At 40.2% G+C, this 121,625-nt stretch overlaps 1 protein-coding gene across 1 annotated transcript; it reads left to right on the top strand.

Moving 5' to 3' along the window:
- The first annotated feature begins 1,963 nt into the window (after positions 1–1,963).
- LOC126248310 (target of rapamycin complex 2 subunit MAPKAP1) lies at positions 1,964–116,494 on the top strand. The gene is made up of 9 exons (XM_049949183.1): positions 1,964–2,615; positions 23,920–24,063; positions 52,843–52,971; positions 65,186–65,340; positions 69,712–69,881; positions 75,200–75,370; positions 87,141–87,190; positions 97,993–98,118; positions 107,818–116,494. Exons 1-9 carry the CDS (start codon positions 2,543–2,545, stop codon positions 108,189–108,191), a joined length of 1,392 nt encoding a protein of 463 aa, XP_049805140.1. The 5' UTR covers positions 1,964–2,542; the 3' UTR covers positions 108,192–116,494.
- The last annotated feature ends 5,131 nt before the right edge of the window (positions 116,495–121,625 follow it).

The following is a 121,625-nucleotide window of genomic DNA, read 5'->3' as shown; positions in this document are numbered from 1 at the left end:
TCAGCTTCTGAGGTGGCTGCCTCGGCCGCGCAGGCGTTCCGATCCGCTGGCTTGTGTATCGCGAATTCGAATGGGTCAGCCTCTCGAGACGCCCATGAATAAATTTTAATATGTTGTAAATGTAAAACTGAACAATATGTCACTGAATAAAAGCAAATTTGAGAGACAAAGTCAGCCGGCCGCTGTGGCCGAACGGTTCTAGGCTCTTCAGTCTGGAACCGCCCGATCACGAAGGTCGTAGGTTCGAATCCTACCTTGGGCATGGATGTGTGTGATGTCCGTAGGTTAGTTAGGTTTAAGTAGTTCTAAGTTCTAGGGTACTGATGACCTCAGATGTTAAGTCAGTGCTCAGAGCCATTTGAACCTTGCATTTTTCTTGGGAATTATACCCAGCAGATGTCGAAAATGAGTGATTTATATACCACAACGTTTCGGGACTACATTATCCGATTATCAGGTGCTATAATCAAGGAAACATAAATGATTATATCGCAATACCACGCATACTGACACCCATATCTACATTGCCCTGTAGTATTACATAACTTAAAGGTATGTAATTAAAGTTTTTTAATACTTAGTCTGCAGCTCGTGGTCAAGTGGCTAACGTTGCTGTTTCTGGATTCACTGGGTCCTGGGTTCAATTCCCAGCTGGGTTGGGGATTTTTCTCTGCATGGGGACTGGGTGTTTGTGTTGTCCTCATCATTTCATCGTCATCATTTGTGGCAATGGCTTTAGTGGACTGTGAAAAAATTTGACTGTGTAAGAACTGGGACTTTCTACGGGCTTTGATGACCGCACAGTTGAGCGCCCAACAAATCAAACATCATCATCATCATTTGAAAACTTAATACAAATAGATTTACGTGGCCGATAGCTGTGGCAGAGCGGTTCTAGGCGCTTCAGTCTGGAACCGGGCGACCACTACGGTCGCAGGTTCGAATCCCGCCTCGGGCATGAATGTGTGTGATGTCCTTAGGTTGGTTAGGTTTAAGTAGTTCTAAGTTCTAGGGTACTGATGACCTAAAATGTTAAGTCCCATAGTACTCAGGCCGGCCTTCGTGGCCGAGCGGTTCTAGGCGCTTCAGTCTGGAACCGCGCGACCGCTACGGTCGCAGGTTCGAATCCTGCCTCGGGCATGGATGTGTGTGATGTCCTTAGGTTAGTTAGGTTTAAGTAGTTCTGAGTTCTAGGGGACTGATGACCTCAGATGTTAAGTCCCATAGTGCTCAGAGCCATTTGAACCATAGTACTCAGAGCCATTTGAACCATTTAGATTTACATGGTTGTCAGTATGTGTGATATTGCGTTGTAATGGCTTGTGTTTCTTTCTTTTTTTGCACTTGATAATGGGATAATGTAGTCCCGAAACATGTTGTGGTAAATAAATAAAACATTTTCAACAACTGGTGTGTAACATTCACAGTACTGATTCACGATAGAGTTGTGCTATGATTTCACAACAGGTAATCAAATTACGTAAATCTGAATGTCCGGAGAGACATCCATCCTCCCGAATATGAATGCCTTAACAACTGCTCTGCCTCATTCGATTGGTACCCATTGTACAATGTTCTTTTGACCACACACAATTTGCATTACACGGGTTAACTATATACTAGTCGATTTGCTGAAGTAAATGACCTTAACTGATTCTCATGGTCATGCTGCCTCCAAAATTGCTCCGGCGGTATATGTGATACGATTATCAAAAGAATTGCCATTAGGGAGATACCAAATTTCTGTGGTTGTCATCTAGACAATTTTATGTAATAATTATCACTGGTGCGTCTCAGTGGGCTTCACTTAATATTGACAATTTCTGGGTTTCACCCACACAAACAGACAATTAAATCCGCATGGGTTAAAATTTGATACTTCTCTAACGCCCCTGAAGAGATCAAGTATCACATTCGAAGTTCTGGTGTAGTTTTAGGAGATCTTTCCCATGCAGTCTTTGAATTACGAACCCAATATTCCTGCAAAACAGTTCACGTTCTCATTGCATCACACAATGTTACACAACTGACCTTTTCTTAGGAGCGTTCTCATTTTTATAAAGAATGCACGATATGGATTATCGTAGTTCGTATTTCGGTATCCTGTCGTGTGTTGCCCACTGCCGCGTGGTTTACCTGTTCTAGCGCTAGTGCGCTAGTTTCGTTATACGCAGTGACCAGCTACAAATAAGCATCGAGCCGCTTTTGTGACGAAAATAAAAGTGGGGCCTAATTACATCTTACACAGCTATCTAACATCCACGCTGTATTGACTAGAAATGTGATAGTTGCCGGATGTGTGCGCTCGTGTGTGGGGAAAGTGAAAGCAACGCAAAGAAAATGCGACATGACACGGAAAAGAAATATAGTATTGTGCTTGGGTGGTGCTGTATCGCTTTCAGCAGGGCTACATACATTCGAGTGATTTGTTTCAAATGAGTGAAACATCTGAAAAAATGACAGTTGGATGTGCTAAAGCTACGAAGCGGGTTATGCAGTACAGTGAAATAACTTAATATATAGTGTACGCGTTGCTCCAAGCATGGCTATTTACGATAATAAACACTGGCTACTGTCTCATATACGAAACTCCTTCATAATATCCGATGATACAGGTATGTAATCAGCAGCCTGTTTCTTTAGTATGAGTTCGCAATTATTGCGACAGAAAACGCAACGATTTTGCCCTCTAGCCTTTCGCTCCTGACTTTCGGGTACCGGCTTGGTTGTGAAATTGATATTGAAACTGACTTCCTCTAAGTATGTTAAAAGTGGAAATGTCAGAGTGTGCTATATCTGAACATTGATGGATAAAATTGACTCCAAACAAATGTCTGAAGTATATGAAATTGCGGATTGTGTGACAAGCAATATGCACTGCTGTCAAGTTGAAAAATTCATCTTTTAAAGACGGTTGTACTTAATAACTGAAGGGAATGATTCCAGTTCAATATCGTAATTATTTGTCATTCATGTACCTGAAAAAGCAGGAGGTCAGGCAGATGAGAACAAAAAAAAAAAAAAAAAAACACCATTGTATGTAGTTACCGGTTGGTTTGCTGTGATGGGTTTACACAGTTGTATATGTCATACTACTTCAAAGTGTTTTTGTGTAAATTAGTAAAAGAACACACAGTAGATATGACTTCATAGGTAGAGCGACTGTAATTTCAGTAAGAAGAAACTATGGGGAAGGGCAGTAATTTTGACTGATTCTTGAAGACAATTATATGTTAATGTTGAAATAGAAACCTTTATATTTGATTGTTGTTATCCATCCTTGGGCAATATAAATCGGGTGTGTGAGTAAAGTATGTACACCTAGTTTAAATACATAAAAATACATTGATACAAATTTTATTTTGTTGTGTAGATAATTTACCAAAGCAAATATTCGTCTAGGTAGGTAACATATGATTTTGGCTAATCCTCAACAGTAATTTAAGATCTTTTTCAATAAATAGTATTTTCCACAAGTACACTGCTCAAAAGTATACATATACAACGTGTACATATGATATAGATATGCATCAGTGGCCCTGTATACATAAAATATTTCTTGAGTAGTATTAAATTTTGTATAGTTCCTATTACTATTGTTCTCTGTGGCAGCTCTTGGCCATAACAATTTATTGTCTAAATAATTTGCATGTCATTTTATAATAGCCCTCATTTGATAAATAATTCCTAAAGGCATGCAGTTTATTTTTGTCTTTGGCCTGTTGTAGAAGGTTGTCATAAATTTATTCCACTGTATAAACTATTTTGGGTTTTAACTTTTTTTTTTTTTTTTTTTTTTCATTTTTCATTTGAACACGGTGACTAAGTGTTCCCACATTCATGTACTTGCTTGTTTGATGGGTACTGGTTATTGTTTTTACTTACATAGGGTTCTGATTTATAAATATGAAACTGTGAGGATTCCCAAAATAATGAACAAGTCAGTGCAGTGAACTCTCCTCATTTTTGTTTTGAATCCCCATAACTGTTTTTACAATTTGGTTGAACCTGATTATCTAATGGAAAAGTGTGTGCATGGATTCAAATCCTGGTTGAGCACAGATTTTTTTCAGTGTGCCCTGAACCCAGCCTTCACCTTTCAATGATTAGAAGATTCACTAGGAACAACATGTGGTTTGGATTCCACATTAAACTGTAGGTCCTTTATCCCTTAGGATTACTGAGGTTGGTTAAGGACAGGTAACACTCCGAAGTGGCATTCAGTTGAAAGAATTGCATCAGGCCACTGAGTCACACACAATTATTATTATCGTAACTTGATGATTGATTGGATGTTCTGAGCATTTATTCCCCCACAAGATTATGCCATAAGTCTCTGCAGCATACTGAAAAATGCAAGGGGGGGGGGGGGGGAAATTCCAAAATGTAACTTTTACCAAATGGGCATCCGGGCTACTGCGTGACAGTGTCTTGTTGTCCCACCCCCCTCCGACCCCTGCAGACTTGCTTGTGGGGATGTGTTGATGGATTGCAGACTGATATGTAGCATAGCCCAAGGTGTGCATTAGAATGGAAAATGATAAAGTTTTTTGTGTGTGAATTTGAAATAAAGGTTACAGTAACAGACCTATAACATAGCCTGATGTATACATTTGCACCAGTTTAACGTACTTTTGGCTATAAAACTCCAAAATACATTTAGAAACCATATACTAAAATTCTGACAAGTCTCGGAACTAGTATTTTGATGCACATGGTGTACATATCTCCTACAGAAACCATGAAATCTTCAATATTTGGAGGGGGGGGGGGCAGGAGGTCTACCAGATAAGTCACTCTCATATGCAAAAAGTGGGTATACATTGTTCTTACACATGAGATGCTTCACACGGAATTTATTATTTGGAGTGTATCATACTGTTGCAATTTGCTTTTCCATTATTGTAATATATTCCTAGAAATTTTGATTTACATGCTATAACATCATCATTCTCTCTTTAATTGATATTCTTGGACATTGTGTTTATATAGAAATTAATGCCGTTTTTTAGAGTCAGCTTATTGTTGTGTGTCCACCTGCACATTTACATGAGTGAGTTTCCTAGGCCCTAGGCTTTAATATGTCCATTAACTTGTTGTTGATCAGAATATTACTGTGATCAGCAAATAGTGTTGTTTCTTTGTGCTTTACACTTAAAGTAAAATAGTTCAGGGTTACAACAGTCTTCTATAATGTGGTGCATTTTGCTTGAGAATTCTCGATCCATTGTACACTTACTTTTTGGGTGTATATGAAATCATTTACTTCTTACTCCCCTTATTCCAAATGTTTTCATTCTGTTTAATACCTCTTTGTGGTCTACTGTGTCAAAGGCTTTGTCGGAGCAAGGAAGACGCCAGTTACATGATCTCCTTTGCCCAGTGTCTCAAAAACATTCTAGAATTGAGATATTGATGATCCTACACTTTTCTTAGGCTTAAAACCAAACTTTTCTTTGCCTGGAAGATTGTACTTCTTTAAATAGCTAATGAGTATATTTTTCATCATAGTTTCCAATACTATGAAATATTATGTGAGTAATGAGATGGAAAATGATGTAATGAGATGGATCTAAGTTTCTATACATTTTCTGGGTCACCTTTCTTATTAAGAAACACAACTTTAGCATATTTTAGGAACTCTAGGAAGCAAACTGTGGTGAAAGATTCATTCCTAATGTGCGCCAAGGATTTGTTATAATATCTATACAGCTTAACAAGTGCACAAACACATTAGCTAAATCTGCTGATGTGTTATGTTTAGCTTACACACAACATTGCCAAGCCAAGTTCTTCCACGGTGAAGATGTGCAAAAACATTAAGTTAGCTGTGTAGTTTAGTGTTACTACAGGCTGTAGTTTGTCACACTTCCATAGTAGCTTAGTAATTATTGTGATGAAGGATTTGTTTACAAAGTTTTCAAGTTTATTTTGATAACACATTGTGCTTCCATTATGCTTAATTTGTATGTCTACATGTTTTGCTTTTAATTTGGGTTATTAAATTCTGCCTTCTGCAAAAAATAATGTATTTCTTTTTTCTGTTTACCCAAACATGTTTTGATACCCATGTGTCATCTGTGGATCTTGGTAACAACAATTTTGTGTTTTGGTTTATTGCATTTTGTGGTCCATCTAGTAATGTCCCGAGCTGCTCCCATTTTGTTTTCAGCATTTTGTATAGTTCTGTTGTTTACAGTCATTTTTGCAGTTATTAATAATTTCCTTTTTTTTATATATGTGAGAGAAGTTCAAGAAATTTGGATCTCAGTGGTTGTTTTTCGTGCTGTTGAAGTGCTTTGGCATTTAGGATTTTCTTATCTGTTTGGTCACCCAGATTTTGTGGTCCCGTGGAAATTAATACCGTACCTACTTTTGGGAAAACTTAGTCTGAATGAGAAGTTCTCATTTGTGTTGGTTTCTAAAATCAAACCTTCCCACATTTAATTGAATAAATGTTTAGCATACTCAAACCTTTTTTGTCTCGGAGAAAATACTTCCATATGTTAGCCATTTAGTTGCATTTCCTCCTGGTAGTTACGGCTGATAAGCTGCCTCGAGTGGTGAGACAGACACAGGTTATGTATAACTGCATTGCAACTTTCCTTCTCTAGCCTACATCAGTTAATATATGGTCAGTGATTAATGCAGTGCATTTGGTTATCTGTGGGGTGGTGTAAATCATTCGATAACAGTCTAGGATATTGAAGAAAGTGTTCCAAAATCAGCTGGATTTGTTGTGTTAATGTCTCCAAGAACAACAATTTTGCCCTTTCAATTAGAAATTATGTCCAGGCTCTAGATTAATTTACCAATGAAATTACTGATATCAACACTAAGACTACAATAAATATGTATTATTGTTAATATTTTTCTGAGATCTGCAGCTGGTATCTCATATTTTTCACTTAATGAAATTACGAGAACTAAGAATTCATGTGACACCATGTAGAAGAAACATTTCTTACCTAACTGTAATATCATGTTATTGCAGTATATTTGTGAGAAAGAAGGATAAGGCAGTTACAAAGTTTCACATTACACTGCTCTTATCAGATCCAAAGTAACTGTCTCCTTTGTAGTGGTAGAGGACCATCTTTCACTGTCATCTTAGCAAGAAATAAGTCACCATACTCTCTCTCTCTCTCTCTCTCTCTCTCTACCGAGCGAGGTGGCGTAGTGGTTAAACACTGGACTCGCATTCGGGAGGACGACGGTTCAATCCCGCGTCCGGCCATCCTGATTTAGGTTTTCCGTGATTTCCCTAAATCGCTCCAGGCAAATGCCGGGATGGTTCCTTTGAAAGGGCACGGCCGACTTCCTTCCCAGTCCTTCCCTAATCCGATGAGACCGATGACCTCGCTGTCTGGTCTCCTGCCCAAAAAACAACAACAATCTCTCTCTCTCAGTGTAAAGTTGTTTTTTTAAATCTAGTTTAATATATGTGGACTCAAATCCATTTACACCTTATGTCAATAATTAATGAATTACTCGTCATTTTAGGATACTTATCAGAAACTAACTCTTGCGTCATATCTGGATAAAATAGCAACTCTTCCCATGTGCCTTGAAAATGAAACTTGAATGATTAATTTTGCTAACTGCTTTTATAAATTCCACAGACAATACATGGCTTGATATTTTGTATTCTGCAGCAAATGGAAATGGTAGGCCAAATTATTATAATGGCACGGGGATAAGCAGACACTGCAGCTATGTTATAGGTGCCCTAGTTTCTTTGCCAACATAATTTCACTTCTGTTCACACATAAAATGTGTAATTTTTTTTTTCCAAAGTAGGAGACATATTTAGGTAACTAGGAAAAATGTTATAAGCACATTTCGTTATTTCACATCTGATAGCTTAAAATTTCATGTTAATTGAATCTTCTGTTGTTATTTGGTACAACCATTATAAATAAAAAGCACAAAACATGGATGTTCTATAGGATTTGACTTTTCCCTTACAGACAACAACAATAATGGAGGATACAGTACTCCTGGACATGGTAGCATTTACTTCATTTTTGCATCTCACTTTCCATGTATACTATCTTTTTCAGTAACCATGTGTTGTCTGGTGATAGAATTGCAAGCTAAAAACTAGCTATATAAATAAATACTGTAGAACATCCAAATTTATGCTTATTTGTAAAAATTAATGTTTTATTACAAACTGTCAATATTTCTTAGTTAGAAAACCAAAATTTAGTATTTTCTTAGTTTTATATGGTTTAAAAATGTAGTAGACCTGAAGTAATATTTAATGACATTACAATCCACTAAATAACAAAACATTCGCGACAGATTAAAATTGTGTATTGGATTGTGGCTTGAATCAGGACCCTGGCAAGTTGTGGGCTAAGGGCAGTTTTCTTCCTGACTAACCTATCCAGACATGATGCACAATCTGCTAGTTCTACCTCTACTTTCCTCTTGTTACCAAATTTTAAGGAATCTCGCATCCACATGTTGTTGTACTATCCCTCCCAGGGTTAACCACAGAGCACTATTGTTGTTGTGGTCTTCAGTCCTGAGACTGGTTTGAGGCCGCTCTCCATGCTAATCTATCCTGTGCAAGCTCCTTCATCTCCCAGTACCTACTGCGACCTACATCCTTCTGAATCTGGTTGGTGTATTCATCTCTTGGTCCCCCTCTACGATTTTTACCCTCCACGCTGCTCTCCAATGCTAAATTTGTGATCCCTTGATGCCTCAGAACATGTCCTACCAACTTATCCCTTCTTCTAGTCAAGTTGTGCCACAAAAACCTCTTCTCCCCAATCCTATTCAATACCTCCTCATTATTTAAGTGATCTACCCACCTAATCTTCAACATTCTTCTGTAGCACCACATTTCAAAAGCTTCTATTCTCTTCTTGTCCAAACTATTTATTGTCCATGTTTCACTTCCGTACATGGCTACACTCCATACAAATACTTTCAGAAACGACTTCCTGACACTTAAATCTATACTCGATGTTAACAAATTTCTCTTCTTCAGAAACGCTTTCCTCGGCATTGCCAGTCTACATTTTACATCCTCTCTACTTCTACCATCATCAGTTATTTTGCTCCCCAAATTGCAAAACTCCTTTACTACTTTAAGTGTCCCATTTCCTAATCTAATTCCCTCAGCATTACCTGACCTATTCGACTACATTCCATTATCCTCGTTTTGCTTTTGTTGATGTTCATCTTATATCCTCCTTTCAAGACACTGTCCATTCCATTCAACTGCTCTTCCAAGTCCTTTGCTGTCTCTCACAGAATTACAATGTCATCGGCGAACCTCGAAGTTTTTATTTCTTCTCCCTGGATTTTAATACCTACTCCAAACTTTTCTTTTGTTTCCTTTACTGCTTGCTCAATATACAGATTGAATAACATCGGGGAGAGGCTACAACCCTGTCTCACTCCCTTCCCAACCACTGCTTCCCTTTCATGCCCCTCGACTCTTATAACTGCCATCTGGTTTCTGTACAAATTGTAAATAGCTTTTCGCTCCCTGTATTTGACCCCTGCCACCTTGATAATTTGAAAGAGAGTATTCCAGTCAACATTGTCAAATGCTTTCTCTAAGTCTACAAATGCCAGAAATGTAGGTTTGCCTTTCCTTAATCTAGCTTCTAAGATAAGTCGTAGGGTCAGTATTGCCTCACCTGTTCCAACATTTCTGCGGAGGCCAAACTGATCTTCGCCGAGGTCGGCTTCTACCAGTTTTTCCATTTGTCTGTAAAGAATTCGCGTTAGTATGTTGCAGCTGTGACCTATTAAACTGATAGTTCGGTAATTTTCACATCTGTCAACACCTGCTTTCTTTTGGATTGGAATTATTATATTCTTCTTGAAGTCTGAGGGTATTTCGCCTGTCTCATACATCTTGCTCCCCAGATGGTAGAGTTTTGTCATGACTGGCTCTCCCAAAGCCGTCAGTAGTTCTAATGGAATGTTGTCTACTCCCGGGGCCTTGTTTCGACTCAGGTCTTTCAGTGCTAGCTACATATGCTATTAGGGTTATTGCAAATTTTTGTGATAAGAATCTCAGTAAATTAGCTTACTATGTCTACTTTCATTCACTGCTTTCGTATGGCATCATATTCTGGGGTAATTCATCGTTGAGTAGAAAAGTGTTCATTGCTCAAAAACGTGTAATCAGAATAATTGCTGGAGCCCACCCACAGTCATCCTGCAGACATGTATTTAAGGATCTAGGGATCCTCACAGTATATGTATTCACTTATGAAATTTGTTGTTAATAATCCAACCCAGTTCAAAAGTAATAGCAGTGTGCATAGCTATAACACCAGGAGAAAGGATGATCTTCACTATGCAGGGCTAAATCTGACTTTGGCACAGAAAGGGGTAAATTATGCTGCCACAAAAGTATTTGGTCACCTACCAAACAGCATCAAAAGCCTGACAGATAGCCAACTAACATTTAAAAATAAATTAAAAGAATTTCTAGATGACAACTCCTTCTACTCATTGGCTGAATTTTTAGATATAAATTAAGGGGAAAAAAACTTAAACATTAGTGTTATGCAATATTTTGTGTAATGTAATATCTTGTACAGACATCTTTTATTAACGTGACACGTTCCACATCATTAGGAAGTGTCGTATTCATGATCTATGGAACAAGTATTAATCTAATCTAATCTAATCCAGATGGAGCTAGAAACGAGTGATGCCAGTGGTTAATAACCTGTGGCTATGATGTGTAAACAAAACTGCGTGAGCTTAGTAAGAGACTACTGGGAATATGAGAATTGTTTATGTAGAGAAAAAACTGATAACATTTTATGATTTTACAAATGTACTTAAAATTCAGGTTGTATAACAAATGTTTCAGTCTAATATATAATGCAATTTGTTTTCTGTCAAACCTACATATTATGATGAACATTGACTTCATACAGAGAGGAATTTCTCAGTCTTAAACAGCCACCAAACCAAACGTAATCAGCTGAGAGGTGGCTTCAAGGGAAAATGTACTGCTGCTGGAATGCAGTCAACCATAGTACCCTACACTGAAAGATGATTTAATTGTGCATTTTGTGATTCAATTAGCTACATGGGAAAGAATGAAGTAAACATTATGTTGTCCAGAGTGTTATCATGTAACAAATAGTTTGAGGCTGATGTGTGAATATTAATATTTTGCAGTATCTATGGAATTCTGAATGACAACTATCAAACTAATACCTCATTATGTAAGTGTACTTAAAATGAGTAATTTTGATTTGCGTATAGGAAATGTTACTTAAATGGTATTGTCTATTATGGCAGCCTCAAAATAAGTGAATTTGGAAGTTAGGTAGTGAAATGATTCCTTTGCAGAGGAATTTAGGATCATTGGAAGGTTGTTTAGTGTGAAGTAAAATGATTATATTTGTTGCTGTATTGGTGTGTTTTTGTATAACAGTATATTTCATATATAATGGTGTGGCATGGATATTATAAATATTAATTCAATTGTTCAGTTACTTAACTAGAAACACGAAGTGTAGTGGAATGCAATTTTTTTTTTTTTTTTTTGATTAGATTAGATTCCAATTGATCTGTAGTGAGGAGATCCTCCAGGATGTAATTCCAATTGATCCGTAGTGAGGAGGTCCTCCAGGATGTAGAACATGTCAGAAAAACAATAATACATGACAAATATTTACAACTGAAACAAATAAGCTAATGTGCCTTCCACAGGTCCCAAGTGGAATGATCGTCATTTTTTGTTTTGTTTTGTTTTGTAATGAACGCTATGTGAAAGAATCATTTTGCAAACACTCATTTACTAAGATCACATTAATGCACTGATTTTAAAATTTAAAAAAAAAAGTTTTTTATATAAGGTAATAAATATATAACTACTACAATACTTATTTACAATAAACACATTACTGCACTGAAATGGTGTAGAAGTTAGATTGTACTTTTGTTACACACACACACACACACACACACACACACACACACACACACACACACAAAAAAAATCAGTTCGTTCTACTGAGAAATTCATCAATGGAGTAGGAGGAGTTGACCATCAATAAATCCTTTAGGCTTCTCTTAAACTGAATTTCATTGGTTTTTATGGCTGCTGGCAAGTTATTGAAAATGTATGTTCCTGAATAATGCACACCTTTTTGTACGAGAGTAAGTGACTTTAAATCATTGTGAAGATTATTCTTATTTCTAGTACTGACTCCATGAATTGAGCTGTTGGTTAGGAAAAGTGATATATTTTTAATGACAAATTTCATTAAGGAATAAATATATTGGGAAGCAGTAGTTAGTATCCCTAGTTCCCTAAATAGGCTTCTAAATAGGCTTCTGCAGGATGTTCTTGAGTTCACACCACATACTGCACGTTTTTGTGCCCGGAAAACTTTAGCTTGGCCTGATAATCCCATATGACATTATGGAATGAAAGTAAGCATAGTATGCCAGCTTTTTCATTTTTATATCCGCTATGTCTGACACAATTCGCATTGCAAATAGAGATTTCTTAAGACGCTTCAACAGTTCTGTGGTGTGCTTCTCCCAGTTGAATTTATTATCAAGCTGTAATCCCAAGAATTTAACACTGTCCACTTCTTCTATCTGCTTGTCATCGTATGCTAGGCATATACTCGTGGGACACCCTTTGCAAGTTCTGAACTGCGTGTAGTGTCTTTTATCAAAGTTTAGTGACAAAGAATTGGCTAGGAACCAGTGATTAATGTCCACAAATATTTTATTAGCCGATCTTTCTAAGACTACACTTGACTTGCTGTTTATTGCAATGTTTGTATCATCAGCAAACAAAACAAGCTTGGCATCTAGTAATGTTACTGATGAAAGGTCATTGATATACACAAGAAAAAGTAAGGACCCTAAGATGGAACCTTGTGGGACCCCACATGTAATTAGTTCCCAGTTGGATGATGCCTGATAGCTTAATACATGTCTCTTTCCTAATAACACCTTTGTTTCCTGCCAGATATATAAGATTTGAATCATTTTGCAGTATTTCCTGTTACACCATAATATTCTAATTTACTTAAAAGGATATTGTGGTTTACACAGTCAAATACCTTTGACAGATCACAAAATATACCAGTTGCCTGTAGTTTTTTGTCTAATGAATTAAGTACATTTTCACTGTAAGTGTAGATAGCCTTCTCAATATCAGAACCCTTTAGAAATCTAGACTGCAACTTTGGCAGTATGTCATTTGTGATAAGATGGCTATAAAGCCGATTGTACATTACCTTTTCTAAAATTTTTGAGAATGCTTTCAAAAGTGAAATTGGACAGAAATTTAATGCTATTTTTTTATCTCCCTTCTTAAACAGTTGCTTAATTTTAGCATATTTCAACCATTCAGGAAATATTCCACTGATAAATGACTGGTTACACAAATAGCTTAATACACTACTGGAAATTGAAATAAGAACACCGTGAATTCATTGTCCCAGGAAGGGGAAACTTTATTGACACATTCCTGGGGTCAGATACATCACATGATCACACTGACAGAACCACAGGCACATAGACACAGGCAACAGAGCATGCACAATGTCGGCACTAGTACAGTGTATATCCACCTTTCGCAGCAATGCAGGCTGCTATTCTCCCATGGAGACGATCGTAGAGATGCTGGATGTAGTCCTGTGGAACGGCTTGCCATGCCATTTCCACCTGGCGCCTCAGTTGGACCAGCGTTCGTGCTGGACGTGCAGACCGCGTGAGACGACGCTTCATCCAGTCCCAAACATGCTCAATGGGGGACAGATCCGGAGATCTTGCTGGCCAGGGTAGTTGACTTACACCTTCTAGAGCACGTTGGGTGGCACGGGATACATGCGGACGTGCATTGTCCTGTTGGAACAGCAAGTTCCCTTGCCGGTCTAGGAATGGTAGAACGATGGGTTCGATGACGGTTTAGATGTACCGTGCACTATTCAGTGTCCCCTCGACGATCAACAGTGGTGTACGGCCAGTGTAGGAGATCGCTCCCCACACCATGATGCCGGGTGTTGGCCCTGTGTGCCTCGGTCGTATGCAGTCCTGATTGTGGCGCTCACCTGCACGGCGCCAAACACGCATACGACCATCATTGGCACCAAGGCAGAAGCGACTCTCATCGCTGAAGACGACACGTCTCCATTCGTCCCTCCATTCACGCCTGTCGCGACACCACTGGAGGCGGGCTGCACGATGTTGGGGCGTGAGCGGAAGACGGCCTAACGGTGTGCGGGACCGTAGCCCAGCTTCATGGAGACGGTTGCGAATGGTCCTCGCCGATACCCCAGGAGCAACAGTGTCCCTAATTTGCTGGGAAGTGGCGGTGCGGTCCCCTACGGCACTGCGTAGGATCCTACGGTCTTGGCGTGCATCCGTGCGTCGCTGCGGTCCGGTCCCAGGTTGACGGGCACGTGCACCTTCCGCCGACCACTGGCGACAACATCGATGTACTGTGGAGACCTCACGCCCCACGTGTTGAGCAATTCGGCGGTACGTCCACCCGGCCTCCCGCATGCCCACTATACGCCCTCGCTCAAAGTCCGTCAACTGCACATACGGTTCACGTCCACGCTGTCGCGGCATGCTACCAGTGTTAAAGACTGCGATGGAGCTCCGTATGCCACGGCAAACTGGCTGACACTGACGGCGGCGGTGCACAAATGCTACGCAGCTAGCGCCATTCGACGGCCAACACTGCGGTTCCTGGTGTGTCCGCTGTGCCGTGCGTGTGATCATTGCTTGTACAGCCCTCTCGCAGTGTCCGGAGCAAGTATGGTGGGTCTGACACACCGGTGTCAATGTGTTCTTTTTTCCATTTCCAGGAGTGTATGTTACTTAACTCGGGATCACATTCTTTAATTAACTTTGTTGATATTTCCTCATACCCACTAGATGGTTTTGATTTTAAAGATTTTATGATGGACATTACTTCTGCTGGAGTAGTGAGGGTCAAATTCATATTATGGAAGTTGCTTGCAATGTCTGGTCTGAGGTATTCCATAGCAGCATCTACAGAACCTGAGAACCCCATCTTTTCAGTGACAGTTATAAAATGTTCTGCAACACTATACACATCTGTCACCAATGTATCATTTACTCTTAATGCTGTTTGTCCCTCTTCATGTCTGGTTCTACTGTCTCCTCCTTCACTATATCCCATATTGTCTTTATTTTGTTATCTGATATGACTATCTTTTCCTTGTAATATATTTACTTTTATGTCCATATTACAGTCTTCATTATTTTGCAGTATTTCTTGTAATGTGCTGTAGCATCAACATCAGAACTGTTTCGGGTTGACAGATACAGTTTTCTTTTTGTTTTACAAGATACCCTTATTCCTGGAGTAATCCATGGCTTCTTTGTAGACTTTGCTCTAACCTTGGTAAGTTTTGGGGGAAAATAGTGTTCGAATAAGGTAAGCACTTTATTAGCAAAAGTGTTACATTTTTCTTTCATGCCATGAGCACTGTAAACATCAGTCCAGTGAATGCCTCTGAGGAGTGTCCTAAAATAATCAATAATCTCTTGAGCTCAGATTTAACAGATTTTATATACTCTTCAGTATTAACATTTAACAGAAGGAACTGCATGTCATGGTATGAGAGTTCATTGACTATTGGTTTTGTAATATAATTTTATTTCATTGGACTTTCCTATAAAGATATTATTGTTTGTGAGCAATTGGCTACCCTAGTGGGAAACTTTACAGTGGGAATTAAGTTGAATGATAGTGTTACTCACGCAAATAAGTTCTTATTGGAGAGTCTTTAAGGAAATCTACATTGAAGTCACCAGCAACCACTATTTCTTTGTTTTTGGTTGTTAAATGGGCCAGTACAGCTTCAAGGTGGTTTATGAACAGATTAAAGTTACCTGCAGGTGTTTGATATACACTTAATATTATGAAGGATTTTTTGTGAAATTCTATTTCTGTTACACATGCTTCCATATGATGTTCTACGCAAAATTTATGAATGTCTATGTTCTTAAATTTATGACAGTTCCTGTTGAATGTGGCAACTCCTCCTTTCTCCATTTCTGATCTACAAAAGTGAGATGCTAACCTAAACCCTGTAACACTTAAAAGTTCTATACCAGTGGCCATATGATGTTCAGAGAGGCATATAATTTCAGCTGGGTTTGAAGACTCTAATTCATGTATGCAGATAATTAATTCATTAATTTTATTTCTCAGTCCTCGAATATTCTGGTGCAATAAAGATAGCTGACATTTCACGTTGACTGAGTTAAAATTGGGTAAAGTTGAAAATTCTGCTGATTGTTGAAAATTCTTAACCAATAGCTGTTTATGCTGATGTGATAAGTTGGAATTATGTTTTTTGGTTTCTTTCTCAAACTGAAGGTTTGTGTCAATCCTAACCTCTCTTAAAATTTGGTTTCTTTCTGTCCTCTCTACCCTGAAAAAGGGTGTTTTCTGAACCCTGTAACCACTGGTATTTTATCACTCATGACAGTGCCTCCCCCCTTTAACTTTCCTGCTATTTTCCCAGCCAGTTTACCCTTCCCTTTCCTGTTGAGGTGAAGGCCATGCCTGGTATAATCCCACCTGTTGAGAGAATCAACAGGAACCACACCAATGTGTGACCTTGCACCCTACATAAGCAGCTGTTCCAACTCCAAATTAACTCTCTTGACAGAAGAATTCAAATGAGGTCAGTCATGGTGCCTAAGAACAGATACAAACTCAACACTAGTATGCTTCGATGCTGATGAAATCTTTGCCAGGTCACACTCTATACTGTACCCAGGATATCTGTCAATACTGTTACCTGCCCCACCCACTATAACCATGGTGTCTTCCTTAGTGAAATCTTTGCAAAGTGATCCTAAATCCTCTGTCACCTGCTCCAGACCAGCACTAAGTTTAAAAAAATTGGTGACGTGGTATTCTGATCCTAGTTCATCCTGCAAAAGTTAGCCAACACCTCTTCCATGGGAACTACCTAAAAACACTACTTTCTTTCTCTTTACTGATTTCCCTACATTCTTACTTCTCAATTTACTGCTGAAAGTTTGTTGTGGGAGACCTTGATCTATATATTGAGCTGTTTAGTTAAAAGGATTTCCTTCTTTACACACTGTACCACCTCAGTTTTTTGAAGTATGCATGTTGTCTGAAGTGTAATTTTTTAGTGTAGATGACTGTGATAAGTGATTGGAGTGTAGTCTCATGTTGTCAAGGACAGTGATAGGGAGAGGGTGAAATCTCTCATCAGCTAATAGCCTATTCATTTTATTGGTCCCGTATATCATGGTTATATAATATTTGTATATATGATGGGGGATAAGTCAATATAATCAAGAAGTGGTGGATGATTTATGAAACAATGAGTGAACACTGCAATTTTCACAGTAATGAGATACTGTTTTATAAAGAACATTTATGCACTATATTAATCTGTGCTATGATTTGATTTACCAGAATTTAAGCAGTTAATGCAGTAATTGTTGTCTAAATGGTTAAATTAACAGAATTTGTTAACAGTTAACTCATAGGTGTAACCAAAGTTCATTATTAATAAACTGTTATTGTATATAGTATAAAAGGTTTTTGCATGTTGTATCTCTGCATTATACGCTAGTATTTATTCGAATGTGAAAGCTACACTGTCTTTAAATAATCCACTTACACTTCGCTACCTGAAGCACTGATGACGAAGCTGTACTTCAAAATGCATGTTGGGAAGGAAAATGCTATTAATAAAACAGTAAATGAATTTCATTATAAACATATCTGTGTGCTCTGTTAAGACATAATTTCCATGTGATTCATCATTTGGTGCCACATGAATTGCCTTATGTCCAGTGGGATGTCTTCCAATAGCTGTGGTAGCCCATCTTGAAGGGATTTCAGATACTTGTTACTGTTTGTAGTCCCATCAATAAAATAGGGGCCAGTGATCCAATTCTTGAAAAACCCACATCACACACCAAGCTAATTGTTTGTCTAGGTTATACTGTCAGCATGGATTTTCAACTGACCAGTAGTGCATAGTGCCAAGATTGTTTTGCTTATGGCTTGTAAGTCATGCTTCATTCATAAACAAAATCTTGTGTAGAAATGCTGCATTGCTTTTCAGTTGTAGAGAACTGTAATAATTTTCAAAGTGCCATGGAACTGCTGATGGAGTAAAGAATGGAGAGGAAGAAATACACTGGAATATTATGTTTGCTGAAAACTCCTTTGGCTGATCTCACTGTCACATTCAAGCTACCTCAGGAGCTGGATTGTGTGTTACCGCTGCCAAAATGTTAGTTGCATTTCTTTCATCAGTTACTGTTCTTTTTCGTTGGTGTATTTTATTCTTCATACTTCTGATTTCATGGGAAAAAATTTACAATATTTGCAAAAACAAATGGAGGTCTTGTCACAGTCATGATATCCTTAAGCATACAACTGCACTGTTGCTCTAACACTTGACATTTTCCATAAATGAAAGCCATATCCACTTTTTGGAATGTCTATACCTTTTGTGAAAGTCTGAATAGCTTCACGAGCAAGTTTCCTGATTGCTACAACAGCGGAGCACAGGCGGTTAGGCTTAATGCTCACAGGTACACACAAAAATTGTATCAGAGTTACATATATGCTTACATTTGATATAGTATGGCAGATATTTGTTGGTCCTCTTTTTCCTGATGAGGATCGTGCTATTATGATGTTACTATTTGATGGAGCTCTAGACTGATGATGTCCTTTTCAAGTCCTATTTAAAGTGCCACAGAAAAAGTATATAGTTTCTTCAAACAAAAAACAAAAGTAGGTATCATCATTCAGTAACAACAAATTTTAAAAATAATTTAGAGAAAACAGCACCTTGATCCATTTACTCTGTACAAATATATTTGGGATGGCTGCTTACCCTGTACATGTATAAAACAGCTTATATGGGTTGTGTAGCACAAGGATGCTTCTTTGTGTGTTGGAAAATCACAGGACACTTGTTGTCTAGCCTGACCTACTTTACTATAGTGACTTTTCTTAGATGGATGGAATGTGTGGATGAGCTTTGGTTGTGTATTACCACACATTTCTGTATATGGGAATTTTAACTACAACCTCGCAGTGCTATTATTTAATGGGAAAGTTGCTGACAATAAGCCAGTCCAGTTTGAGTGTAATAGAGATATCTGAAAATACAATAATAGGATAAATGGTCTGCATTTCCTAGTAGTGAATGTAACATTGCCACATCCTGTAATACAAAGAAAAAGCAAGCTGTTGGACCTTGGGGAAGGGGAAATAATGCTGTTACAAATTAAATTCAGTACTCTCAGATGTCATGCTTATATTAACTAAAAAGGCACCAGAAACTATAATTGTTTCTAATATGCTTTTACAGTGTGAATAAGATGCACCTCATAAAGCTCAAAATGTAATCTGAGTTCTCTGTCAAAATAAACATTCTATGTAATTTTTTTTACACACACACACACACACACACACACACCACCACCACCACCACCACCACCACCACCACTACTGTTTTCTCTCTCTCTCTCTCTCTCTCTCTCTCTCTCTCTTGCCCTTGCCTACTTCCTCCAACAGCCCATGGTAAACTGCAATTGTCCAGCATAACTATATGTTTAGCAGCCTCAAGCATTATTCTGTTTTCTGATCATAGCTGGGCATAATAATTCAGTTAGGTCTTTTGTTAAATTAATAGTAAATTAACTTCAAAACATACGATCTGGTAGATTAAGTTAAAGGAATTATTCCTTGCATCTTTCACTGCCATCTATTTTATGTTTAAAATCGTTAATACAGTCACAGACAATTTCAAAGAATTTGCATAACTTTTTTTCACTGGTGATCTGTGGTTCTCCTCCGTCTGTGCTTATTTAGGAGCATAGCTTCCCACTTAGTTACTCAGAGTTCTCTTTACTGATGGACATCTGTCGTTATTAATCATCTGTGTCTCTGAAGCATGTTGCGAGCACCATATAATTGTTGCTTCTGTCACCAGATTGATCTGGTGGTGATTGTAGACCATTAACAAAGTCTCTAAAATTCCATTAAGTGGTGTGTGCAGTGTAACTGGTCTTGTCACAACAGTAGAAGTGTTTCCAAACGCAGGTTAAAGTTTTCACCTTAACAGCTCCTTATGTACAATACAGGAATTCTTACATAGAAATCAGTAAGTAGTTACAGACTGGTAAATCACCATCATGTGCCCATATAAGTACTTTTTAAACTTGTGATTTCAGTTGTTTGTTCAACTGACATATTGCACTTAATGTTAATCAGAAATATGGATCTGTAGAATATGGAATTAACTACCCTAAACTGTCCCAAACATTTTCGATGGGGTCTATGTATGAAGACATCCCAGACTATTATACACCATAACTTTCAGGTTTGTAGAGGGAGATAAGTGTTCGAACATATGCACATACCCACTTAAAAATTAGTTTCATAGCTAATACTTTGCCCGTAACAGAGAAACATTAAGTTCAGTGTGTTCGTTTCCAGTTCATAGTGCCACCAACTCAATGCGGTTCATTGTGTTTGATGGAAACAAACACAGTAGTATGAAATGAAGGAGGGAGGGAGCTCAGAGAGATGTATGCAAGTTAACCGACCATAGATCTGCGACCCTTACTCATAATTTGGTAAAATATTTTCCTCAAATGGAAATCATATACTAGGATTTTTTTTTTTTTAGTTGTTGTCCATTATCGATAAATATTTTCCTTTAAAACTGTATTCGCTTCAGTGTAGCTCATTTATTAGTTTATGCACCACCTACATTTAGCCTTATGCTGAATGTGTATGCATGTGAATGAACAAGCCTTTTATATAGTTGTCAAAACAGATCAGCTAACATATTTTTGTATGTCTTGGGAAGATGTTTGTTTGGCCTGTTTAGAATAAAAATGTTCACACTTGCTTTCGGAGAGCAAAATTCCCTCCTTTAGGAATCTAAATTGTTTCTGCAAGCAGTGGTTTTCTGGTGTTGTGTTAGCTCTGTTCTTCTGAGAATTGCAGAAGGCAGTATAAAAGAGTACACAGATGTATGCTGTGTTGTTGACTTGTGTTCTGTTGCCTATTAAATAAAATAACAACTTATAGAATATCAAGCCAGCCTTGTGATTTGACTGTAGATTTTGTAACCAGCGGAATTCATTTTGTAAAACATTGTTTTTATCGTAGTGGAAATGACAAGTATAATTGATATATAATTTTAAAAATACTTATTTGTGGGCACAACTGCAAAAATTTTTCACATAATATGAACAGTTCCAGCTGACATCAGTCATCTTCAGATCGTGATTTGGAGCAGTGGTATACTTGCATGCACAGTTAAAACACTTGCTTCTCATCATGATCTGCAGATGGTCAAAGTCATCTGAAACCAATTATTTTTGTGAAATATTCATTAACAGTGGCAATAAACAAAAATTTCTAAATTGGAATTGTATAAGTCATTAATAATAAGTATAAAATGGGCAGGCCTATATCACATGAGAGTTACTATACTACACATGGAGGCCATTTGTGGATGATGCTGTTGTATATAGCAAAGTAGAAACCCTAAAAAATTGTAGCAAAATTCAGGAAGATCTGCAGATGTTTGACATACAGTTTAAGGACTGACATATGCCTTTCAACATGAACAAATGCAGCATAATATACAAAAATAGTGGAAAGTGCTATTATTCTTGGGTTACATAATTGATAATTAACCACTGGAAACAGTTATAATCATCAATTATCTGGAGTGATTTGAAACTAAAAGGCCACAAGGAACTAATTATAAGAAAGGCAGTCATCAGACTGAGGTTCATTGGAATAGTATTATAAAACTTTAATTCATCCATGAAAAGAATATTGCTCAACAGTTTAAGAAGTGTCCAGAGTATGGTTAACAGAGGCACTCCAAACAATCTGTGCATTTCACAAGTTTGTTTAGTAAGTGTGTGAGTGTTGTGAAGAGTGATGAGAGTATCTCTAGTGGCAGACACTAAAAGAAAAGCATTGTGCTCCACTGAGAGGTTTATTTTTAAAAGTTATTATGTGTTCCCAGAAGAGTAGTCAAGATACTACTATTTCCCACTAATGACTCTTGAAATGACCATGGTAGTAAAATCAGAAGAGTAAATCAGTTTTTAAGTATTTGGGAGGAATGGTTACGTAAGATAATACCAACAGAGATAAAGGCAAGACCAGCTACAGGTAACAGCTGCTATTACAGCTTCCATAACATGTTGCAGTCCTCCAGCATTTCAAGACAGTTGAAGTCAACAGTTTACAAAAGTGGGGGCAATGTATGAAAATGGTGCTAGGAAAATTAGGACCAATGCAGGACTGTATGTACTCAATAAAAGTCCACCAATCACTGTGGATGTAAAGGCATGAAGGTTGCAGTAGGGGCATGTGCAGAGAGTGGAAGGACAGCAAGTGCTGAAGAAGGTGGTAACTGCAAAGCCAGAGGGTAGCTGCCCAGTGGGGTGACAAAGATGCAATGGCTTATGATGTAGAGACAGATCTGAGAAAGTTAGGAGTATGGAAGTGGGGAAGGCAGGCCAAGTCAAGAGAGGATTGGACAAGGCCCAGACCCTTCATGGTCTGTAGTGCCAGAAAAGAAGAAAAAAAAGATGGAGACCAAGGAGAAGTAGTAAAATCAGTGAAGTTTGAATTTATTTAGAGGCTTATTGGTAATTGTGCTTTCTGTAAACAATACACATTGCAAACAAGGACAAATAAAACAGTGCAAGGAAGGAGTTGACACATTATAGGGGGGCTTGCAGAGTATAGATGTAGACATATTAATGTTCCACAGATCAGTGTATGCTGTGGTGAAATTACAAAGAGGGATACAGGATGACCCAAAACTACAGAAACATTTATTATTGACATAGACAACTTAAATTAACGTACACCTACAGTAACTTCTTTATCAGTCAAAAAAGTTTTGAGACTTTTTTTTTAATTAATCCAGAGGAGAGTTAATATGGTTTAATGCTTCAAGTGTTGTACATAGTCTCCTCCCACTTGAGTACAATGCACAGAATATTAATGCAACAATGTGAAATTGACAGAAAAATCCTTCTTTGGGACATTGTTCAACTCTGTGTTTGTGTGTTGGTGGGGGGGGGGGGGGGGGGGGGCACATTAGGGGTGATCAACCTAGAGTGACACTAAGATATCACAAAATTCTGAAGCATGTTTGTCACAGTCAAAAGAGGTAGATTACACCAAAAAGTTGCAAACAATTTTTTTTTTTGTCTTAGTTTTTTGAGTGTAGGTTGTGATGCAAGATTGAATTGTAGTGTAGCCTGAGGTATAGATTAGACTGAATGGTGACAATTTGGTTCTGAGCTGGTGAAGAGATGTCAAAGGCTTCAGTTAATCTGATTAGAAGTATTCTTAGTAAGTCAGTGAAACAGTTGGTCCCATAGTGCTGATGCACTTGTACGTATGCATTGATATCAGTCCAGTTTTTTCCTTTATATATATTACTTGTTTTATGTATGTTAAGGAGGAATGTTGTAATTTGTAATGCATTCAGTGTAAGCCACAATAATCATCTATGAACACCACTGTGAGTTTCGAAATCTGACTCTAGCACAAAGATAAAAAATACCTATGTATTTGCATGTTCGTAAAATAAAGAACATCTGAAGACATGACTCAGAATTTCTCCGCACTTCAGCAAATCGTGACAAGTCTTTCACTTACTGCCAAAAACTTCCCTCTGCTCAAGAAGTTCTGTACTGTATTTATGAACTATATAGTAAACAGATTTCTTTCTTTCTCCTGCAGTTGCACTTGTATTGGACTGTATTTACCTTTATCCCAGTGTAAGATAGAAGTGTAGGTTTTGAAAGGAATTATGTGAGGGTTGCAGTTGTTACAGCTAATTCTTTCTGCTTGTTTTCAAGGGATAAGTGAAATGGCAATGCTTGGTGAAGATATTCCAAAAACCATGGCTGAACTATCAAGGCTTGAGTGTTATCCAGGACTGGACATGAGTGATGAGGAAGATGATATGGATTCATTTGGACAGTCTTTCGACATCAAATCAGGTATGATGAGAACTTATTGATTTGACTGAAACAGTCGTATCAGCTGTCATGATAAAAATTTGCATGACCTACTGTAATAATACTGTATTGTGTGAGTAACTACATCCAAACTAAGTTAGAACTGTCCACATACAGTACAAAAATTCTCTCACACATTGTTTTTAGACATTTAAGAAAATTTTGTGTCCAACAACATGTTTGCTTCTGAAATTGAGTTCACAGTCTATTAAGTGGACTACACCACATAGAGTTACTAGGTTTTATCCCCAATATACTAACTGTTCTATCAGTTCCAGTTTACCTTTATTTGAACTGGAAGTCTCATATGGCTTTGCAAAAATTAAGTGGAGTATTCTTTTAAGCTTCCTAAGAACTTTGTGCTGTCTTGCAACTTTTCACATGTCATAATCATAATTATAATAAACACAAGTTTCACAGATGAAACATAAGATCTTAGTTCATGGTGGTAATGGTAACAATTTACCCTTATAATCTACAAAGATATACTTTTGGACTGCTTTTGTTTCCTCCATAATTTTATCATTTTACTTACAGTCCATGATATAACATTTGCTGTACACAGACATGGTGTATTTTTTAGGTCAGGTGTATGACAACTTGCTCTGTCAGTTTCCGCTTCTGGTCACTTTTCCCAAGAGTAAATATATTTGGTTCTACGATGTTCCAACTTTGACATTTAGGGATATTTATGTTTTGTTTAATTTTAGAGCTGTTAATATGCTTCTTCCATTCCTTGAATACAACAGATCTCTGTGTGAGTTTGTTTGCCAATGACTTTTGGCATATGAAATTGCCTGCTAAAAATTCATGACCTAAGTATAATTTTCTTAGTACTCTGCATCTTCTGTTTGAGAGAATTTACTTCCCAGCTATGACAATGATGTACTATAATGTGTAAAAGTATCCAAACGATGTGAATTGCATTTTGCACAATTTGTATGCAACTCGCATAACATAACTGTCTCGCAGGTCCTCTGCTCTCTTGTCAGTACAGTTGTTTGACTATATAAAATGGTTACTTCAAGAGGCCACACGAGATAACTGCTCTGTATGGCTATCATTCCAGATTCAAATATAACAAAAATTCAAATAGCAGAAGACACATTATTAGATGCGACATAACCATTACACATGTAAGCTCAAATTTATTACATTAAATGACATTTCAAAATGTAAGTTTCAACTTAAAATGATATTATGAACATTTTTGTACTGCACTGGGACATGGCACTCCAATCCAGTAACTATTCTTCCTGTCAATTGAATGCAAAAGATCTTAAATATGATTTCAGTCACAAGTAACAAAGTGTGTGAAGGTTTAAACTTGAAATGACAAAGTATGAAGTTTTGTGTTGGATGGAGATTTGAACCCACCATCTATCATCACTGACTTCTACTCATGAATAGACATTAAAAATTGGTTTAGTTCACCAGTATCAATATGTACACATATCTGAACTGGAAATAACGTGACATAAAGTTCTGTGGTGACTGGGAGTCAAACCCTGGACTTATCATTCTCATTAACTAAACATAAAGAGATGTTGATTATTGAATTCTTTTTCACTAATAAAGAAGAGTGATGTGTTTGAACCTGAATTGATATGATGAGTGGAAGTCAAAACTGGTACCAACTGTTATTGTTGAAAATGCACAGAAAGGTGTTAAAAATCAGAACCATTTGTCACCTGTAGTTTGGTGTGCGCATACTACAACTTGAAATGACCTTGAATGACCTTTGTGCTAGATCAGGATTAAACCAAGACATGCACTTTTCATGGAGACCCTCAGGAATTTGGAATATTGGGGAAACAGTGGAATTGCAACATTTCAAAGGCATCAGACCTAGCAAAAGGAGAGATCTGAGTTTGAATCCCAGTCCAGCATCAATATTTTCAATATCTCAAGTTCAGATACAACAAGAAATAAGTGCCTGTTGACCTTACATGCCAAGTCACTCATTAATAAAAAGACTCGTGTAAGAAAGCAAACTTGTGACATAGTTTCCACCTGGTGTAACTACCACTTCCGTCATGCTCGAACCTTGACTGGCTCTCCTAAGTAGATAGCACAGGGACATGTTTAATGTGGCTTTGGGACCATGGTGCAACTCTACATTCTTCAACTTCCATTATCAGAGGTGAAGAGGGTCTGTTTGTGCTTTGTAAAAATGTGTGAATTGAGCCTGGACAATAGGCATGTGTAGCTAGAATCATTCCAACAGATCACCAGCCTACACAGAGAATTGGTTCAAAATGGTTCAAATGGCTCTGAGCACTATGGGACTCAACATCTTAGGTCATAAGTCCCCTAGAACTTAGAACTACTTAAACCTAACTAACCTAAGGACATCACACACACCCATGCCCGAGGCAGGATTCGAACCTGCGACCGTAGCGGTCCCGCGGTTCCGGACTGCAGCGCCAGAACCGCACGGCCACCGCGGCCGGCAGAATTGGTTCCTGATTGTGTTGTGAAGGAGGATGCTCCACTTGGAAAGAGAATTCTTATACTCGGGACATTGACTACTGCCTGATATGGTATCATGTAACAGCCAGCTACATGAACTGACAACATGGTAGGATGCAGAAATTTCTATTGGAAGTGTGGCTTTCCACTTGCGGTTGTGTGGTGATAGATGTATTTATGGTCTGCTCATAGCTATGGTGCACTGTAAACGTAAAGATTAGCTATTGAGCACACTCTCATCTTTGTTTTTAAACTGCATTTCATCTGATATAATTACATTGGTAAGGGGATAGCGACCTTTTCTCATGCAGCATATTATTTGAAGAGTATTAATGCATGTAATCCACCAAGGCAAATTTTACCTACAAAACTGGACAAGTGTGACTAGGACTCGTTTTTTGTGGAATCTGTTCAAACATAATTATGTTTATACCTAATAATAATAATAATAAAATAATAATAATAATAATAATAATAATAATAATAATAATAATAATAATAATAATAATAATAATACATGTGGCTCATTGCCCTGGTGAGAGTCTTTCTATTGGGTGCTGCTCCCCCCCCCCCCCCCCCCCCTCCTCTTGAGGCCTTCCTTACACTCACCATAAGCGCCTTTTTCATCGTGGCTTTGTCACCCCTATTATACATATTTCCATAACAGAAATGTCTTGAAAGAAGTAAGTAAATGCTCTCTTCTTCAAATAAATAATAATTTCTTCCTTGTAGAGAACAAAAAATAAATGCGTACTACATGAGCAAAATGTTGTAGGTAGTGAGAAAGCAAATAAAAATCTATTGTTTGAGAATAAAAGGCAGTGTTCTTCATAAAATAAAAAATATTTCTTGAAAACAGGATTGATGATACTTTTTCAGCATCACTTGCATGTCCCTCACCTACCCCAGTTATCAAGTCGGGCAGAGGGGACCTTCAGCTTAATGTGCAATCTTTACATCATTGAGAGGTGAAGGCTAGGTGAAACCAAGAATTGATCCCACCATCTTTCTCTTACCACACACGCTCTTTACTGCTAGACTATCAGGACTAACATCACTGTGCTTCCTTCATCTATAGTATTTGATGATTGTGTTTGCAAGTGTCAAAATATGTGACATGTACGGTTGTATATTTTGACTGTGTTGACTTAGAAGCTTAAATTATTTTCACCTGCAAGGGACTGTAGACATCTTTGCAGAAGGCTGTGTTGTTTAATTGCACTGAATTAGAACCTGTGAGTCCTCAAAATATAACCGTATGCATTTAGTGGCACAAAAAAGATGTTTTGTGTTAATAACTGCATCCCAGAGGTGTGTCCATCAGCACATGGCATTTGTTTCAACTGAGGCATCTTGCAGTTACAACATACAAAAAGCGACTTAGGAAACTGCAGCTAGTGTTGCTATTGTATGAGGTCACAATTTCTTTAATTTTCCATCTTTAGATCGATGGGGTACTAAATTGAAATTGTGGTACGAATTATGATGGTGGTCATAAGATTTTCTTAATGATTTTTGATCTGGAAGCTTATAGCTCTGTAAGAGAAGATGTAAATAGCAGATGAAGTGTGCAGCCCTCTTAAGAGGTTAGAATGTAGGGCTAACACAGTGTTCCTCTTCACAAAGTGGCCAAGGTACGACTTTGCTAGTGACAGTGCTGCTAAAGAGTCTGCTCTCACTGTGGAATTGTTGATTAACAGAGATAATGGGTAATGTTAAATGTGATATTAGTTACAGATTCTGTGTGGAATGACGTTCCTGGAATCAAATAATAAATGACACACCAATGTTACACCTTAAGTGAGAATCATTCAGACTACTTGTCGGAAATGGCAATGAAATATCAATTGAATTTAGCAGGCAGTTCTGGATCACACTAGGAAGTAAACTGATGATCATGTAGTTGCCAAATGTATTTTACAATGTTGCCAGTTACCCTTTAGACTAGTGATAGCCAATGTGCTGGGCTGGTTAGCAGTTGGAAATCATCTCCTTTTGAAGATGCTGTGAAGACTGCTGCTACTGTATTGACTGGTAGCCAAAATATCTGAACCATAGCCCAATGAGTTGTATTTGCATTTCTGTAACTATGATTTTGATCTAAAGCATAGTTGCAAATAATGTGCATACTCACTGTCTGTAACTCAAACATCATAAATAAAGAGCAAAGGGAATTATTTGGATGGCCCTAATCTTCAGTAGCTGCCATAGCTATTTTTGTTTTTTGTGTGTTATGTGTATTGTAGACTTGAATCTCATTCACCACAGAAGATTAGTGTTATCATCACATGATTCAGTTAACATTATGAGTAAAAATTATTCTTTTTAATATTATTCACATAAAGCAGTTTTCCTTAAGCACATTTTCATTGGCACAATCTCTAACATGTAACAGCACAAATGAAAAGATAACATAACACTGATTACAAAACACTAACATTCAAAAAGTATTTGATAAGATGCAAATAACACATAGTTTCAAATCAGAAAAACAAACAGTGCAAAGAAATCTTTCTTAATGGCCAAAACACAGTAGTCAAAAATCAATGAAGAAAATGAAACAAGTTAATGAGACAGTGCAAGTTTGATAATGTTATATAATGTGGGAGACTACATTGCTGATGGTTAACTTATTCTATATGTTTATCTGTTGTGTTCAATAAACTAATACAAAAACACTACAAAGTGAAGACTGTACTAATACAAGTGAATTAAAATTTACCATGGTAACCTACTTCTATAATAAAACAAAGTACCTGCAACACAGTCATCCCCAAATTGTCACAAATTAGCAACATATTATGCACTTTGGCATAAAATCTGTCTGTGACCGTGCAGTTCATGATAATACTGAAGTAGCATTATAGGGCTACCCTGCAAATATGGAAATGTAGCAGTGCATGCAGACACATAACAAAATACAGTTATGAAACTATTCAGTGCCCCAGTTAAGTCACTAAAATTGTCTCTTCATAAAAAACTAAAAAATAGTTCAGTAGAAGCAGAAAAAGTAGCAACAGTGAGTGTATAAATCTGTAAGTTATTCATTTTTAAATCTATTGGGTACTGAATCAGGGTACCAAAAAAGTATGAGGGAGAGGTTTTCTAAAGATTTCTTTATGATTGTTGATCTGCCTGACTGTAACTTTGTGACAGAAGTAGTACAAATAATGTCTTCCATGAGACTGACAGACAGCTACCACAGTATTTCCTTTGATGGATGAACACTTCACCATTCAGGTAGTGGACAACTGTCCCATTGAGCTTTCCTTCACCCTAGTGATGGACAAGATGGATAGCTTGCAATTTAAAAGACAAGAGTGGCTGTAGTTTCAACTTGGAACGAGGTTTTTGGACTCCAAAAACATAAATTTTCTAACTTTATGTCTCCTGTAAGCGAACATATTAAAAATATGTAATCAAAATGACAAGAAAATATAAGTTGAGTATAGAAGGATATTCTCTTCCCCTCAGGAAGTAAGTTGGAGGTCACAGTGTTGTCAAATATATTGTGGGAGATCGTGTCTCTAGCTTGTGACAGCTAAACTATATCTTGTGCATCTCCCAATAGCTTTTTAAAGACATGGCGCAGGCAGCTGCACAGATAACCAAATGAACAGGCCAAGGAATATTATTTACATTTCTGGAACCAGGGATCGAAGCTAAATCATAGTTATGAATAGTTTTCATATTCACCAACTGCAGCCGACACATTACAAATTAAGATTAGGGGAATTATTTGGGTGGCCCAATTCTTCAGTAGCTGTTTTAATTTTTTTTTAAATCTTATGTGTACTGCAAACTGGAAAGTTCATTTGCTGGACACAACTCAACAGCAGCTGTTTGTGCACCATTATAGCTCATACTTAATCTTGGACAGGGTAAAAGCTGTTAAACTGTGTGTTAATTGTATGACACCCGACTACTCTTACACACTACACATACACATTGTCATGGTTGGTAAATAAATTATGTACACTGCCTATTGTTTGTTTACGTGAATGTAAATTCCTGTTTGGCTAAGAATTATGGCTCCAAGGCTTAATACTGACAGTAGCTTTAGTGATAAGTAAACAAAGTTGTTGAATAACAGTTGTGATATTGAACTGAATTGACAGAGCACTGAATCACGTAAGTCAAAACAAGGCATCGCCCCCCCCCCTCCCCCTGCGGGTCCGGGGGTTAGAATAGGCCCGAGGTATTCCTGCCTGTCGTAAGAGGCGACTAAAAGGAGTCCCTCCCCCTCAAGGAGGTAGTTAGCGCCTGTGTCCGGAGACGGACGGTTCCACGACCTATATTTGTGGTCATTTTGGTTTTTCACTTCTTCTCGTTTCTTCCTTCCTTTGGTTGGTTCCTTTCTTTGTTCTTCTCCGTCTCACTGTCTTTCTTACTCTTTCCCTTGCCTTCTTCTCCTTGCCTTCTCTGGTCTCCGCCTTGGCGTTTGAGACAGTCTGTCCTCTCTCTTCTTTTTCCTCTTCTTCCTTCCTCCCTGTGCGCGCCTGAAGGCCGACCCAAGTGTTCGCACGCGTAGCCAGTGACGGGGTAACGCGTAATTCCCCGTTCTGGGTAGACAAGTAAGGCACGCACGTACCCCCTGGTAAAGGCCAGGCCCAGGGAGGGGTAATTGCCTGAGCTGATACCTTCTGACCATGCCGATTGGTCCCTCCGTCTGTTCCTCGGGAGGTGTGACCTGAGGTGTAAACATTCACCTAAGGCGGAAGTGCCCTCTGAGAGGGTCCCCACAAGGAAGGAGCACGCCATCGGAGACGCTGGCAATCATGGGGGATTCCTCTGCAATGGATTTCTCTTCTCCTTCTCTCTCAACTTTTGCCCACAAACGGAAACTTGACCAGCCACCAGTGACAAAAGTACTACCGCCTGCCCCACAGTTCCTCGTTGTTACTTGATCTGAGTACGGAAAGGATTTTTCCTCTGTCAACCCTTTCGTTATCCAGAAGGGCGTAGATGCCATAGCCGGAACTGTTAAGTCTTGTACCAGGTTGCGTAATGGTACCTTGTTACTAGAAACTGAGTGTGCCTTTCAGGCACAGAAACTGCTTCGAGCCACACTCCTGTACATGTTCCCTGTCTGGGTGGAGGCTCACCGAACTTTGAATTCGTCTCGTGGTGTGGTCTATACTAGATCACTCGACAGATTGACTGACGAGGAGATTCAGTCTCTCCTCGCTGAGCAGGGTGTGACGGCTGTCCATAGGGTCATGAAAAAGGTCAACAATGACCTTGTACCGACCCGGAAACTTTTCTTGACCTTTGATAGTGTTCAGCTGTCATCGCGCATCAAAGCGGGCTACGAGGTTATTTCTGTTCGCCCCTATGTCCCGACACCTACGCGCTGCTACCAGTGTCAGCGTTTTAATCACACTCGCCAGTCTTGTTCCAATGCGGCTAAATGTGTCACTTGTGGCAGGGATGCCCATGAGGGTGAATGTCCACCTCCGTCTCCTTGTTGTGTGAACTGTCAGAATGACCATGCCGCGTCCTCCCGCGACTGTCCCATCTATAAGGAAGAATGCTGTATCCAAGAAATTCGGGTCAAAGAGAAAGTCTCCACCTCGGCTGCTCGCAAGCTATTTGCTAGTAGGAAGCCCACGCTGCTCCCAGCGGGGAAATACAGTACTGTCCTCGCCTTTCCTCGGACTACCAGGGAGGTGGCAACCCAGACATGCGATCTGACCTTCAGCACCACGGTCGTCCGTTCGGCCAGTGCTAAGATCGCGCGGTCGACGTCTCCTTTTCCTCCCGTCACCCCACAGACACAAGCCCCTTCCTCAGCTTCTGCCAAGACGACGACCCAGAAGTCAGATGCACGGGCCTTCAAGAAGGAACCGTCCTGTGCAGACTTCCTATGTACCTCGAGCTCCCAGCCATCGACCAGTACTTCCACCAAACGACCTTCCAAGAAGGCTCATAGGAAGCACAGTTCTCCTTCTCCGCCACGGCGCATTTCTTCTCCTGCGCCAACCAGTGGTTGCCGCCCCAGGCCGTCATCCGTTTCACCTGGCCGCACCGCTGGTAGCCGAACATCTGGCCGTTCACCGGCGGAGGAAGCTCCCTCTCCCGGCCATCTTACCAATAGGGCCGATGAACCTATAGAACCAATGGACGATGACTGTCCGCCTACTGATAGTGGCGGAGGTGCTCGCTCGAAGCCAGGCCCACAGCGGCCTTCGAGGTGACCCCTTCTTTCATCTTCCTTTTCTTCTTACGATGGCACTTATTCACTGGAATATTCGCAGCATTCGCTCCAACCGAGAGGACTTGAAGTTGCTGCTCCGCTTGCACCGTCCGCTCGTCGTAGCCCTCCAGGAAACGAAGCTACGCCCATGCGATCAAATTGCCTTGGCACACTACACCTCTGTGTGTTTTGACCTACCCCCTGTGGTAGGTATTCCGGCTCATGGAGGGGTTATGTTGCTGGTCCGGGATGATATTTACTACGATCCCATCACATTGCACACTGGCCTGCAGGCAGTTGCCATCCGAATTACTCTCCCCACTTTTACATTTTCCATTTGTACCGTTTACACTCCATCGTCGTCTGCCGTTACCAGGGCAGACATGATGCAAATTATTGCTCAGCTACCTGCACCATTTTTGTTAACTGGAGACTTCAATGCCCACCATCCCCTTTGGGGCTCTCTAGCATCCTGCCCGAGGGGCTCCCTGTTAGCAGACCTTTTCAACCAGCTCAATCTTGTCTGCCTCAATACTGGTGCCCCTACTTTTCTTTCGGACACATCTCACACCTATTCCCATTTAGACCTCTCTATATGTACTACCCAACTTGCACGCCGGTTTGAGTGGTATGCACTTTCTGATACATACTCGAGCGACCACTTCCCGTGTGTTATCCATCTCCTGCAGCATACCCCCTCTCCGTGCTCATCTAGTTGGAACATCTCCAAAGCAGACTGGGGGCTCTTCTCTTCCAGGGCGACCTTTCAGGATCAAACCTTCACAAGCTGCGATCGTCAGGTCGCACACCTCACGAAAGTTATTCTCACTGCTGCTGAATATTCCATCCCTCACCCTACTTCTTCTCCACGTCGCGTACTGGTCCCCTGGTGGACCGCAGCATGTAGAGACGCTTTACGTGCTCGTCGACGTGCTTTACGCACCTTTAAACGCCACCCTACAGTGGCGAATTGTATCAATTATAAACGATTACATGCACAGTGTCGTCGTATTATTAAAGAAAGCAAGAAAGCCAGCTGGGCTGCTTTCACAAGCACCTTCAACAGTTTTACTCCTTCTGTTATCTGGGGTAGCCTGCGCCGGCTATCTGGCACTAAGGTCCACTCACCAGTTTCTGGCTTGACGGTCGCGAGTGACGTCCTTGTGGCCCCTGAGGATGTCTCCAATGCCTTCGGTCGCTTTTTCGCAGAGGTTTCGAGCTCCGCTCATTACCACCCTGCCTTCCTCCCCCGCAAACAGGCAGAGGAGGCTAGGCCACCTAACTTCCGCTCCTCGAATTGTGAAAGTTATAATGCCCCATTCACCATGCGGGAACTCGAAAACGCACTTGCCCGGTCACGGTCCTCTGCTCCAGGGCCTGATTCTATTCATATTCAGATGCTGAAGAACCTTTCTCCTGCGGGTAAAGGTTTCCTTCGTCGTACTTATAATTGCATCTGGATTGAGGGACATGTTCCCGCATGCTGGCGCAAGTCTATTGTCCCGATTCCTAAGCTGGGGAAGGACAAGCACTTGCCTTCCAGTTATCGACCCATCTCGCTACCAGCTGTGTCTGTAAGGTGATGGAGCGAATGGTTAACTCTCGTTTGGTTTGGCTGCTCGAATCTCGACGCCTACTTACCAATGTACAATGTGGATTTCGTAGGCACCGCTCTGCTGTTGACCATCTGGTTACCTTGTCGCCCTTCATTATGAATAACTTATTGCGGAAGCACCCGACCACGGCTGTGTTCTTTGATTTGGAGAAGGCTTACGACACCTGTTGGAGGGCGGGCATTCTCTGCACCATGCGTACTTGGGGCCTTCGCGGTCGCCCCCCTCTTTTTATTCGTTCCTTTTTAATGGATCGACAGTTCAGGGTACGTGTGGGTTCTAGCCTGTCAGACACCTTTCGCCAGGAGAATGGGGTGCCACAGGGCTCAGTTTTGAGCGTCGCTCTCTTCGCCATAGCGATCAATCCAGTAATGGATTGCCTCCCAGCTGATGTATCAGGCTCCCTTTTCGTGGACGATTTTACCATCTATTGCAGCGCGCAGCGTACATGTTTCCTGGAGTGCTGTCTTCAGCGTTTTCTTGACCGTCTTTACTCCTGGAGTGTCGCAAATGGCTTCCGTTTTTCTGCCGAGAAGACGGTCTGTATTAACTTCTGGCGCTACAAAGAGTTTCTCCCACCGTCCTTACGACTTGGTCCTGTTGCTCTCCCATTCGTGGAAACAACAAAATTTTTAGGTCTTACATTTGACAGGAAACTTAGCTGGTCTCCACATGTGTCATATTTGGCTGCCCGTTGTACCCGTTCTCTAAATGTCCTCCGTGTTCTCAGTGGTATGTTGTGGGGAGCGGATCGAACCATCCTACTTCGCCTATATCGGTCGATTGTCCGCTCCAAGCTGGATTATGGGAGCTTCGTATACTCCTCTGCACGGCCATCCATCTTACGCCGCCTCAACTCCATACAACATCGGGGTTTACGTCTTGCGATCGGAGCGTTTTATACTAGTCCCGTCGAGAGTCTTCATGCTGAAGCTGGTGAATTGCTACTCACCTACCGGCGCGATATACTGCTTTGTCGGTATGCCTGTCGGCTACTGTCAATGCCCGACCACCCGTCTTATCGTTCCTTTTTTGACGACTCTCTCGACCGTCAATACGGGTTGTATGTATCTGCCCTGCTACCCCCTGGAGTTCGCTTTCGTCGCCTCCTTCAACACCTTGATTTTTCACTCCCTACAACCTTTAGAGTGGGCGAGAGCCACACGCCACCTTGGCTCCAGGCTCAGGTTCGCCTTCACCTTGACCTCAGCTCGCTCCCAAAGGAGGTTACCCCCGGTTTGGTATACCACTCCCGTTTTGTCAAACTTCGTTCACAGTTCATTAATATGACCTTCATTTATACAGATGGCTCTAAGACCAATGACGGGGTCGGGTGTTCTTTTATTGTCGGGGCACAAAGTTTCAAATAGCGGCTCCATGGACATTGTTCGGTCTTCACAGCTGAGCTCTTTGCCCTCTACCAGGCTGTTCTTTACATCTGCCGCCACCGACATTCTGCTTATGTCATCTGCTCCGATTCCCTGAGCGCCATCCAGAGCCTCAGTGATCAGTATCCGGTTCACCCTTTCGTGCACCGGATCCAATGCTCTCTTCAGCAGCTGGTGGACGACGGTTCTCCAGTTAGCTTATGTGGGTTCCTGGCCATGTTGGTATCCCTGGGAACGAAGCTGCAGATGCCGCGGCCAAGGCTGCGGTCCTCCAGCCTCGGACAGCTTCTTGTTGTGTCCCTTCATCAGATTATAGCAGGGTCATTTGTCAGCGCATTTTATCGCTGTGGCATGCCGATTGGTCTGCACTTACGGACAACAAGCTTCGGGCCTTGAAACCTCTTCCCGCGGCTTGGACGTCCTCCTCACGCCCTTCTTGGCGGGAGGAGATCGTTTTGGCCCGGTTACGAATTGGACACTGCCGGTTCAGCCATCGCCATCTGCTGACGGCTGCGCCAGCGCCGTTCTGCTCATGTGGGCAATTGCTGACGGCCCGCCACATTTTAACGTCCTGTCCGGATTTTAACACACTGCGTCTTGATCTTGGCCTGCCATGTACTCTAGATGCCATTTTAGCAGATGACCCACGAACAGCTGCTCGCGTTCTTCGTTTTATCAACTTGACAAACCTCTCTAAGGACATTTGATTATGCTGTTTTTTTTTTAATCCTATGCCTGTCAGTCTGTCTTTTATCGTGTTTTCCCTTTTAGCTGCTGTTTTAAACGTGTGCCTCGCAGTGCATTCCTAACGTAGTCTGGGCGCTAATGACCATTGAAGTTGTGCGCCCTAAAACCACAAAAAAAAAGGCATCTGGAGTAGGCAACATTCCCTCATTTTTTTGGACAAAATACCATGACAGAACTATTCCATTGGATATACAAGGTATACACTATAGGAAAATACCATCAGATGTCAAGAACAACATAATAATTCCAATGCCAAAGGTGGCAGTTACTGACTGACGAGCAAACTATTGGCCTAATAAGACATTATTCCAAAAAACTGACACAATTTATTTACAGATGTATCAAAGACAATAGCTAGAGAAAGCCAGGCTCAGGGAAGATCAATTGGATTCTGAAGAAATGTAGGAAATACTGATCCTATCTTAGAAAGCAGGTTGAAAAAAGGTAAACTTATGTTTCTAACGTTCTTCAATTTTAAGAAAACATTTGACGATCAACTGGAGTACACAATGATATTCTGTTGTCAGTAGTGATAAAATACAGGGAGCCTAAGGTTATTTACAACTTGTATAAAAAAACAAACTGTAGTTGAAGGATAGCAGTTATTGAGAAGGCAGTGAGAAAGTGTTGTAGTCTAATCCCGATGTTATTCTACCCCCAGGAGGCCTACAGTCCTTTTGTGGGTACGTGTGTGGCGCGCACGGGGCCCCGAGCTATTGCAGTCTCCTTTCCTTTCCAGGCTGCATTACCATCCCTGTTCCTCTCCCTCCCTATCCTTGATCCTTTGTACCTGCCCCTTTTTTCCCTCTTAGTGAACTTCTTCATGTCGACATGGCTATCCTCCTGTCTTTGTTTTGGTCTGTGCTATTGTTTAGTTTGCTGTTTCCATCTCCTTTTCGTAATTTTTGGTCCCCTTGGGGTTTGACCTCCATTTCCAAAATTTTCCATTCAGTATGAGCCATTTGGGGATGAACTCCCTACCAAGCTTCCATGCTGCAGGTTCCTCTTCCCTCCCCCCCCCTCCCCCCCTTTCCCTTTGCACCCTGGCCCCTCCTCCTTCTAGGTCACCAGCACGGTAGCCAGTCTATGTGGTCGGGCTGTTAAGGACCCACTTGGCTGAGCATCCTGAAACCACAGGGACCACACTACCAGTACCTGAGCTGTTAATGCCTCATGTATACCCAGGAGTTGATGCTCATCACTTTGGGGCACCGGAACTCCCGGCAATGGCTGCCAATGCCAGATGGCCCTTGCTGTGGCAGGGTGGCACCCATAGGGCGAGCCCCTGATCATAGTGAGTGGTACTAGGGTGGACACCTTGCGCATGAAGCAACAAAAGCTTCACCATTCTGGCCATTCTGTGGCCGTCTCTAAGAGTGGTAGCAGATGTGACACTCCTCCTTCTGATCCTCCGACCTTCCCCTCCCTGCCCACCCCCTGGGAGGAGGGTCAAGGTTGCCGGCTTGGGTTGAAACCTTCCCTTGGTACATGGTTTGTACCAGGATGGATGACGGAAGTTTTGTCACGACCAAGCCTTTGTTTTTCATGGAGACAATTGAAGATAAGTATGGCAAAGTGGAATCGATGAGTAAAATGTGGTCCGGTGCTTTGCTCATCAAGACATCTTCTGCTGCCCAATCTGATGCCCTGCGTGCTTGTGACCACCTTGGTGACGTCCCAGTCTCAGTCACGCCCCACCAATCTTTGAACTTGGTACAGGACATTATTTTCCACCGAGATCTTCTTCTCCAAACTGACGAGGAGCTCCATGCTAACCTCGAGTGGCGAGGGGTTCATTTTATCCGCCATGTCCAGCAAGGCCCTCCAAACAATCGCACCACAATGGGTGCCTTTATCCTGGCTTTCAAGGGGGATGACCTCCCAGAGAAGGTCAAGGTCATAGTGTATCGGTGTGATGTAAAACCTTATATTCCACCACCAATGAGATGCTTTAAATGCTTACGGTTTGGACACATGTCTTCCCGCTGCACCTCTGATCCCCTCTGTGGTGACTGTAGGTGTCCCCTCCATGAGGGGAGTGCCTGTGCTCCTCCACCAGTGTGTGTAAATTTTCATGGAAAGTGTTCTGCATGCTCGCCTGCATGCCCGATGTTTGTGAAAGAAAGGAGGATTCAAGAGTACAAAACCTTAGATCGGCTCACCTACACTGAGACTCGACAAAAGTATGATTGGCTGCATCCTGTGTCTATGACTATTACTTTTTCTTCAGTTACGTCCATTCCACCTCCTACCCCCTCCTCTTCCCAGCCCCACCCCATCTGTCCCATGCCTTCAGCCTCCTCCTCCTCCGTCTCCCACTCCCCCTCCCCATCAATACCCCTACCCACCCCTTCGGCTGCTGCTCTCCCTCTCCCATCGGAGAAGTACTCCCCTCCTTCGGCAACCGCTGGTACTGGAGCTCCCTCCTGGGACTCCTCTTCCCTGCACTCCCCTGAAAGGCAATATGCTGCTCCCCATCGGCAGCGCGATCTGTGGCTGGTGGGCGCTAAGATTGCCCGGTGGAATTCCATGCCTGCCCTCGCTGAAGTCTGCCCTTTTTTTCCTTCCCAAGAGAAGAAGCAGAAATGAAAGAACAAGGGCAAGGTCCCTCTGGTACCCCCTGAGGTGCAGCTTTCCCCTCGTCCAGTCAATGAATCAGCAGAGTCTGACCCCGCCCATACAGATATTACCCCATCCTTATCGGTGATGGATGGCGACTCGGGGGCGTGACCGACTCTGATCCTTTCGCTTCCCATTTGGACTCCTGCTTGAGAATCCTCCAGTGGAATTGTAATGGATATTTGCGCCACCTTCCAGAGCTGCAGCCCCTTCTTTCCTTCTACTCTGCCACTTGTATTGTGCTACAGGAGACTCATTTTGTCAGTTCTTACTCACCTGCCCTTCATGGGTTCCATGCTTTGCCGGAACCGAATTGGCTCCTTGTGGGCTTCTGGTGGTGTTTGCACCTTGGTCCACAAGGACATTGTTAGTAAATGGGTTCCCCTCCATACCAGTCTGGAAGCCATTGCTGTCAGGGTCCATATGGCTACTCCAATCACAATCTGTAATCTCTACCTCCCACCTGACAGGCCACTCACATCCCTTTCCATAACCACCCTTCTTCAACAATTCCCTTCTCCCTTCCTGCTACTAGGGGACTTTAATGCCTACAACCCTCTTTGAGGTAGTCATACGACTACTGCCTGGGCAGGACAGTTGAAGCTGTTCTGGCAGGGTTTGACCTCTGTTTACTAAACACAGACATTCCCACATGCTTTAGTGTGGTACACAGCACTTTCTCTACCACTGACTTCTCCATCTGCAGTCTCAACCTTCTTCCCTCCATTCAGTGGGGTGACGACGGCCATTATCAGATTGTTTTGACCTTCCTTCAGTGTCTCTCGTTCTGTCGCCCTCTCAGATGGGCCATCTCTAAGGCTGATTGGGGTGCCTTCTCCTCTGCTCCCATCCCCCCTGTATTGCCACACAACAGTGTTGGTGAATTTACACAGACTTTGACTGCCGCCATCCTTTCAGCAATCCCTTCTTCCTCAGGTTCTGCCCCCACCCCCCACTGGAAGATGGTCCCTTGGTGGACTCCGGAAATTGCTGCAGCCATAAAAGACTGCCGCCGTGCTGTTCAACACTTCAAGCGGCAGCCTTCTACTGCTCTTCTTCTGGTCTTTAAATGACTCCATGCCCAGGCCCGCTACCTAATCAAATTTCAGAAACAGATTTGCTGGGAACGATATGTAGCTGCCATAGGACCACACACCCTCTCTTCACAAGTCTGGGTGAAACTCAGGCGAATTTTTGGCCACCATCCTCCCACCGGGGTTGTAGGAATTTCTGTGCACGGTGTTGTCCTTACCAATCTGGACTTTGTAGCAGAAAATTTCGCTCAACACTTTGCTTAAGCTTCGGCATCGGCTCAGTATCTGCCCAAGTTCCTTGCACTGAAAGAGTGCTCAGAATGACTGCCTTTGTCTTTTGTTTCTCACTGTTCAGAGCCATATAATGCCCCATTCACCGAGTGGGAATTTGCCAGCGCCCTGGACTTTGTACCGACACGGTTTCTGGACCAGATTGGATACATAACCAAATGCTCCAACACTTATCGGTGGCTGGCCACCGTCGTATACTGACTCTCTTCAACTGTCTGTGGAGTGAGGGAGTCTTTACCACCCAGTGTCAGGAAAGCATTGTTGTTCCGGTGTTGAAGCCAGGGAAGCCACCTCTTCAGTTGGATAGCTACCGTCCAATTAGCCTTACTAACATCCTCTGCAAGCTCCTTGAACGCACAGTGAGTTGGTGGCTGTTTTGGAGCCTTGAATCCCACGACCTTTTGTCATCGACTCAAAGGGGTTTTCGCTGTGGCCACTCTACAGTGGATAACTTGGTCCACCTGGAATCTGCTATCCGGTCAGCTTTTGCCCATCGGTAACACCTCCTTGCAGTCTTCTTTGATCTTCATAAAGCCTATGACACTACCTGGCGCCACCACATCCTCACCACCCTTCATAAATGGGGCCTTCGTGGCGCTTTGCCCGTTTTTATCCGTAACTTCCTCTCTTGTCGCTCTTTTAGGATCCAAGTTCGCTCCTCCTACAGCACTCCCCATTGGCAAGAAAATGGGGTTGCACAGGGTTTCATGCTGAGCGTCCCTCTTTTTCTCGTAGCCATTACTGGTCTGGTGACAGCTGTTGGGTGGACAGTGTCTCCCCCTCTTTGTATGCTGACGATTTTTGTGTCTACATCACTTCCTCCATAATGGGCGCTGCAGAACACCATCTCCAGGCGGCAGTCTGCTGGGTGCACTCATGGACTCTCTCCCATGGCCTTCAGTTTTCGCCAGCCAAGTTGTGTGTCATGCATTTCTGCCGTCACCGTACAGTCCATTCCCATCCGGAACTGTTCTTCGATGGCCAGCCCGTCGAGGTGGTGGACACTCATCGCTTCTTGGGTCTGGTCTTCGATGCCAGGTTGACATGGCTCCCTCATCTTCGCCAACTAAAGAGGACGTGCTGGTCCCATCTCAATGTTGTTAGGTGTCTGTGCAATACCACCTGGGGTACCGACTGCTCTGTTCTCCTGCGATTGTATCAAGCGTTAGTCCAGTTTCATTTAGACTATAGAAGTCCTGTCCATGGTTTTGAATCACCTTCAATGTTGCAGATACTAGACCCCATCCACCACCGTGGGGTCCGACTTGCGACTGGTGCCTTCCAGACTAGCCCCATATTTAGCCTTCTTGCAGAGGTGGGGATTCCACCACTGTGAGTTTTTCACCAACAACAGCTGATATCTTATGCACTCCGCATTCGCTGCACCCCAAAGCACCCTAATTATGGTCTCCTTTATCCAGACACGGAGATCATTCTGCCACAGCAGCTTCCACGCTGTGGGCTTACCATGGCTGTCTGCATTCAGTTGCTCTTTTCTGAGCCCTAGCAATTCCCTTTACCACCTCTTTTCTCCGCTCACGCACGTACCCCTCCGGGGTGCATCTCTCGTCCGCAGCTCTGTCTTGATCTGTCAATCGATTCAAAGGATTCTGTCCCTCCAATGGCTCTTTGCCACCTGTTCCACTGTCTCCTCAGTTCTTTTCAGGGTTCAGGAGAGATCTATACGAATGACTCGATGGTTGCTGGTCGCACTGGTTTTGCTTACACCTATGTGCGATGCACGGAACTTCATTCCTTGCCGGATGGCTGTAGTGTCTTTACTGCAGAATTAGTAGCCATCTTGCGTGCACTGGACCATATCTGCTCCTGCTCAGGACTATGCTTCACTATCTGTAGTGACTCATTGAGCAGTTTCCACGCTATCAGCCAGTGCTTCCCCCTCCACCCATTGGTCGTTGCTATCCAGGATTCCCTTTCTCTCATTGCTCAACGTGGATGCTCGGTGGTTTTCATTTGCACCCCAGGCCATGTTGGGATTCCTGGCAGTGAACTTGCTGATCTTCTGGCTAAATTAGCTACTACCAGGCCATCTCTTGCTTTTCGCATTCCGGAAATATACCTTTGCTCAGCATTACATTGTCAGGTTTTGGGCCTTTGGGATGTAGAATGGCACACTCTTTCTTCGCCAAACAAGCTCAGGGCAATTAAGGATTCTACAACTCCGTGGCAGTCCTCCTTCTGAGCCTCTCGTAAGGCCTCTTTTGTTCTGTGCCAGCCAACTTAGCCACCCTGTGACAGACTTTTAGCCTTTCAGACTCGCTACCCCTGGTGTTGGCTGACAATGACTCAGCGACATATCTCGTTTAAAGTTTCATTCGTGATGGGGGTTTTTATCACTTTATTTAAGGGAGGGACCTTCGACCTTATCGGTGAGTGGAGGGGCTGGCGGGCCCTCTTGCTCCCCCCTTTGCCCTGACTGGATTGGCTTCAACTGGGTTTGGTGGTTCACCCTGGCCCTCTGCCTTCCCACTCCTTTCCTTATGGGGTCTGTTATGTCTTGAGCGTCTCTCTTGTCTTCTGTGCTTCTTCCTTCATGCCCCTGTCATTCGTCACATTCTTTCCCTCATATTTTCTTGCGCCCTTTTCCTTCCTTCCCTGTCAATAGTTCATCATTTTATGGGCATTGTAGTTCCCTCTTCTAATGTGGGATTTTATCAGTTTTAGTTAATCCGAGGTTGGAGGGACTGATGACCACATAGTTTGGTCCCTTTTGCACCCGACCAACCGACCAATGGTATTCTATCCACATATTGATCAACCAGCCAAGAATGCCAAGGGGGAATTTGTAAAGGAAATTGAAATTCAGAGTAGAAAATAAAAACATTAGGTTTTGCCAATGGCATTGTAATTATGTTGCTAATGGAAAAAGACTTACATGAACAGCTGAATGGCACGATAGCATCATGAAAAAAGGTGATATGATAAATACCAACTGAATTAGAACAAGTACAATGAATTGTAGTCGAATTAAACCAGGTGATACTGAGGGAATTAGATTAGGAAATAGGATACTTAAAGTAGTAGATAAGTTTTGTTACTTAGGCAGCATAAGAAGTGCAGATGCTGAAGCAGAGATGATAGAAAAAGCAGGGTAACATTTCTGAAAATTAGAAACTAGTGTACATCCAGTATAAATTTAAATGTGGGAATATCTTTTTGGAGGGTATTTGTCAGGAGTGGAAATGAAACGTGATTCAGCAAAAAAGAAAATAGAAGCTTTTGAAGTGTGGGATTTCAGAAGAATGCTGAAGATTAGAAGGGTAGATCAGACAATGAGAAGCTATTGAATTGATTTAGGGAGGGAAGATAATTATTTCACAGCTTGACTAAAATTTGATAGTAAATGTCCTGAGGTATCAAGGAATTGTACTTTGGTAATGAATGGAGTTGTTTGTGGGAAGGGGGGAGCCAGAGAACAGTTGAGGAAGACTACAGTTTGAATATGGTAAGAAGGTCCAAGTGGCAGCAGGTTGGAGCTGTTATGTAGAGATAATGGATGTGTTGAATTAGCATAGAGAACTGCATCAAACTAGTCTTCAGACTGGAGACCAGAACTGCGACAACATATACATAATTCTCTAATGAAGTGAAGTGTTTTGTTTCCTTTGGTCTTGACTGATATGATGCAGCTCATCATTCCTTCCTCTCCTTTGCCAACCTCTCAATTTGCAGCAAACATTTTCAGTTATGTGTTGCATGTATTTCAATATCTTTCTTCCCCTACAGGGCCCTCTACAGACCTCTCTAGTACCGTGGATGTTTTCTCCTACTGTCTTAACACTTGTTATGTCACCCTGTTTTGATTATGGTGCCTTCCATGACCACCAGCGGCATACGTTGGCCACACAGAATGCCACCTCAAAACAGCAGGGAACCTCGACCTTGCTACACTCACTGTACAGTGTGTCTGAGGCATTCAGCCTGACCAGGTTGCCTCCAAACACGTTTCCAACGATTGTCTGGTTGAAGGCATATGCAGCACTCATCGGTGAAGAGAAAGAGTTGCCAATCCTGAGTGGTCCATTTGGCATGTTGTTGGGCCCATCTGTACCATGCTGCATGGTGCCGTGGTTGCAAAGATGGACCTCGCCATGGATGTCGGAAGTGAAGTTGCGCATCATGCAGCCTATTTCACACAGTTTGAGTCATAACACGATGTCCTGTGGCTGCACAAAAAGTATTATTCAACATGGTGGCGTTGCTGTCAGGGTTCCTCCAAGCCATAATCCATAGGTAGCGGTCATTCACTGCAGTAGTTGCCTTTGGGCAGCCGGAGTGAGGCATGTCATCGACAGTTCCTGACTCTCTGTATCTCCTCCATGTCCGAACAACATCGCTTTGGTTCACTCAGAGACGCCTGGACACTTCCCTTGTTGAGAGCCCTTCCTGGCACAAAGTAACAATGCGGATGCAATCAAACTGTGGTATTGACTGTCTGGGTATGGTTGAACTACAGGCAACATGAGCCATGTACCTAATTCCTGGTGCAATGACTGGAACTGATCAGCTTGCAGACCCCCTCCGTCTAATAGGCACTGCTCGTGCATGGTTGTTTACATCTTTTGGCAGGTTTAGTGACGTCTCTGAACAGTCAGAGGGACTTTCTCTGTGATACAATATCCATAGTCAAGGTTTATCTTCAGGAATTCTGGGAACCGGGATGATGCAAAACTTTTTTTGATGCGTGTATTATACTCTTGGCAAGATTCATGCAACTTTCAGTAAAATTCTGAACATTAAATGATAGGTGGCAGATAACTGATTATTTATGAAATTGTAGCACACAGAACATTTGCAGTGACCATCATTTTGCTTGTGTGCCAGACGATACAATTTGTAATGCAAATCATGTACAGAATTAACAGGAGTGGTTTGAGGCCCTAGCAACGGAAGCCACCATTTGGGGCGCCAAGGTGAGAGGGGTGTCTGAAGTGCCACAGCATTGAGGTTCGTGCACAGGACTATTACAGTCAGTAGTGGCCACTTGCAGTGCCCTGGGCTCCTAAATGCAGGATTTGTATATTGTGCATATTGCAGTTGGTAGCAGAAACTGACAAAAAGGGGGGAGGGGGCCGCTTTATGATAAGTCACTAGTGTGAAAAAGTTTTCTTGAATCGGGCCTGTGAGTTAACACAATAACTATAGCAAGGAACGAATTAAAGCAGACAGCAACACATTGCTAAGAAGAGAGAATTCCATGCAACAATGAAGAGTTTGATGCATGTGTGTAACCAGCTCTGATTGACAGCTGATACAACACTCTCTTTGAGCTTTCAGAAGGCAGGCAATACTACTTTCAGAGCAGTTCAGACTCGGTCTGCATGTCATCGAGTAGAGAGTAGTATTTAATGGAGTAGTCTGTTTTAACAATTAAACTATGTTAATTCTCATATGAAGTTTCTGATACCCTATAGGTTTCCCTAGTACGAAAAATCAGGAACTAATTGTAAAGCAAACATTGCCAATTGCAAAGCACTGCATAGAAACTTCACCCCAAACCCAGACTGATGGACCTCTTACTGATATTTTGGTTTCTCTCCATATGAAGTGCACTACTCGTTGACACGGCCATTCATCAGATGCATTTCACGTTCACTGGCAAAGTGGTATCAGCTATTATATTTCAGGTAATAAAAGTACATGATACTATTCATTATTTTGATTATTGCAGGGAGAATTGCTGTATCATGTAATAAAGAAATATTTCCCACAATAGAGACAATACTGTCTGCATTTTATGTTCCTTTTTAAATGCGCTGATAACAGCTGCTTCTCCTTTCGTGTTAGCAGAAGTACAAATCAGATTTGCTCCACACACACTCACAGGGCTCATTTCTTTGAGAGTTTTTGAGCCCACTTCGCTTCTTTGATTTTAAATCTTACGTCAGTGAAAGTATTCTTAAGAAAAATTGTTTGTAATTTCATAATAAGAAGAATAGTAAGTCACATTTCCTCATAATCTTTACAGGATAATGATGGTGGTGCTGGAAAATAAAAAGAAGTGAATCGCGTCTGGTGAATAAGTTTCACAGTTCAGCGGAAAAAATAATTAAGACAGCTACTGAAGAGGAGGGCCATCTAAGTATTTGCCCTTGCTCTTTATTTATGATTTTTGAGCTACAGTTATTGAGGCTGGATATTATTTGTAGCTATACATTAGGTCATCATTGGGCTATGCTTCAGAATTTCGGCTGCCAGTAAACATTGTAGCAGCCAGTGTCGCCATGTCTGCAATAGGCGAGCTTCACAAATGCTAGCTGGCTTAACACTCAGCTGAGCAAACACTTTTCCTCCTGTCACTAGTCTAATGGAGAGTTGGCAACATTGTAGAATACAGTTTGCAACCATGTGACATTGATTTACTCCCTGGTGTGGTTCAGAATTGGCCTGCTACATTCACTTGATATGTTGTTTTCGTTTCCAATAAATAATCTGAAAGATTTCTGACTTATGGTGTAACACTGGCTTGTTAAATTTATTATTTGATTCCAGGAGGTCTATTCCATGTAGAATCAATAACTAATCCCATATTTAACATTACTAATTATCTCTGTTAATCAACAATACCACAGTGAAATAGGTTTTAACAGTACTGGCTCACTATCTCAGTGATAAAGTGGCAACCTTGTGAAGGGGACTGCTGCGTTAACTCTTGGTTCTAATCACACAAGAGGTCTAAACATTTTGCATTTTGTCTGCTTTTTAAATCTTCTCTTTCTGAGCTATAAGCTTCCAGGTCAAAAACCATTAGAGAAGTTTTAATTTCACCATTTTAAGACTCATTGCAGAAGTAGTAGTACAATAGGGATTGCTTTCTAGCCAAGGTCCTGAACAGGTTCCTTTGTGAAATCAGCATAGTGTAGAAGGATGTTCTTGTACAGTAGCAACACTAGTTGCAGTTTCCTAGGTTGCTTTTCATATGTTGTGACTGTAGGGCACCTCTGTTGTTGAAACACATGCCAACTGCAATGGACACACTTCTGTGGTGCTGTTATTAACATAAAGCATCTTGTTTGTGCCACTAGATGTATAATGTTATATTTTGTGGACTCACGCTGACGTATGTTCCTGTGTTTTTATGGGACCAACCATTATTTTCTTTTTATAAAGTTAATCAGCAGTGGTTTGAATTCCCGTCTGACCATCCTGCTAATTATGTAGGTTTTCCGTCATTTCCTTATATAAACTTTACTAATGATTGTGTATGTTTCCTATTATTTCCTTAAATCGACTTTTTCGCCATTTGTTGCTAGTCTGTGTATCTGCCCAACTGTGGAGACCTCTTTTTCTCAGGAACAGGTAGAGGTACTGACTTGGAATTTATTTCAAACACTAATGTCTAAGGTCCCTTGCCAGTGTAAAAAATTTAAAAGTTCCAGTTCAATTCAATGCAATCAAGAGAGATGGCTGTCTGCAAAGATCCCTTTTTCTCAATAACAGGTAGAAGTATCGAGTTGAAATTGATGTTAGATACTAAGGTCTGTGGTCCCTTGGGGGGTGTCAATAATTTAAGCTTCTAAGTCAGTGCAGTCAAAATATATGGAAATATACGTCACATAGTTTGAAACTCACAAACTCACGCAACAAATTTAATAGCTGGAAGAATGTAGAGATACGATGGTCCTGGGGGTCTATCGGTAAAGAGCAATCTTGGAAGCTGAAAAGTCATACTGTCAATTCTCAGTTGAAACACCAATTTCTGAGACTTCGCTGTAACGTGGCCATCACCTCTCAGTGAGATAAGGAGTCCACACTAAACTGCAGATCCCCTTTGCCCGACTGGATAACTGGAGTTGGTGAGGGACACGCCAGTCACCAAAGTGCTGTTCAATAGAATTATTATCATCATTGTCATTATCTGTTGACATAATTAAGTTTGTATGGAATCCTTAGAATGTGAGTCCTTTTCGTACTTGTCAGGTTTCTTAGGTAAACTTTGCGCTGGTGGATTACATACATCAATACTCTTCAAACTGTATGCTGCAGGAGTAAAGAAATAAATTTTTACCTAAATAATTATATCAGACAAAATGTGGTTTAAAATCGTGAAGACTGGAGTTTGCTATACTGCTGGCCTAGACTGCATTATATTTACAAGTACACTACAGAATAGCTACATTAGCACAGAATCAAAAGTGGAAAGCAAATCTTCCAGCAGAAACTTTCGCATCCTGCCACGTTGCCAGTTCATGCAGCTGGCTGTTATGTGATTTAATTTCAGTGATTAAAAACTCTAGTTAAAAATGTGCATTGGAAAAACAGCTAGTGAATATTGATGTGGATGAATAAGGAAATGAATGTATCAAGCAGGTTGTAGACAACCTCCAAAGAATGCAGAGCATTCTTCTTTATGAAATAATCATGAACGAGTTCTTAGTGTAGGGTGGTGGTATGTTGGAATGATTATAGCAACATATGCCTAGGGTCCAGATTCAATTCACACATCAGGCAACCATTTTTACAAAGCACACACACTCTGGTAATGGAAGTTGAAGAATGTAGGGTTGCACTGTGGTTGTAAAGCCCCATTAAACATGTCCCTGTGCTACCTACTTTAGGAGAGTCAGTCAAGGTTGGGACATGACAGAGGCAGTAATTACACCAGGTGGAAAGTATGTCATGAGTTTGCTTTCTTACTCGAGTTTTTTTTATTAATGAGTGCATTGTCATGTAAGGTCAACATTGCACTTATTTGTTGTTGTATCTGAACTTGAGATATTGAAAATATTGATGCTTGAGTGGGATTCAAACTCAGATCTCTCCTTTTGCTGGGTCTGATGCCTTTGAAATGATGCAATTCTGTAATTTCAGTGGTTCCCCAAGATTCCCCTTAGAAGTTAAGTCCCATAGCACTCGGAGCCATTTGAACCATTTGAACCCAGTCATTACAGAACTTTATACAATGATATTTCTTGTTCAGATATATCTACATCTCACTACTGGTGAAATAAACCAATTTTTAGTGTCTATTCATGACTAGAAGTCAATTACGATCAGTACTGGGTTCAAATCTCGGTAGGTGAAAAACTTTTCATCTCGTCGTTTCAGTTTCATTCAGCTCACTATGGATGCAAAATTACGATTTTTGACATTTGATTGTGCTTAGTTAATAATCTGATTAGATGCTGGATTTGTCTGTCCAACACAAAATTTCATGCCTCAGTCATTTCAAGTTTAAACCTGTGCATATTTCATTACTCACGACAGAAACCGTATTTAAGATCCTTTGTAGTTAGTTAACAGGAAAAATAGTTACTGGATTGGAGTGCCAGATCCCAGTCCAGTGTAAAAAGTTTTGTAATGTAATTTCACATTAAGACTAGCTTTTTGAAATGTCATTTACTGTAATAAATTTGAGTTTACAAGCATAACGGTTGTCACATCTCATAATGTGTTATCCAGTATTTGGATAATAGTGATATTAATTTGCATCTGGAGTGATAGCCATTCAAAGCAATTATATCTTGTGGCCTCTCGAAGTAATCATTTTGTAGAGTCAAATGACTGTAGCGGAAAGAGAGCAGAGGACCTCCAAGACAGTTAAGTTACATAAGTTGCATATAAATTGGGTGAAATGCAGTTCAGGTCATTCGGATACATTTGAGCATGATAGTTCACTTCAGATGAACAGCATTATGCTGATAGAGCAACTACAGCCAGAGTTGCCTTCACAGTTCTAAATGGAGTAAAGTTGCTATATGTGACATGTGAAGTGAATCACTTATTTATCTGTAAAGAGAGAGAAAATGATGGCTACTCAGATTTTTGAAGCTATTGTACATTGAAGCGCAAAATAAACTGGCATGGGCATGCATATTCAAATGCAGAGATATGTAAACAGGCAGAATTCGGCACTGCCGTTGGCAATGCTTGTATGAGACAACAAGTGTCTGGTGCAATTGTGAGATCGGTTGCTGCTGCTACAATGTCAGGTTGTCAAGATTTGAGTGAGTATGGACATGGTGCTATATTCGGTGCATGAGCAATGGGACACAGCACCTCCGAGGTAGCAATGAAGTGGGGATTTTCCTGTAGCGTGAATATGAGGAATCTGGTAAAACATCAAACCTCTGACATCGCTGCTGTCTGAAAAAGATCCTGCAAGAACGGGACCAACGACAACTCAAGAGAATCGTTCACCATGACAGAAGTGCAACCATTCTGCAAATTGCTCTAGATGGAGACAATCTCATAAATACATGGACACTGATGTCAGCAGGGGATTGTTAAAGCTAGTGGAGGCTGTGTAATGGTGTGGGATGTCTGCAATTGGAGTGATGTGGGAGCCCTGATACATCTAGTTATGACTCTGACAGGTGACATGTATGTAACCATCTTGTCTGATCACCTGCCTCCATTCATGTCAATTGTGCATTCTGGCGGACTTGGCCAATTCCAGCAGGACAATGCGACACCCCACACATCCAGAATTGATACATAGTAGCTCCAGGAACTCTCTTCTGGGTTTAAACACTTGTGCTGGCCACCAAACTCTCCAGACATGAACATTATTGAGCGTATCTGGGATGCCTTGCAACATGCTGTTCAAAAGAGATCTCCACCCCCCTTACACTCCTTACGTGTTCATAGACAGCCCTGCAGCATTCATGGTGTCAGTTCCCTCCAGCAGTACTTCAGATGTTAGTCAGGTCCATGCCATGTCATGTTGCGACCCTTTTGGGTTCTCGTGGAGGCCCTATACGATATTACTCAGGTGTACCAGTTCCTTTTGCTCTTCATTGTATATGGGGCAGTCAAATGAAACTGAACACCTGTCACAGCAGGACCACAGGATGTTTCCATTCAAAAGTAATCATCACAAGCATTTAGACATTTGTCGCACTGATAGACAAGATAATCAATTCGTGTTTCATAGAATATGGGAAGCTGCTGACGGATCCACAACCACACTCACTCTTTAACTTCTTCATCCTACTGAAATCGATGTCTTAAGCTTGTCTTTCTTGAGGTCATGAAAGATGTGAAAATCGCATGGTGAAAGATCCGGGCTGTATGGAGTATATAGCAGTAATAATAATAATGTCGTGTGACTAGGGCCTCCCATCGGGTAGACCGTTCGCCGGGTGCAAGTCTTTTACTTTGACGCCACTTTGGCGACTTGCGTGTCAATGGGGATGAAATGACGATGATTAGGACAACACAACACCCAGTCCCTGAGCGGAAAAAATCTCCGACCCAGCCGGGAATCGAACCCGGGCCCTTAGGATTGACATTCTGTCGCGCTGGCCACTCAGCTACCAGGGGCGGACATATTGCAGTATTTCCCAACCAAATCACTTTTGTGTAGCCTTCATTCTGTTGACAGTGTGGGCATTATCATCCAACAGGATGATTCTGTCCAACAGCACTCCTGGGCATTTTGATTTTATGGTGCATCATAGTTTCTGCAAAGTGTTTTCATAGCACTGTGCATTGATTGTGGTTCTACACTCAATGAACTCAACAAGCAGAGGGTCCCTGCAGTCAAATGAGGAGGTCATCAGAGTCTTACTGTAACTTGTGTGAACAACTTTGGATTTCTTTGGTGAGAGAGAATTGGGAAGTTTACACTGTTGGATTTGCCATTTGCTCTTGGGCTGTGAGAATGATGTTGGATGGAATCATTGTGTTGCATGATGACACCCACCCCCACACTGCCTATTGGACAAAGGCTATGCACGAGGAATTTGGTTGGGAAACAAGCAATATTGTCTGTACAGCCCAGATATTTCCCAGATGTTTGACTGTGTGATTTTCACATCTGTGACAAAAACACATGGACATCGGTTCCAGTTGGACGAGGAAGTGCAAGAGTGGGTATGATTGTGGATCTGTCAGTGGCCAACCACATTCTACTTAACAGGAATTGATCATCTCGTCTTCCAGTGTGATAAATGTCTTACCATGTGTGGTGATTATTCATGAATGGAACCTTTACATGGCCCTATTGTGGTAGGTGCTTGGTTTTCATTTGACTGCCACTATAACATTGCCAAAACTGACTTCTACAGGCAATATTATCTGATGGCGTGTTGTTATATACTTAACTGGTTTTACTGGAAATGCATCTACATTCACTGAAAATGCTTGAGAAATCCCTGCTTGCTTCCCTTTTTAAGTAATATATATTTATATTTTATTTAATGGTGTAATTTTTTTAAGATTATTTTTGTTTGTGACAGTCTTGTTGTGATTTTCACATTCACTAGCTTAACAAATTCTGAAGTTCTTTGAAATAAAAAAAATGTAAAATTGTAACAACATTTTTGAGCCGTTGTATCTCTACAGATGAGATATAAAGCCTGAATTTTGTAAGTATTTCCTATGTTGCTTGTAACAAGTTTTACAGTTCACAAAAACTAAATACACCTAATTTTCAGATATTGGGTTTGGAATTCATCGGCAGCGCTCGAACACGGCGCAGCACTTAGAGAGAATGAATCAGGAGAGGAAAAGGGCTGCAGGAATAAAGCACATTAAGTGGGAATCAAACCCAAACGTGTTATCAAGTATGTTTTGTTTTTAAGTGCTTCTCATTAACTCATAATTAATAAGTTAGTGGAGAAGAATATATAGTATGAAATGTAACTTATTTTAAATTTTATAAGTAAAGAGATTGTCATCAGTAACTTCACAAATTGAAGCAGCTAGACCTTAGTCAGTATGACAATAAGCCGTTCAAGAGTGATGTGCAGCTTTTGGAATAAACAAGGCTAATAGAAAAGTAGGAGAAGAGAAACATGAAAGCAGCAGTGGGATTAAATCAGCTGTAACTCTGTCAAAAAAAGTTGGCAGAGATGTCTGCTCTGTGACTGGTGAATGGGTATGTTTAAGTGAGCAAGATAAACTTGGTAACTTTCTGTTGTCACTTCGTTACAAATCGTGGTGTAGTATCTACTAAAATAATATATTGTTAGTATTTATTTTCTTAGTAAAATCATGTGAATAGTCACTGTTAAAACATTTATTGGGAGTAGTAATTGTGTTTCAGTTCTTCGGCCATTGTGATGGTTACTTCGCACTAGTGCTAATGCCCTGCTTAGTACATTTACATTGTATTGTTAATTAGAGCTACAGTACTGAGTATTGTTGTGTTTACTCAACTATAAGACAAGGTATTTTCTCTTAATTCATAATATAAAAAATATAGGAATAGCACAACTTGTGAAACAGCTATTGACGTGGCATATATTGTGCTCTTCAGTGTTTCCTGCCACTGGATTGTCATCTCTGTTTTTAGCCATAAATTAGTGATGACCATTTATGTGGTTGATGTGCTGCTAAGAAGCAGTCCCCTCATTGCCCAATATCAACCCCAACTTGATCAACTTAACCACATCCTTTGCCAAAGCTTCAACTACCTATCACGATGCCCTAAAACAAGGAACATCCTACTCACAGTTCTTCCCGCCTTTTGCCAAATAGAATTTTGTCACCTACCTAAATTTCAAAATATTGTGTAATCCACCCTTATGCCACAACTATTCGCAACCCTTTGCCAGGTGGGTCATAGCTTTGTGGAAGACCCAGTTGATGAATGTGTTCTGTGCACCCACACAGCAAATCTTATTTCACTTCTAGTCCCGTCACAGGCATATTCTATCCAATCAGAGGTAGGACCATCTGTGAAAGTGGTCATGTTGTATATCACCTCTGCTGCAATGTCTGCACTGCCTTTCATATAGTGGTGACCACTAACCAGCTATCTATCCAAATGAATGATCACCAAACTATGACTAGAAGCAGAAAAAAAAGAAGTGCCAGCTTTCCTGTATTACATAGATTGGAATTGTCCTTACAACAAATCCTTACATTGTGCAATTCTCCAAGTGTCTCTCTACAAGGCAGTGTCTCACATATACCCCCACCACTGTCCACATGCCACCCCCTCCCCTCCCATTCATTTTACACTCACGCTCTCTTCTCCCATTCTCTGTCTTCCTCTGTTCTATCTCCCCTTCCTTTATGTGTTTACTTCCATTGCTGTTATGACATATTTTCAACTTGATGATGTTTTGAGTGATTAGTGTTCGGGGTGTACAAATAAACATTATAGTCAGAGCAGAAACTTCTTGTAGTATTGGATTAAACAACATTATTAGTTATAAATGTTGAAGGTTTGGCAGCAGTATGTCTTACACACTTTAAACCATTCACAATTAGATACTGTCAACCGAGTCTCCCACTATAAGCCATTTTTACAAGTTACTTTGTTTACAGCAGCAGTAGTGAATGGAATATTCTAAAGGAAGGAAGGAAGGAAGGAAAGAACATTGGGGTATAACATCCTGCTGGCAACAAGGTCATTAGAGATAGAGCACAAGCTTGGATTGTGGGAGTATAGGGAAAGAAATTGACTATGCTCTTATAAGGAACATCCTGGCATTTGCCCTAAGAGATTTGGGGTGCTGATGACCTCGATGTTGAGCGCCCATAAGCCCCAGCACACACACCTAAGAGATTTGCAGAAATTGTGGAAAACCTAAGTGTCCATGACCGAACAGGGATTTGAACCATTCCCCCCCACCCCAAATAAGAGTTAAGAATCCTACCACTGGGCCACCTCACTCAGTTAAGACAAAAAAGTCTCATAGAGCTGTTATAAATCATCTCAGATATACACTAGTGAAATTATTCTTATAATGAATAATATCAGTGACCTGATATTTTTAGCAGATAGTGCTGTAGTGTTATGGTTACATGCTGTAACTGTGTGGAAGGAACATCATGTGAAACAGTAAAACCCCATTTTTAAGTTCCCGCATTTTATGTTTTCCTACTTTTTACATTCATTTTTGTCAGTCCCGGCAGAAGTCCTATTCTCCCAATACAATTCCATGTTATAACATATCCTGCATTTTAAGTTTTCTTTGATGTTATCATGACCCTTAACTGCGTAATATCTGAATAAATTTCTAGCTGAAAGATAAAAATCACAAATCGTGGTGCTTTAGAGGTACCCAATGCACTCATGAGACTGCAGCACTTATCAGAAGTTTTGGTAGCTTCATGTTGAATCAGCACCTACCAGCACCGGTGCTCAAAAACAGCTGTATCATACTCCTATTCAAAGTCAGCCTTGGAAGAAAGCAGAAAACACAGACTATACACGAAGTTATTGATGATGTAACATAGTGTTAATGCAGTAAGGAAGATTTTAATTGTAGGTGTGTTGGGTTGTGGCCACCTTTATTATAGGCTTGCAGTGTTTGGAAGGGTGGAAAAAAGTGTTGAGTCACTGCCTTAATGATAATCATGATCTGATGACACTGACTTTAGTAGCAACCACCCTTCTGCTCAGTGTTTTGTATTACAATGACTTTAATTTAATTTCACGGTCATTTATACAAATAAATACCACTTTTGAAGACAGCAGTCTCTATGATGGACTTTCATGAATCGGCGTTACTTACACATGAAATACACTAATCCATAGTAGGCATGCAGTCTTAGTTTGGAATGACCTGATGTCACATGTAAAAATTCGCGCACAGGATACTCCATAACATAATGGCAATTTCCACCCTATTTCTCACCTAGTACATCCCTGAGCAGAGTGACCTTGTCAGCAACAAGCTATAGATTTTGTGCCTATTGTTCTCTGTTAATGAAGACTGCCAGCTTTAGTGTTTTTACCAATAATGTGTTAAAAGTTTTATTTACCCTAATTTATAATGACTATCAATAATAAGTCTCAGAGTAGAAAGTAAATATCTTTTTAACATGCATTCATAAAGGACTTTTGCTTCCGTGTCTTATTTACACCATTGGACATGATCAGAATAAAGAGGAAAACCCACTTGCACATTTTCGTGTGTCAGTACTTAGCCACAACTGTGTTTGTGATTATCATGAAGGCAGTGACTGAGTGTTAACACACACAAACATGCATTTCCTTCTCCTTACTTTCATTCTATTATGTTATATGGGATCATATTCTGGGGCAACTTGTCAAACTGAGCAAAAGTTTTTAGTGTGTAAAAGCATGTAATAAGACTCATTGTGGTATAAATTCAAGAACATAATGTAGAAACTTGTCCAAGGAACTTGTTATTCTAACCATTGCTTCTCAGTGTATTTATTCCTTAATGAAATTTTAAAAACTTGGTGTCAGATAAAGCACAGTTTAAACAAAGTTTGAAAGACTATTTGATTGGCAGCTCCTTCTACTCTGTAGGTGACTATCTTAACAGGGACTGTTAGATCAGTTTAAGTAAAAATGTCAGTTAGATCTCAGTTGTGGCAGCACTTGGTCAGAATAGTCAAGATTAGGTATTTTGTGTATAGTAAATTTATTAAAAGTGCATAACTATGTTTCATTCTGACAGTGTATTAATTCCGTAAATATTTGCAGGTCCAGTTTACTGTAATGTATTGACATATTTTGACAAACTCCTGATAAATTTTAGGATAGTGAGTATTATATTCAAATATTTTATGTTTTTTATGCTATACTTTCAGTATAACTTGGTCCACACCCACAAGAATCATCTCATTTTTGGGTATTTGGAATGAAAATTGAATCTAATCTTCATTCCGATGTCCAGTGGTGTAAATAAAACACAGAAACAAAAGACTTTTGTGAAGCCACATTAGAAAGATATTCATGTTCTAATTTGAGACTTATTATTGATAATCATTATACAGACATGGTAAATAAAACTTGTAAGACAGTGTTGGTTAAAATGCTATTGTTGGCAGTCTTTGTAAACAGAGAACAATAAGCATGAAATCTTACAGCTTGTTGCCGACAAGGAAGTCACTCAGCTCAGGGATGTCCTGGGCAAAAATTGTCATTGTATTACGGAGCATCTTGTGGAGGAATATTTACGGGTGACATGCAGTTATACCAACCTAAGACTGCGCGCCTAGTTCGGATTAGTGTACTTCATGCAAAAGTAACAATGTTTCGTGAAAGCCCATTGTAGAGACAACTGTCTTCAAAAGCGATGTTTATTTGTATAAATGACTGTGAAATTAAATTAAAGCTGAGCAGAAGGAAGGTTGCTACTAGAGTCATTACCATCAGATCATTTTAAGTTGCTGCAATTAAAAACAGAAGACAGTCAACCGGAGATGTTCGGATTGTGCCAACATGTCCTGAAAAGAAATAGGCAAGGAGTTTTCATATTGCTAAATATAAACATGATTACTGCTTATTTATATAAGAATTCTGAAACAAAATTCGCCATAAGATTAAACTTTACTAACAGTAGTCAGTAAAGTCTAACTTTTCCGTATAGTGACTGCTCCTTTGACTGAATAAGGGAGCTATAATACTAACAATGATCCAGAAAAAAATATTACTGTACTAGTAATAATAAGCAAACAAACACCAGTGTAATAGTCATGTTCTGTAGTAACTTGAATCAGTGCCTACAAGTAAATGATTATAAAACATAGGAAATGTATTTCTGTGGAAGAAAAAAATGATGGTTCTACAATGCATAGATTTTAATGTTGGATCATGGGTTTAATTAGCAAAGGACCTAGGACTTTCAGTTTCCACCCTGAACGTGATTGTGAGAAATCAGCTTAACATTGATGCCAATGCGAGACAGTCTGGTTCCATAGCAAAAAAAAGCATAAATACATTCAGCCATCAGCATATGATTATTTGGATAAACTCATTGCTGAGTGGTTTGTTATCACTAGAGCATCAGGAATTCCACTTGGTGGAGGGACCAATGGCCTTTGTAGTCTGGTCCCTTCGACCCCCACAAACCAACCATCCACTTGGTGGCAACTTAGTGAGAGAAAAGACAAATCAGTTTGTTGTAAAAATGGGTGTCACCAATTTCACAGCATTGAATGTTTGGATCAATCAGTTTAAGACTCATCATAACATTGTTTACAACCAACTGTATGATGAAAGTGTAAGTATTGGAAGTGGAACTGTGGACCAATGGAAAAAGAACTGAAAATATTATGATTTAAAAGATAATTTTAATGTTGACAAAACTGATCTTTTATATAAAATACACTCCTGGAAATTGAAATAAGAACACCGTGAATTCATTGTCCCAGGAAGGGGAAACTTTATTGACACATTCCTGGCGTCAGATACATCACATGATCACACTGACAGAACCACAGGCACATAGACACAGGCAACAGAGCATGCACAATGTCGGCACTAGTACAGTGTATATCCACCTTTCGCAGCAATGCAGGCTGCTATTCTCCCATGGAGACGATCGTAGAGATGCTGGATGTAGTCCTGTGGAACGGCTTGCCATGCCATTTCCACCTGGCGCCTCAGTTGGACCAGCGTTCGTGCTGGACGTGCAGACCGCATGAGACGACGCTTCATCCAGTCCCAAACATGCTCAATGGGGGACAGATCCGGAGATCTTGCTGGCCAGGGTAGTTGACTTACACCTTCTAGAGCACGTTGGGTGGCACGGGATACATGCGGACGTGCATTGTCCTGTTGGAACAGCAAGTTCCCTTGCCGGTCTAGGAATGGTAGAACGATGGGTTCGATGACGGTTTGGATGTACCGTGCACTATTCAGTGTCCCCTCGACGATCACCAGTGGTGTACGGCCAGTGTAGGAGATCGCTCCCCACACCATGATGCCGGGTGTTGGCCCTGTGTGCCTCGGTCGTATGCAGTCCTGATTGTGGCGCTCACCTGCACGGCGCCAAACACGCATACGACCATCATTGGCACCAAGGCAGAAGCGACTCTCATCGCTGAAGACGACACGTCTCCATTCGTCCCTCCATTCACGCCTGTCGCGACACCACTGGAGGCGGGCTGCACGATGTTGGGGCGTGAGCGGAAGACGGCCTAACGGTGTGCGGGACCGTAGCCCAGCTTCGTGGAGACGGTTGCGAATGGTCCTCGCCGATACCCCAGGAGCAACAGTGTCCCTAATTTGCTGGGAAGTGGCGGTGCGGTCCCCTACGGCACTGCGTAGGATCCTACGGTCTTGGCGTGCATCCGTGCGTCGCTGCGGTCCGGTCCCAGGTTGACGGGCACGTGCACCTTCCGCCGACCACTGGCGACAACATCGATGTACTGTGGAGACCTCACGCCCCACGTGTTGAGCAATTCGGCGGTACGTCCACCCGGCCTCCCGCATGCCCACTATACGCCCTCGCTCAAAGTCCGTCAACTGCACATACGGTTCACGTCCACGCTGTCGCGGCATGCTACCAGTGTTAAAGACTGCGATGGAGCTCCGTATGCCACGGCAAACTGGCTGACACTGACGGCGGCGGTGCACAAATGCTGCGCAGCTAGCGCCATTCGACGGCCAACACCGCGGTTCCTGGTGTGTCCGCTGTGCCGTGCGTGTGATCATTGCTTGTACAGCACTCTCGCAGTGTCCGGAGCAAGTATGGTGGGTCTGACACACCGGTGTCAATGTGTTCTTTTTTCCATTTCCAGGAGTGTATTACCAGGTAAGACCTTATGTTTTAAAGGTGAAAAAATCCATGGTGGGAAACTGAGTAATCAGGTGATAACTGTTTTACTTAGGGTTAGTGATGATGGGTCTGAAAAATTAGCTTCTTTAGTAATTGGTAAATTTAAAAAGCCAAGGTGATTAAAAAATGTGATAACTTTGCCAACTAATTCTGTTCCCAACAGCACTGCATGGATGACCAGTTCCATCTTTGCACTCATTCCATGCAGTTCCAGACATGCACTGGAGACTAAAATGGGGGCGCAAAACAAAAAGGGGGGGGGGGGAATAATGCTGCTACTTGGCAGATTTACAGAACATCCTGACAGTCTGCAGCTCAGAAATATTAAGTTAGTGTTCCTGCCTCCTAATTGCACAAGGGAGCTTCAACTGTTAAATGTGGGAATCGTCCATTCAGTTACATGGAAATATATAAGGAAGCTTGTCCAGAAGGCTGTATTTATGCACAATAATGGCAAAGATCTAAAATCTATGACCATATCACTTTTGGATTGGATGCTATGCATTATAAAGCCAAAGCATGAATGGATGTGGACTCCTTTAATTGTTTGTGACTGTTTCATGAAATCAGGATTTAAGGTCACAGAAAACACACAGGAAACACTGGAAGATGATTTGTCCAAGATGATTTGTCTGAGCATACAAATTTTTCTGTGATACGTCTATCGTCTTCATTTCAAGAGTATGTCAGTGTTGATGCTTCAGTCATCACTTCAGGGATGCTAACAGTAGAGAACATCATTACCAAACATTTTGAAGAATCGCAGAGAGAGGTGATTGGTGAAGAGGGTGATTGAGGTGATGGCAGAGAACCAGTTGTGTCAAGCAGCAGAGAAGGTATGGAAGCTATTAACATTTGAGGCAGTACAATGGTATTGTACCTGTTGTAGCCGCGAGTGACAGCCAATGGTGCATGGCAGAGAAAGGAGACATGAAGCCACCAAGCGGGGGGAGCTGCTGGAGGTATTGCTAACAACGAACAGACAGGATAGATGAACAAGGAGGGGATGACAGATACTACGGTCAACCAGGACACAACATGAGGCAAGCAAGCCAGAACTGAGGTGATAAACATGATGATAAAGCAACAACACAGGAACACTCCAAACAACAACAGTATGTATCTCAACACATGGAACTGGAATGCAGTACAGCCAAGATGCACATGTGAACTACGACGCATAACAGACTGCTGGGATAGCACCGTGTGGCTGCCTAGATACATGAATGCGGAAACGCAGTTGGCCATGGACTTCACATGGTATGGAGTGTGGTGCACTGGCACGCCGAGGCTTGCGACGCAAGCGTGCTCTGGAGCACAGAGACCCTCTAGTGGGTATCCAGGTCCATACCGTATGGTGCGCATTCAACTTCCCCTGGGCCAACACCAAATCCCTTCCCCCCACCCCCCACCCCCCACCCCCACCCCAACCCCTCCTGCCCCCACCCAAAACCTGTACATATGGGGTGGTAATGCCCCGGATGGTGCCGTGGTGGGCGGAAGGAGGGAATGGAGGGAGACCCTGTGTCATCAACTACCATTGGTGGGTTGGGAGGGCAGTCCATGGAATTCATCAAAACGGCACCAGAGGGCAGCGCATCGCACGGCGCCTCTGATCCTTGTGGATGCAAAAAGGAGTGCCAGTGTACGTGCAGGGAGCCGGCGGCCGTCGACAGTGGGGCCAACTCGAGGGCCTCGTGCACTCCAGGAGGCGGCGGGGGATTGGGGGAAGTTAGGTGCCACGAAGGGGTACGAGACCGTAGTTGGCTATGGTGGGGGGCACTCGAGCCCCTTCTGTGCCTGTAAGTGTAATTGCTTAAGAACAACACCCAGTGCTGAAGACATTGAGCAGTTTGCTCTGGGAGGTGTGTGTGGGAGGGGGGGGGGGGGCAAAACGTGGTAATCAAAGGCTTGTGATCAGTGAGGAGAGTGAACTGTGAACTCTGTCCCAACCAGGTAGATGTGAAACTTGTGAACGGCAAATACAACTGCAAGAGACTCTTTCTCAGTCTGAGAATACTTCTCTGTGCTGGGGATAGCATCTTGGATGCATGCACAATGGGCTGTTCTGAGCCATCCAGGACTGTCCCAATACCATAGGTCAAAGCATCAGCCGCCACAACGAGGGACAATCTGGAGAGAAGGGAGTTGGGCAAGGGGGCGGACTTGAGCATAGTTTTCAAGTGGAGAAAAGCTTGATCACAGGCAGGAGTCCAGTTGAAAGGTACCCCTTTGTGACACAAGTGATTGAGGAGCTGTGTGACATCAGTAGCCTGGGGTAAAAACTTTAAGTAGTAGTTAACCTTGCCCAGAACAACCTGAAGGTCAGATAAATCCTTGAGGCAGGGAAGAGACTTGATGGCCGCAACGTTGCGATCTGATGGACAAATGCCATCTTTACTGAGCCAGTGCCCCAGGTATTCAACTTCCTGTTGAAATAAACTACAATTTTCCAGCTGACAGCTTAAGCCTGCAGCCTGCAGGGTGTGAAATAAGGTACCGAGGTTTTGCAAATCCTTGTGGGGTGTACGGCCAGTGACCAAGATGTCATAGAGATAATTGACACAAGCCAGGATGGACTGTGTGAGCTGCTCCAGGTACCTCTGGCAAATGGCCGGCACCGAGGAAATACCAAGTGGAAAGCGCTTGTATTTATACAATCTGAAAGGCATATTGATGACAACGATGTTCTGGGATTCCTCACCTAAAGGTAATTGGTGGTAAGACTCCATCAGGTCGATCTTAGAGAAGTACTCGCCATGCACAAGTTTGGCCAGAAGGCCTTCCTACTGGTGAATGGGATAAATTTCAACCAGTGACTGCATTGATCACAAAACCGAAATCCCCACATAGGTGAAGCAACCCATTGGGTTTCCTGAATACTACTAATGAGGTCATCCAAGCACCCACTTTCATGAGCTCGATGACGGCAGCAGCCTGCAGGCGATCTAGCTCTTGCTTCACTGCTGGACATAAGGCCACCGGAATGGGTCGAGCCTGGAAGAACTGCAGCTGAGCAAGTGGCAGGAGGGCAATGTGTGCCTGGAAGTCCGAAGCACACCGTAACTCAGGCTGAAACAGAGAGGTTTATGCCGAGCACAGATTGTTGAGGTCCTGAAATGGGACGGCAGTGGGAATGACCTTAACTTCATCAGAAATCAACAAGCCAAACAGTGTGAAAGCATAGAGTCCAAAAATGTTTGGAGCCGAGGGATGGTCAACCACCAGTAGAGTCAGGAGTCGGGGAACATGTTTATAGGTGGCAGAGACTGAGAACGGTCCACAGAGGGTGACAGAACTGTCACCGTATGCAACCAATTGCCGAGATGTGGAAGAAAGCTCCGGGGAACCCAGGCATGTATCCATTGCCAAATTGATCAAGGAGATGGTGGCCCCCGTATTGACCTGGAAACATACATCCATGTCAAAAATACGGAGTGTGACGAATAACTTCTGCATTAGTAAGGTGTCCAGGGGGATGACTGATTGCAGCATGTGCACGGTATCCTGACGCCCCATGGGTGAGGGGCAAGAGCGAGTTGAGCGGCTGCGACAGACAGACAGATCAGAGATGGCAGTCTTTCTGACAGTGTGTGCACGTCTTCCAGCAATGCAGACAGTCTGCATGACAGTGGGCAGAAAAACACTGCGGGCAAGACAAAAGTGACCCATGCGACTACCAACAAGGGGCAACCGGCGGCTCTGAAGCCATAGAGACATCGGATGAGGAGGAGTTTCGCCAATGTTGCTCTCTGTGGGCTGTACCACGCCGACGGCATGAGGGGGGGCACCCGCAGAGAGGACTCTACTGCTGCCACCTGTGGCTTCGCCATGAGGCGTTTGTTTGCCGCTTGTGTGATTTCAAAGGAGTGGGCTATGCACAGACTGTCTTCCAGCAAGGGGTTATTGAGTTTCAGCGCAGCCGTGCGGCCTCTGGACCAGGTGCCAGTTAAATGACAATATTGCGAATCAAGGGCATCTCGTGCTGTGACTTTGTCCGGCAGCAACTGCAAGGATTGCTGTAAGACTTCTAACTGGCACTGCTGCTGCTGCTGCTGCTGCTGCTGCTGCATGAACTGCTCCAGGAGACAGACCAATTTAGCCTCCATGTTACCCACCCTTTTACCTCATCGCCAATGTTATAGCTGTGAGCAACCAGCGAGCAGTGCGCAGGAGAGAATGGAGACGCAAAGCCATCAGGCAGGGGAGGAGCTGGAGGTATCACTAACAATGAACAGACAAGACAGATGAAGTAGTAGGGGACGACAGACACTAAGACTGACCAGGACACAACACAAGGCAAGCAAGAAAGCAAGCAAGAACTGAGGTGATTAACATGGCAAGACAACAACAACACTGCAGGAACACTCCAAATGATGACAGTATGTATCTCAATGCACAGAACTGGAACACAGTACAGCCGAGATGCACATGCGAACTACGGCGAATACCAGACTGCCGGGGTAGCGCCACACGGCCGCTTAAATACATGACCGTGGGAAACGCTATTGGCTGTGGACTTCACATGGTACAGAGAGTGGCACACTCGCGCAGCGAGGTTCGCGGCACAGGCGCACGCCAGAGCACACAGACCCCTAGTGGGTATCCAGGTCCATACCCTCTGGCATGCATTCAACTTCCGCACCTTCCAACACCAGAGTATCAGGAGGTGATAAATTTGTTTGATGCTTTGTATACTGTGGAGAGACAAGTAGAGCGAATTGTTTTTAGAATCAAACAAAAACAATTCATTATTTCAGATTTTTTTTAAATAAGCAAAATTTTAATTGTTTGAATTTCATATTTTGAACAATGTAAAGAGAATTATAGAAAAGTAATTTATTCATTTTCACTTGCTGTGTTTCCTTTGCTTTCCTGTATTTTACACTTTCCTGTGTTTTACACTACTGGTAGTCTGTCACTGAAAAGTGTAAGAAGGGGGTTTTACCATAGTTAAATGCCAGAATTATTTCTTGCCCTTTTGTGTACTATGTATCCTGTTACTGAAGGAAAAATTGGTGAGCCTGTAAAAGTTTACTGTAGCAGCAGAGATTTTTAACTGCTGACAAAGAGGATACAGGTATAAGTGTAAAATTGGGATAGGATTTTTGATTTGACAAAGCTTTTGTAATGTCACATTAGACATAACTTTGTAACATTAGTACAAAACCAAGTAGAATGTTAAATTTGAAACTGCTTGTTCTGCAAGGATTTAAGTTCCTTAGTTGTGATACACTGTGTGTTTGAACAAATCATCTTAATTTTGGTTGATTTATTCCTTCTACAGGTGAAGAGAGAGCAGCCCTTTTTGAAAGAAAGGATTTTCGAAGGAGGAATACCATTCCTAGTGGCAAAGTCCAGTCTCTGTTAGCTGATCAATTGGAGAAGTATCCCAATCTGCCACCAAATCCTTTCCAAGACTATGCCAAATATGATGGAACAGTAAGTTCTTCCAATCTATGCCTAGTTAAAAATACTTTATTCAGAATTGTTATACCGTTTTGGGAATTTGTTAGTTCATAAATGTGAAGTATGTAAATGAACTGTGTTAAGACATAAATTAAATATCTTACTTCAACAGAATCACCAGAAAAAACATTAAAAGAGTTAAAATTAAACAGTGATACAGTCTCACAGTGCATGCATTACTCATTAATTAGCTACTCAGTTAATTCAATATTCCCTTAATGTAAATAATCACTACCTCTATCAAAATTATGTGCAATTCAGATTATTCTCTGAGAGATAATCAGGACTGATTGATGTGTTTCCTGTTTATGAAAAGAAGGCGATGCTGGATGAAATTATTGTCCCTCACAAAAGAAAATGTTTGTTTGAAAAGCAGAAAGTTGCAGAAAACCTGACAGACTAAAAACCCCCCAAAGCAACAGGTTCGAGATTCTGTTGCTAATGAGACAGGCATAGTTTTAAAAGCTGAAAACTAAATTGCATTTAATGGAAAAAGAAGTGTGAGCAACAAAATTAGTAATAAAAAGTCGGCAATAACTTGTGAAGGAGAATCAGACAGTCCAATGTGTCAGTATAGGAAATACACTAAGGTGACAAAAAGTCATTCAGTAGTGATATTCACATATACAAATGATTGTAGTATCATGTGAAAAGGTTTCCGACGTGATTATGACCACATGATGGGAATTAACAGACTTTAAACACGGAATAGCAATTGGAGCCAAATTCATGGGACATTCCATTTTTGAAATCATTAGGGAATTCAACATTCAGAGATCCACAGTTTTAAGAGTGTGCTGAACATACCGAATTTAAGGCATTATTCTCACCACAGACAACGCAGTGGCTGACGCTCTTCACTTATGACCAAAAGCAGCGGCATTTGCGTAGAGTTGTCAATACCAACAAAAACATTGTATGAAATAATTGCAGGAATCAATATGGGACATATGACAAACGTGTCTGTTCAGACATTGCAGTGAAATTTGGCATTAATGGACTTGGCAACTGAGGACCTACACAAGTGCTTTTGCTTACAGCATGACATCACCTGCATGACCTCTCGTGGGCTCATTACCATATTGGTTGGAAACTAGACAAATAGAAAACCATTGCCTGATCAGATAAGTCCCAATTTCTGTTGATAAGAGCTGACAGTAGGATTAGTGTAGCACAGGCCCCATGAAGCCATGGAACCAGATTGTCAACAAGTCACTGTGGCTCCATAATGATGTGGGCTGTGTTGATATGGAATGGATTGGGTCCTGTTGTCCAACTGAACTAATCATTGACAGGAAATGGTTAAGTCTGGATATTTGGAGACCATTTGGAACCATTGGTGGATTTCATGTTCCCAAACAACAATGAAATTTTTATGGATGACAATGTGTCACATCACCGGGTCACAATTGTTTGCGATTGGTTTGAAGAACATTCAGGACAATTCAAGCAAATGATTTGGCCACCCAGATTGCCCAACGTGAATCCCATTGAATTGAGAGGTCAATTTGTGCACAAAATCCTGCACCAGCGACACTTTTGTAACTGTGGATGGGTATAGAAGAAGCATGGCTCAGTATTGTGCAGGGTACTTCTAACGACTTTTTGAATCCATGCCACATCAAGTTGCTGCACTGTGTCAGGCAAAAGGAAGTCCAACATGATACAAGAAGTATCCCATGACTTTTTTTTTTTTTGTCACCTCAGTGTAAATTGCTGTTGGTGAAACCTGCAACACCATGGAAGGGCTCTTGAAACTGTTATGAAACTTAAATGGTGCTGAAGGGTTTGAAGGTGAGCCACATTATTTGCACATTTTAACACTGGTGTGTGGGTGGTATAGTACTAAATGGGCATGTATGCAGTACACTGTGTTAGTCTGGCCACCTCGCTTTATGCTGAAGCTTATTAGTCACACCCTTAAGCCTGGATCATTGCCCTGTTCTTCAAAAGGTTTTCCATCTGGCTGAGGATTATATGAGATGGATTTTCTTCTTACAAGCCATGTACCAGAGAATTGCTGTATTAATCTGTGTTAGTTGACTCTTATGGACATTCTATGCACCTGGTTGTGCTTTCCTTTTATGGAAAATAAAAATTTATTACAATTGTAGTGGGTGTTATCAATCATGAATGATATTTAAACACTTGTGGATGTCTCATCGTGAGAAACATCATTATCACAGTCAGTATTTCCTTTAGTATTTGTGAGCTGCTGTAAGTTTTTGAATGTTATGGACCAAGTTAGAGATTTTACCTGTCTGCTAGGTTGACTGCTGGTGGATGAGTTATGTATCCTTACCATACAGTCTGTCTTCTTGTTGAGAAGGCTTGAAAATTCAGGTCAGCTGTGGGTAAACATTGTGTTATTGAAATATGACACTAGAAGGGTAAACGTTGAGGGAGGAGTGTGTAGGATTCATAGAATACCATTTGGGCCTGAGACTTCGAAAAACATAGCATCTAGTTTTGTTGAAATTAGCATTTTTTGTGTAAACAATTAGACAGATAAATTTAAAAGACTGTAAACTCTCCTTCTTAGTAGTGTGTATTTTCCTTATGTAGTTGTAACAATATAATGAAAAGACTGTCATACTATTAGCTTTCAGCCAACAAGGCCTTTGTCAATATTAGACAACATGCACACACACACACACACACACACACACACACACACACACACACACACACACAGACATGACCAGTCTCTGGCAGTTGGAGCCAGACTGCGAGCTGCAGGGCATTATGGGAGAGGCAACTGTGTGGGTATAAGGAGGAGGCTGGGGTGAGGAGGGCGATGTATAGCAGGATAGGGGTGGGGGCGGTAAAGTGCTGCTGGGATTGTGCAGGGATGAGTTGGAGAGTGGGGCAGCTAGATGCAGTCGGGAGGTTAGACAAGGGGCAGAGGAGGGGGGGAGAGAGAGAGAGAGAGAGAGAGAGAGAGAGAGAGAGAGAGAGAGAGAGAGAGAGAGAGAGAGAGAGAGAGAGAGAGAGAGGGGGGGGGGGTAGCAGAAAGGGAGAGAAGTAAAAAGACTGGGTGCATTGGTGGAATAGAGGGCTGTGTAGTGCTGGAATAGGAACAGTGAAGGGGCTGGATGGGTAAGGATAATGACTAACGAAGGTTGAGACCAGGAGGCAATTGGGAGTTGGTTTGTTAAATACTATTGTTTCATCACTTCTTTTAAGAAAGCAATGAAACTGACATCTTAAAACTATAATACTGGCAAATTTGAAAGTGATTCTAGTTACAGATGTTTTAAGTGTACTCTGTAAATGAGGAATAGCTTTTGCGAGTTCTGTATAAGCAGGGCCAGTTGAACAGTTTTGCACAGAAATGACTACCATGTGGCATCCTCCCCTATTTTCCCTCATACATTTTCAGCCATGCCAGTTTTTGCTAGTAATTTTGATAAGCACTGTATAAAAGTCTTGCACTTGAGTGCTCAGGGTGCTCCTCTGAACTTTGCACTCCAAATGGCCGCTGTTAATTATGATAAGTCTTGTCTAGAAATCTTAGTTATGGCTTTCCAACCTGCAGCTTATGTCACTTGTGCCTTAACTTGCACTGTGCATAAGTAGACTCGCAGAATTTTCACATTTGCTATCATGTATTGAACAAGATACATCAGTAACGATAAAATTTTTGTACGTTTACGCTAAGGTAAATCTACCACAATGGTGCAGCACCTGATACATATGACACATAAGATGAGATGATACTATAAGAAAAACACTTGATAGTGGGAATAATTTCTGGAAATCTCTCGTGCATAACATAGATTAAATAAAAATTGTAATTAGCACCAGCAAATATACATACGTTAAAAAATATTGAAATAGACTACAGAGTGGATGTGTCAACTGTACATCCAGAATACATCCTTTTTATTCATTGCAAGAGTACATATTTTACAGGCCTTTTATGCTGAATTGCAGTGCAATGCGTGACAAGAGTTGGTTAAATGTGAGAAACTAATATGGTGCAGTAAAAATCCAGTACCTGATTTCAAAATGTACCTTGCACTTAATGCAACTGTCACAAGAACAATGACCCCTCTCACCTAATGATGCTTTCCTTGTATTAAGCTGACAGATCTTTTATCATTATAAAATCATCCTGGAACAAACACATTACTGATACTGGTTAATGTACTTTTCTATAGACATTTTTCTTTTTGGCTTCTAGATTAGTCTGTGTGAGTGTAATTGTTTGAAAATGTTTTGCCAATGTGACTAATTTGATGTGTTTTCATAATGTTTTCGGTGTGAAATTAAATTATTGCCTTTTTTGTCAGTCCCAAGTCCTGAGTGTCTATTAATAATATCTCATTTTTCTCTCTGCAGGCTCAGGTTGGGATGTCCAAAAGATCGTATGGTATCTTTTTAACTATGTTACCAGAAGAGCAAAGGAATTATCCAATGCATGTTGTTGTACTGGCAAATGCAAAAGTGCAAGACCTTATTGGGCTGATATGCTGGAAAGTGACGCAAGAATATGGCATGAACAAGCTGAAGTATGTCGTACATTAACAGATGTAGAACGTTAATTTTGCATTGCAAATTGTTTTACAGAACCTTATGCCAGCAATTTTTTTAGTTGTGCAGGTAGCATGCTATGTTCAAATAGACTTAGGTGTCTGACTTTGTATCTTAATGCCAAATGGTGCTTCAGAGCAGATAATGTTTCAACATTTTCTCTTAGAGCTCAAGCATTCAAGGCAAGAGTAACCTCCAGCTGCCATAGCAGTGTTTCTTTATACACCGTGTTAAGTCCTTTTTTATGTACTTCTATGAAGAAATGCACGGTACCTGTATATTTGTCTGTCTTGAATAGTGTTTATTAAGGTTTTTCAAAGTATTTTTCAATGATTAGTGTCACATGAGCTGATTTTGTTGCACAGCGATAGCCAGAAACAGTGTTGCAGCAGTATGTAGATTATACCTAGACACTATTTTGGTTAATGTTATATTCCTTGTGTAGATGAAATGTAGGTTAAAGATGGACAGGGAGTGCACTTCTTGTGTATGGGGGTAAGGGGAATGCCCTTGAGATCTCTGATATTTGCAGCACCTTCCAGTACACTCAACCTTGCCAGTCACACATACACCAGAGTGTGAATTAAGAGTTGTGATGGAGTTGTAAATCTGTGGACAGACAGTGAAAGTGACACTGATTGCATAATTTTCCACTCTAACAGGTTCCATAGCCTGCTTATTATTGAAAAAACTTCTGAACCAGGGTGATACATATTGTGATCTTGTGTTTTGGGTCTGGGGCTGATCTTCCTGAAAGGTCTGGACAGGCACAAAGGTTGGGTTTGCTGGTCATTGGAAAGTTCAGCATTGGGTTGTTGTTGGGGACCACTGGGAAAATAAAAGGCAGGTCAGGACAGTTGGCCAGTATCAACTTTGTGTGCTTGCCATGCAGTCTAATCAGAGATGTGGAAACAGTTATGGAGCTCACTGGGTGCAACCAGCTCATTTCAGCTCATATGATATCTGCTGCCCATATTCAGAGCCCATTCTATAGTTTCTACAATAGCTCACTACACTGATGAAGACAGCTGACCTTTCATGCAGGGTGGAAGCTGAGGTAGTGGTTTGCATCTTTGTTCCCAGAACTGTCTTGTTATGGCTGAAAGAACATAGACGCATTCACTGACATGTTTATTGCACAAACACCATGAAAATAGAAGTTCAATTCACAAGCCAAAGTCCATTCCAATAAACAGTGTCCAGTTAATTTGGCCAAGTGTAGGCAGTGAATGATAGACTATACCAAAATGTTAGTACAGAATTCAAAGTGCAGTCATAACTTCCGATCGTTGGCATGGGTAACAGCATAGCACAGAGAAGCGAGATGAACTGACTGCAGTGGTCTGTGTGCTCATTTAAATAAGGCCACGCATAGTGTCTGCACCTGCGTGAGTACAGTCGTAGTGCTGTGGCTAGTGTTTTGTTGTTGTTGTTAATCTCTTTGGTGGATCGACCAAGGTAGCCATAGCAGGACATGGTGCTGCTACTTCTTGGATTTTTTTGCTTTTCATATCTGGCTACGATGTAAAGTGGCAGTCATTGCAGATTGTGGTCCCCTGGTTTGGAGCCAAGTTCAGGATTTAGACCAATGGTTCAAATAATTCACAGACAATCTTTTCTACAGATTTCTTGAGCTGTACTGTCAAGTGGAGAATTGTGGACCCCTCATAATAGGTCGTGTGTGCATTCCACACAGAAAGCAGCTGTAGAGATGTTGGGTTTTACAACCATACTGGTGAGGTGGTGAGCCATTTTTCTGTGTCATGATCGTGTCCACTGCTCCCTACCCAGGCATTTTGGGTTCAAATGGCAGTCGTAGGAAACAGGAATGAGTGAGAAAGGTGCCAAAAGATTGGTTGTACTTTTCTTATAATATTTCAAATATGTTTACCAGAGAAGAATAAGTGACCATGTCCTGTAGGCATGTTCAGCTCTCCCTCTCTGGGTCATGTAAAGTGAGGTTGCACTGTGACACTTCGCAGTCCTGGGCTTGGTGGTAGCTGATACACTACTGCCCTTAGCTGAGCTGGAGCTGAATCAGCAGCAGCAGAAATGACTGGTGGTCAAGGGCTCTCAACTCACCTTGTGCTGCAGTCTGTGGCCAAAGCACTGGGGCAGGTTAAAGTTATGAACCATCAGGTAAGAGTGACAGCTGACGATGAATGGTGGCTGCCCAGCGGGTGCTGGACAGATGGAGGGTTCAACCGTCGGCACAATTGGACAGTGTGTGGTTGCCATCTGATTACTGTGGCTGTTGGGTCAGTGCCCATGTGGCTCGATGTGCATGTCTAAATGACACCTCAGAGACCATTTGTTTGGCTGCAGCTGGCAATAGTTCCACAACAATGACGCAATGCTGATGTGACACCCTGTGTCTCTGGTTGCTGCAGGGTCATTGTAATATGAATGACAGCTAGTGCTCAGGTGTTGTCATCATCTGTGAAGTAATTCACACAGTACGTGCTAAAAAATGTGTTGCGCCTGGTTGTAAAATGGACCAGAGACATGGAAACAGCTATTTGGGATTGCTGAAGAGCTGTGCAATATCTCAGGAGATATCCTTCACGGACTCCCCTGCTCACTTTCAAGAGAATTCACAGTAAGACTCAACATCTAATTAAATGCAGAAAGGAGGAATACTGTGTCACCTCCCTGGGAATGTACACCTCTTCATCCCAGATGCAGACAAAATTTTGTAGTCTTATGGGCCATTAGAGGTCAGCAACTGTTCCAAGTCTTTTCCTTTAGATTGTTTTTTTTACTGATGTTTTTGATCTTGGTGAACGCCTTGTGACCCACTTTGCAACAATGCTGGCATACTCTTCTTAACTGGTTACCTTTCGAATACATAAACAATAAGTTCAAAGGAGTTTATAGGTGTCTTTTTTTTTTTGCATTGGCAAGATAGTATTATCATCCCAATCTTTAAACCTAGCAAAAACCCTGTGTCCATTCCATTTAAAGCTACTGATTGATTAGCCACACCAGTGTGCCCTGAAAACTGCTTGAAAGGAAGGTCACTTATCGGTTGTGGTAGGTCCTTGAATCTATCTGTCTCTGGCCATCCAGATTTAGGTTTTCTGGGATTTCCCTGAATCACACCAGGCAAATGACAGGAGAGTTCCTTGGAAAGGTTCCTTCTCCGTCCTTAAGAAAACAATCTGAGCTAATACTCAGTCTCTAATGATCCCATTTACAACTGGACATTAAATCCTAATCTTCCTTACTTTGAATCTTGGGACCTTTCCTCCGCCTATCATGGTGATTTCCGGGAGGGATAATGCCAACTGACCATCTGGTTAGGATTGAAACTGCAATCCGACAGCTGTTTTGACCTACATAAGGCATACAGCACCACTTGGTACCATCACATTTAGCTTACCTGTCATGACTGGGGTTTCAAGGCTGCCTACCAATTTTTATTCATCAGTTTTTTTTCATAGTGGTTGTTTTGGATTAGAGTTGGTACTACACTCAGCTCCTCATGGATCCGAGAGAATGGTATCGTGCAGTGCTCCATGCTGAGTTGTTACACTCTTCCTCATTGCCCTCAATGGGCTACTGGTTACCCTCACGCTACATGTTGGCAACTTTTGCATTGGATAAAGCTCTCACTCTGTAGTCTTGACTGAAGGCCAGCTCTGATATGCCATCCAGAGGGCCTGCAATTGGAATCTTTCCTGTGGTTTCCATTTCTCCCCTGCAAAAACACGAGTCATGCATTTCTGTCATACCTCGGTCCATCTTGATCCAGAACTCTACTTTGGTACCCACTGCTTGGACATTATTGTGCAGTCCCAGTTTTTTTGGTCCCTTGATCCTACCTCTTTTTGCCAGCTGTCTTTGTCATCTCCTTGTTACTCTTGTATCACCTTCTGCCACAGCCTGTTTCCCATTTTAGTGGTAGCAGTTAGTTGAATAGTGTGTTGTGTTCCCTTCTTCAATGTCTTGACTATAATGGATTGGGGGTGGAATAGTTGTGAGAAAGATGGCTCCTGTTGCATACAGAGTTGCAGGGATCACTCACCTGTTCCCACTCACTGGCTGCCTTGACAGTTTCTCTCACTTTGTTTTATTATTGATAGGTCAAGTGATGTCCATTACCACTAAAAGGCATTCTTTACTCTGTAACTGTCATTGCTCTTAACCAGGTTGGTGAGGTGGTTGGATACGGTTGGGATTTCTCTTGACACAGATGAGCCATGGAGGCCCCTTGTCTGCTGTTCCTGACCCAGTCCATACATTTTTACTTCTTAAATTATTTCTCAGCTTGGGCATCACTGTTGCCTTCGGTGCCTTGATTTTGCCACTCAAACATACTTTCATTATCTGATCACATTTCTGATGGTCATCACTGGCACTAGATTAACTACCTCTTGACTGAGAGGCTGATGACTCTGCTGTTTGGTCCCTGAACCCTCCAGCTGATGAATGAATGAATGAATGAACAAACAAACGAATGAACTTGTTTGACCACACTAGAAGTGTTTATGCCACCAAACCACTGTGTCATATGATTGTGCTTTGTTGTCATACAGTTCTACCAACTCAGAATGGGTTGTTGGAGCATTGTTCCCTTTAGGATGTAGAAAACAAAATATTGTATGATACTGCACTTCATCACTGGTCTGCACTATTTTGCTTCGGCTCTTGTTGTGGCTTGGTATGGTACTGTGATACAGGAATTCCAGTGATTACCAAGACTGGATATATGTACCTATGAACAAACTAAAAATTAATTACATAACCTAATTTTTTTGTGGGAGTGATAGTTAAAAATTTATTACTAGATATGATAGAGGAGATCCATAGGAGAGCAATGCATCTCTCCTCAGGTTCATCTAGTAAACTAAAAAGTGTCACAGACGATAGTAATCCAACTCTAGTGGCAGAGATTACAAAAGAGGGTGTTGTGCATTGGAGCATAGTTTATTTTTAAAGTCTGTGGAGTTTCCATCCCTAGTAGAATCAACCAATATATTGCCTTCTCGTACACGTCTCATGAAAGGACCATGAAGTTAAAAATTAGAGAGAGTTGAGCTCACACAGAGGCTAACCAATAGTCATTCTTTCTGCACACCATTTGCAACTGGAACATTAAATGGGGAAGTGCTGTTGTTACACAAAGTGCACTCCACCGCATACAATAAGGTGGCTTGCGGAGTAAAGATGTATGTATAGGTGCACCTGTAATGTAACCTGTATTACAGATTATGACATGAAGGAGGTTGGTAGTAATTTAAATAGAGATTAATGTAAACTATTTGCAGGAAATTAATACTTTTCCTCTTAACAGGGACAATGTTGCTTACTATGGCCTTTATATTGCTGAAGATGATGGAGAAGTTGATTGGTACTTCCCTTGTATTGATCCACGAGAGACTGTTGGAAAGTTTACATTTGCATACTTGGCCCTTGTTGAACTCAAAGAAGCAGTGAAGCAAGTAGACAACTCCAAAGATGAGAGGTGAGTGACATTTACACTGGATGTAATTTCAAAGAGAAATCTGAAATAAGATATTGTGATTAAATCTATGTTGAAACAACAAAACTTAACGCTTCAGTTACTCAACAGAAGAAAATCCGTGGACTGAATGAGTTATGCCGAGTAAAGATTCTGCCAGTAGTTTGGTACCATATGTTTCATGGGTAGATGTGTAATTCAGGCTGTGTGAAGTAATGCAAGAAAAAAAAAATGTGATAGAAAAGTGGATGTCATCCTAGAAAATAGCATGTCCACTTTTTGACACGCAATTTCAATCATGATTATTGAAAGTCTATATTTAAAACTGATACAGCCTTCCACTTTCTTTCAAACAAAGAACAATTTGTTGCTTGAGACTGAGAATTAAGCTTTGTGTAGGAGACTATTATGTAGGTCCTTTTTCATATGGGTAATATGATATCATTTCTGTTGAAAGAACAGTGCATGCCTCGGACAGTATAAGTAATGTTATCAAAAGATATTATATACTTTTACCAGTTACATATTATTTGAGAAAATGTGATAAGATTGTAAACTTGCATTATGGTTCTATTTTTGTTTCTTTTGCCTCTGTAAATGGAATTGTAAATTTTGTTTTGTTTGGATCAGCAAATCTATACAAGTATCTGTTTCCATGGAATTGCATAAAGACCAAATTTTTGTAAGCATGTGCAACTATTTCTCATTAATGTAATTAATGTATTCTTCTAAAATCACTATTTCTCATGACTGGAAACCGCTGCACTTCTGGTGGAATTATAATTTCCAGAGTATGGTGTAATGGATGCTTTAGTTTTTTTTTTCCAGTGGGGTGACTGTAGTAACATGGGAGCTGGGGAAGTGAATGAGGCTCTTCAACAATTTTACGATAGAGATAGGAAGAAAATGGAACAGGAGGGAGAGCTGTTGACCTTCAGATTGAACTAGGTATGAGTAGGAAAGATCTGGGTATGTTAAAGAGACTGAAGGTTAAACAGAGGTGGGAAGTGATAACAGGCAGTAGAAGGTGTAGACATAGGACTTCTTCTTACAGCTTTGTGGTAAATGTGGAAAAATAAGTTTCACCTTTTCCTGCAGTTGGAAATGGATGAGCCTCAGATAGATGCAGGTGTAGAGGACATCAAACTTTCAGCAAGAAATCGAAAAGTAAGACTGCAGAGAGGAGGATAATTTTAGCATTCAGTACAGGCAACCATTATAGTGATGTTCACATAAGAAGGGTGCTCTGTGATGCATTCTACATAGAGAGAGGTGGAGAATACTTTGCAGTGTTGTCTGTGTGCACTTTGTCTGTGTCCTACTGCACATGCTTCAGCTGTTGCCCACCATGGCAACTGGCAGCACTGGGGTAAGTGCTGTACTGGGCCACTGATACTGCTTCTGACTTTCTTTTGTAGAATTTATGTACTCATAAAACTACATCATTTATTACCATAATACTTGTCATGTTTGCTTAAGGCCACCCATAATGAACACTGTAATGGCTAAGTAACATCACCATATGCAAAAGCAGAAGAAAAAGCAAAGCTCTGTACTGTGGCCCTGATGGACCAGTTGGGACCAACTGACTGCCGTGTCATCCTCCGGATGTGGTATGGAGCAGTGTGGGGGTCAGCACACCACTCTCCCAGCTGTTGTCAGCTTCCTTGACCTTGGAGCTGTTACTTCTCATTCAAGTAGCTCCTCAATTGGCCTCACAAGGCTGAGTGCACCCTGTACCAGTGCTCCCCCACCAAGTAAAAATCCATGACAGTACTTGGAATTGAGCCCAGATCCTTAGTATAGCCGCCAGACACATTAGCCACTGAGATACAGATGCAGACTCGCCATACTCAGGCTTGTACCAAAATCAACAATAAAAGATCTATGTGCACATGGAAGTGCACGATACAGGCTGATGTGGCAGAATGGTGCTGTCGACTGGAGTGTCATGTGGTACACTGATCCTTGCCACTGTGCATTGCCTCACCACTTGCTGTCTTGATGTGCACACCACTGTATTGGAAAATTTTCAACACTCTGTTGCTAACACCTGATTAATTACACCTTGCATTAGTGGTCCACACAGATTTCTGAAAGGGAGGAACAAAGGTTTAATTACTACTCAGGGTGATAGCATAAACACTCATTTGCACTGTAAAATTATGCAAGTACATAAAATGTATAATGGGGAAAGGTAAAGGAAGTGAGTGTGAGAGACTGAGAGACTCAAAAGTTGACTTGCAGGCAATGCCAAAAGACAAGTAAGAGGTAGTGGCTTTATTGCTCTGACGGTATGGTTCAAATGGCTCTGAGCACTATGGGACTCAACTGCTGAGGTCATAAGACCCCTAGAACTTAAAACTACTTAAACCTAACTAACCTAAGGACAACACACACATCCATGCCCGATGCAGGATTCGAACCTGCGACCGTAGCGCCTAGAACCGCTTGGCCACTCCGGCCGGCTTCTGATGGTATGGTAAGTATTATTGTCTAATAATGCATTTTCACATCTTGGGCTCCTTTTTGCTTGGTGAAGTTTTCTTGACATTGCTGTTCTTCCATTGTCTTGTTGATGACACTCAACAGCATTCTTAGACACAGGCACAGTGAGCTCATAATTTGCAATGTCTTTCTGATATGCTGGTGGTTGTGGCATATGTCCTGTGGGTGAACTCTTTCCTGTACACCAGTGGGTGGTGCAGGAGCAATGTCAACATTAGGTGGTTACTAGATGTGGTATTGTGTAAGCAAGACCCTGGTGACTGCAGTGCACAGGAAAGCTTCAGTGTTGTCCAGTAGTGGTACTGCTGCTCCTGCTGAAAACTGACAGTGCTGTTGATGTGAGCTCCTCTAGGCAGTATGCGGAAAGTGTCAGATCTGCCACATGGTGCTACTAGATCTCAGTTTGTCAAAGTGAGATTGCTCTCCAGCTGTTTCAGTTGTCCATATATGGCAATGATATTTATTGGTTTTTGAGTCAGTCAGTCTTCCATCTGCAGGCAGACTCTAGTTCCATAGCCTTAAAATCAACTACACGGGCATAGCTTTCTTGTGTCAATGAACAGCATGGAGTGACATTGTTCTTCACATAATGGAGAGATTCTCATTCTTCAGGTATCACATACAAATTACTTTACTGTCCAGCTGTGACTGTAAACTGTGGCAAAGGTGGATAACCTTCTGGTTGCAGTTGTGCCCCATATGTTATCCTGTTGGGTAATTTTGAGCAGCATATTTGCAAAAATGATTGTCATGGATAACTTTGTGAGTTTACCTCCTTCATACTGCTCTTCATTCAAAATATTGCTGTCTTGAAAGTGCTCATGTGCTAACTGGTGTAAGCAATGCAGTTGGTTCTTTAGTTATCTGGTGTAGCTATGATATCTGAATTGCTGTTCAGTAGGTTTTGTCTGCAATTCTATTGAAGGGTTGCATTTTCATCTGTAGAATGACTCTTGAGATGTGCACTTTCAGGTAGTACACTATGTAATATTGAGCACAAAAGCAGTATTTAAAATAGAATGGTTTGAACTCAGTGGGAATTTGACATGTGCTCGATGTGTTCCTTCAAGTGATCCATTCCTTACTGCACATTGTGTTTGTAAATGTATTCTGTTCCCATGTAGTCATTAAAATGTGGTATACGTGGTTTTGTTGAGGAAATAACTTCCTTTCTCATGGGACATTGTGGAGGGTATTTCATATCTCAGAATAATTCTTACCACTAGAACATAGACTATTATGTCAGCATTCTGTTGTGGTATAGGTCCCCAGTGGTGTACATATACTGAAAGTTGATGAATTGATTTCCATATTCAGTGAGCAGTAGTAGAATGTCAATCAGTATTAGATCGTTTGTCAAATACATGCCCAGATTTACTAACAAAAATGAGTATTATTTGCATATTTGATTGTGTACTCTTGTTCTACTAGTAACTCTCACAAAGTAATTTTAGTATGTTATGTCTGCAGTCTGTATCTCATAAATGAACAGAGCTGACTGCAGGATCTGTGTTCATTTCTACAGACTAAATTTTTGTTCTGTAAGGCAGTCATATGGCACTATTAAATTAGTTTCGTAATGCCACAACTGATTGACATCAGTCATATAGATCTATAATTAAGTGGATATTTCCAGTAACCCATTTTGAAAACAGGAATGAGCTGCATGTTTTTCTAATTGCTCAGAATGCTTCATTGCTCCAGCAGCTTACAGTGAACAGCTACTAGAAGGGAAGCCAGTTCTTTTACATAATCTATATATAATTGTATAGATATCACATTGGGGTCAGCTGCCTTTACTCTGTTGAGTGATTCTAGTTTATTTTCTATTCTGCAGTCATTTATGTAAATATCTGACATTTCAGCATTTGTGCAATGATTGAAAAGGGGAACTGTTTTACAATATTGGAAAAGTTCAGTATTTTGATTCTCTCTCCATTTCAGTGACAGTACAATTACTGAGAGCCTGTGTAGATGCTTTTTTATCAATTTACTGCTTCTTGTAACGCACTGGCTTTTCAGGAATTTCTTGTTGAATAGTCAATGAACTGACAAAATTGTCAACGCAGGTATTCAGTGATTGTACTTCCTAAGAAATTTTCCTGTCACATTCATTAAATGCTTCTTGCATTGGTCTCTTTTGACTCATTTCAACTTTTTTTTAGTTGTTCTTTGTCAGCAATGCTATTATTACTTCATTGAAATCTATGATGAAGCTCTCTTTGCTTTTGTAGCAATTTCCTAAGATGTCTTTTTCCCTCCTTCACAACCTTGTTTGGCACATGCATGTCTATAGCATATTGTACAGTACTTTGGAGTTTTATCCATTTGTGCTCCACATTTTTATCCACATTCAAGAGTGTTTGGTCTTGACTGCTCTGGTAATCTTCATGGTCACTGATTTCCTTCCCTACTTTAATGAAATTAAAAAGTTGGGCTGTCTTAGTTACCAAGAGATCTTGGATGTTGCTACCATGGAGTTGGTTCTCTAACTGTGAAAAGTGATTTTCAGAAAGAACATTCAGGACAGTCTCACAAATTCCTGTGCCTAACATCTGTTTTAATCATATTAGTCTCCCATTGTAGAGGTGGCTAATTGAAATCTGTCCCCATCACTATAACACTATCAGGAAATCTATGCACAATATTTTCCAAGTTTTTCTGAGAATATTGTCTCTGAAGACATATGGTCTATAAAAGCATCCAGTTACCATTTTAGACTTGGCTGTATGCTTATCTTCACACAGAATATTTCACATTTGGAATCCTAATAACAACATTAGGTAGTATAGAGTAGTATAGAGTTCTGTACAGAATTACATACATGCCATGGCAGTGCTAGTGTCAAGCCTATGTGGGTGATTGCCCTTTATTTGTTATTAATGTGGGTGAACTATTCCTCCCTCTAATTAGGCATATAATTCATCAACAAGCCTATGGAGAGGATCCTCCAACCAAAAAATTTCCCATATACATGCCACACATACTCTACCACCCAAATACCTATTTACTGCATGCAGTACAAACCTGATTTGTTGAGAGGGGCGCTCCTATGCTCCATCTGAAAGCATAAAGAAACCTACATCAGAAATAATTACAGAATTAACTGTGCCTCTCTTTCAAGCCCTCCAATGGGCTCCAAAAAAGGGGGACTGCAATTGCTTCTGGATACACTGCTGCAAAGCAATGCTTTCTGGAGTCATCAGTTCATCTAGCAATGTAGAGCAATAGAGGATGGCATGTGAACACAGGTGGCAGATGTAATTCCTACCAACATGAGCTGCAGTTTGAAGCTGGCTGCACCTGATGTGTTCAGTAAATGTTAACGGAGCTTTCTCCACATCACAGATACACACACCCCTCTCAAATAAAAACACAAATTGTGTATTGACCTTCTTTTCTAACCTTACAGCTATTTCCCTGAAAGGACACATTAGTCCCCCAATTTTAGAGCTCCCAATGACCAGCATACCCACCATCACTGCTTGTCAGGGCTTTGCAGGCAGTGCAGTCACAGGCTTAGCAGACAAAGATTTCTTTGCAGGTTCAGATCTGGTGTCAACTGTGGGTAGCACCTTGTATCTGTCACTAAAGTGTAGAGGACAGCTGTGTAGCCAGTATGCACTTTTGCTTTCTGCCCAGAGCATAAGGAACTCACAACTGTTTACCATTCATCCAGATTGAGGACTAACTGGTCAGGATATGCATATCAGAAGGCACAAAGACATCAGGGAATTCTGTCAGCACAAAAGGTGGCCCGAAGTTGGTGCAATTCAGGCCATCAGCCTAAAGTCTGTAGTGTGTGCATGATAGCCAGTGTAGCTTCTAGCTGTCTCTCAACAGCAGCCAATTCTTCTTGCATCCATATTTAAGCAGTAAGGTCCCTATCCATCTCCCACTATGTAGAGCCATAGTGATATTTCTCCATTAACAAGACATGCTGTTTCTTCTGGCAAGTACAGTCCTGGGTGTATTTCACACTTTTGTTCTACTCTTTCTCTGCAGGTAGAGTTCATGATGTTGATTCTAAAAGATTTTTCTGCATGAAGCCACATTGTTGTTGCTGTGGATAATCCTCTGCGTGTTTTAGTGTGTGCAGCAGGTACTGGTGTGCTTGTTTATATTGTCACTGTTTCATGCTTAGCTCTGGGCCTGCATTGCATAGTTGTATATTATTTTTTGCTGTCTTCATGTGCTTTCTCTTGAGAGTACTTCATGTATAACTCTTTCAGCTTGCATTAGGCACTTCAATGTGTAACTGTGATTCCAGCTTGTGTCAGCAGTGCATCCCAGCATTTGTTTTACAGCCATTGTCCATATATTGTACAACTCCAAACATCTGTGAGATCCTGCATTCTGTTTGTAATGGCAGGTTACATTCCCTCATTTGAAACATGCCATTTCGTCGCTACCGTGCGACTGTCGAACGAGCGAAGTTGGACTTTCGGTCGAACAGTTCTGAGGCCTACAACTCCCCTTTCTCCATGTGGGAACTTGAATCGGCACTTACTGCGACTTCTGACACTGCACCAGGTTACGACCGCATCCGGTACTCCATGCTTCGACATCTGCCAGCGGCGTCAAAGGAAATCCTCCTCGAATGTTTTAATCTGATATGGCAGACAGGAGTGTTCCCCACCTCGTGGAGGGAGGCAATCCTCATCCCTCTCCTCAAACCAGGAAAGGACCGCACATGTCCCAGTAGTTATCGTAGTATCGCCTTGACAAGCTGTGTCGGAAAGACCCTGGAACGGAGGGTTAACCGTCGTCTGGTCTGGCTGTTAGAGACTAGACAGCTCCTTAGCCGCTTTCAGTGTGGATTCCGAAAATTTCGGTCCACGGTCGACAACCTGACCCTCCTAGAGGCGGCTATTCAGCAGGCTTTCCTCCGTCAGCATCACTGTATTGGTATCTTCTTTGATATCAGTAAGGCATATGATACTACTTGGAGACACTGTATTCTTGGACAACTGCATCAATGGGGCTTTCGTGGCCGCCTCCCCATTTTCATTCGGTCTTTCCTGTCTCGGCGGTTTTTTCAGACCCGCGTTGGTAACACACTGTCTGATCGCTTTGAGCAAGAGAATGGTGTCCCCCAGGGCAGTGTTTTAAGCGTTACCCTCTTTGCCATAGCCATCAACAGTATAACGTCTACAGTGAGGAGTCCAGTACAGTGCTCCTTGTTTGTGGACGACTTTGCTGTTTTCTGTTCCTCCTCCGGTGTTGCAACCGTGAGCCGTCAGTTGCAGCTCACAGTGCGGCGGTTAGAGGAGTGGGCTGCAAAGACAGGTTTTCGGTTTTCTGCCGATAAGTGTGTTTGTGTTCATTTTAATCGTTCTCGTCGTCTTTTTACTTTGCCTGCCTTGCATATGGGGGATGCTTTCCTACATTTTAGAGACACAGTGCGGTTTCTGGGCCTAATTTTTGACTCCAGGTTGTCATGGCTGCCACACCTACGTGACTTGAAAGCCAGAACCCTGAAGGCACTGAACATCCTCAAGTGCCTCAGCCACAGATCTTGGGGAGCGGACAGGGCGTGTCTCCTTCAGTTTTATCGGGCTTTTGTGCGTTCACGGCTGGACTATGGGTGCACAGTATATGGGTCATCAAGGCCGTCTTATTTGCAGATCCTTGACGCTGTCCACCATGCTGGGATTCGACTGGCCACGGTTGCTTATCGGACCAGTCCCATACCCAGCCTCTGTGCTGAGGCTGGCGAACCGCCACTTACCATCCGGCGGCAGCTCCTGCTGGTGCGCCATGCTTGTAAGTTTCTTGCAGCTCCCAGCTCGCCTGCTCACCGCCTTGTTGCCCATCCACCTCTGGATCGCCTTTTTTCCCACCGTCCCTGGGCTACGTTGCCATTTGGGATCCGTGTGCAACGTGTGCTAGAGTCGCTCGGTGTGGAGTCTGTACAACCCCAAATCCAGGGTTTTAACCGCCTGCCACCCTGGTTACTGAAGAGGCCCGGAGTGATTTTCGATTTATTGCAGTACAAGAGAGATTGCACTCCTGCCACCGTTTTTAACGCAGCATTTTCTGCTATTTTATCTGAGCACCACGACTATGTAACTGTTTTTATGGATGGGTCGAAACAAGGGGATTCTGTTGGTTGCTCAGTTGTTTTTCCGGATCGTGTCCTCAAGGTCCGACTGCCTCCGACTTTTACTGTCTTTGATGCAGAATTGTCTGTGATCTTGTGGGTGCTGGAGCAGATGAGACATTCTTCCTCTCCTAAATTTCTTGTCTGTTCTGATTCACTCAGTGCCCTTCAATCATTTCACCATTTGTATCCGGCAGATAAAGTAGTCCAGACCATCCAGGATGCCCTCCTCCGACTACAGCGACTGGGGAAGGTTGTAGCTTTCTGCTGGGTTCTGGGGCATGTCGGCATTGCTGGGAATGAAAGGGCAGATCTCGCAGCCAAGGAGGCGTGTCTCGATCCACACGTATCTCAGTGTGCTATCCCCTTGCACGCACTCACCTCGCTGTTGAGCTCACGAGACATGTGTCGGTGGGAGGATGAGTGGCTGGAAGTGACTGACAATAAGCTCTGTCTAGTCAAGCCCACAACGCGTGTGTGGTGTACTTCCTTTCAGCCCCATCGACGGGACGAGGTTCTCCTCACTCGGCTTCGAATAGGCCACAGCCTTATGACGCATGGCTTCCTGCTCCGGCGAGAAGACCCTCCAATGTGTGGTGCTTGCGGCGTCCAGGTCACTGTGCGCCACGTTTTATTGGATTGAGTTTTATTTTCTGACCAGCGGGCCGCGGCTGACTTGCCAGCGGACCTGCCAACTGTTTTCCCTTTCCTTCGGTTTTACTTTCTTATATAGCATTTTCTTTCTTTTCCTGCTTTCTTTGCGTGTGTGCTTCAGTTTTCTTAGGTCTGTCCACATTCGTTCCTTTTAATGTGTGTCAGGGCGCTGATGACCTCGATGTTGAGCGCCCATAAACCCCAACACACACACACACACACACACACAGAAACATGCCATTGACAGGGTTACTAATTATGATGAATTAAGAAGCCCTCCGGTACTAGAATTCCAACATTTGAAACATGCCATTGACAGGGTCACTTATTATGATGAATTGAGAAGCTCTCTGGTACTAGAATTCCAACATGGGGCAGGACAGTATCCTATCTTACAATGTGTAAAGGTTACTTTGCTATGATACAACTGTTTGCTTGCAAGTACAGTTTGGTAATTCCATGCAATGTGAATATTACCTGAAATTCCTTTTATTTGTACCTCTTTAACTGTAATCAACTTCACTTCTTTAAACTCTGCTTTTGTTATCAGGCCAAACTGTGCACCACAAATGAAAAAAAAAAAATTAAGTGCTCCTGTTCTGTTCTTCGGGCAGGTGATCACAATAAACTAATTCTCCCAGTCTAGTATCAAGTGCTTCTTTCTCTTGTGCAAATGGACTACAGGGTTGCACTGTTAAACAGTTACCAAGTGTTGAGTTTCCTTGTTTTTGTGAATCTACATTGCTTTACAATTTATTGATTTACTGTTGCGTCACTACATGCTCTTCTTTCTTCTCCTTCTCCATCATCCTCCTCCCCTCCCCCCACCCCCAAACCCCATCCTCACCCCCTATCACCTACCCCTCACCATGCCAAGTTTCTACTGGGATTTGGTCTTACTCAGTCACACAACACTGTGTGCACTTGTACATTACATTTTATACATGTAACCAGAGTTAGGGGCTCTTTTGTGGTCCATTTCCATGGTAATCCTGCATGTCTGTTGGTTCTAGATGTTTTGAAGTGGTGCTGGAATTCACTTCTCTTCTCAGCACATTGTGGAATACCTTCAGTTCACCTGCTTCTACTATACACTGTTCATCAGAGACTTTACTAGCTTCAGAGTGACTGATCTTTGTAATTGAATCTTGCATGCCCCCCCTCCCCCCCCCCCCCCACACACACATACACACACACAAACCCAGATGTACACACCTATAGGGACACTTGTTGTCTGAGTGATTGCTCAGTCTGATAGAAGTGGTAGAGTAGAGGAAAGGAACATACTAAATGGAGAGCGAAATGTGTAGCTGGCAGTAAGGGAGTGGAGTGGGGTGGGGTGGGGTAGGTTATTGGAAGATATGAGAGGAAAGGCAGATGGCTCTCAATATCTGCAGTGAAATGTTGACTGGAAAAGGTGGCAGTCATAAGAGAGCTGGTGGTGAGGTAAATAAAAGGTCTGGATGCAGGATCAGTGGTGTGGAAAACAATATAACCAAAAAGGAAAACAGTAAGGGATTGTGAAGGGGACCAGGGGAGTTTAAGCCAAAAGGATTGCAAGAATTAGTTATGCTGAAATGATGGGTACCATGTGTATAGTTAAGTTGGGGAAGGGAGGAGGTAGGAAACTAAATGTCATGGGTACTGAAGCAGCTGTTGAAATTATTGATGCTGTGGTGTGCAGCATGTTCAGTAATTGGGTGGTAGAGTTTTTAGTCAGATATAGTGTCAGTCATCATTACTGTAGACAGAAATACTGTAATTTCCATCTGCACACAGTATGCTGCACATCAGTTGCAGCACACCATGTATACAGTATTGCTGTACTCCCAACCTCATTGGCTTAAATATCCACTCCTCCCATTCGGACTCCTCTTCCCACCTTCACCCTCCATCTGCCTTCTACCTGTCCTGCCTTTTTAACATTACACCTCCCTTATCCAGACTTTGCACTCACCACTTCCCTCTGTTTCTCTCCCCCACATAAGCATTTCCCTCAACAACAAACTCCCAAGAAACACCCCCACCCCCTCCCCATCCCAGTGCTTTAAGAAAATGTTTTCTTCATTTATCAAACATCCTCTGATGATGATTCAAAAGACAATTTTTCTCTGCTTGCCTTTGTCATGCACTCTCTTAGCTTACAGTTCATAAATACTATGAATGGCAAATGAATGACTGCTTTAACAGGAGAGAACTGTTAGGTTGTCAGCCCCTCTGTGATGATACAAACACAAGCAAAGTTTTTTTAAGTATTTAAAGTGTGTTTCTTTCTCTTGTCTGTTTATTTAAACAAGTTGTTTCAATAAAATTGTGCTCAAAATGGTCTTGTTATTAACATTAAAATATTCGTTATTGATTGCAGATTGATATTGCACCAGGTTGGAAAGTCTTGTGAAAGAATTAAAACTTAACTTATTATGCAACTGTGCACATGGAACATTTTTTAGGTGTATAGGATATTGCTTAATGAGGGTTATAGTGATTTATGAATGATTAATGTTTCAGGTATTCTGCTGAAATTTCAGGAACCACAGAGAGTGGGACAAGGCCTAAAGGTTGGTAATATTTTGATTATTTGTTTAGAATATCCAAGTCATGAGAAGGAGGATAACATTTTTGAATACTTCTCTCTCTCTCTCTCTCTCTCTCTCTCTCTCACTCTCTCTCTCTCTCACACACCACACACACCACACACCACACACCACACACCACACACCACACCCCACACCCCACTTCCCTCCTCCCCTGTCCACGTGTGTGTGTGTGTTTGTGTTTGTGTGTGGGTGGGTGGGTGAGGGGGGGATTACAATTATTTCATTATTAACAACTATTGTATTATATTGTTCCCCTTAACAGCATATCGGTATTGTTTCTAATCTGTGTATATGAATAGTCAATCTTACAGTGTATGTTTAGTATATTTTCTTCATTATCCAGTAGCAGATTTGTAAAATTCGACTGTTCTTTGTATTGTAGTCACCTAACAGTAAATTCTCTTGAGGTGGTATTGTACCTGATACACTTTGTGCACATAAGAGAAATGATCTTTATTTATGCAGATATTCATGTCAATTTTGCTAGTTTTATTGCCTGTTTCTGATCTGTACCCATCCATTTGACAGGTATGAGAGACATTTCTTGTAATAAAGAACTTACTGGTTATAAACATCCCAAGTGAATGACCTCGTGGTAGTATCCAGTAGGCAGAACGTATTTGTGACAATATCTGGGGTCCACTTACGAAAGAAATCCTCAAGAGAGTAGTAGTCCCTTTTAGCCTCTGACTACTACTCTGAAATCCAAAATGGATATGCAGATATTGTTTCTCAAATTTCTGTCGTGGGCCACATTGATTTTTTTGTCTTTTTTAATTTTTTATTGTTATCTTTAGTTCAGTATAGAGATATCCATTTATGGCTGTTCCTTTGTTTGGACAAAGGAAGGATAATATTCATCAACTCTATAGCATTTCTAACGTACACAAGCCCTGTCGGTGGTGGTAAATGGAAAGTGCTGTCCAGAAATCTCTCTGCAGTGACAAGATTTAGATCTTATGAACTTTGGGTTTCAATAAGTGAGAACTGATCAGCACTGCTAACTCACAAACTCTAATCATCCAGGAACACCTGCAGAACTGCACTGCAGAGAGGAAAGTGTGTGTAATCTTTGAGGAAGATAAATCCATTAAGCAAATTGAAGTCTGTTTGAGTAACATGTCTGATCCAGTCAGTTGTCCCTCTTTAGATTTTTATTCTCTACCCCAAATGAAGGAAAGATTAAAGAACAAACTTTTATGATAAATGGCTTTTTTAAAACAGTGGAGGAACTTAGTTTTTGTAGAAGAAAGATAGCTGTGTTTTTGTCGACAGTAGATACATTTCTGACACATCACTGCTTCTGCCCTTTGAGGACAAAACCTTCAATTAAATGGTGATCTCTTTATGGACGAACCAGTGGTTCCCTGGCTGTCAGTCTGAATGACAAATGCCACTCTGCTCCCATTCATCTAACTGATCTTTTAGCAATTCCAGTGTTACACAGTGTAACATTTAATTTGCTCCTGTAGAAACCTTTGACAGAGAGACTTTGATTGCAAATATCCCCAAAATTTTCATAACTTTTTTTGGGCTATACATTAAGCAGTGTGCATTACCATTGGATGTTGATGCACAGGGAGACATTCCTATTCAGTCAATACTGAGAATGCTATCTCCTGTTCTGCCATCCTTTCCTTAAGATAACCTGTGATGCTCCTTTGAAGCATAATATCTTTGGTACCTGCACAAATGAAGCTTCCGGGGGAACATTCTAATTGGGTACAGTCTTTAATTCTGGATGACTTTTCATATATCGTAGCAGTGAATTTGTTAGACAAAATTAACAAAAAAGTGGTGTCTCCCGAATACCTGCTTTCATTTTCACTCTTTAATTGCAACTGACATGATATTTTAACAGTTATTGATAAATCACCTTCAGTATGGAGAGTCAGTTAAATGCACATTGTTTTTGGATGTTTTTGCTGTTTTTTTACTGTTCTGCCAATCTTGTAACACCTACCACCCCTTTACAACTGTAGGGCAACTGGGTATGTTGCAGAAACCAAGATAGTTTATTACTTGTTTAAACTGATTACAATATATTGGCCTAGCAAGACTGCAGTCCTTTTTATTCCAACAGGGAAGATATTTGAATATTATGGTTCCCATTTACAGCTCATACAGGTTCTCCATATGAGAAAGATTTCTTCCCTTTATGCTTGGTGCAATTTTTTTAAAATTAGCAAACAAAGAAACATTACATGGGGAATAATTTGTGTGTGTGTGTGTGTGGGGGGGGGGGGGGGGTTTGAATGTTGCTGCTTCACCATTACCAAACATAAATGGGTCCTTTCTTGATTATCAATTCTTTCTTCAAAAAGAACCTCAGTTTGTCATCCTGACTCAGTTTTATGCTTGTTCAAAGAACTTTAAATTTATTTGTTCTGTTATGAATGGTTTTGTGTGCTGGCATCCATATGAACGCTCTTAAATTTACTTTGTATCTGGTCATAAGCCCACATTTTAAAATAAACATGTTTTATGACTGCATAATATTTTATCCATTTTGTAGTTCTGAATAGCATGTTACGTTGACAACTTGAGGTAGCTGTCAACATATAACTACCCTTTACTTTTGTGTGAAAGTTGGAAAAAATGTGCTATGAATATCACATGTACAAACAACTATGCCATTCACAAAAATTTCTCACTATTTCATTGACATTCATACCGAACAAGGTGGCGCAGTGGTTAGCACACTGGACTCGCATTCGGGAGGACGACGGTTCAATCCTGCGTCCGGCCATCCTGATTTAGGTTTTCCGTGATTTCCCTAAATCGCTCCAGGCAAATGCCAGGATGGTTCCTTTGAAAGGGCACGGCCGACTTCCTTCCCTAATCCACTGAGGCCGATGACCTCGCTGTTTGGTCTCTTCCCCCAAACAACCCAACCCCATTGACATTCATCAGATTTTGCAATCCATTTCCACACTTTAAAATGATGAATACAGTTCTCTGTTTTAAAAATCAGTGAGGTTTCTTCCTCTTACTTTTGATGAAAAGCTTACTTATTGATAACCAAATCGCATGATGCAGCAAAATTTTGCATGCTGAGGCTAAAGTGCCAATGCTTGCCACACGGTGGCAGCTGCTTATAGTGCGTCAAGTTTACGGCGTGCTGTGTGTTCCACACATGCTTTGTTCCATTACCTTTGCTTGTGCTTTATGGACTAGCATTTAACATCAAAAGTATTTGAGATCCACAAGAAAACAGATCATAGTGGCACTTGGTGCAACAAGATAGCTCATGATTTTCGTACTGTGGACGGTTGGGAATTGTTACCAATGTGTTCAGATCCGCAAGTGGTGGAGAGTCCTGCCAATTTTCTGGTCCGCTTCTATTATATCTCAAAATACATAGTTTTGACTGTTCTATCTGATGCACACATTGCATAAAATTTATTTTAAATAATGTGGTTTCTGAAGCAAACACTGTTAACAAGCATCAATCTTATTAACAACTGAAAGTGACAGCACTTGTTCATGCCCTAATTTCATCTAATTATTTGTGAAACTTGTGTTAGGTGGAGACTCTGGTGACTACTGTGTTGTAGCAAGAAATTTACAATCTTGGCATTCCTTTACTCCAGTTGGCAGACTTGCCAATGCCAGAAACAGAAAGTATTGGTAACAGTATCAAAATATAATATTATATGTTGATTAATAAAGCATCAAAGCATAATAGAGAGCTGCAGAGACAGATTGTGAAAATCATTTTTAGGATGGTATGACTCCCTAGACTTCACTGTCGCAGTAACTACTTCATAGAACTGCATCGATAAACCTATGATATGGGAGAGAAACACTTCAAATCCATGTCTGGCCATCCAGATTTTGGTTTTCCATAATTTCCCTAAATCAGTTAAGGCAAGTGTCAGGATGTTTTTTTTTTTTAAGAAAGCACAGCCAATTTCCTTTCCCCATCCTTCCCTAATCTGAGCCAGTGCTTGGTCTGTAATGATCTCATTGTTGACAGGACATTAAATTTTAATCTTTCTTCCTTCCTTCAATAAATGGAGGTAACTGACATTTCAAAGTGCAGCATAAAGGCTAGCTACTACGTGTTCAAAAAAGTCACTTGGTATCAACAGATAAAAAGAAGTTGAGTGTCATTATTTGAATCCAGGTTGAAATTATTGCTTTCTGCTAATTTAAATTATGTACCATATTATTGAAAACTATATTTTAATATATCTTTTGGGGCACTCTGCTCCAGAACCTTTAACTATGGGCTGCCACTGGTCCAGATTTAATTACTGTTATCAGCTGTGTGAGTAGAGGTTTTCTGTCTTGCATAATAGAGAGACTCAGTATTATTCTAGATTTACTGGGAAACAGAACAAAATGTGGACCAAACTACATTTTTAAATCTGTTTTATCATCTTAAGGCATAATCAAAGTGTACACAGATGGTGGATGTATGCAAGGCAAATGGAAAATGTTGGACAATATAATATACGCACATACAGTGACTCGGAAGGAATAAAAACAAATGGAACTGCATAAAAATAAATTGAATATAATCTACAAGGAGAAATAAAAAACAACAGCATCATATTTTTGTGGTTGATTTTTACATTTACTCAAATCACCTATAGGGTCAGTTTGGTTAAAAGGCATTCTACTCACACACACAACGATGTTTATTCGTAGCAAGAGATATATGTACAAGATGTTTCTGGAACAGTGTAAGCTAGATTAGGTCTGTATTCTCAAGCAAAGTCTGGTCCAAGTCGTGCCAGAGTTCCATATATTAAAGCTATAGTTTACCATAACAACACTATAGCCAGTACAGTAACACTCACAGTGCGCACTTCATTACCTACCTCATAACACATGGAGAACACAAAGTGAAACTGGCCCTGCAGCAGCTTATATACTGAAATCTGGCATAATCCTGTCAGTGGAGGTGTGTGGGGATCAGCATTAGTTGATTAGTGGCACCACATCCTTCAAAGGTAATGTTGCACCAACTACTCGGCTTCTGTGGTAATGTTGGATAGTGCCAATACAGTCTGTGGTATTCGAAATGCATGTCTGCAACTTGGAGATGTAAATTTCATTGCCAGAAATAGCTACATGGTTTCTATAACACTGGAAGAGACCATATTTTTTCACAATATAGGGATGTGATCTTATTTTGTGGTGTAGTGTTTGTGATTTATTATATGTGTATTTTGCTGGCTAAGTTAGTCAGCAGAGGTTATTTATCAGTTAAGAGAAATGTTAATGTTAGTGAGGGGACCAGGTTTGTGCAATGACATAACATTAAAAAAAAGTAAAGGATTGAAAGTGGAGGTAGAAAAATCAAAATGAATGCAATGCTGAACTTCATCAGGCAACACTCAAGAGTTAATATGAATTTGTGTGTGTATGCTATTTCCTTATTGATATAAAGGCTTGCATGCAGATAATAGTGTGGATAATGTGATAGGGGTTGGTGTATATGACAGTCTTTTCGTGCTTTTATTCTGCATGCTGACCATCCAGTCACCCTAAAGTGGTTCCAGCAAGTTCCCTGAATCACTTGGTGATTTCTTAAACAAGGCCATAACTGATGTCTTTCCTTTTCCTCCTCCTCATTATCATTTAACCAAAAATTGTGCATCACTGCTAATGGAGTCACTGTTTATGCCCTTAAATATATTTTCCTTTCGCCATGCATAATCAAATGAAGTTAACACTTAAAAAAGCACTTGTTTCATGACTTGAGATGGAGCTTCACATGACAACATCAGCATTATGTTGCACTAACATCTGCTTAAGTGGTTGGGGGGCTATTTTCACAGGAAATGTGTAGGCACTATGATGGGCAGGAAAATAAGAAATACAGTTTACAACAGAATGTGATTTCACTACATTTTCACATGGAATCTTCTGATAAATTTCTCTTCTTCTTCTGCCTTTGTCCAACATCAGCACTGAGTCGACATGGTTATTAATGGATTCGCATGGTTAATTTAAGTGGTGGCTGGATGCCCTGCCTGTTGCCACCCAGTTACTCCCCAGTGATGGAATATCTGTACCTCAACTGTCTGCGAGTAGTGTTATTCATGTTTAAGTGAGTGGAAGTTTTGTAAATGTTTGTGAATCATGTAACTGGGGCAGGACTTCGGTACCAGGCTGTTATTCACATAGTGAGATTTGGGAAATCGTGTTGGCCTTCACACTGACACTCATCATTAATCTTCCAGACAGATTTGATCTGGGGGCAGCACACTTCCCTGGTGCGAAAGTGACACTTTAACACAAATGGCTATCCGGCTGGGTCTCATGATAAATCTGTTTGGACATTTAAAAACGTTGTACATTACTTTCTGTTAATGTGTAGACCTTTAAATAACTCCTTTTGTCATAGATCTGGTCATCTGTCTTTTTGTTCCTTTGATTATTATAGACTTAAAGTTTTATCTATTTGTAATATTTAAAGTGGACCACTGGCAATGTTTTGTCAGTATATAAAAAAAACCTCATGAATGAATTTTCCGATGAAGATAAAAAATTAAAATAATTACAACAGCTTCTGCAGAAGAGGACCGTTCAAACCTCCTGCTCTTAAATTACGATGTAGATTACCATCAATACACCTCAACATTATTTCTGGCTGTGCTTTATCTTCTGGCCCTAGTTACAATAAAGCTCACTGGGATATTTATTTAGCTTTTTTATTTTATTTTAGCACTTAGCCACCCTGCATATCTGAAGGCTGGCTAAGCAGTTTCTGTAGCAGTGTGATGTGTCCAGATCCATTCAAGCAGTGTATTGTATTAGTTGTGAAATGCATTGTTTATGCTGCTTGTGTAGATCAGACTTTGCTACATCTCAGGCAATATTTGGTAACTCCATAATCATTCACTGATTCATGGGTGTGGCACTTGTAATGACCGATTCGTCAAGGGGTGCCAGGAAAAAAGCCTAGGTATGGATATTAACAGTAAAGCCTGGTAACTTAGATGGCGAGACAGTGGGAGTCGCTTTCATCACTTCAGTAGGAGGTCATACACGTTAAGAAACCATTGGTTTCACACTCGCTGATTGTGAACTGAATACAAAAGTGGGGCACAATCTGTAAGCAAACAGCTCCAAATGCAGAATATATAGGTCACCAAATGTCAAGCAAGACAGAGTTCCAACCAGCAGTGAAGTTTGACCCACCCAGTGCCTCAGATGACCAGCAGGCAAAACCAGAAACTGTGTGAGTTGAGAATTATACTCTGTTAAGTTTGTCACTAAAAAGTAATTGTAAAACTTTCCTGTATATGCCTGATCTGTCTCAGAATGGGTCCAACATCTGACATCAGTTTATATGTTGTAACCCGATGTGGGTCACAACATACTTACTTTGAAGCTCACGGCCAGTTGAGAGGTGGTGCGGGATTTGAGGTCATCCATCTCCGGCCTGCAAGCATGTGTAAGGAATGAGGTGGCGATGGGCTCAAGCTAAAAAAGAATGTGTGGAACGGCAAAGAAATAGTCTTAAGGTGGTTCAAAGAATCCTCTGCCAGTCACTTGAAGGTGAATTGCAGAGTAATCATGTAGATGTAGATTATTAACCAGTTACAAGAACAAACAGCCACATGACCCTCACACTACTGTATTTGGAATAGTGTACACGCAGAACTATATGGTATTTCATACTGCAAATCATGGAAAGGATCCAGTTTCTATGTCTCTCATTGGTCCCTTAGGTTTAGTTGCATGTTGGAATGGAAGTGACAAACAGAAACAGGTATGTGTATGCAGATGTACAAAAGAAACCACTAAACACAGTCCAGAGGTACATACAGGCAAGTTTTACAAATCCTTTTTAGTCTACAAGCTGAATTGAGCATATTTCTTAACTCACTTAGTTTCTGCTGTTGGCTGTTGCTCATCCGAGGTGCTGGCTGGGTGAAACTTTGCTATAATTTGGAACTCTGCCTTGCTTGACATTTGATGGCCTCAATGTACTGCATTTGGAGCTGGATGACTGACACATGAATGTGTTGCTTTTTTGCGTTCAGTTCTCAATCAGTGAGCATGAAATCATTGGTCTCTTAATTCGTGTGACCTCCTACTGAACTGATGAAAGTGACAAGCACTGTGTCTCTTTCTAAGTTATCAGGGTTTACTGTTACTTTTCATACTTAGGTGATTTTTTAAATTTTTCGGGCAGCCCTTCATGATTCGGTCATTACATATTTCTTGATATCTTCTTGTCATCTTGAAGATATAATCTACATGAAAGCTAAAGAGTACTGTTGATGAGGGATGTAGCCTTTCATGGAAGAATGGTATAACTGCTGTACAGAGTGACTAAGAATCCGTTTCCATCTAGCAGTGCAGTGGGTGTTGCTTCATAGAACAGGGACTTACTTGCTTGCTCTTGAGTTTGTAGATTGACTATATGTTCTGAATAATTCTCACTTGAAGTTTAAGTGAATTTAATTTTGTGTGTGTGTGTGTGTGTGTGTGTGTGTGTGTGTGTGTGTGTGTGGTTTTGAGTTATTATACTAAACAATGGGCTAATGAACTGAAACTTGGGTTGCAAAAATAGATGCTCAAACAAGTGGCAAATAATGTGTTTTTTCCATGTAATAATGTTTTTCTGAGTATCCATAATGAATTGTCAACAGTCAAATGATTTCTTGGAGAAAATTTTATAGTGACAGTATTATGAGAATTTTTTACAATAATGCATCATCATTACACACATGTCTGTTCAATATATATGGGACAGAACAGCCCCTTCTCTTTTATAACACAAAGTCATTCAATGCAAAAGTTACAACAGCTTTCATTTTCTGTGTTGCAAGCTATCTACCTTCCAACTACAAATATGGTTATGTCAGAGCTTTTAATTTGGCAAAGGCTCATTCACTTAAAGGTAATGTGTTCATCTTTTGAACAGGATGCTGCTTTAGAAGTTAGTTCAATTTTTTCTTGTGAATGGTCAGTATGATGAACTGTTCTGTGGCATTGAACAATTTATTAATTGAGTTTCCTTGTGTATACTCTACCACCATCATCTTTCCAAATTTTCATCGTAGTTCTGAAATACTACGTTCTACTTGTCTATGTCATGAGATCACATGTGGCCACCATTCATATCAAGGTCAATAGAGCATTGTATTTTCCTTTTTTGTGATGTTTTGTGCAAGCTTCATTTGCAGTTAATTTTACTTTTATTAATATAAAATTTTATAATAAGGATCTAATTAATTTATATTTTCATGTAAATTTTAATAAATGTGATAGATTATATACTTCAGTATCACTCTTCATGTATGTTAGCAATTGTTGCTCAAAACTATTTGTATTAGGTTGGTGCATAAGTTCATAGCTGTTTTGTTTGTTGGTGCTCCTGCTGCTATGGGTTTATTTTTAATTGTCATTTTTTATTTGTAGAGTGACATTACTATTTTAGAGTACATGTTGTCATTTGAAGATAGTGAGTGGTGGTACAGACACTAGAAACTGGAGTGTCACATGGAGAAACCACAACATTTCCAACATATTTTTCTGTTTCAGTTCAGTAGAGGTACGACAGCAGTGGAGATGGCAAAAATCATTTGCACCATGTATGAGGATAATGCCACTGGACAGAGCATGGCAAGAGACTGGTTTTCTCATTTTAAGGAGGATTGTTTTGATGTTAGTGACACTCTGTGTTCAGAAAGACCTTTAGTGATCAACATCAGTATACTCAAGAACTTGAAAATGTGATGAACTTCGATCATTCCACCATTGTGCAACATTTGTATGCAATGGGGAGGAATGTTCAAAAATTGGGTGTATGACTACTGCACGCTCTAAGCCAAAATCGCAAAAATCAATGGGTGGTCGTATGTGGATCTCTGCTTGCTCATCATCAATGGGTTTGTGAACAACACTGACCATTCCTATCCTATATCATTACTTGCGACAAGAAATCATTTATGCTAGCAAAACGAAAAGAAAGGAATGGCAGGGCCCAAACAAAGCAGCAGCTCCTCGTACAAAGACTTATGGCTAAAGACCTGTGCACAAATGATAATGTCACGCATATGGTGGAAGAGCGATGTCGTGATGTACTACAAATTGCTTCCCTGTGGTGTAACTGTCACTGTCAACAACTGAGATATCTTGCAGACGCAATTCAAGACTGTGTGAAGCAATGCTACTCCACGATAATATCTGCCCGCATTCTGCTAGACTGACAAAAAACACTGTACATAATTTGGGTTGAGAAATCGTTCCACACCCGCCTTATTCACCTGACGTAGCACCCTCAGATTTTCATTTTTTCCACTCTGTCATACAACATTTCCAGTGGAAAATGCACTTTAAATGTGGCTTGGTGAGTTCTTCACCTGAAAACCATGATATTTCGAAAGTCGTGGAACTGAAAAGTAACTCCAGCATTTGTAGACTGTTGTAAATAGTGGAGATTATTATTGACGATGAAAGTCTGTGTTATGTGTATGTGTTGTGTTTATTAAACTTATGGAAAAATGCTATGAACTTATGTACCATCCCAATAGCTTAAAGAATGGGCAGTTAAGGATCAAATCCAGTCGAATACCTATTGTTAGTCCAACTTTTGTTGTCATGCTGCTCAAGAGTCTTACAATAATTTTGTTTTCAAAAAATTAAAATGTAGCACTGAATTTTCGGACCTATCATAGGATTCTTTCAAGTGGGCTATGTGTTTAGGTAATTTTCTTATATATATATATATATATATATATATATATATATATCACTGGATAGTAATTAATTTGAAGTTCTCTGTTTTCTAGTATTGTCACAAGATGCTGAAGATTGTCAGAGAATGAGAAACCATATGACAGCTATGGAAGCACCATTGTATCAATCATATCGTTTGTACATCATCAACAAACTGACAAAAACAGAAATTCTTCTAGGTATGTTTGTCTTTGCTAACATGTTGTCCATATAACTAATAATCTCTTACAGAGTTATACAGCGTGGGAAAGTTCCTTCCATAAGCTCACAGTCGATTTGTTATGAATACGTGTTAAAACTGGTATAGCTTTTTAATAATTTTCAGATTTTTATCATCTTGTTTCAGTACCATCCATCCATAGGTCATTAGGTGCACAACTTAAACTAAGTCATAGGATTTTGTTTGAACCTATGTTTATTTACAAAAGTGTGGATAATTTTATTGGAACTAATTATGTTGTTGCTGTTCATTTATGGTTTTGTCCTCTTTGTGTCATGTAATGTTAAGCTAAATGTTATCTGTTTAAAATGGTGCTATAGTAGCAGGCTCTTTGTAACAGTTGACGCGCTATTTCAAAAGTTCAGTCTTCCACTTTCTGAAGCAGTTTATAGTTGTGCCAGAGTTATATAAACCTACTCAATGATCCTGACATGGCTAACTATCGAGTCATATCTTACATTGGATTCCCTTAGTAGTCAGTCTTCTTCAGGAACTAACCAACCTAAACTCAGAACCATTGTACCTGAAAGACCACACAATATAATTTGTGGAAATTTTGTGCAAGATATGAAAAGTTTTCAGGCACAATGGCACGAGTTTTCTTGTTATATATTTCATACAGAGATTGTCTGTTTTTGCCATTGTGCTACTAGGTTAGGGAAGTTTCATAGTGTAGTCCCGGTGTGCAATGTACATTTTAACACTTAGTGTTCCATTGTTGAATCTCTGCTTGAACTTCTTCAGTGTGCCATATGCCATGCACTATACTTGCAGATTAGGAATGTAGATGTAGACGTGGTCTGAGCTAGAGCTGCTGGATAGTGTACATATTTGTTAATGAGTATATATTCATCAATGAGTAACAAATATGCTGCGAGACTCAAAGTACCATTTCGTTACTGCCTGAAAAATTTCATTACTCGCATATAATCTCCCTGCACACAGTTTTTCCGTTTGGGTTGAGTTGGTAGTTTTCATATTCCTCTCATTCGTTATCTTGGCTGATTTGGAGTGATGGAAACATTTTGTCACTTTCTCATCTTTTTCCCCAAATGCAGTTAGTGCTGACTCAGTAGTTTTTGCATACCTCCAATTTCTTCTCCTCAGTGGCCAAAATCATTAGTGACTTGAAGTACCATATTGCATTTTGTCACTCACCATGTTTTCTTTCCTGCATACAGTATGTGTCTGGCTCAGGCCAAGTTGACACTGTCAGTAAGTCTCTATTTCCTTAATCCCATTCTTCATCAAAAATACTGTTCCATGCACTACAGTTTCTGTGGTATGGCAGATTGCTGGCTTTTTGATAACCCACAGCATTAAATGGAGGTTTTCACATGCTACAGCAAGTGGCCACAACACTGTAAGTGCTGTTTGCCAATCATATATCTCTGTGCCTTGTGAATTGGAGGTTGGCCACCATATGGCAGACAGCCATTTCTGCCTACATTGGACAAGTGGCTATCTTCACACCAAGTGATAAAGCTGTACACTAAGCAGTTTGCTCTTACACTTGTATTATTTATTTTGTGCGTGGTGCTTTTGTGAAAGAATGGATGTTGAAACAGACGCAGAGGAATTAATTACTTTAACACAGGAATGGCCGTTGCTCTGTGACAAGACTACAGTCGTACTCAAAGATCCCAATACCATGGTTATTGCCTAGAGAGAAGTATGTACGGTTCTTAATGAAAAATTTGAGGCTCTAGATACAGAAAAAGTCCATGCATTGAGTAGTTCAGTAAAAGATTTCAATGACGATACTTATATCACTTTCCAAATCAGAGTACTGAAACACGAAACATTAAAAAGCAAAATCACTTGCCAAGTCAACCAGATCAGAATGCCAACATATTTACAACAGTAGCAACCTTTTCTGAAAGGACAAGTCCCACAGCATTTTTCACAAAATGTATATTAACTTAACAATCAGGAGCTAGAGGGAACTAGTGATCCCATCAGCCTATTCATGATACACATGCTTCTGCACCTGTTTCTTCTGCAGGTCCTTATTTTCCCAGTGGTTTTAATATGCCATAATGGTTTCCGAACTTGTAATTTTTTCATTTAAGGCGATAATCCTTTCAATACTGTAACAGCTTTGTTGATGAAGCTGCTTGCTTGATTGTAATCACCAGAATTTCTATAGGCTGGATATGATTCATTGTGGAATTTTGCAGTTGTACATAATTCTGTAACCAACAATGCAGCTTGTTGAAACTTACAACAGTCATCAAGTAGAAATTAAAAACACTTGTCCTTGTTGCACTATAGTTATTCAAACTGGAGCTATAAAGCATTGAACAATTCTCAGTTTCAATGAGCTAGACTAACCCAATGGATTCTCTGGTGCTACTATCAATAAAGGATATACAAATCAAGTAAATTCTGATGATTCATCTTTGTTGAGCTAACAGCAGGGACAGGAAAAACTCGTTTTATATTATGACCACATTCAGTATAATTTTTTGCCACATTTGATGTTATTTTTATGATGTTAGTTGTTACTTTTGATGAATTAATTGCTATTTTTGCCATATTTCATGTTATCTTTTGCCACATTTGGTGTCCCTTTTTTGCCAAAGTTGTATTTTTTTGCCAGATTCAATGTTTTTTTTTGTCAAATTCATGTCTTATTTGCCAGATCTATGTCATTTTTTGCCAGATTCAGTTCATTTTGTCAAATTTGGTATTCTTTTTGCTAAATTTGGTGCTCGTTTTTGCCAATTCCCATGGTTTTTGGCATTTTTGATGTGTTTTTTCCCAAATTCGGTGTTTTTTTTTTTTTTTTTTTTTGCAAAATTTGGTAATTTTTTCTAAAATTCAATGTTCTTTTCTGACATTTGGTGTTCTGTTTTGTCAAATTCGGTTATAAATTTTGCCAATTTCTGTGCTAAGTATGCCGTCACATCAAATTTTTTATTACATGGGAAATGAACTGTCATTTTAAGATTATACACAAGCCACAAGCTGGAGCAGACCAAAGTCAAAAAGCAATTTTAATATTCAGTAACTATCAGTTTCGAATATTAGTAAACTGCTGGTCATGGATTTATTAACATTTTATTGGAAAAATTGCAAATTTCCCAATATGTGATAAAAATTGCTGCTTTCATGTTATTTCAGTAAGAGCTGTTAATTTCGGTGTTTTTTTTTTTTTTTTTTTTTTTTTTTTTTTTTTTTTTTTTTTTTTTTTTTTTTTCCCACTATCGTTACCAAAAAATTTTCCCACACTTCCAGTCAGCTATGATTGTTGCAACAGATAACTGTGTAACACAGAAGCCAACAGCTGTTCTGCAGTTAATAGCGTCTGCCACCAAACTGCAATAGTGGATGGTACTAACACTTTTAGATTACAACCTTATATTCATGAATGGAGAAACATAGATATCAGCGCCTTCACAAGATTAAAAAAAATTTCAAACATTACATACATTTTATTCAGAGTAATTGTCTAAAACAAGAGGAATTCATTATGAAGCTAAGATATTTTTAGTGACCCCAACAGAGATGGGTACCGTAACAGGCAATTCCTGCCTAATACCTGAAGAGAAGATGAAGATATTTTTAGTGAATTCTTTTTTTAAATCGAGTTAAGTGTGTTGCAGTATTAATACTGTGTGAAATGAAAAACTTAAGTTTTCTTCGTATAAAAATTAAGACATATATTAAAACACTAACTCGGTTATCAGATTTAGCACACTCTCATTTACACAATAATGTTTTTACAGCAACGAACTCAGACAACTCCATTCCTAGCTGCTGTATCTGACCCATAGCTAGAACATCTGAAACCTCTACAATAGACATGGCACATCTTACAGAATATGAAATAGGCCAAGCCCTGTGAATTCAAATGCTGTGTGCAAGTAGTAGACAGTGTGTCAAGTTCGATTGTAAAATTAAATTGTGACCCAAACTGAATGGTGAGATTAGTTCTACAATGGTGTATTGTTCTATTCATATGAGTCTACATTACCGATAGTGTAGTACATTTTTTCATTATGTTGTGCTGTCATTTTGGAGAGAAAAAGCAGTGTGACCTTTTCAGAGGAGAACCAAGAAATAAACAAAGTGCAATTTGTTTTGACAATCATACTCTTCCAGAGAAGGGTCCACAAGAAATTTCAGGAAACATCTATACATAGTGGCAGTCAGTAACAAAAGTAACAAGTAACAAATACTATGTAACAGATACACGTCTCATCACTATCAAATGAATACAGTACAGAATTTAGTTGTTAATTTTTATTGCCCTAGTCTAAACCATATGATATTTACTAGTCCAAATGGTATGATCGTATGTGTTGCAAAATTCTTTCTTACAAGTTAAGGTGACTTTTGTGAAAGGAAAATAGTTTGTATGTTCACCTACATTGGGTTTTGCCTAAGCAATGGTAATGAAGTGGAAATGATTACTTGGCAGCTTTTCTCGGCTGACAGACAGTCTGCGGACAAATGTCATTTACATGGATTCATAAAGCTAACAGTTTACTAAAAAAAAGTACCAAGGTTTTTGGGATATTCAAAATAGTTCAGTTATTTAGGCCACACAGTTTTTCATAACCTGTAAATTCTATTAGTTTTTTGAGAGTAAATTCACTATTTCATGCTTGTTACAACTGTCATATATTATGTTCCATTTTGTTTCTCACTTCAACTGTAGTTAACATCATTGATGTTTCCAGAATGAAATTTTCATTCTGCAGCGGAGTGTGCGCTGATATGAAACTTCCTGGCAGATTAAAACTGTGTGCCACTCTGAGACTTGAACTCGAGATCTTTGCCTTTCATGGACAAGTGCTCTACCGAGAAAGGCAAAGGTCCCAAATTTGAGTCTTAGTCCAGCGCACAGTTTTAATCTGCCAGGAAGTTTCTTCATTGATGTTTATCTTACAGTAATGCTGTTTTTGACTTTGTTACATATTTATTGGAGGTCCCATTCAACATGTGAAAGAGGCTGGTCTGGCAACTATTGAGGGAACAGCGTGCAAACAACTGGATATGGCTGTGCATGTTGGAATGAACGATGCGGTCATCTCGAGTCTGAAGTCGTACTTGTAGCTTTCAAGTGGTTGGCAGAGAGGGTTGAGAAGATCTGTTTTGCTCACAGAGTTTCAGCTAAGTTCGCAACCTGCAGTAATGTCCCCAGAACTGATGATAAAAATCTGAGTGTTATGAAAAAACTATATCAGTTTTAACAAGTATGTATAACAAATCAACTGAACCCAGTAGAGCGACACTTCATCAATTCCAAGTAATGATAGTTGTATGAGACCCAAAAGTATTAGGGTAGTTTTCAAAGAAATGCTCTTACCAATGAAACAGTTAAAATCCAAGTAATGAAACACAAAAGCATCTGCAACAATGTCCCAGTTTTGGAAGCACTCCAAAACGACAGTGGAGCTCATACAATACTAGGTATAAAAAAACTGCCAAAATGCCAATATTGACATCAGTGAGAATTTTTGGGGTAAGTTTAAGTGTATATTGAAAAGCTAGCATAATGGAAAAAGAAGGTGGTGTACACTTACAGAAGTAAGACAATCACAACACCAAGAAGGAATTGTGCAAATAAACAAAAGTTGGTAGGCATGTTTCTACATCTGAAAGATGATGTCTCTTCAAATTTTGTGCCAGTTGCATAAAGGTGGTACTAGTAGTGCGACTATGAGGATGCAAATCAGGTTTGCTTTAAATAAAAGCTGTAATAGTTGTGAGCATTAAGTTAGCTTTGAGATTGGACATGGTGAGTTAATGTTAGTCAAGAGTGCTTTTAAGATGACAAATAATGCCATTATCAACACCTCACTGAGTTTGAACAAGGTGATGTAATAGGGCTGCAAGAAGCTGGATGTCCCTTCTGCAGTACTGCAGAGAGACTTGGCACGAATGTAACCACTGTACACGAGTGCTGGTAGTGGTCGTCAAGGAAATGTGCGGTCGCAAGAAGACTGGCCACTGGATGGCCATGTGACACTACTGAGAGAGAAGACCGTTGTCTTCAGTGTACGGCTCTGGCACATCGTACTTCATATGCAGCAGCAATTTGAGCAGCACTTGGCATCACAGTGACACAATGAACTGTTACAAATCAAGTACTTCAAGGACAGCTCCGAGCCAGCTGCCCTGTAGTGTACATTCCACTGACCGCAAACTACCGTCACTTGTGATTTCAGTGATTATGGGCAAGAGCTCATTGGAGGGCAGGGTGGAGGTCTGATGTGTTTACTGATGAAAGCTGGTTCTGTGTTGGTCCCAACGATGGCCTTGTATTGGTTAGGAGGAGGCCGGTTGAGAGCCTGCAACCGACCTGTCTGCATGCTAGACACACTGGACCTATATCTGGGACTGTTCTGGGGCACAATTTTCTATGACAGCAGGAGCACTCTGGTGGTTCTCAGAAACCCTGACTGCAAATTTTTACATCAATCTGGTGATTCAAACTGTTGTGATGATGTATATGAACAGCATTCCAGGGAGCGTTTTCCAGCAGGATAACACTGACCCAAGTATTGTTGTGTAACCCAACATGCTCTACAAAGTGTCAACATGTTGCCTTGGCCTGTTCAGTCACCAAATCTGTCACCAGTTGAGCACATATGGGAAATCGTCAGATGACAACTCCAGCATCATCCACAACCAGCATTAACCGTTCCTGTACTGACCAATCGAGTGCATCAAGCATGGAATGCCATCCCTTAAACTGATATCCAGAATCTGTACAACACAATGCATGCACATTTGCATTCTCACAGTCAACATTCTAGTGGTTACACCAGTTTGTTTTTTTTTTTTTAATGTACCAGCATTTCGCATTTGCAATGTGTTATCTCATGCTTACGTTAACCCATGATTTTACAATGTAAATCACTTAAATATGTTGCCTAGAGAGAAGTATTTGCAAAATTTCATTACTCTACATTAATTATTTTTTTGATATTGTGATTTTTTGCCCATCTGTGTATTTGTTACAGTAAACACAACTCAAATTCACCAAGATAGAAATTGAAACTGCATGTGGTATTGTTTGGCTAAGATTCAGTATCAAGGTTGGTCAAAAAATTTTAATCGGATCTTTCTGTCACCCACTTCTCCACCCTCAGATGTAAGCAAAAGTTTTAAAGAAAATCTCATTTCGCTAGCATGAATGTTGCCCAATCGTGCTATCGTTGAAGACTTAAATATCCAACAATCAGTTGAGAAAATTACGGCTTTTTAAGGTGGTGGTCCTGACAAGAGATAAAACACTACTAAATGCACTCGTTCCAGAACCTACTTGTCATGGAAATATATTAAACCTAATGGCAACAAATAGAGCTGAGCTCCTTGAGAATGTCCATATTGAAACTGCCATCAGTGAACATGAGGCAGTTAGAGCATCAGTGATTAGTAAAGTCCAAAGGACAGCTGAAACAAGTAGGAAGATTTACATGGGTTGTAAGTTAGAATAAGAGGCAGTCATGTCACATCTCCAAGAGGACTCAAAATATTTACTTCTGGGCAGGAGCATATAGAACCTTGGCTCAAGTTTAAAAGAATAGTTGACAGTGCACTAGACAGATATGTACATAGCAGAAAAGTTCATGATGGGAGGAATAAAATCACTGTAAAGAAATTTGTAAAGAAACAGTGTCTTTTCTGTGATAGGTTTAAAACAAAGCATAGGACCATAGGTAGAATTATGTGAATGAAATTTATTTGGCTCTCAGCAGTGCATGAATCCTACAATGGCTACCATAACAGAATATTTTCAAAAGATCACTCACAAAGCCCAAATAAATTCTAGTCATGTGTAAATGCTGTAAGTAGTGCCAAAGTTAGTGTCCACATGTGTGGATGATATAGGAACTGAAACTGAGGGTAACAAAGTAAAATCAGAAAAACTGAACTCAATTTTCAGATATTCCTTTATTAAGGAAGATACAGATTTACTGTTGCACTTAACTTCTTGCACCACTGCAAAGATGATAACTATAGACATTGGTGAGAGTGGTGTTGAGAAACAGCTAAAATAGCTAATATTAAACAAGACTCCAGGCCCGATAGGATCCTGACAAGTATCTTTACAGGATCTGCAGCTCAGTTAGCTCCATTTAAACATAATATACCATAGATCCCTTTAACAAAAACTGTGCCCTGTGGTTGGTAATACGTACAGGCCACTTGTGTCTTCAAAAAGGGTAATAGATGTGGTCCTTAAAACTACTGTCCAATCTCATTGATGTCCATATGTTGTAGAATCATATAATTTACAATAAGCTCAAAAACAATGAGGTGCCTTGAAGTGAGCTCCTCCATACCACCCAGCATGGATTCAGAAAACATCCATTATGCAAAAGCCAACATGTGCTTATCTCACATGATGTCCTGACTGCCATGAATCAAGAAAGCAGATGAGTATCTCTTGACTTCCAAAAATCATTTGACTTGCTATCTCACCAATGTTTATTAACAAAAGTATGGAGAAGTAATTTCAGGCTTTCCCCAGGAAAGTGTGTTGGGGCCCTAGTTCTTCATGTTGTATATTAGTGACTTGGCAGAAAATATTAACAAATACCTCAAACTTTTCACAGATGATGAAATTATCTATAATGAAATAATGTTTGATAGAAACTGCATAAATATTCAGTCAAATCATGATGAGTTCAATGTAATGAAAATATTGGGAACTTACTTTAAATTTTCAGAAATTTATAACAGTGCACTTTTCAAAATGAAGAATAGTAGTATCCTATGTCTAAAATGCCAATGATTCACAGTTGAACTCACTCAACTCAGACAAATATCTGGGTGTGGCAATTTGTGGGGATATGAAATAAAAAATGTAAAAAATAAACACAGTGCCTGCTACTGGCAGAGGTAGAGTAGTTAATAACAGAACAGTTAAAAGTTTTGATGTTTGTTGAAATTTTTGTCTGACATAAGAATCTGTGAAGTAGCAGTCTGCTTCAGTTACAAATGATTGCTGCTAAACCATACTTTGATCAGCAATGTCTAATGTGATTTGTTTATTGTTGGAAGTTTTGTTTACTGCTGTAACATCTCAGTGCACATTGTTTTCTTGCACAAAACCATATAGTGTCTAATTGACATGAATAATTCTTCAATGAAATATTAAATAGGAAGTTGAGTAAGGGCTTTTAAACAAGAAACTTCTTTTATACAATTATTTGTCTTAAATCAAATGCTTTTTTTGCCTGACTACTTAAAGACTATAACTATAGATTTGAAGAGAAATGAGATGTCTGTCACTCACAGTGTGGATGTGTAGTAATATATACCTTTGTGAACTACCACTGGCATGAGACTGTTAGTAGGCATTGGCTTTTTTACAATGCACAGAATGTCTGTCTTGTATAATTGCATTATGAAGTTGGTAGCAATACTTTATTTATGATTTTGAGATTACGTGTATGTGCAACTGAAAAAATGCAGTTTGTTTTTAACAAAATCCTCTTCATTGCAATTCATTTCTCTAAATAATCAGTGTTAATGGAGATAGTATTTTTGCATCATCTAGTAATTAATATACAGTAGTTTGCTTTGTAGTAATAGTTTCAACTGGTGTTATAAATAAATTTAATATATGTAAAAATCTTCTGCTGTGATCTGCTATCAAGAGCAAAAATAAATTTATTGTATGCTTTTATCACAGGAATATCTGGAGAGAAAGTAGAGATTGACCCAGTTGTACAGCAGAAAGTGGCATCAAAATTCTGGGGGCGACAGAAAGCTGTAAGCTATGACATGGACAATGTAGCTGCTTGTGACCTCACAGACACAAAATCCGGTGGCCGTGCAACATTTCGTCTTGTATATCACCATGCACCATCAGCTGAGCAAAATCAGCCTGCAGCAGCCAGTTATAAGCACCATGATTTTGAAGCTGATCATGCAACAGCTGATGAAATTGTGCAGAAAGTCAATCATATTTTGGAATTAAGATCTAGTGTACGGAGAAAAGAATACCTCACTTTGCGGGAAAGGAAGTCTCACAGGCGGAAGAGTTTCCATCTTGGACCAAGATGATTATTAGAGTTAGTACTTAGGTATTTTGGTTATACAGATAAGTTATGTCTTCAGTCTTGTTTAGCTGTTAATCATTCCTAAGTACCCATGGAACCAGACAGTTACTGTTAGGATAATCTGATGAGTATTATGTTGTAATGTTCCTTTGGAAGTTCTCTTCCTTTTAACAAGTATAGTATTTTCATGAATGTGCCTGTTGACTCAGTCAAGTACTAAATACTACTGGTTCTGGACCACACATTTTGTGCATTATGGACATATAAATCTGCTATAAAATGTGTGATGCGGTTTTTCAGCTTTTTCCAGTGTACTTCATGTTGAAATAGTTCATGGGTGAACTATTTTGATATTAATAAGTATTTGTAAAATATGTAAAGAGTGAAATATTGTTACCTGGATAAAGGGACCTTGTGTGACTATTTTGAAACATTTTGTTGTTGTTTTACTATCTAATGTGACACAGTACTTAAATCCATCAGTATACCATAGATAAGAGTTTTGCTTTGTCTCATTAGTTTTAGAATTAGCAACTGTGTTTGCTGACAATGCTTAAATTTGAGATTTTTCAAAATACAGTACAGTTTTCTTTGAGTAGAGCTGCTGTTCGCTGGCTGAGTTTATCTAATTTCGATGTGTCCTTGCAGAACTTGAATATGTGATGATATTTTTTTAATATTTTATCTTCAAGTTTTAAGTGGGAGGGGAAGCAGTAAAATGTTTGTATATTTGCTAGGCAAATACTATGTCTATTTATTGGTAATTATATATGTAACTGTTAACATTGAAAGGAATGTTTTAAAGGACATTATGAGCATGATGCAAATTTTACGTGTGTAGTATAATGTACTATTCAGTTTTAGGGCTTAATACTCTATGATTACAAAATTATCTAGTAACAAATACATGTAATTATTTCATCTTAGCTGCTTTGTGAGTCCTGTTGCAGGAACTTTTAAGAGTGTTGTATTTAAAGGAACTATGTGTGAAATGTGGAATACCCATGACTTACAGATATTGCTACTCCCTCCCATTTTATTAAGTTTGTATTATATGAAATATTATAAATATAATTTTTTGCTACTGCTGTTATAGTTGTTAATACTGTGTGTTAATGTTAATGTTGTTGTGTTCAGAGAGTTTTGTATACAATTTGAACTGTTACTAAAGTCATTAATTTATTTATATATATGTATTTGTTTATTGATAATGCAGAAAATACAAATTATAACTTAATATCCATAACAGTGCCTAAACAATCAGAAACTATAATACACTGAGAAGATTAATGGTGTAAGGAAAGTACCAGTTGCAGGGGAAAGTTGCTCTTTAGGTTGGCGAGACGTAGTATGCCAGGCTAATGGCAGACAAACCAATGAAATCTGTTCTTGCAGTATAAGTGTACTTCGTTTGTTTGTTTATTTTACTCTAAATTGTTTTACATTTTTAAGAGATGTGTTAAATGAAAAGGGATTTTATATTGTTTCACAATGTACTTATTGCATAAACTGACATCAGTTGATTGCAATTGTTCAGTGTAGTTGTCATAAACTTAGTGCTTCTATGCCAGCTTTACATAATAATCACATGTATGCTGCAGGAAATAAAATTTTGCAATCCAGTATACATTTATTTAGAATAACTTCTTCATCATGTTTCTGCTTTTAATTGTTTTGTTCGGTAACCCACAAGATATGAAAATCTGATTCTAAGAGATCTGGTGAGTGTATAAGCAGAGGGAACATGATAAACTGAAACAACTAATGCCAGTTAACTTCGTTGTTCTAACACTACCAACATCTTGTTTTGGAGAAACATTTTACTGTCATCATTCCAAATATTTCTTTAGAAGTACCAGGTTTTTTTAGTGATGCTAAACACACTGCACCTTTTTGTCTTATAGCATGACCTTGTGTGCAGCCAGAAAAAAGTTAATATGGTTTGGTCTACTTATGATACTATCATATTATCATCACCATCATCATAATCATCATCTAGCTATCTCTTACTATCAGAAACAGTCTAGTGTGAAAGTGATTAATCTTTCATCTAATACAAAGGGCAAGTATGGATAGGTTTTGGTTAAGTTAAGGAAAATATGGTTTATGCAATCTTTTTGAAACAAACTGAAATGGATGGTGTAATGGCTGAGCTAACATTGTTGTCAAATAATGATCGCTCCTCCTTAACAGTGAGTTAATCGTTTTCCTGTATCATTTTGTCAGAAGTTCTTTCCCAGATTGACATGTGGGAAGTTTTCAGTGTTAGGATCAGCTTTCAAACTCGGTGCTTTCTTTTTCATTTCTTTACCTGTCGTCACACAGTTCCTCATCTGCAACTCAGTCAGTTTTCATTATTCCACATTTACATTTATTAATTTGCAGCAATTACAATCCTTCATGTGCCCAAAGTTGTTCCCTGTCCAATATGAGTCCGGCAATTGTTGCAAATGACCTGAAAACTGGAAATAAAGAAGAAAAAAAAAGTTTATTTTCATAGTGAATCAAATTTATTTCTGAACACAAATAGAGATAGCAAAATACTTGCATAGAGAAAAGGTAAAATCTGTGGCACAAGCATGCGACCTGGCTATTGATCTGACTGCAGGGAGAGTTCAGTCTTTCTTTGCCATAGCACTAGGAGGGGGAGGGTGGCAGGCACATTGCACCAGCCACCTTTTAACCCTCAAACTGATCCCCCAGTACTCATTTGATAGCAGACTGAGTGGAGCTGGGGTCATCGTGGAGAAAGTGGAACGAGGAAAAATCCCCACCTCTATCCGGGATTGAACTCGGGACCCCCAGAGCCACTAGACAATCACAGCATCAAGTACTTGCGTACTGTCTGTCCAATATTAATTGAGCAGTGGTGGTGGTCTTTTATATTCTGGGATAGCAAATTTTTTGTTGTTTAATCCAGAATGCATACATGTTAACAGATCTTCAATATTGTTGAGCAGACTGTTGGTACAGTCTCCCACTGTGTCAGCAGAATGTATTTTTACCTCCTAAAAGTCAACCCATCTTCGTCCATTTACCCATGACAATAAGAATCTGTAATACACATTAGCTAATTTTTGTGTGAAGTAAAACAATATTGTAAAATAGTCATTTCAAGCAGAGAATTCTAAACTTCATTTAACAATAAAATGAAATGTAAAATTCATTTGTTTGTTATAAAGCCATCAACGACATAATTATTGTGGAATAAGGATTGGTAAAATTTAAATAATTTAGGAGTTAAAGGAGTTAAAGGAGACGACATATCGAATAGCAGAAGCATTGGGTCATCGACAAACACACACAAAATGAGTGAAAACTTCGCTAGCATTTGGGAGAAAGTGTTTGATGAGTGATCACGAGCACGCCCCCCCCCCCCCCCCACACACACACACACACACACACACCCCTGTGCACCTATAGTGTGCTGCCTGGATAGACAGTTCAGCAGATGGACTGGATTTGGGATTGTGTTGGGTTGAATGGGTAGAGGGAGAAAGAGGCTGGAAGCAGGAAGGGAGTTAGAGATGGATAGCTGGCAGCTCAGAGGGAGGTAACAGATGTGCAGGCTAGGAATGTGAGAGGAAGGGGTGGCAGGTGTGTGGGCTAGGCATGCAGCGCAAGAGTACTGCCATAGACAGACACTATCCCCCAAACCTAGTCCATAAACAGATTTCCCGTGTCATATCCTCACACCCCTAATCCTCCCACCACACCCAAGAATCGGCTGCAAATGAGCTTCCCCCTCACCAGCCAATATCACCGTAGACTGGAGCTATTGAACCATGTCTTTCAACAGGGCTTTGATTATTTGTTATCATGCCTGGAAATGATGAACGTCCTGCCAAAGATCCTCCTCACACCTAATGTGATATTGTGTCATCCACCCAATCTACACATCCTTGCCCATTCTTATGCCACTCCCACCACCACCCCCTTGTTCACATGGGTCATATCCTTGTGGAAGACCCACATACAATACCTGTCTGATTCGTGCATGCAGCGCACCCTACTCTACTCTAGTCTAGTCTAGTCTAGTCTAGTCTAGTCTAGTCTAGTCTAGTCTAGTCTAGTCTAGTCTAGTCTAGTCTAGTCTAGTCTAGTCTAGTCTAGTCTGCTGGTCACAGGCTTGTCCTACCCCATCAGAGGCAGGGCTACCTGCGAAAGCAGTTGTAGGATATACTAGCTCTGCTGCAATAATTGCATAGCATTTTATATCGGCATGACCACCAACATTTTTCCACCAGAATGAATGGCTACTGACAAACTATGGCCGAGAACAAAGTTGACCACTTTGTGGCACAGCACATTGCTGAGCACAACATGTTTGAGGTCAGTATCTGCTTCACAACCCATATCAGCTGACTCCTTTTCTGTAGTACCGGCTTTTCTGATTAACATAGATGAGAGTTAGCCTTGGAACACGTCTTTCAATACTATAATCCTCCTGGCCTCAATCTCAGCCAACCCATTCTCCACACACCCTCCATCTAACACTTTACCCTTTGTCTGTCCTATCACTTCCTCCCAATCCAGGCCTTCACACCATCTTCTTCGTGCACCGCACCTCATCATCTCCGGTCCCCATGTGCCACATGCTTAGCTTGGGCACCTGGCACCCTTCATTCCGACATTAGTAGCCTGCACACTTGCTGCCTTCCTCTGAGCCACTAGCTATCTGTCCCCAACCCCTCCTCCAGCTTTCTGCCTCTTTCTTCCTCTACCCACCCAACTCGACACAACCCTCAACCCAGGCCACCCACTGAATTGACTGTCTTGCTGGTACGATGTAGTTGGTGCACTGGTTGTGTGTGTGTGTGTGTGTGTGTGTGTGTGTGTGTGTGTGTGTGTGTGTGTGTGTCACACTCTTGCCCATCAGAGGATTTCATATAACAAAAGCTATCAAAGTTTTCATTCTCTTTTGTGTGTGCAGATCGACGACTCAATACTTCTGTTCATTGAGTAGTCTCCTTTATTCCTAAATTATTTAATTTTTGCCAGATTTGGAAAAAAATGTCACAGTTAACAAGCAGTGAAGGATTATATTTTGACTTTTTCAATCGTAAATAAATTGCAGTTTAGAGAACTGTGACTGAATGAGTTAAATTTATTGTCCAGAGATACACCTGCTCAGTCACTCTGCTACAAAATATGTTAATCTTTACTATGCATTTTTCATGTATGCATCACATTTAACACTGATCACGTGGTTTTCAGCCAAGTTCATTATCTTATTAACTGAACATCTGCAGCCTACCACATGGTACAATGACACTATGAATCATATCATATGCCATGTTAGTCATTTAGTGACAGTAGTATAAACACTGTGGTCAACATGTAACAACTATGTGTGTTAGCTGCCAGAAAACTGGTAGTTACATAATTGCACAAAGTTATTGATGTCACTGACACTATATTTATTGAACACATACAGTAAACAATATGATTTTGCAGTAGCCAAAAGATGTACTTCAAATTTCTGAACAATGCACACAGGGTGGCATAAATTAATAGATTGCACAGTTTTGACTTAGCAGATGTATACATTTATTGACTATAAAATAAACAGAGTTTTGTTAAATCAGTGTCTATTAGTTCAACATAGGTTTTGTGTGCAGTTTTGAATTATGTTTGTGTGGCTGTCAGAACTTGGGGATCTCATTACGTATGTCATTTTCAGTAAACAAATCATGTTCAGGGATGGAGGCAATTTCATTGCATTGAAAAACTTGGATACTGTTAAGATTTTTGTAGAGACTAAAATTTAGACTGGAATTATTGTTGATAGTAAATGAAAGACCTGGTACTTACGGAGTGTTCCAATAATTTTGTTACAAATGATGGAAAGCCCATTTTCCAATTTGAGATGTCATGTGTTTTAATGTTTTTATACATTTCCCTCAATGTTTTGAATATGAACACTGCAGTTTTGTAAGTACCCCTGTTGGGGTTGTGTTTAGTTTTAGAATTGTGGTCTGCATTGTGGGTAATTGTTGCCCAAGACAATGCTGTTCAGCATTGATCTAGAAAACACACAGTTTTATGCTGTGCAGTCTGAAATGGACATAAACAGATTTTATGTGAGTGTTTTGGTGCTGGTATGTTATTAAGGCTAAAACCATTGTTACATGTGAATTTTGTACAGACTTCTATCTAGGTATTTGGTGATGTAGAATGTAGTTCTATTTTTAGATAGCCATAACAAAAACAAAACATTTGTTTAAGCAATAGTTAAAAAGTATATAAAAGGTTGATATTTGGTGTTCAGAAAATATTCAGTGTGTTTTGCAACAGATGTGTTTTATGTAATTACCTGATTGAGTACTTGAGTTGCACGTCTATTGTTTTGGCTTTCATGACTTTTTTTAATTGTTAAGAACTAAGTAGCACCTCATGTTCACTGATCTTGACTGCTGCAGAACAGTGCAATGTGGCTATCATAATTCAGGTATTTTGTGAAGACTAAAATATTTTATAATACTGTACACTGTGAACACACAGACCTTATTTTATTGAATGACACTTTTAATAATACATGTTTTATGTCCTCTAAAGAGGTTTTTATTATTTAACTATGAATTAAATGAATACATTAACTGCAACCTATCACATTATGGGGAGTACTTTGAGCTTCCAAATTGTCCAACAATGTAATAGTGTTTCTCTTTTTTACAGTTAATTTCTAATGCAAAAACATTTTTGTGGAAGCAGATGCAGAATTTCAGGACATACATCTGCACACTGGAGCCCGCCTTTGCATGATAACAGAAATAAATATCTTGAATCACCCTTTCCTTCGGTATCCAGAGTCACCCATTAGTGTCATGGGTTCATAACCATTTTCATGTTTCATGATGTTATATCAAGTTACAGTTTGAGTAGCCGTGTTCAGTTTTATTGCCTGACACCTCTACAGGTGTATTTGGAACACTTGTTGACACTCGCGTTCGGGAGGACGGTGGTTCAATCCCATGTCCGGCAATCCTGATTTAGGTTTTCCGTGATTTCCCTGAATCACTCCAGGCAAATGCTGGGATGGTTCCCTTGAAAGGTCATGGCTGATGTCCTCCCCCATCCTTCCCTGATCCGATCAGACCAATGACCTTGCTGTCTGGTCTCCTTCCCCAAACAACCCAACCCCAACCCCAACTTGTTGACACCTTAATGTTCTAATGCATGTCTTTGTCTGTTGACTATGTTAATGGAAGTTCCTTGGTGGAATATTAATAATAGAAAGAGCAAAAGTATAATTCAAGTGTTAATAGGAACATATGTAAGACTAAAATCATTGCTAAGCTTTCAAACATTGTTTTCCTTTAGAATTAACTAAACAACACAGATACAGATATGTACATCTACACAGCTATATTGAACCAGGCTGATTGGTGTGTGTGTGTGTGTGTGTGTGTGTGTGTGTGTGTTTGTTTGTTTGTTTGTTTGTTTGTTTGGGGGGGGGTGAGTATATGCTCAGGTGTGTGTTTGTTTTATTATTATTTTAATAATAACTGATTGGATATGAGAAACTACATTTTTGCCGCTTATTTAATTGATTATTTATTTTTGCCTACTGGGTTTTGGGTTATTATACTAAACAATGGGCTAATGAACTGAAACCTTGATTGCAAAAATAGATGGTCAAACAAGTGGCAAATAATGTGTTTTTTCCATGTAGTAATGTTTTTCTGAGTATCCATAATGAAGTGTCAACAGTCAAATGATTTTTTGGAGAAAGTGTTTATAGTGACAATATTATGTGAATTTTTTACAATAATGCATCAACATTACACACATTTATTCAAGAAACTTCATACTCTTTCCAAAACAAGCACCATGTCTGTTCAATATGTATGGGACAGAACAGCCCCTTCTCTTTTATAACACAATCAGAAATAAACATAGGGTTAACTCCAAAAACCAAACCCTTTGCCAATAGGACATCTACGTGGATACTCTGCAAATCACATTTAAATATATTCAGCAGGTTTTTACCACTGAAACGAATAACTAAAAAACTTAAAGATTTTGTATAGTTAATGTTTTTCATTGTTTTTCAGTACGTGTCTATATGTAATTCTGAGATACTGCTTAAATGATTTATTCTGTGTGTGTTCGTTTGTGATGTTCACAAGTGTCCTTATGAACAGTATGTACATAAACCCACTTATAAACTTACTTTATAACAGTAATTTTGTATAAGTTTTGTATGCTTATGTTGCTCAGCTTTTGCACAATGTAAATGCAATTCATGATTATTTTATGTGTATAAAAGTATTCATATACAAAATATAAATAATTATGAAATAATCTACCAGCAAATTATTCTTTGGAATATGCTCTGCGTTGGAGGTGTGAAGAAGGTAATGTTAAAGTTTTAACAATGGAATGACCAGTGTGTGTGTGTGTGTGTGTTTTCAAAATTTGCGGTGGTGGTGGTGGTGGTGGTGGTGGTGGGGGCTATGCATTTGTTGTTTTCATGTTTGAAGTAGCTCATCTACATTTTGTGTTTATTTCTATTTGTTTTTTGTCTTATCATTTAGCAGTGGGCAGTCTCCAACAAAAATAAAAATTTTTATAATTGTGTAATGACAGTAACTGTTTCACCAAACAAGAATTTTTTTAAACAAAAAAAAATAAAATAGAAATAACTGTGATCTGGAGTGTGCTGCATTTTCATACCACAGTGCTAGACATGAACTCAGTTTCAAAAAATCAGACTACACATCTGAGCTGCTTAAAAAGTTATGACACAAAATTTTCATTTGATAGGGCCAAAACTGAGGCAATTATTGTTATATCTAGTGAAAAATACAACTGAATAAAGTAAGTTTTAATGTTTCAGTAAACAGTTAAGACTTTTTAAGTAATTTAAAAAAATATTTCCTGGTTTAGGCCCAAAAAAGTGTGACAAGCCTACCTACTAGTAATGTTACGTCTTCTGTAGCATTAGTTATAAAAGTATAAATAAGTGCAATTTACTACATACTGTGGTCCACTGCTGACTGAAGTGAAATTTTGTAAGAGGATAGATCAATTAGATCAATGCCTGGGCATAACATTTCTAATGCTGACACGTTGTATTTTGTGATTTCTTTTGTTTAGGCTTGCTTTGAAAAATGTGAACTAACTTCAGTTTTTCCCCTGGACAACTTAATCTTCAGACTGGAACATTATTAAGCATCTATAGTTCCTTTTTGCAGCAGATAATTTGTTGGTGTTTTCTTTCCCCACCATCACTCATGGAACGTGTGTACTGTATCTGATAATGAGTTGTATGAAATTCCTCTAGAAATTATAAAACATGTGACAAATTACAGCTGTATTACAGTCTTAATTATTACTGAGCATCTTATTACTTTTGTTCATTCTGGTGCCACGTAAGATTTGTTATATGATCTTAATTTTCCATCACTTCTTAGAAAACATAGTAGATTCAGATTTTGCAGTAAACGTGTCTAACCTTGCACCTTGACTACATTTATGAAGGCATCAAAGAATCCTGACACTATTAAGATGATAAGTTGGTGTACACCATATGTATGTATAATATAGACACTCAGAGAAGTTAAATGAGAATAATTGGAAGAAAGGTCATATTGATTTTACAAAACCCTGTAAGATAAATTTATTGAACTGGTTTTCATTGTAGATTGTTCAACTGTTCTACTGCTCCCATTGTATCTCTTGCAGGAATAATGAAACTGATGTGTATAGGTGTGTGCAAGTAGTAATTTATCCCTTTCTTCATATATCAGTAAAATAGGACAGGATGTGGCTGATATTGGTACAAAGTACCCAATGCATCATACAAGAGACTTGGGGTGGATGTAGATAGATTTAGGAAGATTTGATAGTACAGTGTGCAGTTGAATTGATGCTTACTTCAGTAACCGTAATGTATTATCACACTCAAGGTCTGATGTCAAATTGACCATAGACTATATTGCTTACATGAAACAATAGGCTTTGATTAAAACACTGGTTATTAGATATCTTTTGTGACATAACAAAAGCTTTTGAACAGTACTGACTGATATTCAAAAAATTACAAGATTATGTTATCATGCAAAAGTCATGCATTTAGTTTCTCTATTATTTATGCAGTAGGAAACGAGGTCACTTTACACTGCTTCAAAATAGGTTTCTTTCATGTAATAAAGTTTCTCAAAATTTCCACAGTGAAGTTATCAGTAACCAAATGATTCATTGAAGAAAATGTTTTGGATTAAGAGTATTATGAGAATGTAACATTATTACACAAATTTATTCGAGTAACTTCATTCTTGTTCCAAACTTGCACCATCTCATTACATTATGTGTATGGAACAAAGCAGTCCCTAATCGTGTTACATAATGCAATCAGAAATAAACATAGGGCTAATTGTAGAAATCAAAACCTTTGCCAAGAGATATGTACTGATGTTTGTTAGTGATTCCTACCCACCACCTTTTACACATTACAGCAATAGAAATTGTTCTGTAACATAGGAGTTGTCAAAGAGAAAAATTTATTCAGTGTGTTTTCAAATTTTACTTTGCTAACTGTAAGACATTTTATATCCCTGGGTAAGTTATCAAAAACTTTGGTTGTAGCATAGTGTACTCCTTTTCGTGCTAAAGACAATCTAAATGTGGAGTAATGAGTGTCATTTTTCCTTCTGGTTTTGTAGTTATGTATATCATTGTTCGTTTTGAACACCATTGGATTGTTTACAGCAGACTTCATGAGGGAATAAATATACTGTGAAGCAGTAGTCAGAATTCCCAACATCTAAACAGATGTCTACAAGGGAATTGTGAGTCTGCGCAACACATTACTCTTACCTCATGTTTTTGAGCAATGAAAACTTTCTTTAATAAATATGAGTTACCCTGAACATTATTCCATATGACATTAGAGTATAAAAATATGCAAAATATGTCAACTTACTGATTTCTCTCTCCCCAGGATTTGCAATGAGTCTAGCTGCAAATGTGGCTGAACTAAGTTAAGAGTTCCAAAATGTGTTTTTTTTTCACTTTAAACCCTATCTACAGTAAGTTTACACCTTACTTTTTATTTCTTCAGCATGTATTACACTCGGTAGTAGTACCCCTAGATGTGCAGGACTGAATATTGTGTGTGTTTTTAAAATTGAGGGTGAGACCGTTCACAGAGAATCAGTCAGCGATACTTTTAAGAACATTGTTTACTATTTCTTCGGTTTCTGTATGCATGCTTGGATTGACTACAATACTAGTTTCATAAAAAAAAAGCTATTTATGCTTGTTGTGTATTAAGTGAAAGACCATTTCGGTACATGAGGAACAATAGTGGACCTAAGATTGAGATTTGTGGAACCCCATTCATGATTTTTCTCCCCAGTCAGAATAATGTCCCTGGACAACATTTTTTTTTTCGGGTGTGACATTATCCGCTAAGTGGCTATACTACCAATCCCATAAAACTTCAATTTATCTAGGAGAATATTGTGATCCACACAGATACATAGGTCACAGAAAACACCAACCAGCACTGTTTTATTATTTAATGCTTTTAAAATAAGTAAATAAAAATAAAATTAAAAAAATCTTTATACTTGTTCAGCATGTAGCCATATTTAAAAATCAAGTTGTGATGTGTATGTAAAATGACTTTTTTTTTTTTTCAAGTCTTTAAGATTTGTTGTGCAAATGATCTGTGGAACATGACACTAGTTAACTTAGAGCATGCCAGCTGAGTTCAGCAGGTTTTAGCCACTCTAAGTAATAATAAACACTACGATTTTGTATAGTTCACATTTTTCATTTGAGGTGCCCACAAAGATTCTGTACCTGTACTGGAACGAGTAAAATTTGTAAAATATCTGTTCAGAGAGCATTAAAGTGGAACGACCACGTAAAGCTAGTTGTAGGAAAAGCAGATTCCATACTGAGATTCATTAGAAGTATCCCAAAGAAGTGCCGTTCAAAATATTTTTTAGGTAATTCTTGCGTGTTTCTCATCAGTCTGGGACCCAGACTAAAGTGAATGAATAGAGGAGTTCCAAGAAAGGGTACACATTTTGTTATGGATTTGTATAGGAAACACAAGTGCATTACAGAGATCATCAACAAACTGCAGTGACAGATACTGTAAGTAAGGTACTCTTGACCATGGGTAAGTTTACTGTTAAAATTCCAAATGCATATAGTGCAAGACTGATAGAAAGTGCAAAATGACAAACAAAGCCCTGTTAAAGGACAAGTGCAAGGCTGTAGAAGCACTTCCTGACTGGGAAAAATGGGTGCCACATATAGAATATCAAAAGCTTATATGGAATGCTAGTGCTAAGCAAAGAATGGAAAGGTGAAAGGAATTTATGGAAGGGCTATACAAGGAAGATTAACTTTAAGACAGCAGTTTGAAATGAAGATGAAATGGAAAATATGATACTATGAGAGGAATCTGGCGAAGCACTGAAAGGCATACATTGAAACAAGGTCCATTGGAGTAGACTACATTCCCTCCATCCAGCTGCGACAAAACTATCCTACATGGTGAACAAGATATATGAAGCCAGAAAGAAATACCCTTGGACTTCAAGAAGAATGTAATAATTCCAATTCAAATAAGATAGTTGCTGACAGATGTAAATATTATTGAAGTATTAGTTTAATAAGTCATACTTGCAGAAGAGTAGGAATACTGGTAGAAGCTGACCTCTGGGAAGATCAGTTTGGGTTCCAGAGAAATGTACACCTGAGGCAATACTGATCCTACATCTTGTCTTAGAAGAAAGATTAAAGACAGAATAACCTATGCTTATAGCATTTGAAGGCTTAAAGAAAGCTTTTGACAAATTTCACTGGACTACACTGACATTCTGAATGTAACTGGGGTAAAATACAGAGAGTGAAAAGTAATTCACAACTTGTAACTGCAGTCTGGTTTCTGTACAAGAATTGAAGGATGTGGAAGGGAGGCAGTAATGAGAATGGAGTGAGATAGGGTTATAAACTATCTGCAATGTTGTTCAGTCTGTACACAGAGGGAGCTGTGAAGGAAACAAAAGAGAGACTTGGAGAAGAAATTCAAGTTGAAGGACAAGAAATTAAAATTTTGAGGTGTGCTGACAGTCATTCTGTTGGAGACTGCGATGGACTTGGAGAGCAGTTGAATGGAAAGAGTAGTGCCTTGTAAAAGAGGATACAAAATGAACACCAGGAAAAGCTAAACAAGGGTAATGAACTATAGTCTGTTTAAATCAGGTTATGCTGATAGAACTAGATTAGGAAATGAGACACAAGAAATAGTGAGTTTTGCTATTTGGGTAGCAGAAAACTGATGATGAGCAAACTAGAGATGATATAAAATGCAGATTAGCAACAGCAAGAAAAGAATTTCTGAAAAATAGAAACTTGTTAGCACTGAATATAAATTTTAAATGCTACAAAATCTTTTCTGAAGGTATTTGAA

This window comes from Schistocerca nitens, chromosome 3, assembly GCF_023898315.1.
Source record: "Schistocerca nitens isolate TAMUIC-IGC-003100 chromosome 3, iqSchNite1.1, whole genome shotgun sequence".
NCBI classification, from domain to species: Eukaryota; Metazoa; Arthropoda; class Insecta; order Orthoptera; family Acrididae; genus Schistocerca; species Schistocerca nitens.
This window is presented reverse-complemented; position numbering and strand designations above follow the sequence as displayed.

Excerpts from the sequence above, each read along its gene's own strand:
- LOC126248310 (XM_049949183.1), top strand. The coding sequence starts at position 2,543 with ATGGCTATTTACGATAATAAACACTGGCTACTGTCTCATATACGAAAC. Across the intron at positions 65,341-69,711 it reads ATGCCAAATATGATGGAACA|GCTCAGGTTGGGATGTCCAA; the intron begins GTAAGTTCTTCC and ends TTCTCTCTGCAG. Across the intron at positions 75,371-87,140 it reads GACAACTCCAAAGATGAGAG|GTATTCTGCTGAAATTTCAG; the intron begins GTGAGTGACATT and ends TTAATGTTTCAG.